This window comes from Oncorhynchus kisutch, linkage group LG12 (assembly GCF_002021735.2).
Source record: "Oncorhynchus kisutch isolate 150728-3 linkage group LG12, Okis_V2, whole genome shotgun sequence".
Classification (NCBI taxonomy): Eukaryota; Metazoa; Chordata; class Actinopteri; order Salmoniformes; family Salmonidae; genus Oncorhynchus; species Oncorhynchus kisutch.
The window spans coordinates 51,803,631-51,935,637 of record NC_034185.2 but is presented as its reverse complement, the minus strand read 5'-3'; the positions used below and the strand labels follow the sequence as shown (position 1 = coordinate 51,935,637).

Sequence of the window (132,007 nt, the reverse complement as noted above, 5' to 3'; positions counted from 1 at the left end):
AACACACTATTCAAATATACATATTCTTATATACAGTACAGTTAAATTGGATTTTTAGAAAGAGGAGAAGCTCTGTGATACAAGATGTCTTTTAATCTGTTTTTTAAAGCATTCCACGATGACATGGCTCTACACATAACTGAGCAACGCATGAAATCTGTTTTTGGTTTAGGTACCGTGAAGAAACCCATAGTGGTGTGTCTGGTGGGATATTTATGTCTAGAAGAGAAGTAGTCAATTTCCTCTCAACCCTCAACCATGAAAGACTCATGTATGTTGTTGATGTTAGTTCTGTGTGCGCAGTTAAGGGCAAGGCGTCGTGCTTTGTTTCAGCTGCAGTTTTGAAGGTCATTCTTTACTGCACCTGACCATATTACCTGACAGTGTCACATCTGCTCCTGCAACATCCTCTACTGCTCATCATGTGGTGCCTTGACCTACCGCCTCTCCAAGTGCTCTTTCCCTCTCTCTCTCTGTGTATGTGTGTGTGATTGTGTGGGTGGAGACAAGTGTGCTGGAGTCAGAGCAGATCCCCACCAGCTGCAACCTGTTCCATAACCAAGACCTCTACTAATACTCAGCTCTGCCACTTCCACGCTGCCAGATCATAATCTCTGCTCAGTCAGTCTACGTTTCTAGCCGTTTGTTACTATTCAGATCCTGTTCTGCCCGTTTTCCTTGCCTAATGCTGTTTTCCTCTCTGCTACAGTTCTGCCCGCTCTGACTCTGGTCCCAGTCTCCAGTCCCACGTCTCGTCATCCTGCTACTCTGTCCTGGATTCCCCACTCTACTACTTCCTTGGATTTCCCTCCGGACCTACTTACCCTTTCCCAACCCCACTTGCTCCAGCCTCAGCCTCCGCACCTGGTTTCCAGCAACACGCCCGAGCTTCCCCTGACCTGCACTCCATCTCTCCCTTGTTTCAATAAATACCTTGGTTACTTTATCCCAGTCTTCTCGTCTGAGTCTGCTCTGGAACAGGTTCCCCTGTTCCACTCCGCGTAACAGACAGTAATCAAGATTGGACAAGATCAAAGCCTGAACAAATGGTACAGTTGATCTTTGTGTCAAACGCAGAACATGTTTTTATAACAGACATACCTCTACCCATCTTAACAACACATTTGACAATACGACTTGACCATCCAATGTTACTCCTAGGAGTTCAGCTTCTTCAACTTGTCCAATGGTCGCACCCTTTATGCACAACTCCAGTTGAAGTTTAGGTCTAAGAGAATGCTTTTGGTTTAAGATGTATTTAAGACCAGTTTATTGTTAATTACCCATTCTGACACTAACTATAACACCTTGCTAAGAGTCTCAGTGAGCTCATGTGTAGAGTGTGCAATGTGTAGAGTGCTGATGTGTAGAGTGTGCAATCATCAGTATACATAGTCATTTTTGCCTCTTGTAAGACAAGTGGCAAATAATTTGTAAAAATAGAGAAGAATAACGGCCCAAGGGAACTGCCTTGAGGGACACCGCACTGTACATATCTGATTTTAGAGAAGCTTCCGTTGAGTTCAATTGGATAAGTAACTCTCCAACCATGTGATGGCAGGTGATGTAAAGCCATAACAAGTTTGTTTTTTCAATAACAAATTATTATCAATAACATCAAATGCTGCACTGAAATCTAATACAACACCAACTACCATCTTATTATCCATTTATTTTTGCCAATTCTCAGTAATCTGAGTCACTGCAGTACAAGTTGAGTGCCCTTCCCTAAACGCATGCTGAAAGTCACTAGTTAACTTGTTCTTTAAAGAATATACTGAACAAAAATATAAACGTAACATGTTAAGTGTTGGTCCCATTTCTCATGAGCTGGAAAAAAAGACCCCAGAAATGTTCCATACGCAGAAAAAGCTTATTTCTCTCAAATTTTGTGCAAAAATTGGTTTACATCTCTGTTAGTGCGCATGTCTTCTTTTCCAAGATAATCAATCCCCCTGACAGGTGTGGCATATCAAGAAGCTGATTAAACATCATGATCATTACACAGGTGCACCTTATGCTGGGGATAATAGGCCACTCACACAACACAATGCCACCAATGTCTCAAGTTTTACAGGAAGCGTGCAATTGACATGCTGACTGCAGGAATGTCCACCAGAGCTGTTTCCAGATAATTTAATGTTTGTTTCTCTAAAAACGACGGAGGTGGTTTATGGTAAAGAATTTTGCAGTACGTCCAACTTACCTCACAACCGCAGACCACGTGTAACCACACGAGCCCAGGACCTCCACATCTGGCTTCTTCACCTGCGGGTTGGCCTGAGACCAGCCACCTGGACAGATGATTAAACTGTGAGTTTGCACAACTGAAGAATTTCTGCACGAATTGTCAGAAACCATCTCAGGGAAGCTCATCTGCATGCTTGTTGACCTGACTGCAGTTCGGCCTCGTAACCGACTTCAGTGGGCAAATGCTCACCTCCGCGATTGACCACTGGCACCCAAGAGAAGAGTGCTCTTCACGGATTAATCCTGGTTTCAACTGTACCGGGCAGATGGCAGACAGTGTGTATGGCGTCATGTGGGCGAGCGGTTAGCTGATGTCAACATTGTGAACAGAGTCTCCAATTAGGGTGTAATCAGCCAACAATGTCTCTGGATTTTCCCTCAGCAGATTTAGTTTGTGATGTTGTTTATAATGTTCAGAGTTTTTTTTCTGCTGGTAGATGGAATATGCCAAGCTCCTGCTACTGTTGCCATTGCTATTTTTAGAATTTGAGTATTGATGCATGTCAGTGGAGGCTGGTGAGAGGAGCTATATGAGGACAGGCTCATTGTAATGGCTGGAATGGAATGAAAGGAACGGAGTAAAACACGGTTTCCATATGTTTGATACCGTTCCATGAATGCTATTCCAGCCATTACAATGAGCCTGTCCTGCTATTTATTTATTTTATTTTTTATTATTTGACCTTTATTTAACCAGGTAGGCCAGTTGAAGACAAGTTCTCATTTACAACTGCGACCTGGCTAAGGTAAAGCAAAGCATTGTGACAAAAACAACAACAGAGAGCTACACATGGGATAAACAAACGTACAGGCAATGACACAAAACAATCTATGTACAGTGTGTGCAAATGTAGTGAGAATTTAGCATTAATTTAGCATTAATACTGGAGCGATAGATGTGCAAGTAGGGATAATGGGGTGCAAAATAGCAAAATTAATTAGTAACAATATGGGGATGAGGTAGTTGGGTGTGCTATTTACAGATGGGCTGTGTAAAGGTACAGTGATCAGTAAGCTGCTCTGACAGCTGATGCTTACAGTTGGGAGTTGGAGATATAAGTTTCCAGCTTCAATGATTTTTGCAATTCGTTCCAGTCATTGACAGCAGAAAACTTGAAAGAAAGGGTGCCAAAGAGGTGTTGGCTTTGGGGATGAGCAGTGAAATTTACCTGCTGGAGCGTGTGCTACGGGTGGGTGTTGCTATGGTGATCAGTGAGCTGATATAAGGCAGGGCTTTACCGAGCAAAGACTTATAGATGACCTGGAGCCAGTAGGTTTGGCAACGAATATGTAGCGAGGTTCAGCCAACAAGAGCATACAGGTCACAGTGGTGGGTAGTATATGGGGCTATGATGACAAAACGGATGGCACTGTGATAGACTACCTCCAATTTGCTGAGTAGAGTGTTGGAGGCTGCAGAGAAGGTATGTTGGGATTCGAAATGGTAGGTGATCTGTTTGTTAACTTGTCTTACGAAGACTTTAGAAGGCATTTCAGTATGAATATAGGTCTATAACAGTTTTGGCCTAGAGTGTCTCAACCCTTTGAAGAGGGTGATGACCGCGGCAGCTTTCCAATCTTTAGGGATCTCAGACGATATGAAAGAGGTTAGACAGGCTAGTAATAGGGGTTGCAACAATTTTGGCGGATAATTTTAGAAAGAGAGGGTCCAGATTGTCTAGCCCAGCTGATTTGCAGGGATCCAGATTTTGCAGGCCTTTCAGAACATCAGCTGTCTGGATTTGGGCGAAGGAGAAGCGGGGGGGACTTGGGCAAGTTTCTGCGGGGGGTGCAGCGTAGTTGGCCGGGGTAGGGGTAGCCAGGTGGAAAGCATGGCCAGCCGTAGAGAAATGCTTATTGAAATGATCGATTATCGTAGATTTATCGGTGGTGACAGTGTTTGCTAGCCTCAGTGCAGTGGGTCGCTGGGAGGAGGTCCATGGACTTTACAATGTCCCAAAACCTTTTGGAATTAGTGCTACAGGATGCACATTTCCGTTTGAAAAAGCTAGCCTTAGCTTACCTTATTCCCTGAAAAGTTGCATATCGCGGGGACTATTCGATGCTAATGCAGTACGCCTTAGGATGTTTTTGTGCTGGTCAAGGGCAGTCAAGTATGGGGTGAACCAAGGGCTATATCTGTTCTTAGTTCTACATTTTTTGAATGGGGCATGCTCATTTAAGATCGTGAGGAAAGCACTTTAAAGAGCAACCAGGCATCCTCTACTGACGGGATGAGGTCAATATCCTTCCAGGATACCCAGGCCAGATCGATTAGAAAGGCCTGCTCACTGAAGTGTTTTAGGGATATCTATGATATCCTACCTCTCATTTGTGTGTGTTTTTGTTTGTTTGTTGACTTTCCAATGTCTTGTACTGTCTTTCCTTTAGAAATCCTCCAGAAATCCTCCAAATCAATTCCTTTTTTCTGTTGGTTTTATCCTCTATTTCTCCTCGTTGTCCTGATGCCCTAGTCCCTCAATCCTGCCCTTATTGCTTCTTGCCAGATGATCAAGATGACTTAGTAGACTAGCTAGCCTTTAGAGCCAGGTTGATCAATCTCTCTCAAAATCTCAAAATCAAACAATGTTCTCAAAGGAAAAACATCTACTAATATCTCCAGATGTGGAGAACACTACATTTAAGAACACTACATTTAAACAAAATACAAAATAATTGAACAAAAATAATACAATTGTATGAAGCTCTCCTTAACTGCTGCTGCTCAGTTAGATGGTGATGTCACTATACTCTATACATGGGCCGTGTGCATTTTCTGCTGGTGTATCATGAGGCAGCTCCTCTCTGAGAACCTCTTCCCGCACTGCATACAGGCAAACGGACTCTCTCCTGTGTGGACCTTCAGGTGCATCTTCAGCCGGTGCTGGTGGGAGAACCTCTTCTCACACTGGGGGCAGCTGTACGGTTTCTCCCCTGTGTGTACCCTTTGGTGCCTCTTCAGGTTGAATGAGTGGGAAAAACTGGCCCGGCACAGGTGGCAGCCAAATGGTTTCTCCCCTGTGTGCATCCTCTGGTGCCTCTTCAGACTGGATGAGTGTGAAAAACTGGCCTGGCAAAGGTGGCAGCTGAAGGGTTTCTCACCCGTGTGCATCCTCTGGTGGATCTCCACCTGTTTGGGGAAACTGAAGGCTTTCCCACAGAATAAACATGGGAAGCGCTTCTCTTCGCCACTGGATCTACTGATAGCGTTACTACTACTACTACTGTCATTTGTCACCGGGCTTGTGTATCCATTTAGTGTTGAGGCACTGGCATTGTCTGAGGTCTGATTTAACATTAGGGGAATGTGAGGATGAAGGCCAGGGAGTGTCTGTGTTCTCCCAGGGTCCATGTTCCAGTTGATAGATCCTATAGAAGGCAGGCTGAAGGCAGCACCTGTTAGGGGGTTAATCTGAGACGCCATCAGTCTCTCTGAATCACAACTATAGGAGCAGGACGGAGCGTCGCTAGCAGAGTCTGTGTCTGTTCTCTCCTGCCGCATACGGACACCTCCCCGTCCCCGCAGACCAAATCTAAACCTCGTCCTGGTCTCAGCAAGTCTGTTGTCATGGAGACTAAGTTTGGATGTTGTTTTGTTTTTGACTGTCTGTTTCTGGTTGTGGTTAACAGTGTTGTTCCCCAGCCCAGAGATGAGGACGCTGTCCCATCCACTGACCTCCGCTTGGCCATTGGCTGCACCCTTCTGGGTCTGGGAATCCAAGATGGCCGCCCAGTCTCCTCTGTTATCCTCCAGCCAACCACCTGCAGGAAGAGGTTAGAAAGTAGACATTAATTTTTTTTAAGTGAATCACCTGGTCAAGTTAATTTATTATGTGTGCCTTTGTATTTAAACATAAGATGTACTGATTTCATTTGATGAATGATGAAAAAACCATTGCCGGTTGTATCACTATTCCCATTGAAGATCTATTACTGTATGTGGGCTACATGCATTGCCTTACGTCAGATAGTGAGATGATTTCAGCTGCGCTGATGAGGGATGAGCGTTGCGTAGAAGTGATGCCACCTCTCGGAAGACAATGGGCTATATGTATTTCTCCTTTACCTTGCTCCCCCATCGTTAGTCCACTCAGCAGATTAATACTCTCTGGTTCATCTTCTATGGTCTCCTCTTTGACCAGCAGCAGATCAGGCTTCCCATCCTCCATGTCTACTGACTGTAAGAGATACAGAGTGAGAGGATGTTGGATCAAGAAATCTGATATGAGCACCCTGCTATGGAGCATCTTCTGATTGGACAATGAGGGATTGATATGAGTATTGTGTAAACATGTTAGTTGATTTGATTACTTGACACTCTTAATGTCAGGGTAGCCTAGTAGTTAGAGTGTTGGACTAGTAACCGGAAGGTTGCGAGTTCAAACTCACGAGCTGACAAGGTACAAATCTGTCGTTCTGCCCCTGAACAGGCAGTTAACCCACTGTTCCTAGGCCGTCATTGAAAATAAAGGTAAAATAAAATAATAAATAAAAATGGTTTGATCATTCAAAGGCATGGTCCCCACACTTGATAACCCCTTACATTTGTTGAAATTGGCCTATATGGTTAGGTCCAAATTGAAACGTTTCTAACAGAAGAACTATACAAAGCATATGTGCATTACCATGGTAGCAATTGAAAGAGAACACTTTGGAGATTATATGGAAATTATAAAACCAAATGTAAGGACATAACAGTTCACCTGACACAAGATTGAATCCAAACATGACGCTGTTGATTTTATGTTCATTTTACATTTACTCTACTTTTCACAGTCAATAAGAAATCTGAAAATACTCTGGATACATTCAGTAACATAATAAGAATATTCATTGAAACGTTGGAGTAGGTGCATGATAAGAAAAAACTATTAAACTAGGGTTTTAGTGAGAGATCTAACTGGTGTCTCCAAGTGGACACACACCTCTCCAAACTGTGCACAGTTCGTAAGTAATTTCAATGCATTTTTATTACTCAAGGAAAAAGCCTTCAACTACACTACATGGTCAAAAGGATGTGGACAACCGTTCAAATTAGTGGACTCTGCTATTTCAGCCACACCCATTGCTGACAGGTGTATAAAATCGAGCACACAGACATGCAATCTCCATAGACAAACATAGGCAGTAGAATGGCCTTACTGAAGAGCTCAGTGACTTTCAACGTGGCACCATCATAGGATGCCACCTTTACAACAAGCAAGTTTGTAAAATGTCTGCCCTGCTAGAGCTTCCCCGGTCAACTCTAAGTGCGGTTTGTTTTATTTATTTATAAAACTAAGTTGAGGGGGTAGATCAGCTTTATTATTGCAGATAGATTCTAGCTTCCATCAATGTAATTGTCTGCATAATTTCCAATTCGCCCCTATATATTTGTTTAAATATATATACACTAAGGGTCAAAAGTTTTAGAACACCTGCTCATTCAAGGGTTTTTCTTTATTTTTACTATTTTCTACTTGTAGAATAGTAGTGAAGACATCAAAAGTATGAAATAACACACATGGACTCATGTACTTACCACAAAAGTGTTTTAAACAAATCTAAATAAATTTAAAATGTGAGATTCTTCAAATAACCACCCTTTGCCTTGTTGACAGCTTTGCACACTCTTGGCATTCTCTCAAACAGCTTCATGAGGTAGCCACCTGGAAGCATTTCAATTAACAGGTGTGCCTTGTTACAACTTAATTTGAGGAAATTATTGATTTCTTAATGTGTATGAGCCAATCAGTTCTGTTGTGACAATGTAGGGGTGTTTTACAGAAATTAGACCTATTTGGTAAATGACCAAGTTCAAATGATGAAACTGTCTCTCACGAGGACCTCTACAGGAAAGGAAGACCCAGAGTTACCTCTGCTGCAGAGGATAAGTTCATTTGAGTTACCAGCCTCAGAAATTGCAGCCAAATAAATGCTTCACAGAGTTCAAGTAACAGACACATCAACTGTTCAGAGGAGACTGCATGAATCAGGCCTTCATAGTCAAATTGCTGCAAAGAAACCACTACTAAAGGACACCAAGAAGAAGAAGAGACTTGCTTGGGCCAAGAAACAAGAGCAATGGACATTAGACTGGTGGAAATCTGTCCTTTGGTCTGATGAGTCCAAATTTGGGATTTTTGGTTCCAAACGCAGTGCCTTTGTGAGATGCAGAGTAGGTGAACGGATGATCTCCGCATGTGTGGTTCCCACTGTGAAGAATGGAGGAGGAGGTGTGATGGTGCTTTGCTGGTGACATCGTCTGATTTATTTAGATTTCAAGGCACACTTAACCAGCATGGCTAACAGCATTCTCCAGAGATATGCCATCACATCTGGTTTGCGCTTAGTGGGACTATCATTTGTTTTTCAACAGGACAATGACCCAACACACCTCCAAGCTGTGTAATGGCTATTTGACCAAGAAGGAGAGTGATGGAGTGCTGCATCAGATGACCTGGCCTCCACAATCGCTAGACCTCAACCGAATTGAGATGGTTAGGGATGAGTTGGACCCCAGAGTGAAGGAAAAGAGAACTAGTGCTCAGCATATGTGGGAACTCCTCCAAGACTGTTGAAAAAGCATTCCAGGTGAAGCTGGTTGAGAGAATGCTAGGGTGGCTACTTTGAAGAATATAAAATATAAAATATTTTTGGGTTCCTACATTATTCCATATGTGTTAATTCATAGTTTGTCTTTACTCTTATTAGAATATAGTACAAATAAAGAAAAACCCTTGAATTAGTAGGTGTATCCAAACTTTTGACTGGTACAGTTGAAGTCCGAAGTTTACATACACCTTAGCCAAATACATTTAAACTCAGTTTTTCACAATACCTGACATTTTATCCTAGTAAAAATTCCCTGGATCACCACTTTAATTTAAGAATGTGAAATGTCAGAATAATAGTAGAGAGAATTGTTCAGCTTTTAATTCTTTCATCACATTCCCAGTGGGTCAGAAGTTTACATATACTCGATTAGTATTTGGTAGCATTGCCTTTAAATTGGGTCAAACGTTTCAGGCAGCCATCCACAAGTTTCCCACGGTAAGTTGGGTGAATTTTGGCCCATTCCTCCTGACAGAGCTGGTGTAACCGAGTCAGGTTTGTAGGCCTCCTTGCTCGCACACGCTTTATCAGTTCTGCACACAAATTTTCTATAGGATTGAGGTCAGGGCTTTGGGATGGCCACTCCAATACCTTGACTTTGTTGTCCTTAAGCCATTTTGCCACAACTTTGGAAGTATTGTTGAGGTCATTGTCCATTTGGAAGACCCATTTACGACCAAGCTTTAACTTCCTGACTGAGGTCCTAAGATGTTGCTTCAATATATCCACATAATTTTCCTGCCTCATGATATCATCTATTTTGTGAAGTGCACCAGTCCCTCCTGCAGCAAAGCACCCCAAAACATGATGCTGCCACCTTTTTCCTGATGGTCATTATGGCCAAACAGTTATATTTTTGTTTTATCAAAACAGAGGACATTTCTCCATAAAGCACGATATTTGTCCCCATGTGCAGTTGCAAACCATAGTCTGGCTTTTTTATGGCGGTTTTGGAACAGTGGCTTCTTCCTTGCTGAGCGCCCTTTCAGGTTATGTCGATATAGGACTCGTTTTACTGTGGATATAGATACTTTGTACCTGTTTCCTCCAGCATCTTCACAAGGTCCTTTGCTGTTGTTCTGGGAATGATTTGCACTTTTCACACCATAGTAAGTTCATCTCTAGGAGACAGAACGCGTCTCCTTTCTGAGTGGTATGACAGCTGCGTGGTTTGTAAACAATTGTTGGAAAAATTACTTGTCATGCACAAAGTAGATGTCCTAACCGACTTGCCAAAACTAGAATTTTTTCCACATTTTGTTACATTACAGCCTTATTCTAAAATGTATGAAATTATTTGTTTTGCCTAATCAATCTACACACAATACTCCAAAGTGACAAAGCGAAAACAGGTTGACATTTTGCTATGAGACTTGAAATTGAGCTCAGGTGCATCCTATTTCCAATGATCATCCTTGAGATGTTTCTACAACTTGATTGGAGTGCACTTGTGGTAAATTCAATTGATTGGACATGATTTGGAAAGGCACACACCTGTCTATTTAAAAGGTCCCACAGTTGACAGTGTATTTCAGAGCAAAAACCAAATCATGAGGTCGAAGGAATTGTCCGTAGAGCTCAGAGACAGGATTGTGTCAAGGCCAGACCTGGGCGAAGGGTACCAAAAAATATCTACAGCATTGAAGGTCCCCAAAAACACAGTGGCCTCCATCATTATTTTTTACCCCTTTTTTCTCCCCAGTTTTTGTGGTATCCAATTGATAGTTACGGTCTTGTCTCATCGCTGAAACTCCCGTAAGGACTTGGGAGAGGCAAAGGCCGAGAGCCGTGCATCCTCCGAAACACAACCCAGCCAAGCCGCACTGCTTCTTGACACAATGCCCACTTAACCCAGAAGCCAGCCTCGCCAACGTGTCGGAGGAAACGCCGTACACCTGGCGACTGTGTCAGTGTGCCCGGCACGCCACAGGAGACGCTAATGTGCGATGGGACAAGGACATCCCGGACGGCCAAACCCTCCCCTAACCCGGACGACGCTGGGCCAATTGTGCGCTGCTCCATGGGTCTCCCGGTCGCGGCCGGCTGCAAGAGAGCCTGGACACAAACCCAGAATCTCTAGTGGCACAGCTAGCACTCCAATGCAGCGCCTTAGACCACTGCGCCACTCAGGAGGCCCGGCCTCCATCATTCTTAAATGGAAGAAGTTTGGAACCACCAAGAATCGTCCTAAAGCTAGCCGCCCAGCCAAACTGAGCAATCAGGGGAGAAGGGCCTTGGTCAGGGAGGTGACCAAGAACCCAACGGTCACTCTGACAGAGCTCCTTAGAACCTCTGTGGAGATGGGAGAACCTTCCAGAAGAACAACCATCTCTGCAGCAATCCACCAATCAGACCTTTATGGTAAAGTGGCCAGACTGAATCCACTCCCCAGTAAAAGGCACATGACAGCCCGCTTAGAGTTTGGAAACCTGGCACCATCCCTACAGTGAAGCATGGTGGTAGCAGCATCATGCTGTGGGGATGTTTTTCAGTGGTGGGGACTGGGAGACTAACCAGGATCGAGGGAAAGATGAACGGAGCAGAGTACAGAGAGATCCTTGTTGAAAACCTGCTCCAGAGCGCACTGGACCTCAGACTGTGGTGAAGGTTCACCTTCCAACAGGACAACAAATCAAATGTTATTTGTCACAAATGTGCCGAATACCACAGGTGTAGACCTTACAGTGAAATGCTTACTGACAAGCCCTTAGCCCTTAACCAACAATGCTGTAAGAAGTTAAGAAAATAAAAAAGTAAAGTAAAAAAAATAGATAAGTAAAACATTTAAAATAAAAGTAACACATAATTAAACAGCAGCAGTAAAATAACAATAGCGAGTTTGCATTTTGATTTATTTTGATTTCACCAGGTAGGCAAGTTGAGAACAAGTTCTTATTTACAATTGCGACCTGGTCAAGAAAAAGCAAAGCAGTTCGACACATAGAACAACACAGAGTTACACATGGAGTAAAACAAACATACAGTCAATAATACAGTATAAAAATAAGTCTATATACAATGTGAGCAAATGAGGTGAGATAAGGGAGGTAAAGGCAAAAAAAAAGGCCATGGTGGCGAGGTAAATACAATATTGCAAGTAACACTGGAATGGTAGATTTGCAGTGGAAGAATGTGCAAAGTAGAAAAAGAAATGATGGGGTGCAAAGGAGCAAAATGAATAAATAAATAAATTCAGTAGGGGAATTGGTAGTTGTTTAGACTAAATTATAGATGGGCTATGTACAGGTGCAGTAATATGTGAGCTGCTCTGACAGATGGTGCTTAAAGCTAGTGAGGGAGATAAGTGTTTCCAGTTTCAGAGATTTTTGTAGTTTGTTCCAGTCATTGGCAGCAGAGAACTGGAAGGAGAGGCGGCCAAAGGAGGAATTCGCTTTGGGGATGACCAGAGAGATATACCTGCTGGAGCGCGTGCTACAGGTGGGTGCTGCTATGGTGACCAGCGAGCTGAGATAAGGGGGGACTTTACCTAGCAGGGTCTTGTAGATGACCTGGAGCCAGTGGTTTGACGACGAGTATGAAGCGAGGGCAGGTCGCCGTGGTGGGTAGTATATGGGGCTTTGGTGACAAAACGGATGGCACTGTGACAAGACTGCATCCAATTTATTGAGTAGGGTATTGGAGGCAATTTTGTAAATGACATCGCCGAAGTCGAGGATCGGTAGGATGGTCAGTTTTACGAGGGTATGTTTGGCAGCATGAGTGAAGGATGCTTTGTTGTGAAATAGGAAGCCAATTCTAGATGTAACTTTGGATTGGAGATGTTTGATAGTTGAGCAACCCTAAGCACACAGCCAAGACAACGCAGGAGTGGCTTCTGGTCAAGTCTCTGAATGACCTTGAGTGGCCCAGCCAGAGCCTGGACTTGAACCCGATCGAACATCTCTGGAGAGACCTGAAAATAGCTGTGCAGCAACGCAGAGAAGAATGGGATTAACTCTCCAAATACAGGTGTGCCAAGCTTGTAGCGTCATACCCAAGAAGACTTGAGGTTGTAATCGTGGTGCTTGAACAAAGTACTGAGTCTGAATACTTATGTAAATGTGATATTTCAGTTTTGTACTTGTAATACATTTACAAAAATATCTAAAAACCTGTTTTTGCTTCAACATTATGGGGTATTATGTGTAGATTGATGAGGGAAAAAATAAATGTAATCAATTTTAGAATAAGGCTGTAACGTAAGAAAATGTGGAAAAAGTCAAGGGGTCTGAATACTTTCCGAATGCCACCACCATGCACACAAATACATACACACACATATACACACACACACATACAGTCGAAGTTGGAAGTTTACATAAAATTAGGTTGGAGTCATTAAAACTTTCTGTGTAACAAACTATAGTTTTGGCAAGTCAGTTAGGACAACTACTTTGTGCATGACACAAGTCATTTTTCCAACAATTGTTTACAGACAGATTATTTCACTGTATCACAATTCCAGTGGGTCAGAAGTTTACATACACTAAGTTGACTGTGCCTTTAAACATCTTGGAAAATTCCAGAAAATTATGTCATGGCTTTAGAAGCTTCTGATAGGATAATTGACATCATTTGAGTAAATTGGAGGTGTACCTGTGGATGTATTTCAAGGCCTACCTTCAATCTCAGTGCCTCTTTACTGACATCATCGGAAAATCAAAAGAAATCAGCCAAGACCTCAGAAAAAAAAATTGTAGACCTACACAAGTCTGGTTCATCCTTGGGAGCAATTTCCAAATGCCTGAAGGTACCACGTTCATATTTACAAACAATAGTATGCAAGTATAAACACCATGGGACCATGCAACCGTCATACCACTCAGAAATTGGCGTAAACTATTGAATAACAACATTTTGGCTTCTACTTCCAGTTTATACATACAAAAACTGCAAGAGATACTGTTGCATGTAGGTCTAGATTATTTATGGATTGTTAATTTAGAATAATCAAAACATTCTTTTAACCACTCCAAAGACTCCAAAGCAATTGCATGTGGTGCAGGAACCACTGAAATGCTGCTGGTAACTTTTAGCTGGTTAGGACACCTCATGATGTCTCCTAAATACTCTGTCAACTAGGTATGTCTCTTATCACTAAAGAGGCTTCACACATAGCTTTTATTTTTACCCATCAGAGTAGGAGTAAAAATGTATCTACTCTCAGCACTTATGACAAATGTTCTACTCTTAGAGGCTTTGTGGATACAGGCCCTGATGTATACAAAATTGTCTCAATGAATGTCTTCGAATGAAAAGTCACATTTTTGTGTTTTATTAAACAAACTATTTTTAAATACACCATAAGAAAACCACACATACACATCTCAACAAAAAAATCATCATGAACTTGATAAAGTGCATTCCTTTCTCATTAACCCTTTACACTTGTGGACATTGGCCTATATGGAAAAGGTCATATTGAAATGTTTCCTATAGAAGAAATATAAAAAGTGTATGCATTACCATGGTAACAGTTCAAAGGGGACACTTTATTTATTTATTTTATTTGGCCTTTATTTAACTCGGCAAGTCAATTAAGAACAAAACCTTATTTACAATGATGGCCTAGGAACAGTTGGTTAACTGCCTTGCTCAGGGGCTGAATGACAGATTTTTAACTTGTCAGCTCGGGGATTCGAATTAGCAACCTTTGGTTAATTGCCCAACACTCTAACCACTAGGATACCTGGCGCCCCACTTGTCTGATCATTTCCCCATAATCGCCAAAGGTGACGACACAACAGTTCATCTGATAAGACTGAATCCAAACAGAACGCTTGATTTTATGTGCATTTGACTTTTACTGGATTTTGCCGCATTTGTTGATAACGGAATCTCAAAGTACTCTGGATGTATTCAGTAACATGAAAATAATTTTATTGGAAAATTACAAGGGTTTGAGTGAGAGGCCTAACTGGTGTCTCCAAGTGGCCACACACCTCTCCAAACTGTGCAGTCCCCACATCATTTCAATGTACTTTTATGATTCAAGGAAAGAGCCTTCAAATATAAGCTGTTTTGAGCTCTCCTAGCTTCGAAGTTGAGGAACTGAAGCAAGCAGACTTTATTTTTTATTTTACACAGCCTTGTATTCCCACCATAACACAATTACCAATGTTGTTTAAGCAATGCAAAATGTTCAATTATAAATCTCAATCTGGGTCAGGTGGGCATAATTTTAAACCTTATTCTATTTCCAACATGACTAAGTTAGAAAATATGATCTTAGTGTATTCTTCTTTTTTTGGGTAGGCACAAAACTATCTCCATTCATTGTTTTAATGAACCTGTGATACTTGTGGGGTCGTAGAGGAAAACGGAGAACATTATGTTTGAGAGAGCCCCATCTTTCCATAGTAATATTAGTTTTGTACGCCAAACCGTTCGGACGCTACAGACGTTTTTGTGAGACGTCCGATTTTCGGGCCGTCTCAAGGCCCGACAAACACCGCTGTAGCTCGGGCCACCTTCCGCCGCAGATGCCGAAGGCCGCCATACAGTGACAAGGATGTCATGTGTCACATCCTGAACAGAATGAGCATGTTTGGCGTATTGTGAAGAAAATTAGAAGCGGAACACGCACCTGAACGCAGTGTTATATGTATAAAAAAAAAATGTGCCCCCCTTTTTCTCCCCAATTTTATGGTATCCAATTGTTAGTAGTTACCATCTTGTCTCATCGCTACAACTCCCGTACGGGCTCGGGAGAGACGAAGGTCGAAAGCCATGCGTCCTCCGAAACACAACCCAACCAAGCCGCACTGCTTCTTAACACAGCGCGCATCCAACCCAGAAGCCAGCCGCACCAATGTGTCGGAGGAAACACTGTGCACCTGGCGACCTGGTTAGCGTGCACTGCGCCTGGCCCGCCACAGGAGTCGCTGGTGCGAGATGAGACAAGGATATCCCTAGCTGCCAAACTCTCCCTAACCCGGACGATGCTAGGCCAATTGTACGTCGCCCCATGGACCTCCCGGTCGCGGCCGACTGCGACAGAGCCTGGGCCCGAACCCAGAGTCTCTGGTGGCACAGCTAGCACTGCGATGCAGTGCCTTAGACCACTGCGCCACCTGGGAGGCTATGACTCCATTCTAATGCGATCGGTTTGTCTAAAGTGCGTGGTCAAAGTCTAACACTGTAAGATCGTATTTTAGAACTTAGCAAGTCATGTTGGAAATATAATACGCTTTCAAATGATGCCCACCGGAACCAGATTGAGATTTATAATGGAACGTTTTTGAATTGCTTAAATGCCTTATATGTCACATTGTCTCGATGCAATATTCTACACTGAAATCTGTTACTCTCGCTATTCCAAATGCAACTGTGGATCTTTTCTGCTGACTACAATTAAAATGAATTGTCTTTAATGTAGGATTTGATCTAAAAGTCAGAAGCTATCGAGTGGAATGATTACTTTTATGTTAAAGAGTGGAATGGTTTTTCAGCTGGTGTATCCTAAGGTAGCTCCTCTCTGAGAACCTCTTCCTGCAGTGCGTAGGCCTCTATCCCGTGTGGAACTTCAGGTGCATCTTCAGCTGATTCTGGCGGGAGAACTTCTTTTCACACTGGGGGCAGCTAAAGGGTTTCTCCCCCGTGTGGACCCTCTGGTGCCTCTTCATGTGACCAGCCTGGGTGAAGCACATGTGACACTGGGTACAGCTGAAGGGTTTCACCCCTGTGTGGACCCTCTGGTGCCTATTCAGGTTGGAGGAGTGTGAGAAACTAGCCTGGCAAAGGTGGCAGCTGAATGGTTTCTCCCCTGTGTGCATCCTCTGGTGGATCTCCACCTGTTTAGGGAAACTGAAGGCTTTCCCACAGAACGAACATGGGAAGCGCTTCTCTTTGTCACCGGATCTGCTTACAGCATTACTACCACTACTGTCATTTGTCAATGGGCTTGTGTAGCCATTTAGTGTTGAGGCACTGGCGTTGTCTGAAGGCTGGTTTAACATTAGGAGAGTGTGAGGAGGATGAAGGCCAGGAAGTGTCTGTGTTGTCACAGGGTCCATCTTCCAGTTGATAGATCCTATAGAAGGCAGGCTGAAGGCAGCACCTGTTGGGGGGTTACACTGAGGCGCCAACAGTCTCTCTGAATCACAACTATAGGAGCAGGATGGAGCATCGCTAGCAGAGTCTGTGTCTGTTCTGTCCTGCCGCATATGGACATCTCCCCGTCCCTGCAGACCAAATCTAAACCTCGTCCTGGTCTCAGCCAGTCTGTTGTCATGGAGACTAAGTTTGGTTGTTGTTTTGAGTTCGACCGTCTGTTTCTGGTTGTGGTTAACAGTGTTGTTCCCCAGCCCAGAGTTGAGGACGATGTCCCATCCACTGACCTCCACTATGTCGCCTCTGGTCCCGGCCTGCTCAGTGATGTCATCCCCTGGGCCCTTGGCTGCACCAGTCTGGGAATCCAAGATGGCTGCCCAATCTCCTCTTTTAGCCCCCAGCCAATCACCTGCAGGAAGAGGTTACAAAATAGACTTTACAAAAATGGCAGAGAACTCTACATATGGAGTTTTGTTTGTCAATTACCTGGTCAAGTTCACACATTGTAATGTCTTTAAAACAATAGCCAGGTGCAACACTATTCCTATTGAAGATCTATTACTGTATGTAGGCTATATGTATTTTTCTCTTACCTTGCTCCCCCATCTTTAGTCCACTCAGCAGATCAATGCTCTCTGGTCCATCCTCTATTGTCTCCTCTTTGATCAGCAGAAGATCAGGCTTCCCATCCTCCATGTCTATTGACTGTTAGAGATACAGAGTGAGAGGATGTTGGACCAATAAATGCAAATGTGTTAGTTGTTTTGATTACTTGACACTCTTTAATGGTTTGATAATTGAAAGACATGGTCCCACACTTAAAGACAGAATTTATCAAGACCAGGGGCCATATCCATAAAGATTCTCAGAGTAGAAGTGCTGATCAAGGATCAGCTCCCCACCAACATACTCTCATTCATTATGATCTGTGATCAGCCCTGAGACACTTTGTGTATACAGGCCCTGACCTAATACCATTCAGACAGTAGTTCACAGTGGGCTCACCTCAGTGAGACTGTGTGTGGTCCTGTGCTGCTCAGATGGTTCCTCTGTGGGTTCAGGAGGAGGTGTAGTCTGGTTGTCCTCCATGACCATGGTCCCCTCAGGGTTCCCCAGACCCTCCTCACACCCCTCCTCCTTCACCAGCAGCATCTCTGGACCCTCCTCCTCCTGGAAGAGACAGGTGATACAGATTACACAGACATACACACCCTCAGGTACGTACACACAGATAAATACACGTTCAACATGGAGTGTTTACCCATCCCCGCTATGTTTGAGTCCTATACTGTAATTACAGAATGACTTCATTGTTGTTAAACCCATCATGGTGGATAAAAACAAGTCAGTTGTGGGTGTGGGTAAAAGCAAGTCAGTTATGATAAGTCAAAAGTCATCATCAGACAAACCTGACTAAACTATGAGGTGTACAGTAGGTGTTAGTTATGTGGGTATGTGTAGGTATATTTAGTAAGTGTATAATGGTTATAAAGCGCTGATGTGTGTATGTAGAATAGGATGAGATCAGATGTGATGTGTACAAAAGAGAGTCTCAATGAAAGCCTTAGAATGAAAAGTCCCATTTTGTGTTTATTAAACATAAACAAGTTTTAAATACACCATATAAAAACCACACATACACACGTCTCAACTAGAAATCTGCATGAACTTGATAATGTGTATTCAGTTGAATGGAGTTGAATGGAAGTAATGAACTAGGTATGTGTGAATATCATATATCCTACAACAGTGTTTCCCAACTCCAGTCCTCATGTCCCCCTACAGATCACATTTTTATTGTATCACTGGACAAGCACACCTTTAAAGTTTTCATTTAACCTTTATTTAACTAGGCAAGTCAGTTAAGAACAAATTCTTATTTTCAATGACGACCTAGGACCAGTGGGTTAACTGCCTTGTTCAGGGGCAAAACGACAGTTTTTTAACCTTGTCAGCTCGGGGATTCGTTCTTGCAACCTTTCGGTTACTTGTCCAACGCTCTAACCTCTAGGCTACCTGATTCAACTTGTCAACTCATCATCAAGCCCTCTGAGTTGAATGAGGTGTGTTTGTCCGGGGCTACAACGAAAATGTGTTCTGTTGGCGGACTTGAGTTGGTAAAAACTTGCTTACACAGTACAAACACTATGTAACAAACTGTTTAGGCTTACACTGTATATGCCTTATGCAGTGCCTTCAGAAAGGATTTATACCCCTTGACTTATTCCACATTTTGTTGTGTTACAGCCTGAATTCAAAAAATATTTTTTTCCTCGCCCGTCTACACACAATGCCCCATAATGACAAAGTGAAAATATGTTTTCAGAAATTTTTGCAAATGCATTGAAAATGAAATACAGAAATATGAAGTTTACATAAGTCTTCACACTCCTGAGTCAATACATGTTAGAATCACACTCGGCAGCGAGTCTTTCTGGGTAAATCTTGAATAGCTTTGCACACCTGGATTGTACAATATTTGCACATCATTCAAGCTCTGTCAAGTTGGTTGTTGATCATTGTTAGAAAGCCATTTTCAAGTCTTGCCATAGAATTTTCAAGCCGATTTAAGTCAAAACTGTAACTAGGCCACTCAGGAACATTCAATGTCGTCTTGGTAAGCAACCAGTGTATATTTGGCCTTGTGTTTGAGGTTATTGTCCTGCTGAAAGGTGAATTTGTCTCCCAGTGTCTGTTGGAAAGCAGACGGACCCAGGTTTTCATCTAGGATTTTGCCTGTGCTTAGCTCTATTATTTTTATGATAAAAAATAAAAATAATAATTCTAGTCCTCGCTGTTAACAAGCATACCCATAACATGATGCAGCCACCACCATGCTTGAAAATATGAAGAGTGGCACATGTTGTGTTGGATTTGCCCCAAACACAACACTTTATTCAGGACATGAAGTTAATTTCTTAGCCACATCTGTTTCAGTTTTACTTGTGCCATATTGCAAATATGGAATATTCTTATTCTGTACAGGCGTCCTTCTTTTCACTATGTTAATTAGATTAGTATTGTGGAGTAACTACAATGTTATTGATCCATCCTGAGTTTTCTCCTATCACAGCCATTGAACTCTTAACTGTTTTAAAGTCACAATTGGCCTCATGGTGAAATCCCTGAGCAGTTTCCTTACTCTCCGGCAAATAAGTTAGGAAGGACACCTGTATCTTGGTAGTGACTGAGTGTATTCATACACCATCCAATGTGTAATTAATAACTTCACCATGCTCAAAGGGATATTTCAATGTACAGCATTTTTATGTTTTTATGTTCTTCTTTGTGCGACATTGCAAAACCTCCCTGGTCTTTGTGGTTGAATTTGTGTTTTCACTGCTCAACTGAGGGACCTTACAATTTTCTGTATGTGTGGGGGTACAGAGATGAGGTAGTCATTCAATAAATAATGTTAAACACTATTATTGCAGACAGAGGTAAGTCCATGCAACTTATTATGTAACTTGTTAAGCAAATGTTTACTCCTGAACTTGTTTAGGCTTGCCATAACAAAAGGGGTTGATTACTTAATGATATTTCAGCTTAGAATTTTTTATTCATTTGTAAAAAATCATAATTCCACTTTCACATTATGGGTTATTGTGTGTAGGCCAGTGACACAAAATGTGGAAAATGTCCAGGGGTTTGAATACTTTCTGAAGTTACTGTATTTCCCACAATGCCTGGGCCTTGAACTTCAACGCTCTTAGTTGTAGAAATTAACCCACTACTGCTGTTTACTTTTTGCATCTACATCATCTCGATGAGTGTTCCTTTAATGCAGGGACTGATCTAAATGTCAGAAGCTATCAAGTGGTATGGTTACTTTCTATGTTAAGGAGTGGAATGGTTTTTTTGCAGGTGTATCCGGAGGTAGCTCCTCTGTGAGAACTTCTCCCCGCAGTGATTACAGGTGAATGGCCTCTCTCCCGTGTGGACCCTTTGGTGCCTCTTCAGGTCACCAGCCTGAGCGAAGCACATGTGACACTGGGTACAGCTGAAGGGTTTCACCCCTGTGTGGACCCTCTGGTGCCGCTTCAGGGTTCCAGCCTGGGCGAAGCGCATGTGACACTGGGTACAGCTGAACGGTTTCTCCCCTGTGTGGACCCTCTGGTGGATCTCCACATTCTGGAGGCACCTGAAGCTTTTGTTACAGAACATGCAGAGGAACCGTTTCTCTTTAATATTGCCTGATGTGACTCCTCCTCCCTGAGCCTGGACTCTAGCCCTGTTGTTTGAGTTCAATACCTGATCGAAAAGGATGCGGTTTTGTGAATCGGAAGGCCCCAATGACGTGGACACTGGGTCACGATCCCCGAAAGTGTGTAAAGAGGAGTGGGTCGCAACATTCAGATTTGTCTCTAAGCTTTCACTGTAGTCTAAGAAGTCACTGGTGTTGCCCTGCAAGTGTCCTTCTCCTAAGTGAGTCTTGTCGGCATTCCATGTCAGAGGAGTGTCGTCCTCCACTTTCACAGTCACCTCATCTACGACAAGACCCTCCCCTTTCTTGTCTAGGCACCCTTCAGTGTATACACTACTACTGTACCGGTTCCAGTCCCCTCTAAACAGATCAGTCTGTGTCTCTAAACCCAAGGGCATGTTGCCAGGGTCCGTTGCTGTAGTGTAAGAGCAAGACAGATCATCACCACCAGTGTCTAATGTGTCACCATCTCCACGAGAATGACCCATCCTCTGGTTCTGATGTAATACCGGTAAATACTCTGAGCCAGGAGGAGGAGGACAGCCCAGTCTCCCCAGCACCATTCTCTCTGGGTCTGATCTTTGGTCAGATCCTGTGTGTAAAAGCCTGTGTGTCACAGTTAAAGTCTCTGTGTCGGTCTTTGACTTGAGGACGTCGTTCGGCGTTCCACTGACCTCCATGATGCTGCGTCGGGTCTTGGGCTGGGGTGTGGCGGCGAGGTCCTCCGTGGATTCAGGGGGCGCTCCAATCTGGATGTCTCTGCTGTGCTGTGGGTCCTCCTCTCCTTCAGACTTCTCCTGCTTGACCCCAGGACCTGCAGCCTCTGCATCCTGACACAAGAAGAGAGGAGGTTGTTACCAGTACCTAGTTGAATTGGATAAAAATGTCATAGGGAAGTCTCACAAGCTCCTCTATGGCAGATACATAAGAATGTACATGTAAGACAGTGAATAGCCTTTCTGAAAAACGGGACACATTTGATTTACAAAGTAACATTTTTTATGCAACTCTATTCCACTAACCTCAATCAAGATAATGTGCTGGGTTGAGGTTCCAATTTCCTCATCAACAGTGATTGGTTTGTCATCTCTCCATGTATTGTGTCCCCCTGGCTTCACAAAGCTCCTGTGGCTTCCAGTGAGATGTCCTTCACCTAAAAAAATGATTGGGGGGAAAGAGGTGGTTAGATTAGCTACTGTCAATGCTCAATGGTATTTTGTCAAATAAAAACATTAAATGTTTTTAAATGTTTTATCCCATATTTTAAAAAATGTGTATATATATATATATATATATATATATATATATATATATATATATATACACACATACACTTATTTTTTTTGAATATACCTTTATTATTCCCCGCAAACCCTACCACCCCTCCCCCAATCGGAGTAAACTAATAAAACAATAAAACTTACGCTTCTACCTTCAGTTTATACATACTATACACATTTTCAGACAATCTATTTTACAATAGTTATATTTTGTTTGTTTTTAGTCCTGGCCTTCCTCCATTTCTGATGTCCATCCAGTTTGATTTCTATTTGTAACTGTGCTATTTGACAACATTTCTGAACCTATATACATTTTACAGACCCCGTATGTTCTACATTTGTTATCTTGTTGTTATTAGTCCCACCCTTCAGCTCCATTCAACCCCTCCCATTTATCTCGTAACACCATCCATTTTGTATTTGCCATATATTTTCTATTTGCCATATATTTTTCAACTGTGCTGTGATGCTTCACAAAAGTACTGAACCTTTCTATTCTCATAGCTTCTACAGATTGTAAATAAAAAAATAAAAAATTGCTAAAATAATTATTGATCCAATAATTTGAAGACTGAGTTTTCAAATCACCCAGTATTGCTCTCTGCAGCGTTAGTCTACATATGGACAGTACCAAAATAAAAGATCTAAGGACTCTGCCTCCTCGCAGCAAAATCTGCAGAGCTGGGAAATATGTGTATATATATATATAATATTCTATTGGTTGCAAGAATTTGGTATAATCATTTACATTTTAAAATGTGAAGTTCCAGCGTCATTTTGCGTGTCAATTCATAGACCATGTGCCACGGAATCGGTTATCGAAAATGTCTTCCCAACTATTTTGCAATTTACATGGCACAGCTGTACATTTTTTTGGTCCTTAAATTAAACTATTTTTATTTAACATCATTTTCTTTAACTTTTGGTCTTTAATGCTTTAACGTTGTTTAAAAAAAAAATCTATTAGTATATTTGAGTTTAACCACAATATTTGTTGTATTATTTGTTCAGTCTTTTCAGGTGGATTACACAAAAATTGCAAACAACTTTCTACGGCTTGTTTAAAAAATAACAATATATTGGAGATTATTTCATTTTCAAATAACCGAATGTGAGCAGTTGTAATCTGAATAAAGGGAAAAAGGCCATTCTTGAACATGGGGTGAGACATTCTTACTAATTTACTAGAGAACCATTTTGGATTTAAGTCTAACTTTTGTATGACTGATGCATTTAGTGAGAGGTCTAATGCTTTAATATTTAATCATTTCTGCCCTCTGAATTCACATTCATTATATGAATAGGCCCTTTTAATTTTGTCTGGCTTGCCATTCCAAATAAAATGGAAAGTTTTCATGTAAATAAAAAAGCAGGTTAGGTGTAGGAAAAACCACAAGCAAATAGGTAAACTGTGATATGACTAAAGAGTTAATCAGGGTGATTTTTCCACAAATAGGTATTTTCCTTTCCATAGTAGCAAGATAATATCTATTTTTGCTAACTTTGTATTAAAATGTATTGGAGTGAGATCATCTCTTTCTTTCAGGATATGTCTACCGAGTATGTCCACATCCGTGTCAGACCCTTTTATTGGTAAACTACACAGTAATGTAAAAGTAGATTTTTTTTAGTGATCCAATACGTAATATAGTAGACCTACCATCATTTGGTTTTAATCCAGAGGTTAGAAAAAATATCTAGATCCTCTGAGGCTGTGGAGGGATTCTAATTGTGGTTTTAAAAGAAAACATGAATCAGTGTACAATGAATGACACCTTTGTTTTTAAGCCATAGATTTCTCATCCCTTAATATTATTGTTGGATCAAATTTTTTCAGCTAACATTTCAATGGTAATAATAAATAGATATGCCGATAGTGGACAACCTTGTTTTACTCCTCTTGGTGGTTTAAAACTTTGATGTAGCCATTATTTACTATTTTACACCTAGGGTTACTATATATAACTAACAATTTTTTTTTAAGAGGTTCTCCAAAATTGAAATATTCTAGGCATTTATATATAAACTCCAGTTATACTTTATCAAAAGCCTTTTCAGAGTCAGCTATGAAAACCAGGCTTGGTTTCTCCGATATTTCATACTATTCTATTGTTTCCAGTACTGGTCTTATATTATCTCCAATGTATCATCCATGTAAAAAACCTGTCTGATTAGGATGAATAATATCTGACAATACCTTTTTAATTGCTTCTACACGTGCTTCTACACCTGCATTGCTTGCATTGCTTGCTGTTTGGGGTTTTAGGCTGGGTTTCTGTACAGCACTTTGAGATATCAGCTGATGTACGAAGGGCTATATAAATAAATTTGATTTGATTAATTATATGCGCCAAGCAATTAGCTAGAATTTTTTCATCACAACACTGAAGTGTAAGAGGCCTCAATTTTTTTTTTAAGGACTGGATTTTTATATGTACACCACTTGGATCCTGTTTCAGTAATAATGAAATCAGACCCTGTTGCGTGTCCGATAATCTACCGTTTATATAGGAGTTGTTAAAACATGCTAATAATGGTCCTCTGAGTATATAAAAAAAAGTCTGGTATACCTCCACTGGTATGCCATCCAGCCCTGGAGTTTTCCCGGACTGAAATCCTTTAATTGCATCAAGAAGTTCCTCCTCTGTAATTTGGCCTTCACATGAGTCTTTTTGTACAGATATTAATTTTACATTATTAATAGGAAAGAAATCCATACAATTAGCTTCGGTTAGTGGAGATGGAAGAGACTGAAACGAAAACATATGCTTAAAGTATTTACTTCCTCTTTCAAAATATTGTTTCGGTGAATCATGAGTGACTCCATTTGTAATAAGTTTCAATAAAAAAAAAATTGGTCGAATTTCTGTTGAAGACTGAAAAATGATTTTGGTGCATTTTCCCCCATATTCCATCCAGTTCGCTTTATTTTTATAAAATATTACACTGGATCTCTTGAATAAGTTCCTTAATTTCTTTTACAGTTTTTGCCATCTGTCTGTACTGTTAGTCCTTCAATTTCCGTTGTTAATATGGACTCTTGACCTTTTGTTTTATAGATGAGTACTAAAATTGCCAATATATTTTGTACAATATTGCCTCTGTCTAGAATTGGTAAGGATCTAAGGTAACACTTCTCATAACTTCTTGATATAATATTTATTGATTGATGTATTATGTTACATGCATCACATTGTTTTCATTGAGTAAATACTAAGAAATACAGTAAATCAAGAATATGGTTAGAACATGATATTATGTCTTTGCGCAAGAAAGCTAAGTAATCAGGGGAATTATTGCATACTATCCAAAAATTGGCCCAAACCCAATTCTGGTTAACCATATATGTGGTTAACACATCTAAAATCATGAGCAGAGGAGAACAGAGCAACAGGGTTACTATACATAACTTTAACTCTTAATTTTTTTTTTTTATATATATATATATTTTTTAATCGGTTCTCCAAAATTGAAATATTCTAGGCATTTGTATATAAACTCCAGTCGTACTTTATCAAAAGCCTTTTCAAAGTCAGCTATGAAAACCAGGCCCCGCAGCCTCTGCCTTCTCGTCCAGGCAATGTGCCAAGTTTTTGGCGACAAAAGCATGAAACTTGGTACACTTGTACAATTTGGTTCCTTGTGGTTCCTTCACATTTTCGGATACGGAGGCGTCGCAAAAACGCCTCTTGGCGGCCGCTGGTGAGGACCATAGCCCATTTTCCATTCCGCCATAACCAAATAATGTATTTTGCATCATATCTTCAGAATCAAACATGATAACACAGAATAGGTGATGTATACCCCTGTTTTTTGATGGTCAATGATTACAATGATACCATGCACATCATCACAAATGCCCCCTGGCTGCCGTGGAGGCCATTATGCTATTATGCCATTACTGGACAATGTATTTTCCATCATATCTTCTGAACCAAACATGATAACACAGGAAAGGTCTACCCTGTCATGACGTGACCTTTTTGGGTGAGGACCATAGCCCTCTCTCTCCCACCACAGGTTTGATGGTCATAAATACCTAAAACTCTTTACCCCCCTCAGCCAAAATGAAGGTTGAGAATCCCTTTGTTACCACAGAGAAAGACTGCAGTATGGTAACGTCAAAAGGTTGAATAATTTAACAGTATTTCTTTATTCCAAGCAGTTGGAGTGGTCCATGGACACTTAAGGAACAGTCATGCCAAGTTTGTTTCATTTGGTGACCTCATGAAGGACAGGAGACACACATTACTGTTTCTTTGTCTGTATTCACTTCTCAATTATGGGGTTTACATCTGAATGTTGTATAAAATAAATGATTGAGTATAGGAATACTTTTGAAAAGATGAAAAGTGATGTTAGCCTTCTAAATGAGTATGGGTTTTCATATAAAGTTTTAACTAGTCAGTGACCACACCCCGTGAGCACAGACATTTACATCGGCATCATGGAACGCCCCCTTTTCTACTCTAATATAAAAGCCACTTCCATTTTTTTTTTTACATTAGTCAAGATAAGGCCGGGATGGGGTCGCCACGTTTAAATGGCTACTACTCTCTAGAGACCAAAACATGCTGGTGTGAAGTGGTTTAAGCTACAACTCTTCAAAAGGACAAGACCAGAGAACGTGGAGATCATCCCCACGCTGAAATTGTGAAAGTCTACAAACTAAAGACCAATTATTCGGGCTGCAGCTGTTTCAATACTTTAGTCTGGTAAACGCATCCAATCTAAGAACATCTCTGAATGGAACTCTGACGTATCCATTATAACAACCTACAACCACGAAAGACCTTGGGACTTCTGGGGAACGCAACCAGAGACTCTCTGATGAACTATTATCCAGCAGACGGACCGGCAATCACAGAGAGGGACAACAAAGGCAAACACTTGTAAATATGTAAATTGCTATTTATTTTCTAATGAGCGGCTGTTCATGTTCAAAGTAGTGCATGTTCATTTAAATGAGTGTAGTTATGAACTGTATTACAGTGGTTCCACTGAGTTTCCCGCTCTTGAGCTTTCCCCACCGCTTTCCTTTGTCTACCAAGCCGTCATATCGGTTTCGTCTGCTAGGGACTTTTCCTTGTGTTATGTTAGTAACCAATGTATGACCTATTTTGTGTGCGTTTGTAATTCTGTGATTGATAGGAAATAAATAATTTTGCCAATTTGTATATTGCTGATTCATGATTTGATTCTAGAGTTCATGCAGATATCCAAGGGTTTGCGACATTCAGGAATGAGACTGATGAGGTAACAATACATTAATAGAAGACTAATCGATAAGATAATAAAATATCTGAAGAGTTAGTCGGGAAATTGAAACTCTATAAACATTTTCCCGTGGTGCCCCGAATTCCTAGTTAATTACTATCTCGTGATTTGTTTAATTATGGAATAATTACACATAGAGAAATTATTTGATAATATTACAGTCTTCACATTTAATGACAGCAAAAGCTACGACTACGCCTATGTTTTGATGGTCAAGGATTACAATGGTGCCATGTACAACATCATAAATAGTTCCGATTATTATATAATGGTGGACTTTGTAAACCCTGTAAGTAACCTTGTGTAAATTCATGGAACACAAGGGCCTTTGATTTGTCTGGACCCAGGAACCTGGAGATTTCATGGGCACGTATGTGCTTGTCTTTCCCAAATATCAACCACCACTCCTAAAATTATATTTCAGAAGAGAAAGTGCTCCATTTTGGAGCACTTTATGATCACATTCCCAGTCAAGATAACATCAATCAAGCTCATTTTGAGATGTTCATTTAGAAAGGAACAAATTCTAAATTTTAAAAAGTATTACTATACTATACAATAATCATATATTAAATAAGTATATAAAAGCACACTAAACAGACTAATCATGAGACTAACCAGTGACGTGAACTAGACAGAAGATAAAAGCTAAGACAACAGAGAATCCAGGTAAGCCTGTGTGAAGAAGTGTGTTAGTGTGGACCTGAATATGTGCATGGATTGTGAGGTTGACATGGAGAGGGAGTTCCAGCGTTGGGGAGCTGCACTGCTAAAAGTCTGGTCTCACATGGAGCAGAGCCTGGTGCGAGGGAGGGTGAGGAGGCAAGTGTCAGGAGTGAAGTGAACAGGTGGGAGAGAAGGGGTGCAGGTGGTCAGTAAGGTATGTGGGCGCCAGTCCATTGAGTACTTTGTAGGTGAGCATGAGCAATTTGAAGATGATCCTGTATTGAACTTGAAGATAGTGGAGTTTGATGAGGGTGGGTTGATGTAGTCCCCAAGGTATCGCGTGTCGAGGACTCTCAACTGCATTTTTTACATGTTGAAGTCTGTCCAGTGTTTTGGTGGGGAGTCCGTAGTGAATGGCGCTGCAGTAGTCAAAGAGTGATAAAAACAAGTTTGAATGAGGGTTTCAGTGCCTCTACAATCTTTAAGGCCACCGACTGAAGCAAACTAAACCTGCATTTAAATGCTCACCTTGGCAGAGCAATTCAAAATAAAAGTGTGTCAATAATATTTTCAGCAGAGATATTTGTCACTAGTGCTCATTATTCTTTATCTGGAGTTAATGTATTCTGCGTTTTGTGTTTGTTCCCAAAGGCTGTTCCATCTACAAGTGCAACCTTGGTTTCAGGGTGCAGGCTCACTTCCATTGTTTTTGTGAGTCTTTGTTTTGAATAAGAATCAGTTCCTCCAACACTTGAATAAAAGCCATGGGACACAACCCACACTCAAGCCTTTTTGCTTGACATCATGGAAAAATCCAAATAAATCAGCTAAGACCTCAGGAAAAAATGTGTAGACCTCCACAAGTCTGATTCATCCTTGGGAGCAATTTCCAAATAACTGAAGGTACCACGTTCATCTGTACAAACAATAGTACGCAAGTATGAACACCATGGGACCACGTAGCCGTCATACCGCTCAGGAAGGAGAAGCGTTCTGTCTCCTAGAGATGAACGTACAATGGTGCGAATAGTGCAAATCCATCCCAGAACAACAGCAAAGGACCTTGTGAAGATGCTGGAGGAAACAAATGCAAAAGTTTCTATATCCACAGTAAAACGAGTCCTATATCAATATAACCTGAAAGGCCGCTCAGCAAGGAAGAAGCCACTGCTTCAAAGCCGCCATAAGAAAGCCAGACTACGGGTTGCAACTGCACATGGGGACAAAGATCGTACTTTTTGAAGAATTGTCCTCTGGTCTGATGAAACAAATATGGAACTGTTTGGCCATAATGACCATTTATGTTTGGAGGAAAAAGGGGAACGCTTGCAAGCCGAAGAACGTCATCCCAACCACGAAGCACGGGGGTGGCAGCATCATGTTGTGGGGGTGCTTTGCTGCAGGAGGGACTGGTGCACTTCACAAAATAGATGGCATAATAAGAAAGTAAAATGATGTGAATATATTGGAGCACCATCTCAAGACATCAATCAGGAAGTTAAAGCTTGGTTGCAAATGTGTCTTCCAAATGGACAATGACACCAAGCATACTTCCAAAGTTGTGGAAAAATGGCTTAAGGACAACAAAGTCAAGGTATTGGAGTGGCCATCACAAAGCTCTGACCTCAATCCCATAGAAAATGTGTGGGCAGAACTGAAAGTGTGTGCGAGCAAGGAGGCCTTACAAACCTAACTAAGTTACACCAGCTCTGTCAGGAGGAATGGGCCAAAATTCCCCCAACTTATTGTGGGAAGCTTGTGGAAGGCTACCCGAAACATTTGACCCAATTTAAAGGCAAAGCTACCAAATACTAATTGAGTGTATGTCAACTTCTGACCCACCGGGAATTTAATGAAAGAAATAAAAGCTGAAATAAATCACTCTACTATTATTCTGACATTTCACATTCTTAAAATAAAGTGGCCTAAGACAATACATTTTTACTAGGATTAAATGTCAGGAATTGTGAAAAACTGAGTTGAAATGTATTTGGCTAAGGTGTATGTAAACTTCCGACTTCAACTGTAAAAACTAGCAAACGGTGGTACGCCCCAAAGGCAACATGAAAAAAACTGGAAAAATCTGTCCAAGCATGTATTAAGTAAGTACTCAGGTGTTCACAGTGGGGATGTCACTTCAACTTCAAACCTGCCCAGCCAGTTCCTGGATCCAACGAAGGAAAATTGATTATTTGCTGTTGTCAAAACAATGCACGGTTCAAGTGTGCCTTTTCACATACAGAGAAAGGAGGAGGCACATGAAGTGTTCTGCGAGTCACCTCAATGCCCGTCTAACCATGAACTAGCACAACAATCAAGTGTTATTTTCTTTCAAATAGTTAGTGGACTATTGTACATTACAGTGGAAAGTGAAAACATGAGGGAAGATGTTTTGTTGGAGATGGTAGAAAATAAATGGTTTGGAGAAAAAAATGTCTGAGTGTCTGAAGCTCAATAAGAATAACAATAACAAGGCTATATACAGGGGGCACCGGTACCAAGTCAGGGTGCAGGGGTACAGGCTAGTTGAGGTAATCTGTACTTGTAGGTGGGGGCGAAGTGACTATGCATAGGTAACAAACAAACAGCGAGTAGTAGCAGTGTGCAAGGGGGGGGGGGGGGGGGTCAATGTAAATTGTCCGGTGGCGATTTTTATGAATTGTTCAGCAGTCCTCCGGTACCGCTTGCTGTGTGGTAGCAGAGAAAACAGTCTATAACTTGGGTCTCTGACAATTTTTAGGGCTTTCCTCTGACACCGCCTATTATATAGGTCCTGGATGGCAGGAAGCTTGGCCCCAGTGATGTACTGGGCCGTTTGCACTACCCTCTGTAGCACCTTACGGTCAGATGCCGAGCAGTTGCCATAACAGGTGGTGATGCAACCGGTCAGGATGCTCTCGATGGTGCAGCTGTAGAACAATTTGAGGATCTGGGGGGGGGGGGGGGGGGGGGGGGGGGGGGAGGGGGGAAAGGGTTTTGTCGTGCCCTCTTCACAACTGTCTTGGTATGTTTGGACCATGATAGTTAGTTGGTGATGTGGACACCAAGGAACTTGAAACTCTCGACTCGCTCTACTACAGCCCCGTCGATGTTAATAGGGGTCTGTTCGGCCCGCCTTTTCCTGTAGTCCACGATCAGCTCCTTTGTCCTGCTCACATTGAGAGAGAGGTTGTTGTCCTGGCACCACACTGCCAGTTCTCTGACCTCCTCCCTATAGGCCATCTCATTGTTGTCGGTGATCAGGCCACTGTTGTGTCGTCAGCAAACTTAATGATGGTGTTGGAGTTGTGTTTGGCCACGCAGTCGTGGGTGAACAGGGAGCACAGGAGGGAACTAAGTACACACCACTGAGGGGCCCCACTTTTGAGGATCAGCGTGGCGGACGTGTTGTTGCCTACTCTAACCACCTGGGGGCGGCCCGTCAGGAAGTCCAGGATCCAGTTGCAAAGGAAGGTGTTTAGTCCCAGTGTCTTTAGCTTAGAGATGAGCTTCGTGGGCACTATGGTGTTGAACGCTGAGCTGTAGTTGAACAGCATTCTCACATAGGTGTTCCTTTTGTCCAGGTGAGAAAGGGCGGTGTGGAGTGCGATTGAGATTGCATCATCTGTGGATCTGTTGGGGCGGTATGCAAATTGGAGTGGGCCTAGGGTGTCCGGGAGGATGCTGCTGATGTGAGCCATGGCCGGCCTTTCAAAGCACTTCATGGCTACCGACGTGAGTGCCACGGGGCGGTAATCATTTAGGCAGGTTACCTTCGCTTCCTTGGGCACAGGGACTACGGTGGTCTGCTTGTAGGTATTAAAGACTCTGTCAGGGAGAGGTTGAAAATGTCAGTGAAGACACTTGCCAGTTGGTCCGTGCATGCTTTGAGTACACGTCCTGGTAATCCGTCTGGCCCAGCGGCTTTGTGAATATTGACCTGTTTAAAGGTTTTGTTCACATCGGCTACCGAGAGCGTTTTCACACAGCCATCCAGACCAGCTGGTGCTCTCGTGCATGCTTCAGTGTTGCTTTCCTCAAAGTGAGCATAAAAGGTATTTAGCTCGTCTGGTAGGCTCGCGTCACTGGGCAGCTCGCATCTGGGTTTCCCTTTGTGGTCCGCAATAGTTTTCAAGCCCTGCCAGATCCGACGAGCGTGAGAGCCGGTGTAGTAGGATTCAATATTAATCTTGTATTGTTGCTTTGCTTGTTTGATGGTTCGTCTGAGGGCATAGCGGGATTTTTTACAAGTGTCCTGATTAGTCTCCCGCTCCTTGAAAGTGGCAGCTTTAGCCTTTAGCTCAATGCGCTTGTTGCCTGTAATCCATGGCTTCTTGTTGGGATATGTACGTACAGTCACTTTGGGGACAATGTCATCGATGCACTTATTGATGAAGCCGATGACTGAGGTGGTGTATTCCTCAATGCCATTGGATGGAACATATTCCAGTCTGTGCAAGCAAAACAGTCCTGTAATGTAGTGTCCATGTCATCTGACCACTTGCGTATTGAGCGAGTCACTGGTATGTCCTTAGAATTGTGGTCCGATTTGCCAAATGGAGGGCGGGGGAGAGCTTTGTATGCATCTCTGTGTGTGGAGTAAAGATGGTCTATGATTTTTTTCCCCCCTGGTTGCACATGTGACATGCTGGTAAAAATTTGGTAAAACTGATTTAATCCCGCCTGCATTAATTAAAGTCCCTGGCCACTAGGAGAGCCGCTTCTGGGTGAGCATTTTCTTCTTTGCTTATGGCCTTATAGCGTTGGTTGAGAGCGATCTTAGTGGCAGCTTCGCTTTGTGGTGGTAAATAGACGGCTACGAATAATACAGATGAGAACTCTCTTGGAAGATAGAGTGGTCGACAGCTTATCATAAGGTACTCTACCTCAGGCGAGCAATACCTCGAGACTTCTTTAATATTAGACATTGTGTACCAGCTGTTCTTGACAAAAAGACACACACCCCCACCCCTCATCTTACCAGACGTAGTGTCTCTATTCTGCCGGTGCATGGAAAATCTAGCCAGCTCTATATTGTCCGTTTCTAGGAGAAACGTTTCAAGGAGAATGGAAGGCATTGGGAGTTTACTCGCTCGCCTCCGGCTTCTCAGAAGGATCCCTGATCTGCGTCCCCTTTTCTGGCGTCTTTTCTTCACGCAAAAAGCGTGGATATGGGCCTGTTCCAGTGAAAGCAGGATATCCTTCTCGTCGGACTCGTTAAAGGAAAAAGTTTATTCAAGTCTGCGGTGAGTAATTACTTTTCTGATGTCCAGAAGTTATTTTGGGTCATAAGAGATGGTAGCAGCAAAATTATGTACAAAAAGAAGTTACACAAAACGCAAATTATTATAATTTTTTTTAAATTGCACAATTGGTTGGGAGAACGTAAAACGTCAGCCATGTTCTTCAGTGCCATCTTCCTCTTTTTTTAAATTGCTCCAAAAACACAACAGGGAAGACTAATATTTAAACTCTTGTATAAATACTGTAGTGAAAAAAAACAGTAGTATATAGTATAGTAATTAGTATTTTTGCGGACTGTAATATACTGTAGTATTTACTGTCATTAGCGAAGTATTTACTCATGTTTTTGTTTTTATTATCTTGGACATAAAAGTGGCTTTCTCCTTGAGGAAACCTACTGGAGAAATACTAAAAGAGCACATTTTACAGACCTGTAGGTAGGACTGGGGTCTGAACAGATTTTGTATAACCTGTATGGAACAATATGGTCTATATTTGGCATGTAGGTTTCTCCCTTATGGGTGGAACAGAGTGGGATATGGGGAGGGGAATGGGGAGGGTATATGCAAATTAAATACTGTAGTATATACTATAGTAAAAGAAAGTGTTGTGTTTTTGCGAACATTATTGTTCTATTTACTGCAGTGTTTTTTGGGCAAATAATACTATAGTATTCTACAGTATACTACAATATTTTATAGTACGTAATACACATGATTGAGGGATACTACTGTGTGTATACTAAAGTTTACTATAGAAGTCTATTCTAAGTGTGGGCGGCAGGTAACCTAGTGTTTAGAGCGTTGGGCCAGTAACCAAAAGGTTGCTGGATCGAATCCCCGAACCGACAAGGTAAAAATATGTTGCTCTGCCCCTGAACAAGGCAGTCAACCCACTGTTCCCCTGTAGGCTGTCATTGTAAATAAGAATTTGTTCTTAATTGGACTTGCCTAGTTAAATAAAAGGTTAAATAAAAAAATTAAAATATTTTTTAAACGGTACTGTACAGTAAACTGTAGTATTTTTTCATGTGGGCAGACACCTGTCTCCATGCTTCACTTCAAGGCCCTTTGTGACAACACATGCAACTTCTCTTGTGCTTCATGTGGACACTATCCTCCTATTGTGATTATGGATATTGGCTGATAAGTCATTAAGATATTAAATAACTTAAAATTGTCTGTTAAATTCAGTGCACCAGAATGTCCCATTTAAGTTTGAAATCTCTATTTCCTGTTTTAAGTATGTGTGTGTCTCTCTCTCTTTCTGTCAGGTGGTAGGCTTTGGAGAGGAGAACAACCAGGCAGAGCAGCTGTGGCCCCGACCCCAGCCCTACAGAGGGGGAAGAGGACCAAGGCCCCTAAGACCTCCACTTTATCCTACAGAGAAGTGTCCATGCTGACCTTCCCACCTCGCCCATGCTGGCCAACGTTCATTGATGACATCCACGCATTCTCCTCCTCCCTTACCCTCTACCCCTACCACAAAATCCTCAAGTAGATTGGTTCCGTACATTGGTTCCGCATAGCAGGAGGCAATTAGTCAGCCAGGCCGGAACGCAGTGCAGTGGTGTCTTCAGGAGCTAAACTCATCTCTACCCCTTCTCCTTTCTCCATGGCCAAAACTATATTGTTTGAGAGCTCTTTGGGTTGTCCTTTTGTTCTCACCCGTCCCTGATTGATTGAATAGCATGATAATCTTTGCTGTGAATGGTAAGGGAAGAAAAGAGAAGAGAAGAGGGATTCTATCATCTCTGTCATGTATCTTCATTCTTTTTTTGTTGAAGAAGCATCGAGTGTATTTTAAAAATGGACATTAGGGTTAACATATACATGTTCATACTAAGATTTTATGGATCGAAAAAGTGAGGTATGTTTGTCATAGCGGTAAGATACATTATTGATACATTGTCAGTATGTGACAGATTTCTGATTTGTTTTTTAGGTATTGTTGTAACTTTGATTCTGTTTTAGAGAGGCAAAAGGGAAAACCTCACCGTTACTGTAGGTTTAACATTTCAGCCCTACCGCTGCCTTTAAAACCACTAGACTGGCATGTTTATAGCTATAACCTGTTATCATCATCATCTTTAAGTGTAAATATTTACTTATGCAGAAACTGGTATCAGGCTTATTTTTCTCATATGAACCCAATTGTCTACACTGCAAGAGAAATACAATTGCTAAAATTGTCATGGCATATCATACCACTGTTCTACATGATTAATAACTGAATGTCCTCATCAATTTATCAATAATTCTGATACGTTTCCACTGAGTTCATTTTAATGTGTTTGTTTTTGTCATTTTCAGTACCTCAAACGGATTATTTCGGACATACACATCATTGTAAGTTTTCTATACATACATTTTGGAAAATGTATTGCATAAATATACGTGATTGTGATCAAACGCGATGGTGTCCTGAGATAATCGGTGTTTTTTCTATGAATTTGTTTTCTACTTCTGTAGTCATAAAATAACGAATTCAGGGAAAGAAAATAGATGTAGAATCATCCTTAATCCCTACCACATACAGGTAGATGGCGATAGTATTGGTTTTGTTGACAGGCTAGTTTTAGTCACAGGTCATACTTTAGGGCTGCAGCTGGATAGTAATTGAAATGTTCAGGGCACCAAATTGTACAAGTGTTGCAAATTATATGCTTTATGAAAAAGTGAAAATAATTTTCATACAGCGCCGGGACTATTCTGCTAAATGTACCTCTTGCCATTCCTCTGTATGCGTCGACGAGCTTGACACTTCTGGGACTGGTGTAGAAACGCTCTCGCATTGTCCTCTCTGCGCGCTCCCGTGACACCTTCAGTTCCAGAAGCTGTAGTTTCCTCCTTAATGACCTATTTTCTTTCTGGCTTTGAGTTATTTCCAAACGAAACACTGCATAGTCGTCATCTACGAGTTTGCAGACCTCTGCCACGGCTGCATTCGCTAGCACCTCCATAATGGAGGCTATTTGAGTGTGAAAAACCATATCGTTAGCCATTGTTAGTTAACGCTTATTAGCAGCTAGTAAGCGTTACCTAGATAACATTTAACAACCAAGTCCTGTTTCCAACGCGAATTAAAGACTACACTGGGTAAGTATTTGATGCTGTGCAGTTAAACGAGTCATATTTAGAGTTCCATGGTGTCAAAAACCGTATAAATAACAAAAATAAAAACTGTAACGTGGAAATCTCCTTGGTCACAGTGTACTTCCGTTTACACGGAGGTGAAAGGATGTTGTAGCTCAGGGGTGTGGTTAAATGAAAAGCGTTTGCGCAATGTTCTTTTAAATACGGTACTGCTTGTGACGTTACACATTCATCAGTATATATTTCAAGATCAGAGCAGACTTGAGGCGTAGGAGATCTGATTCATCAGCTAACATCACTTTTGGGGAATTCTGAAGCATTTATGTAATCAAAACGATCACAAAGGATTCATAAAGGTCATGTTACCTGACATGATATCTCATAGAACAAAACGTAAAATATCTCCTAAACTTGTCTTAACCTCAGACCTTATTTTCACCGTTTATCCCAAAACCCCATGAGAGGCTAGGTACCTCTCATTGTGAACGCTCATCCTGAACCTGTCTGTATTCATGAGGTAGCCTAGGCCCAGGCCTTCTATGAACCCAGTCACCAGGCATTATATGAGGCATTATATGAGATCCTGAAGGAGAAGACAGACTTGCTGATAGACTACCACCACTCTCTGCGAAGGCTGAAGCCCAGAGTGACCTGCTCTGTTCATCATGGATACTGTGGTGTTTGTATCATAGGAACAGGAGGGTCTATCTCTATCAGCCCCAGGCCCTGCTTCATCCCTGCAATGAGACTGTGAAGAGAAGGGTCTGGGCTGCAGACTGGATCCCTGACTGGAGCCTCTATCTCTCTGATGACCACCAGGACTGAGGTTGTTCAGTCCACTTGTCCACTGGTTGTGTTCTGTGTGGTGGTTGTGGTGGAGTCTCTGTCCCTCACGGTTGGGCCCTGGTTCCGATTCAGGAAGGAAGACCGACGGCTCCTGATCCAAGGTGGCTGGGTTTGTGACCAGCCACCTCAGAGGTCCAATATCTCCCACCAGTAACACTGGATATCAGCAGGTCCTGATGGACTGCAAACTGTAAACACAACTTGTACAGAAAAGCATTAAGGTTTATATTAGAAACTCTGCTGTACACACAGACATGACATGATAGTATAAAATGTTAACCACAGTCAAGCCCATCTCTAACACTGTGATTCAAGTACCTAACAATATGGAGCCATTGGAGTTTAATAAAAACATGTCCATATGTGTTGATTTAAGAATTAAATATAATGTTTTGGTTCGACTAAGAGAAGGGAAACTCAGTCCCTAAAATTATGAACAACAAAAAAGAATGTTGATTTTGTATTTAATTTCAACAAAATTGTTAAAAAATAACTTTTGTCACTATTGTAACACTTTACCTTTTCTGTAAATCTGGTACCCTCGCTTTGATAAAATGAGTTTTAGAATACTTTGGATAAGATTCAACATTACACACAGCTTCACTAATTCATGTCAAGTAATTTTTATTTAACCTTTATTTTACTAGGCAAGTCAGTTAAAAACAAATTTTTATTTTCAATGACGGCCTAGGAACAGTGGGTTAACACTGGATTAACAGGGGCAGAATGACAGATTTGTACCTTGTCAGCTCGGGGACAAGGCTACCCTGCCGCCATTAATTAATTAAGGCACTATCATCTCATTATAAAACACCAGCATCAACCAGCATCAAACAGGACCAGGTTGACTCTTCATCAGTGAAGCATTTTTACAGACACCATCACACCAACCATCACATCACATCATTTTCTGCTGGTGTATCCGGAGGTAGCTCCTCTCTGAGAACCTCTTCCCTCAGTGAGTACAAGTAAACGACCTCTCTCCTGTGTGGACCTCGTCACCTGATGCTGAACCTCTTCCCACACTGGGGCCAGCTGTAGGATTTCCCCTCTGTGTGGACCCTCTGGTGCCTCTTCAGGTTGGACAAGTGGGAGAAACTGACCTGGCACAGGTGGCAGCCAATTGATTTCTTCCCCATGTGCATCCTCCAAATCAAATCAAATTTATTTATATAGCCCTTTGTACATCAGCTGATATCTCAAAGTGCTGTACAGAAACCCAGCCTAAAACCCCAAACAGCAAGCAATGCAGGTGTAGAAGCACGGTGGCTAGGAAAAACTCCCTAGAAAGGCCAAAACCTAGGAAGAAACCTAGAGAGGAACCAGGCTATGTGGGGTGGCCAGTCCTCTTCTGGCTGTGCCGGGTGGAGATTATAACAGAACATGGCCAAGATGTTCAAATGTTCAAATGCTCCAACAGTTTGAGAAAATTGAACACGGGAAGCGCTTCTCTTTGGTGCTGCCACCTTCACTGATTCCGCCTCTACTACTGTTATTTGTCAAAGGGCTTGTGTAGCTACTTAGTGTTGAGGCACTGGCATTATCTGAGGTCTGGTTTAACATTAGGAGTATGTGAGGATGATGTAGGACAGGGAGTGTCTGTGTTGTCACAGGGTCCATGTTCCAGTTAATAGATCCTATAGAAGGCAGGCTGAAGGCAGCACCTGTTATGGGTTAAAACCTCTTCCTGCAGATGGTTGGCGGGAGGCTAAGATGCGTCGGCCATCTTTTGTCTACTCAGCAGGTCAATGTTCTCTGGTCCATCTTCTATTGTCTCATCTTTGACCAGCAGCAGATCAGGCTTCCCATCCTGCATGTCTTCTGACTGTAAGAGATACAGCGTGAGAGGATGTTGAATCAAGACATCTGATATGAGCACCCTGCTTTGGAGCATCTTCTGATTGGGCAATGAGGGATTGCTATGAGTACAATGTTGTTAGTTGATTTGAGTACAAACATGTTAGTTGATTTGATACTATTCAAACATGTTAGTTGATTTGATTACTTGACACTTTAATGGTTTGATAATTCAAAGACATGGTCCCACACTTAATGCAAAATGATTCAAGACCTGGGACTGTATCCACAAAGAGTCTCTGAGTAGAAGTCCTGATCGAGGACCAGGTCTCCACCTGTCTAGATGATCAAAAAACAAATAAAGCAACACCTTATGGCATGACGCCTACCTCATGTGACCTACTTGTTGTGTGTATGTACTGAACATGTATGTGTAACTGATAGACGCACACACATACATTACATGTTAATGTTTTTAAATGTATGTAAATTGTAGTCTTTTTTGTTATGGGCTCCCGAGTGGCGCAGTGGTCTAAGGCACTGCATCTCCGTACTTGAGACGTCACTACAGACATCCTGGTTCGATTCCAGGCTGTATCACAACCGGCCGTGATTGGGAGTCCCATAGTTTTGGGGCACGCCTGAGAGTTCCTCAAGTACACCAGTTGAAAACCACTGCTATGGACTACAAGGCAGGGGAACCCTAACCATATTTTCATCCCTGTCCTATGGAAGAACATGGTTCCAGGGCTCACTGTGAAACCCTCTCAGCCCTTTTTAGGTTCTGAGATGTGTTTTTCCTCTACATGGCAAAGATACCTTGGATCTGTTATGGAGAACCCTCTCCATTTAACTAGAGATCAGTCAGTATAATAATGATTTACTTTACTTTCTAGGTCTTGGAGAAGAAGGGGGATGGGACGGCACCCTCACCAAGGCGCCAGAGCCCCAAACAGCTATCTGGTACACTCTAATCCACAAAGCTTCAGATTTTCCTCGTTCCGAATTTACTGTGATTGGTTCACGCAACCGGGCCACTGCCTGCTCTGCCTACCCATTTTACAGGAGTTAGCATACAAAAAGTATGTGGACACCTGCTTGTAGAACATCTAATTCCAAAATCATGGGCATTAATATGGAGTTGGTCCCCCTATGCTGCTATAACAGCCTCCACTCTTCTTGGAAGGCTTTCCACTACATGTTAGAACATTGCAGTGGGAACTTGCTTCCATTCAGTCACTAGAGCATTAGGGAGGTTGGGCACTGATGTTGGCCGATTAGGCCTGGCTTGCAGTCGGCGTCCCAATTCATCCCAAAGTTGTTCGATGGGGTTCAGGTTAGAGCTCTGTGCAGGCCAGTCAAGTTCTTCCACACCGTGCAGGTAACATTTTCCTGGCATCCAACAAACCGAGATGAATTTGTCTGACTTTCCACTGCTCCAGAGTCTAATGGCGCCCATCTTTACACCACTCCAGCTGATGCTTGGCATTGCGCATGGTGATCTTAAGCTTGTGTCCGGCTGCTCAGCCATGGAAACCTATTTAATGAAGCTCCTGACAAACAATTATTGTGCTGACGTTGCTTCCAGAGGCCGTTTGGAACTCGCTATTGATTGTTGCAACCGAGGACAGACATGCTACGGCCATTAGCAGTCGGCAGTCCCGTTCTGTGAGCTTGTATGGCCTACCACTTTGCGGCTGAGCCGTTGTTTCTCCTAGACATTTACACTTCACAATAAAAGCACTTCAAATTGGCCGGGCAGCTCTAGCAGGGCAGAAATTTGACGAACTGACTTGGAAAGGTGGCATCCTATGACGGTGCCACGTTGAAAGTCACTGAGCTCTTCAGTAAGGCCATTCTACTGTCAATGTTTGTCTATGGAGATTGCACGGCGGTGTGCTCGATTTTATACACCTGTCAGCAACAAGTATTGCTGAAATAGACAAATCCACTAATTTGAAGAGGTGTCTACATACACTATATATGCAAAAGTATCTTCGCTCTTCACAACCCTCCTCCATGGAGCAGGGCCAAGAAATAGCAGTTACTTAGCTGTCCTACCACCCAGGATTAGGAATACTGTGCTGCAGTCGTTTCCTTTTTCCTCTTGACAACCCTCCTCCATGGAGCAGGGCCAAGACATACCAGTTACTTAGCAGTCCTTTCCCTTTTCCTCCGGCTATACTGCCTGACGTCTTAGGTCTGCCGCTGGCTGCTCTGTCCCGAGAAAGCCTGCTTCCCGCATCTATCCGGACTGACTTGCTGCAGCCTGGTAGAAGCAATGACCCTGTGAGAGCCCTGGGAGACCCCATCCCCATACCAGTGACCACGCCATCTGGGATTAAGAGCTGACACACCCATGAAAATAGGATGATGTCGTATGCTTTTCCTCTTATGTTGCCTACCCTCATTTTCCTGTATAAACGGAGCAAGGTAATAGTGCCTCCCCCTCATCTTCGAGCCCCACGATGACCAGTGACTTTCCGGTCGGGAGCTACACCCTGCTCACGACCAGTCCTGGCAGCTATCGTCATTCAGGGTTTTTACCAAAGAGATCAAAGCAATTTTCTTACCTCACCCAGATGCTTTAGCCCTCAGGGCATAGCCAGTAATAAAATGTTTAAAAAGGAAGTAAGGGCCCGTGACTTGGAAGAGAGTGCATGCTCTCTGTTTTACAGTTGTTGAGTTTAGTGGTATGACTATCTGTTTAGTGGTATGACTAAACAGATTGTTCCTTCCTACACTCTGTTTCCCATGGTCTTATGTTCCCTGCAGGAGTTTTCTGGATGGAGAGATGGTTTGTTAAGGTCCTCTAGTCGCTTTTATCGGCTTGACAAGGTACGAACAGTAATAGAGTTTATCCGTAACTGTTATGTCGTTTCTAGGGGGGCACGTTGCTAACTCAGTCATCATGGGACATGTCTATTTAAGATACTTTAAAGATACTTTCTGGTAAGCCTTAAGTGAGTGTATGGACTGTGCTCTACCAGACACTGTTTGCACCTGTATAATGCCCAGGGTCTTTCAGGTTAATGTACTTAACCCCATCCTTTGGCCCAGGTCGACATTTTCTCGTTGTCGACAGCTTGGAGCCTATGGCTTTTCGCCTGTCACCTTCCCCAGAAGGGCGTCCCCATCATTGTCCAGTATGCGCATTGCACATCTACTTGGATTGAACGAGAGCTCATGCCAGGGTGTTGTGCTTTTCGCTCATTGGGCTGCCACCCTCGAAAGGTCTTTCTCTCTTCAACGGTATCCTGCCGGGACTATTATATTGATTTATAATGGTGAGGGTGACAGTCATTTTCTTGGTGCTTACTCCCTTAGTTTCAGAGCCTCTGAGGGTTGCTGATGTTAAGACTACCCTGGCTAGGCCTCCCGAATGGTGCAGTGGTCTAAGGCACTGAATCACAGTGCTAGCTGTGCCACTAGGGATTCTTGGTTCAAGTCCAGGCTATGTCGCAGCCGGCCACGACCGGGAAACCCATAGGGCGGCGCACAATTGGGAGGGTTTGGCCGGCAGGGATGTTCTTGTCCCATCGCACACTAGCAACTCCTGTGGCGGGCAGGGCGCAGTGCACACTGACACGGTCGCCAGGTGTACAGTGTTTCCTCCAACACATTGGTGCGGCTGGCTTCCGGGTTAAGTGGGCATTGTGTCAAGAAGCAGTGCGGCTTGGTTGGGTTGTTTCAGAGGATGCACAGCTCTCGTCTTTCCCGAGTCCATACGGGAGTTGCAGCGATGAGACAAGACTGTAACTACCAATTGGATACCACGAAATTGGGGAGAAAAAGGGGTTAAAAAAAACAAGCATTTGAAAGACCTTAAGGTTACTTTCATAACCCTGCTTCCCTGATAATGAGTGAGATGTAATATCGCATTTCCCTGCTCGCAAAGGCGGAAGAGAAGCATGCTTGTGAATGACCCAAGGGTGGGAGAATGGCTCCTTATAAAGGAGGTTAGGACCTCACCTCATTCGCCACTATACCTGTCTGTCTCCAACAGACACTTTTGATAGGTCCTTCCAAGAGTATTGGTGATCCTGACGAATCCCCATATGTGATATCGAAACAAGTATTTGAAAGAGAACCGGGGTTATGAAAGTAACCTTAAGTTATAACACTTTGTGTATGCATAATAGGGCGAGGTCAGATGTGATGTGTAATGGGAATTTTAATGTTTGTGCTTTTCTTATAACACATTTCTGTATTCTATTCATGTGCTGTTCTATAAGCCAATTTCTGTGCTCATGCAAGTGGTTGACTGAACAATTCCTCCTCTTATCAGGAGCTGCAATTTGGCAGTACGCCCAGACCTTGTTTTGAGAACAAACTAAAGATGTCTCAGCATAGATAGGAGAAGCTTCGTGAGGTGTTGGTCTGTCACGTTATGAAACGGTAATGATTAATTAATTATGCTAAAATAACTTGTCTGTGTATGTAAGGCAACTGTTGGGTCTGCTCAGGGAGAGCTCCTGGGAGAGCTCCTGATTGACATGTGTACGTACTGTGGTTCACTGAGTTGGTTGAAACCTCTCCAGCACTGACAGTAAACAATGATTAATTTGATTGTCCCTGTGTAAGAATTTTTCCACAAAAGATGTATAATAAACCGTCTCAATGAGTCTTAGAATGAAAAGTTTCATTTTGTGTTTATTTAACATAAACAAGTTAAATACAACATGTGAAAACTACACAAAACTCCATGAACTGCATAAATTCTCATTAAAAGTGTCTTGGGAAAAAATTAAGTAGTTGAGTAATGAAATAGGCATTTGAGAACATCATAAAGCCTTCACAGTACAACCACAATATGTAACAGACTGGGGACCAGCTCCCCGTCATCTAGGACCTCTGTATCAGGCGGTGTCAAAAGAAGGCCCAAAATATGAAAGATGGTGCCGTACTGAATTGTATGGTTGCCATCTTGCAAGCTCCAACTTCATTTAGCTATTTTGTGATTATTTTGGCGTTAATCATTACATTTTTGCACTAAATGTATTCACTATCATTTCTTATGATTGACAAGAACTTCTGAACATCAGATTGGCAGTTATTAACCTCACATCCGGACTTTGACTCATCTGCCCAGTGCTCTTTGTGTACCTAAGACACAATCTTCGGGCTAGAGGGATGAGAGCGGGCGCCCTGGTGAGACTAAGGCGAAGGGAAAACCGGCCACCACTTCCCTCGATTCTATTGGCCAGTCACTTGATAATAAGATGGATGACCTCCAATCATGAATTTGCTACCAACGAAACTCTCGTAACTGCAATATTCTCTTTTTCTGAAACATGGCTTTCAGACAAGATATTCCCCATACCCAACTTCTATCAACACTTGTCCTTTGCCACTCGTGGTGATAAAGTCCTAGACCACTGTTACTCAACCCACAAGCAAGTGTACAAGGCCCTCCCTCGTCTCCCCTTCTGCAAATCAGATGATAACTCTACACTCCTGCTTCCTGTTTACAAACAGAAGCTCAAACAGGAAGTACCTGTGATGCGCTCTGTAGATTTTCCCGGTCAGAGTAATAAGGCAACCCCACAGAGTTACACACACTAAATAACTTTTATTTCCAGAGGACATATGAGATGGATGTGCTTTTCTGTCCCTGCAATAGATCAGTCTTGTCCACTTGAAGAGAGACGAAGAAGGCTCTGACCTGAGCAGGCAGAAGGACTGTCAGGTGTCCTGCCCCCTAGCAACCTATCGGTGGCCTGGTAGCAGAGGTCACTGGGAGTTTGGGGGAGACAGTTTATGATCCCCAAGTCTCTCTGGCACAGTCTGGGGGATGGGTTGGAGTTAGAAAACTCACAGGAAGGGAAATCTGTAACAGCCATCAATAAATATGGGTAACATATTTACAGAAAGAAGGATTGACAAGTAGTGTCAACAAAGTCAGCTGGGAGCCCTCCTCGACCAGCTATGTTCCGCCACCCCCATGTCGCCCTCTGTCAGTGGCAAGTAAGGAGTTACTTAGCCACAGAAGGAGACTATATGACTGTAGTGTCGCTTTAATGACTTGTGATTGGCCAACAAGCTACATCTGCCACTCTGCATAGGCTATTCCAGTTGAGCAGTACTATTAACTTTTTATCCACAATCTCTGTCCATCGCAGTTATAATCAACTGTGAAGCCATTAGGCCTATATATTCGTTCGGGTTCACAGTGCGGACCGAACCGAGGTGTACGAATACAATACCATTACAGCCCTACTGGATTGTATCGCTGCCGTTTTACAGGCTCCTGACCAATTCAGCTATTTTGTGTTTTTCTTTTAGCTGATCTTACCTTTTTTAGTACATTATGTTTCCACCATTATTTCCTATGATCTAAAATCTTTTCTGGGCATCAGAACAGCGATCACTAACCTTGATTTTGATGAAGATTTCTACTTCAATGAGTCGGCGGCACGGGACATATTGCTTACACCTGACCTGGCCATAATCCCAGAGACTTAGAGGAGAAAGAGGCGGCGTCGTAAGCCAGGCTGACTTGCGGGCACCCTGATGTGCGTCGCCGAGTGAATAAACCGCATCCGCTCTCTGTTCTATTGGCGGACATACAATCACTGGAGTACAAACTGGATGAGCTCTGTTCGAGTCTATCATATCAACGGGACCTGAATAACTGTAATATCCTATGTTTCTCTGAGTCCTGGCTGAACAAGGACATGGATAGTATACATCTGGCTGGTTTTTCTATGCATCGGCAGGACAGAGCAGCAGCTTCGGGTAAACTCAGGGGGGAGGTGTGTCTTTGTTAACAACAGCTGGTGCGCAATCTCTAATATTAAGGAAATCTCAAGATGCTGCTAGCCTGAGCTAGAATACCTCATGATAAGCTATAGAACATACTATTTACCAAGAGAATTTCCATCTATATTTTTCGTAGCTGTCTATTTAACAGCACAAACCGATGCAAACTGTATAGGGCCATAAGCAAACAAGAAAATGCTCATCCAGAAGCGGCGCTCCTAGTGGCCAGTGATTTTAATGAAGTGAAACTGATATCCGTTTTACCTAATGCAACTAGAGGCGAAAAAAAACTCTAGATCAGCTTTACGCCACACACAGAAACACAAACCTCACCCTCCATTTGGAAAATCTGACCATTACTCTCTATCCTCCTGATTCCTGCACACAAGCAAAAACTCAAAACGGGAAGTACAAGTGCAAGTGGTACTGGAAGTGGTACGATGAAGGTAATGCTAACCTACAGGACTGTTTGAAGAGTTTACCACATTGATCACCAGCTTCATAAATAAGTGCATTGACAATGTCGTCCCCACAGTGACCGTACGTGCAGATCCCAACCAGGAGGGTAGGCAACAACACATCCGCCACACTGATCTCAACACGGGGGCCCCTCAGGGGTGCGTGCTCAGTCCCCTCCTTTACTCTCTGTTCACCCACAACTTCCGTGCACTACTCCAACACCCTCATTAAGTTTGCTGACGAAACGATGGTGGTACACCTGATCACCGATGACAAGGAGGCAGCCTATAGGGAGGAGGTCATAGACCTTGCAGTGTCGTGCCAGGACAACAACTTCTCCCTCAATGTCGGGAAGACAAAGGAGCTGATCGTGGACTACAGGAAATGGATTGCCGAGCAAGCCCCGATTCACATTGACTGGGCTGTAGTGGAGCAGGTCGAGAGCTTCAAGTTTCTCTGTGTCCAAATCACTAAGGATCTATCATGGTCCAAACACACCAACACAGTTGTGAAGAGGGCACGACAATGCCTCTTCACCCTCAGGAGGATGAAAAGATTTGGCATGGACCCCTCAGATCCTCAAAGTTCTACAGCTGCACCATTGAGAGCATCTTGACTGGCTGCCTCACCGCTTGGTATGGCAATGGGTATTATGTTTTTAGAAATGTTTACAAATGATAGAAAAATTAAAAGTTTAAATGTCAATAAGTATTCAACCATTTTGTTATGGCAAGCCTAGATAAGTTCAGGACAAAAAAATGTGCTTAACAAGTCACATAATACGGACACTGTGTGCAATAATAGTGTTTAACATGATTTTTAAATGACTACCCCATCTCTGTGCCCCACACATAATTATCTGTAAGACCTAGTACCTAACTATATGTACATAGCTACTTCCATTACCTCGTACCCCTGCACATCGACTCGGTGCTGCTACTCCCTGTAGCCATGTTATTTTTACTCGTTATTGTTATTCTGTCTATTATTTACTCTAATTACTATATAAAAATGCATTTTTAACTCTGCATTGTTGGATAAGGATCCGTAAGTATTTCATTGTTAGTCTACACCTGTTGTTTATGAAGCATGTAACAAATACAATTTTATTTGACTTTTTAGGCTTAAATATGCCTTATTTCACACAATGTCTGGATGCAATATTCTACCCAGGAATATTCAACACGGATTCTTTTACTGACGTTATTCCAAACGCATCTGTCGATCTTTTCTGCAGACAACAATGCTAGTCTTAGTCTTAATGCAGGGTTTGATCTAAACGTCAGAAGCTATCGAGTGGAATGGTTACTTTCTATGCTCAAAAGTGGAATGTTTTTTCTGCTGGTGTATCCTGAGGTAGCTCAGTGCGTACAAGCAAACAGCTTTTCTCCCGTGTGGACCTTCAGGTGCATCTTGAGCTGGTCCTGTCGGGAGAATCTCTTCTCACAGTGGGGACAGCTATAGGGTTTCTCCCCTGTGTGGACCCTCTGGTGCCTCTTCAGGTGGCCAGCCTGGGCGAAGCGCATATTACACTGGGTACAGCTGAAGGGTTTCACCCCTGTGTGGACCCTCTGGTGCCTCTTCAGGTCACCAGCCTGGACGAAGCGCATATGACACTGGGTACACCTGAAGCGTTTCTCCCCTGTGTGGATCCTCTGGTGGATCTTCACTTTCTGGGGGCAGCTGAAGCCTTTGTTACAGAACATGCAGAGGAACCGTTTCTCTTTAACATTGCCTGATGTGGCTGCCCCTCCCTGAGCCTGGGCTGTAGCCCTGTCATTTGAGTTCAATACCTGATCAAAAAGGCAGTTGTGTGAATCGGAAGGCCCCATCGATGTGGACACGAGGTCACGATCTCTAAGCGCGAGTAAAGGGGAGTGGGTTGTGACATTTGGATTCGTTTCTAAGCATTCCCTGTAATCTAAGAAATCTCTTCCCTGTGAGTGTCCGTCTCCTAGGTGACTATCTGCATTCCATGTGGGAGGAACTTCGCCCTCCACTTTCACAATCACTTCATCTACAACCAGACCCTCTCCTTTCTTATCTAGGCACCCTTCAGAGTGTACACGACTACTGTACCGGTTCCAGTCCCCTCTAGACAGATCAGTCTGTGTCTCTAAACCCAAGGGCATGTTGCCAGGTTCCATCTCTGTAGCGTAAGAACAAGACGGATCACTGCCAGTCTCTAATGCGTCACCTGAGTCCCGATGGGAATGAACCATCCTCGGATTTGGGTTACCGTAAAGTGAATACTCTGAACTGGGAGCCGGAGGACAGCCCAGTGGCCTCAGCCCCAGTCTCTCTGGGTCTGATCTGTGGTCAGATCCTGTGTGTAAGAGCCTTTGTGTTACAGTTAAAGTCTCTGTGTCGGTCTCTGACTTGACGACGGCGTTCAGCGTTCCATTGACCTCCGTGATGATGCGTCGGGTCCTGGGCTGCACCGCGGTCACTTGGTCCTCCGTGGTAACAAGGGGTGCAACTACAGCCGCTTCTCCAGTCTGGATGTCTCTGCTGTGTTGTGGGTCCTCCCCTTCAGTCCTCTCCTGCTTGACCAGAGACGATCCTCCAGAACCTGCCGCCACAACATCTGCTGACTGACACAAGAAGAGAGGAGGTTATTACAGGTACATGAGTTGAATTGGATAACAACATCACAGGGAAGTAGCACAAGCTCCGTTATGGCCAATAAATGAGGATGTACCACAGAGATAGATAGGACTCTAGTGCCCAAAATCCTGTTTTAGCATGGGCAAAGCTATTGAGGACGTACATCGATGCCGATTATGGCCGATTACATTGCAATCCACGAGGAAACTGCGTGGCAGGCTGACCACCTGTTACGAGAGTGCAGCATCAAAAGGACCTGGTGGCTGCAAGGAGCCAAGGTAAGTTGCTAGCTAGCATCAAATGTATCTTATAAAACAAACAATCAAACTTAACATAATCACTAGTTAACTACACATGGCTGATGATATTACTAGTTTCACTAGCTTTGCATATTATATAGCGTTGCATATAATCAATGCGGTGCCTGTTAATTTATCATCGAATCACAGCCTACTTCAACTTCACCAAACGGGTGATGATTTCATAAAAGCGCATTCGTGGAAAAAGCACAATCGTTGCACCAATGTACCTAACCATAAACATCAATGCCTTTCTTAAAATCAATACACAAGTATATATTTTTAAACCTGCATATTTAGTTTTAAAAAATTCATGTTAGCAGGCAATATTAACTAGGGAAATTGTGTCACTTCTCTTGCGTTCAGTGCAAGCAGAGTCAGGGTATGACTATGAACTGTGTGAAGACCATTTCTTCCTAATGAAGACCGTAATTAATTTGCCAGAATTTTACGTAATTATGACATAACATTGAAGGTTGTGCAATGTAACAGCAATATTTAGACTTAGGGTTGCCACCCGTACGATAAAATACGGAACGGCTCCATATTTCACTGAAATAATAAACATTTTGTTTTTGAAATGATAGTTTCCGGATTTGACCATATAAATGACCTAAGGCTCGTATTTCTGTGTGTTTATTATATTATAATTAATTCTGATTTTATATTTGATAGAGCAGTCTGACTGAGCGGTGGTAGGCAGCAGCAGGCTCATAAGCATTCATTCAAACAGCACTTTCCTGCATTTGCCAGCAGCTTTCAGCAATGCTTGATGCACAGCGCTGCTTATGATTTCAAGCCTATCAACTTCTGAGATTAGCCTGGCAATACTATAGTGCCTATAAGAACATCCAATAGTCAAAAGGTATATGAAATATAAATGGTATAGAGAGAAATAGTCCTATAATTCCTATAATAACTACAACCTAAACTTCTTAACTGGGAATATTGAAGATTCACGTTAAAAGGAACCACCAGCATTCAAATGTTCTCATCTTCTGAGCAAGGAACTTATACGTTAGCTTTTTTACATGGCACATATTGCACTTACTTTCTTCTCCAACACTGTGTTTTTGCATTATTTAAACCAAACTGGCTCTAACCAAAATAGAAAGAGGAGTGGGAGGCCCCGATACGCAACTGAGCAAGAGGACAAGTACATTAGTGTCTAGTTTGAGAAACAGACGCCTCACAAGTCCTCAACTGGCAGCTTCATTAAATAGCACCCGCAGAACACCTGTTTCAACGTCAACAGTGGAGAGGCGACTAAAGGATGCTGGTCGTATATAATTTTCAATAATTTTACTAACATTTCTAAAAACATGTTTTCACTTTGTCATTATAAGGTATTGTGTGTAGATGGGTGAGAGAAAAAAGCAATTGAATCCATTTTGAATTAAGGGTATAACACAACAAAAGGTGTAATAAGTCAAGGGGTATGAATCCTTTCTGACACACTAATATGCTTACCTCTATCGTGATGATGTGCTGGGTTGAGGTTCCTCTCCCCTCATCAAAGGTGATTGGTTGGTCATCTCTCCATGTATTGTGTCCCGCTGGCTTCCCGAAGCTCCTGTAGCGTCCAGTGAGATGTCCTTCACCTGAGAGAGTGATTGAGGGGTGCTTAGGTTAGCTATCGTCAATGCTCAACGGTATATTATACACTACTGACAATGTCTAGAATTGTCAAGGATGATAGGTAACACTTTTAGTAACTTCTTGCAAGATCGCTATGTAATCAGAGGAATTATTACATACTATCCAAACACATACAGGGAGGGACCGGGCAAAATGTACCTCTTGCCATTCCTCTATATCGGTCGAGGATCTTGACACTTCTGGGACGACTGGCGATGATGCGCTCTCGCATTGTCCTCTCTGCGCGCTCCCGTGACACCTTCAGTTCCAGTAGCTGAAGTTTCCTCCTCAATGCGCCGTTTTCTTTCTGGCTTTGACTTATTTCCAAACGAAACACTGCATAGTCGTCGTCTACTAGTTTACAGATCTCTGCCACGGCTGCATTCGCTAGCACCTCCACAATGGAGGCTATTTGAGTGTGAAAAATCATAACGTTACGGTTACAATTAGCCAACGTTAGCAGCGTTACCTAGATAACATCTATCAACCCCAAGTCCTGTCTCCAACGCAAATTAAATACTACCTGAGGTAAGTATGCTATGCTGTACGGTTCGATTGGTCATATTTTGAGGTCCAGGGTGTTAATAAACGTCTAAATGACGATGCTAACTTGGAAATTGTTTGTTGTCGCTGTTCACTTCCGCTTACACTGAATAGAGAGGATCGTATTGGCATAAGTCATAGGTCAAAGGGTGTGGTGAAATACAAGAAAAAATTATGCGTGCTGTTCTTTGAACTACGGTACTGCTTATTACGTTACACATAAATTCAACTACGGTCAATATCTTTTAAGCTCATGTTTAGAAATAATACTGTGTTAGTAAGAGTAGAAAATAATATTACTTTATTCAGCTCAGTAAGGTAAATATTAAACTGTCCTTGATATAGCTTAGGTTTACTGTCTATATAAAAACAGGTAGTTACACAATCCTGTTTCAAATTACAATTTAACAAAGGGTTAACGAGGGGTATGTGGTTAATTACCCTCACCCCAAGACACATGATAACTATACTATGTCAGATAAAGAATGGTTCCCTTTGTACATCTCAGCCACTTGTGGACACTCCTAGGTCTGATTAGGTAACTCATTAAGGAGAAGCTCTTGTAACATAAATTGCACTTGATTTGCCTTTCCTTGGTGTGAACGATCTGGTGCCTCTTCACATAAGTCGCCTCCGTGAAGCGCTTATCCGCGTCTGTCCTAATGCACGGCTTCCCACGTTGTGGCCCAATGACACCAGAGGAGGTAGAAGCAGGAGTCACCACCCTCAGGTGGTTAGTCTTTGAGCTCCCTCCTTGACCTCTAGCCATTGTTTGGGTATCGTTAGGATTGTGTGCTGTGGTATAGGCTAGGTACCTCTTGTGGTGAATGCCCATCCGAACACGATCTCTATTAATGGGGTAAAAATAAGGTAACCGAGGAAGGCTAGATCTAGGTCCAACTCTAGGCTTCTTATGAACTCAGTTACTAGGCATTAAATGAGATCCTGAAGGAGAAGATACTTCTTGAAAGACTACCACTAGGGGGGTCTCCCACCACTCTCTGTGAAGGCTAAAGCCCAGGGTGACCTGCTCTGTTCATCATGGATACTGTGGTGTTTGTATCATAGGAACAGGAGGGTCTATCTCTATCAGCCCCAGGCCCTGCTTCATCTCTGCACTGAGACTGTGAAGAGAAGGGTCTGGGCTGCAGACTGGATCCCTGACTGGAGTCTCTGTCTCTCTGATGACCAACCAGACTGAGGTTGTTCAGTCCACCTGTCCACTGGTTGTGTTCTGTGTGGTGGTGGGGTCTCTGTCCCTCGTGGTTCGGTCCTGGTTCCGACTCGGGAAGGAAGAGTAATGGCTCCTGATCCGGGGCCAGGGTATGCGACCTTCAGAGGTCCAGTCAATCCCACCAGCAACACTGGATATCAGCAGGTCTTCATGGACTGCAGACTGCAAACAAAGATTGTACAGAAAAGCATAACGGTTTATAAGAATCATGTTTCCTTATAAACCTTTTCACAGAGACAAGTAAATGTATTGACTAGATTATTAGTCACATGCAGAGGTGTAATTGATGGATGTAATAGCAGGGTACGGTGAAATTCTCCAACAGTGCAGGTCAATGGGGGGGGCTGTAGTGTGTCCATGGGTGGGCAGTGGGTAGGAAATCCAGGGTGTGTGTGGGGGGGTAGCTGCCTAGTGGTGACTATTCAGCAGCCTGATGGTCTGGGTGAAGAAGCTATCAGCCAGTCTGACAGTTTTTGCCATACTGCCCACGTCTGAGTGATGGAAGCGTGGCGAACAGGGCATGGCTTGGGTGGCTGAGGTCCTTGATGATCTTCTTGGCCTTCCTGCAACACTTGGTGTTGTAGGTATTCTGGAGGACAGGCAATGTGAACCCAATGTTGTGCTCAGCTGAGCGTACCACCTTCTGTAGAGCCTTGCAGTCAGCGGTGGTGGAGTTGCCGTACCAGGCTGTGATGCAGCCCGACAATATGCTCTCAATGGTGCTCCTGTAGAACACTTCAAGGGCCCTCTGGGACAGATAGAATTTTTTCAGCCGCCTGAGGTTAAAGAGTCGCTGTCTTGCTTTCTTTACCAGTGTCTGTGTGGTTTGACCATTTCAGCTTCTCGGAGATGTGCACGCCGAGGAACTTAAAATTTTTGACCGTCTCCACGGCAGTCCCATTGATGATGGGGGTGTGTCCAGCCTGGCTCCTCCTGAAGTCCACAATGAGCTCCTTTGTTTTGCTGATGTTGAGGGAGAGGTTGATACCTGGCATCACACCATCAGAGTGCCTACCTCTATTGTAGGCCATCTCATCATTGTTGGTAATCAGGCCTACTACTGTCGTGTCGTCAACGAACTTGATGATGCAGTTGGAACTGTGCCACGCAGTAGTGGGTATAGAGGTAGTTCAGGAGGGGGCTAAGACACACCCTTGTGCGGCCCCCGTGTTAATTATCAGTGTGATGGATGTGTTGTCTACCCTCACCACCTGGGGGCGGCCTGTCAGGAAGTCCAGGATCCAGTTGCAGGGGAAGGTGTTCAGTCACCCCATACCCGGAGTACAGTGGCTTGTAAAAGTATTCACCCCCTTAGCATTTTTCCTATTTTGTTGCCTTACAACCTGGAATTAAAATTGAGGGGGGGTTTGTATCATTTGATTTACACAACATGCCTACCACTTTGAAGATACAAAATATATTTTTTATTGTGAAACAAACAAGAAATAAGAAAACTTGAGTGTGCACAACTATTCACCCCAGCAATTATAGCTGCAAGTCTCTTGGGGTATGGCACATCTAGCCACCGGGATCTTTGCCCCTTCTTCAAGGAAAAGCTGCTCCAGCTCCTTCAAGTTGGATGGGTTCTGCTGGTGTACAGCAATCTTTAAGTCATAGCACAGATTCTCAATTGGATTGAGGTCTGGGCTTTAACTAGGCCATTCCAAGACATTAAATGTTTCCCCTTAAACCACTCGAGTGTTGCTTTAGCAGTATGCTTAGGGTCATTGTACTGCTGGAAGATGAACCTCTGTCCCAGTCTCAAATCTCTGGAAGACTGAAACAGATTTCCCTCCAGAATTTCCCTGTATTCCTTAAATTCTGAATAGTTTCCCAGTCCCTGCCGATGGGATGTTGTTCTCGTGGTGATGAGAGCTGTTGGGTTTGCACCAGACATCGCATTTTCCTTGATGGCCAAAAAGCGACATTTTAGTCTCATCTGACCAGAGTACCTTCGTCCATATGTTTGGGGAGTCTCCCACATTCCTTTTGGCAAACACCAAATGTGTTTGCTTATTTATTTCTTTAAGCAGTGGCTTTTTTTATGGCCACTCTTCCGTTAAGTCCAGCTCTGTTGAGTGTACGGCTTAAAGTGGTCCTATGGACAGATACTCCATACGCTATGCAGCGCCTTCGGGGTTAGCTTTGGTCTCTTTGTTGCCTCTCTGATTAATGCCTCCTTGCCTGGTCTGTGAGTTTTGGTGGGTGGCCCTCTCTTGGCAGGTTTGTTGTGGTGACATATTCTTTCCACTTTTTAATAATGGATTTGTGGGATGTTCAAAGTTTCTGATATTTTTTTTTATAACCCAACCCTGATCTGTACTTCTCCACAACTTTGTCCCTGACCTGTTTGGCGAGCTCCTTGGTCTTCATGGTGCCCCTTGCTTAGTGGTGTTGCAGACTCTGGGGCCTTTCAGAACAGGTGTGTATATATATACTGAGATCATGTGACACTTAGATTGCACACAGGTATTCTTTATTTAACTAATTATGTGACTTCTGAATGTAATTGGTTGCACCAGATCTTGTTTAGGGGCTTCATAGCAAAGGGGATGAATACATATACACTCACCACTTTTCCGTATTTAAAAAATATCTATATTTTTTTAAACAAGGTTTTTTTTTTTCATTTCACTTCACCAATTTGGACTATTGTGTATGTCCATTACATGAAATCCAAATAAAAATCCATTTCAATTACAGGTTGTAATGCAACAAAATAGGAAAAACGCCAAGGGGGATGAATACTTTTGCAAGGCACTGTAAGTTGTGCCAAGAGACCACTTCTTTTTCGACAAGATATGTTTTCAAAAATGTCATGTTTAAATTCATTCCGATTATTTCCAGGGACACACAACATCCTGAAATATACTGAACAAAAATATAAATGCAACATGCAACAATTTCATAAAGTTACAGTTCATATAAGGAAATCAGTCAATTGAAAAATGAATTAGGCCCTAATCTATGGATTTCACATGACAGGAAATACAGATGTTTGGTCACGGATACCTTCACGGTATCTCTTTATATTCAAATTGCCATCAATAAAATGCAATTGTGTTGTTGTCCGTAGCTTATGCCTGCTCATACCATAACCCCACCGCCACCATGGGGCACTCTGTTCACAACATTGACATTAGAAACCGCTTGCCCACAGGACGCTGTACACGTGGTCTGCGGTTGCGAGGCCGGTTGGACATTCTGCCAAATTAACATTCAATGGCAACAGCTCTGGTAGACATTCCTGCAGTCAGCATGCCAATTACACGCTCCCTAAAAAAAAATTGACATCTGTGGCATTGCGTTTTGTGACAAAACTGCACATTTTAGAGTGGCATTTTATTGCCCCCAGCACAAGTTGCACATGTATATTTTTATTTATTTTGACCCCCTTTATCTCTCAATTTCAATTACGATCTTGTCTCATCGCTGCAGCTCCCCAACTGGCTCGGGAGAGGAGATAGTCGAGTCATGCGTCCCCTGAAACATGTTTTATTTCAACTCATGAAACATGGGAACAACACTTTTACATGTTGCATTTATATTTTTCTTCAGTGTATATGTAGATATTTGTTAGAAAGAATACTATATTTGCCTTGACAGAGTGATGCTGAATGTAAAACATGGTTAAACTTACTCTACCCTCTCCCTACTTGAAAAAACCATCTATGACAAGTAGAATAACTCCTCACTGTTATCACGATATCTGGTACCCTCGCTTTGATAAAATACATTTTAGAATACTCTGTAAAAGGTTCATCTTCACTACTCTGCCTCATCACTCATTATTTCCTCAGTTCACTTCATCCAGTTCCCTAATACATCCAAAATCATCAGAATTAAATACAAACAAACTAGTACTACATTACATGTCACTATACTCTATACATGGGTGGTGTGCATTTTCTGTTGGTGTATCCTGAGGTAGCTCCTCTCTGAGAACCTCTTACAGCAGTGCCTACGGCCTCTCTCCCATGTGGACCTTCAGGTGATTCTTCAGATGGTGTCGGTGGGAGAATCTCTTCTCACACTGTGGGCAGCTGTACGGTTTCTCCCCTGTGTGGACTCTCTGGTGTCTCTTCAGGTTGGACGAGTCAGAGAAACTGGCCCTGCACAGGTGGCAGCCAAACGGTTTTGTGTGCATCCTCTGGTGGATCTCCACCTGTTTGGGGAAACTGAAGGCTATCCCACAGAATGGACACGGAAAGCGCTTCTCTTTGCCACTGGATCTACTGACACCGTTACCACTACTGTCATTTGTCAATGGTCTTGTGTAGCCATTTAGTGTTGAGCCACTGGCATTGTCTGAGGTCTGGTTTAACATTAGGGGAGTGTGAGGAGGACGAAGGCCAGGGAGTGTCTGTGTTGTCGCAGAGTCCATGTTCCAGTTGATAGATCCTATAGCAGGCAGGCTGAAGGCAGCAACTGTTAGGGGGTTAAGCTGAGGCATCATCAGTCTCTCTGAATCACAACTATAGGAGCAGGATGGAGCATCGCTAGCCGAGTCTGTGTCTGTTCTGTCCTGCCGCATACCAATACCTCCCCGTCCCCACTGACAAAATCTACGCCTTGTCCTGGTCTCAGCCAGTCTGTTGTCATGGAGACTAAGTTTGGTTGTTGTTTTGTGTTCGACTGTCTGTTTCTGGTTGTGGTTAACAGTGTTGTTCCCCAGCCCAGAGTTGAGGACGCTGTACCATCCACTGGATTCCACTATGTCACCTCTGGTCCTGCCCTGCTCATTGACGTTGTCCCCTGAGCTCTTGGCTGCACCGGTCTGGGAATCTAAGATGGCCGCCCAGTCTCCACTTTTAGCGTCCACCCAACCACCTGTATGTTTTTGTATGTAAACATAAGTTGTATTGATTGAACTTTATAAATGAAGCAAAATATAAAATAGCCAGGTGCATCACTATTCACATTGAAGATCTATTACTGCATGTAGGCTATATGTATTTCTCTCTTACCTTGCTCCCCCATCTTTAGTCCACTCAGCAGGTCAATGCTCTCTGGTTCATCTTCTATGGTCTCCTCTTTGACCAGCAGCAGATCAGGCTTCCCATCCTCCATGTCTACTGACTGTAAGAGATACAGGGTGAGAGGATGTTGGATCAAGAAATCTGATATGAGCACCCTGCTATGGAGCATCTTCTGATTGGGCAATGATGGATTGATATGAGTACTATGCAAACGTGTTAGTTTATTTGATTACTTGACACTCTAATGGTTTGATAATTCAAAGGCATGGTCCCACACTTAAGAATAATTAATGAAGACCTGGGCCCGTATCCACAAAGCGTCTCAGAGTAGGAGTGCTGATACAGGAATCCCTGACCTAATACCATCAGACAGTAGTTCACAGTGGGCTCACCTCAGTGAGACTCTGTGTGGTCCTGTGCTGCTCAGCTGGTTCCTCTGTGGGTTCAGGAGGAGGTGTAGTCTGGTTGTCCTCCATGACCATGGTCCCCTCAGGGTTCCCCAGACCCTCCTCACACCCCTCCTCCTTCACCAGCAGCATCTCTGGACCCTCCTCCTCCTGGAAGAGACAGGTGATACAGATTATACAGACATACACTCCCTCAGGTACGTACACACAGATAATAAACACACTTTCAACATGGAGTGTTTACCCATCCCCACTACATTTGAGTCCTATACTGTAGTTACAGAATGACTTCATTGTTTTTAAACCCATCATGGTGGACATAAATGTGGGTTAAAATAAGTCAGCTATGTTAAGTCAAAAGTCCTCAGACAAACCTGACTAAACTATTCTGACGTGTACAGTAGGTGTTTGTTAGTATATAGGTATATTTAGTAAGTGTATATTGGTTATGAAGCGCTGTCAGCTGTATGCAGAATAGGGTGAGATCACATGTGATGGACACTAAAGAGTTTATGAAAGTCTTTAACTTGCCTCCTCCACTTCATCAATACTGATTGAAGTGTATTTAACGTCAATAAGGGATCATAGCATTCACCTGGCCAGTCTGATCTCTTATTGACGTCACTTGTTTCAATCCCTTTCAATCAGTGTAGATGATGGGGAGGAGACAGGTTAAAGAAGGAATTTTATGCTCTGAGACAACTGAGACATGGATAGTGTGTGTGTGCCATTCAGAGTGTGAATAGGCAAGACAAAATACTTAAGTGCCTTTGAACGGTGTATGACAGTAGGTGCCAGGCGCACCTGTTTAAGTGTGTCAAGAACTGCAATGCTGCTGGGTTTTTCATGCTCAACAGTTTTCCATGTGTACCAAAAGGACATCCGGCCAACTTGACAACTGTGAGAAGCATTGGAGTCAACATGGGCCAGCATCCCTGTGGAACGCTTTCGACACCTTGTAGAGTCCATGCCCAGACAAATTGAGGCTGCTCTGAGGGCAAAAGGGGGTGCAAAGGTGTTCCTAATGTTTTATATACTCAGTGTATATCACACACTACCTGGATGCATCATTTTAACCATGAATATTCAACAATGAAATCTTCGTTTTCTGCTGACAACAATGAAAAATGTAGTTCAATACCTAAATTAAGACGACAGGGCTGTGTGAATCGGAAGGTACTGTCGTGTCTTAACTATATCTTCAGTTTAATGATAGTATTCATCAAAGATTCTCTGTCATTAGTATTAAGCGATCAACTGATTAATCATGTAAATGTAATTAACTAGGAAGTCGGGGCACCAAGGAAAAATATTCAGATTAAAGTTATAATTTCCTAAAATAACTTTTCAGATATTTTATCTGATCAATTAGTCTTCGAATTAATGAATTATTTAATTTCTCACGTTAGCCTCATTCCAAACGTCGTAAATTGTTGGTTACCTGCACGAACCCAGTCTTCACTATGAGTCATCCATACATCAATTGTCTTAAATCATTTATTTATTACTCACTAAGTAATTCACAGAAATGCATAAACAAACAGTAAATATGGTTTCAAGAAATGATAGGAGAATGTGCCCTAGTGGGCTAAACCGGCATGGCGGCTTGTTAGACAAAAGGGGAAGTGGGGGTCGACTAAGAAGTCACTACAGAGTGATAATTATAACAATTGAAATGCTAATCCTTTGCACATGAACGCTCACTCATTCGGGAACAATTGCAATCAATCAATATATTTACGCTCAGTGTGTCGTCTTGATCGCTGGTGAAAAGTTTGTTTCTTTTGTAGAATTGTCCATCTCTCTCTCTCTGTCGTGGTTATAGTGGATAGTTCAGAGTGACATTAATTTGTTTCGTTATACAATGAATGTTTCAGCGGTTGCCGTTCTTCGAGTTCAATGATACCGAATTCCTAGCTGCAGACTAGTAATTAATATCAAAGACTTGTTCTTATTCTGTCTGTATCGATAGTCTAAGAGTTTAACCACGTGGTATGGTTAAAAGTTTCAGCAATGGTTCAAAACCTTTGTCCTCCCCTAATGGAGAAAAACATGGTCTGGTGATAATTTCTCAAAGTTGGGTTTTATTCGGAATGGCAGAAAAGGGCTGTCCCAGGATGTCTGACCCTAACTGGGCTCAGGGGCGGTCCTCTGATTTAGTCAACTCAAAAAGGGGATTGGAGTTTTCCATTAAACAGTCCAAAATCACATTGTAAAATTGTGTAAACAGTATCATACTCACTCATTCATCTTATACAACAATTAGATAAACAGCGTTATGGTAATGTGGCCACACCGTCTCCCATGAGCTTCCCCAAGTTGTGACAAACGGACCAGTTCGTAGCTGGATTCTTCACCAATCTTTTATACTTTCTCCGGAACATGAAATTTGTTCGTACCTCAAGTTCTGTGAGGTGTAAGAAATTCCTTTGTGCTTCATGAAAATCTACTCTCTCTATACTGTGTGTCCATGAGGAGATCCTCAGAAATTTACGATGTCTCTCTGACCACAGCAGCCTAGTTGAAGGAGGCAAGGGGAGGCAGGGAGAGGGGGATGGGGCTTGCTATACCCAAAGAGGCCAACGTCATGACAGTACCATCGACGTGGACACTGGGTCTCGATCCCTGACGCTACACATTTTGCGATGGGGTGGAGAGAAGATTTTGCAATTGTATAACTAATTTCATGCAATTCTACTCATTTTGCCGTAGGATGGAGAGAAATGTTCGCAGTTTTTAATATGATATCCGATTGAGTGTGACTAACAAAATCAATGGGGGCCCCCTGGATGGTAATTTGACCATGATTGCTACACGTTTACATAGCTGGCTGGAGTAATTTACCAATCTTAGTCCACTCTTAAAAATGTTGGCTGATTGAGCGGCTGTCAGTGACTGACATAAGAGAAACTGCTGATGCACAACCAAACTTCAAAATTGCATCTTGTGTATTCTAAATCGCAACATTAAGTTGAGACCCAGACTGAGTTAGCATTTTTCATTTTATTTATCCGTTTTTGGAAATTGATATGCGGGCCGGTAGTTGCCCATCTTTGCTCTAAACCTAAGGATATGTTGCCAGGATCCATCTTTGTAGTGGCAGAACAAGACAGATCATCACCATCTCCACGGGAAAGAACCGTCCTCTAGCTCTGGTGAAATACCAGTAAATACTCTGAGCCAGGAGCAGGAGGACAGCCCAGTCTCCCCGGCCCCAATCTCTCTGAGTCTGATGTGTGGTCAGATCCTGTGTGTTAAAGTTAGTCTCTGGGTCTGTCTCGAGGATGGCGTTGGACTGACCTCTGTGATGCTGCGTCTGGTACTGGCCTGGGGTGCGGCGGCGAGGTCTAACGAGGTCCTAACTACAGGGGGCGCTGCTCCAGCCGCTGCTCCAGTCTGGATGTCTCTGCTGTGCTGTGGGTCCTCCTCTCCTTCAGACCTCTCCTGCTTGACCCCAGGACCTGCAGCCTCTGCATATGCAGACTGACACAAGAAGAGAGGAGGTTATTATCGGTACATGAGTTGAATTGTATAACAATGTCATAGGGAAGTCTCACAAGCTCCCCTATGGCAGATAAATAAGGATGTACATGTAAGCAAGTGAATAGCTGAGGGGAGCTTTTTTTTAAACAAACACGCCACATTTGCTGTACTTAAATGTTTTATGTCACACTATGACACTAACCTCTATCACGATAACATGCTGGGTTGAGGTTCCACTCCCATCATCTATAGCTATGGGTTGGTCATTTCTCCACACGTTGTGTCCCGCTGGCTTTACAGAGCTCCTGTGGCCTCCAGTGAGTTGTCCTTCATGTGAGAAAGTAATTTGGGGGGGGGGGGGTTAAGTTATGTACTATAAATGCTCAACAGTATATTGTACACTATTGGCCATCTACAATTGGCAAGGATGTAAGGTAACACTTGTCATAACTTCTTGATATTATATTTATCGATCAATGCATTGTTCCATGCATCACATTCTTTAATTGTATAAAGTAATATGAAATTCAGTAAATCAAGAATCTGGTTAGAATAGTGTTTGTCTTTATGCAAGAGTAATTTGTTCTTAATTGATCTGCCTACTGGTAAAATACAAAACAATTGCGCAAAATCGACCGAGACCCAAAACTGACCGAGACCCAGTTCTGGGTAACACATCGGAACGTAAGTGCTGAAGGGAACCGGGCTACAGGCCCCGCAGTCTTCTGCAAAATGTACCTCTTGCCATTCCTCTATATCGGTCGAGGATCTTGACACTACTGGGACGACTGGCGAGGACGCGCTCTCTCGTTGTCCTCTCTGCGCGCTCCCGTGCCATCTTCAGTTCCAGTAGCTGTAGTTTCCTCCGCAATGCCCTGTTTTCTTTCTGGCTTTGAGTTATTTCCAAACGAAACACTGCATAGTCGTCGTCTACGAGTTTACAGATATCTGCCACGGCTGCATTCGCTAGAACCTCCATAATGGAGGCTATTTGAGTGTGAAAAACCATACAGTTAGCCATTGTTAGCAGGTAAAGTAGCTAGCCTTACCTAGATAACGCCTATCAACCAAGTCCTGTCTCCAACGCAAATGAACGACTACATGGGGTAAGTTATGTGTTGCGGGGCAGTTAAATTAGTCAAATGTTGAGTTCCATGTCGTTAATAAACGTATATCAATTAAAAACAATGTATTGTGTTCTTGGTCACTGTTTACTTTCGTTGCACTGAAGAGAAATGATCTTATTGGTTGGCGTCATAGCTCAAAGGGTGTGGCAAAATGAAAAATGAATGCGCACTGTTCATTGACATACGGTAATGCTTATCACGTTACACATCATACCTATTCACGATTAGTATATTTCAAGGGGTCTTCACTAGCGTACACAGCTTCAGTCATAATTATGGTTAAAAGCTGCCTATTTCTCTTAACATTTCATTTTAAACCTAACCACAACGCTAACATTATGCCTAACCTTAAATTAAGACTAAAAAGCAAGTTTTCAGGCATTTTTATAATAGCCAATTTTGACCTTGTGGCTGTGGAATCTAGTGAAAGCCCTTTCAAGCTCAGAGCAGTAAATTACCTTTAAAAGAATGGCTGGCATGATCCTATCGGTGGCAAGAACAAGAACCTATTGGTTCGAAGGAAATTTTTAATTCTAAATGATAAACAAGCAAATAAGAAGTCAGCGTATAAAAAGGACATGATTTGTCATTAACATTTTATCACCTATAATGGGGGGAGGTTTTTGGGTGTTTTAAATGGGTGTTTTATACTGTTTAATGAAACTTCAACCAAAAGATGGAATATAGTGGTCACTCTGAATGCAGTGGTTGACATAACGAATGAAAAAGCCAGGGAGGGGTTATTGTGACAGGGTAGGAACCAGTGTTTCCCATTGAACCCTAATTAATGTTACATTAAATGTTTTCTCTTACTGTAGCTTGGATGTAGATAAAATATTTATGCTTTGCCTATTACTCTGATTTAGGATATACCGTTGCACAAGCATGCTGACCTAGGCATATCCCAGGTATCAGGCTGGTGTATAGCGAGATAGCTACGTTAGCCCTGACTAGGTACATTTCGCTAGCGATTAGCATTAGCTAAAACGATTTATTTTAGCCACAGCTTGCTAATAAAAGACAAAATAACTGTTTGCAGTTGTAATATTTGTGTTGTGGAGAAATTACCAGGCACGAGACGGGAGTATAGTTAGTTTTCGTTTAGTCAAAACCCCTCGTACTCCCTAGTGCGCATGTGCATTTCCTATTATGTGTAGTAAAGTAACACTGCCGTAATACATTACTGCTTAGTAACAGCATAGTAACTAATATAAACAGATGTAGATCCCAGATACGACAGCAGTCAGTAAGATACAAACTAATAGTGCAATTATAGAATGCATCGCAGCTGCAGCATTGACCACGCAGACTGTCATCTCAAGTGGTTGTGACTCGTGGTAGCAGCAAAAAATGCTCTCCTTGAGTGTCACCGAGTGCAGAGCTTGGTGTGTGGGAGACAACTCAAGAAGCAAACGGAATAAACTATAAACGGACATTGCACTCAATAGTGGCTTAACACGTTTATCAAACCAAACATTGAAACACCATTATACAAAGTAAAAACCCAAACCAGTCCATGCATCAATACCGGTATATAGTCAAATATGATATACAGCCTGGCCCTACTTTAATATTTCAGCTAAAGAATATTTCCCAGATATTCTCTGTGTATGTCTCAAGCCACACTGCTACGATTTCTCCTCGTTGTGAACACTCCTATGTCTGATAAGGTTACTCAGGCGGGAGAAGCTCTTATAACACAGTTTGCACTTGAAGGGCCTCTCATTGGTGTGAACGGTCTGGTGCTGCTTGACATATTTCACCTTAGCAAAGCGCCTCCCACACGTGGGGCAGGCGTACGGCTTGTCAGCGTCTGTCCTAACGCTCGGCCTCCCACGTTGTGACCCAATGACACCAGAGGAGGTAGAAGCAGGAGTCACCCTCAGGTGGTTGGTCTTTGAGCTCCCTCCTTGACCTCTAGTCATTGTTTGGGTGTTGTTGGGATTGTGTGCTGTGTTATAGTCTAGGTACCTCTCATGGTGAACGCCCATCCTGACCCTGTCTGTATTGGTGGGGTAACCCTGAGGTAACTGAGGAAGGCTAGACCCAGGCTTTCTATGAACCCAGTCACCAGGCATTAAACAAGATCCTGAAGGAGAAGACAGACTTCCTGTTAGACTCATACCAGGGGGGTCTCCCACCACTCTGTGTGAAGGCTGAAGCCCAGGGTGACCTGCTCTGTTCATCATGGTGTTTGTATCATAGGAACAGGAGGGTCTATCTCTATCAGCCTCAGGCCCTGCTTCATCTCTGCACTGAGACTGTGAAGAGAAGGGTCTGGGCTGCAGACTGGATCCCTGACTGGAGCCTCTGTCTCTCTGATGACCACCAGGACTGAGGTTGTTCAGTCCCCCTGTCCACTGGTTGTGCCCTGTGTAGTGGGGGTGGAGTGTCTGCCCCTCACGGTTTGGTCCTGGTTCTGACTCGGAAAGGAAGAGCGACGGCTCCTGATCCAGAGTTCTGATCTGGGGCCAGGGTTTGTGACCAGCCGCTTCAGAGGTCCAATCTCTCTCGCCACCAACACCGGATATCAGCAGGTCCTCATGGACTGCAGACTGTAAACACAAATTGAACAGAAGAGCAAATAAAGGTTTATTTCAGAAACTCTTTGCTGTACACACAAACATGACATGATATTATAAAATGTTAACCACAATTAAGCCCATCTTTAACACTGTGATTCAAGCACCTAACAATATGGAGCCATTGGAGTTTTTAAAAAAAAGTTACATGTCCAAATGTGTTGATTCGACTGACATAAGGGAAACTCAGTCCCTGCAATGATAAAAAAAAATAACGAAGTCAATCATACAGTCAATTTTGTATTTAATTTCAACAAAATGGTCATACACTCATAACGTGAAGTACATTACTTTTATTGCACAAAACTATACATGTGATGAGTAGAATAACTTCACTATATTTACTTTTCCGTAAATCTGGTACACATCGCTTTGACGCAATTCATTTTAGAATACTTTGGAAAAGGTTCAGCATTAATAATAATGTATTACATTTCTATAGCACTTTTCATAGAATCTCAAAGCGCTTCGAGCAAAAAAACAACCACGTAATATATCATGACGGGTCAACCAATAGCGGCCAAGTCTTTAAAAGCGGCATCCTCCGAAGATGGAGAGGGTCAGTTCATGGCTTGATCAGAGAGAGCTGGTCAGAGAATGGTGTCTGCTGATGATCTCGTAAAAGGTAAGCCTTTCTCCTCATCCACTCTGTAACACCCACTTGGCTGTTGCTTCAGCAGCTCTGAGCGCCAGAATGCGCACCACACACAGTTCAGAATAGTAGCCAGTCGCCCTCTTTACGAAACCCTCTGCTTCAACACTGCTGGATTCCTTTGTCTCCCATTCCTCTCACGCTTCAGGCGACGACTCAAATTATGTTCTCAAAGGTTCTGGAATTGGCAACCAGGTGAAACCAAAAGGATTGTAATGTTTCCAGATGCATTTTTTCAAACAAAAGCTGGCTAAGCCTAAAAGTGTTAACCTGTCAGTCGATCTGCAAATCCTTGGCTCAAAAGTGCTTGACATTTGCAATAAAAAACATGATGTTATCAAAAACAAGAGTTGATAAACTAAATATTAAAAACACAAAAATAACTAAATATGTACAGATTTACACATTGCTTCATGTCAAATAAACCTGAATTAAGGCACTATCATCTCATTATAAAACACCAGCATCAAACAGGACAGGGTTGTCACTTTTCATTAGTGAATAATTTTTACAGACACCATCACACCAACCATCCCCATATCATCTACTCTGCCACCTCATCATTCTTTCCTCAGTTCACCTCATCCAGTTTCCTACTACATCCTAAACCAACAGAACTAACTACAAACTAACTAGTACTACATTACATGTCACTATACTCTATACATGGGCTGTGTGCATTTTCTTCTGGTGTATCCTGAGGTAGCTCCTCTCTGAGAACCTCTTCCCGCAGTGTGTACAGGCGAATGGCCTCTCTCCCGTGTGGACCTTCAGGTGCATCTTCAGCTGGTGCTGGTGGGAGAACCTCTTCTCACACTGGGGGCAATTGAAGGGTTTCTCCCCTGTGTGGACCCTTTGGTGCCTCTTCAGGTTGAACAAGTGTGAAAAACTGGCCCGGCACAGTTGGCAGCCAAACGGTTTCTCCCCTGTGTGAATCTCCACCTGTTTGGGGAAACTGAAGGGTTTCCCACAGATTCCATCTCTACTACTGTAATTTGTCAATGGGCTTGTGTAGCAATTTAGTGTTGAGGCACTGGCATTGTCTGAGGTCTGGTTTAACATTAGGAGAGTGTGAGGAGGACGGCCAGGGAGTGTCTGTGTTGTCCCAGGGTCCATGTTCCAGTTGATAGATCCTATAGAAGGCAGGCTGAAGGCAGCACCTGTTATGGGGTTAACCTGAGGTGCCATCAGTGTCTCTGAATCACAACTATAGGAGCAAGACGGAGCATCGCTAGCCGAGTCTGTGTCTGTTCTCTCCTGCCGCTTACGGACACCTCCAAATCTACGCCTCGCCCTGGTCTCAGCCAGTCTGTTGTCATGGAGATTAAGTTTGGATGTTGTTTTGTGTTCAACTGTCTGTTTCTGGTTGTGGTTAACAGGGTTGTTCACCAGCCCAGAGTTGAGGACGCTGTCCCATCCACTGACCTCCACTATGTCGCCTCTGGTCCTGGCCTGCTCAGTGATGTCGTCCCCTGGGCCCTTGGCTGCACCAGTCTGGGTCTGGGAATCCAAGATGGTCGGCCAGTCTCCTCTGTTAGCCTCCAGCCAACCACCTGAAGGAAGAGGTTAGAAAATAGACTTTACAAACATGGCAGAGAGAACTCTACATATGGAGTTTGAGTCAATTACCTGGTCAAGTTCACACATTATGTAGAATAAAAAACATGAGCTGCAGCACACCCAGAAAACATATTTTGAGTGGAGGTGCTGACTAACGGCGAATAAACAATATATAAAAAAAATATTTTAAAAAGGCGCATTACTATTCCCATTGAAGATATATTCCTATATGTAGGATATACACTGGCCAGTTTATTAGGTACACCCATTTAGTACCGGGTTGGACCCACCTTTTCCTCCAGAACAGATACGCTGTGGCGTACAAACATTGCTTAATTGGCATCAAGGGACCTAACGTGCCAGGAAAACGTTCCCTACCCCACTACACCACCACGTACAATTGACACCAGGCGGTATGGGGCCCTGGTTTCATGCTGCCTACGCCAAATCCTGACGCAACAGGAACCGGGATTCGGCGGACCAGCCAATGTTTTTTCACTCCTCAATTGTCCAGTGTAGGTGATCGCATGCCCACTGGAGCCGTTTCTTGTTTTTAGCTGATATGAGTGGAACCTGGTGTGGTAATCTGCTGTAATAGCCTATCCATGACAAGAACCGACAGTTGTGCGTTCCGAGATGCCATTCTGCACAGCACTATTGTGCTGCAGCATTTTTTGCCTTCTAGCTTGCACGATTCTTGACGTTCTCTCTCGACAATCCGTTTTTTTCACCCACAGGACTACCACATTCTCAGTAAACCCTAGACAATGTTGTGCATGACAAGCCCAGGAGGCCGGCCGTTTCTGAGATACTGGAACCGGCGCACCTGGCCTGACAATCATACCACACTTAAGTCACTCATTTTTCCCATTCTAACGTTCAATCAAACCGTAACTGAATGCCTCGGTGCCTGTCTACCTGCTTTATATAGCAGGCCACGGTCACGTGAATCACTTTCTGTAGGAGCAAACCATTTTGTGAATGGAGTGGTTTACCTAATAAACTGCATGTCTCCCTTACCTTGCTCCCCCATCTTTAGTCCACTCAGCAGGTTAATGCCCTCTGGTCCGTCCTCTATCGTCTCCTCTTTGACCAACAGCAGATCAGGCTTCCCATTCTCCATGTCTACTGACTGTAAGAGATACAGAGTGAGAGGATGTTGGATCAAGAAATCTGATATGAGCACCCTGCTATGGGGCATCTTCTGATTGGGCAATGAGGGATTGTTACGAGTATTGTGTAAACATGTTAGTTGATTTGATTACTTGACACTTGAATTGTTTGATCATTCAAAGGCATGGTCCCACACTTAAGACAAAATTGATCAAGAGCAGGGCCGTATCCACAAACCATCTCAGAAAAGGTCTTAGGAGTTCTGTTAAAACCTGTTTTAAGACAACAACAACAGAAAACATCTCAGAGTAGGTTTTAGGATGATGTTAAGACACTGCCCAGACAAACTCTGAGCCAGGAGTAAAATAAACTCAGAAAGGTTTCTCAGCTTGTAATCACGACAGTTTGAGTTACTGCAAAGGAAAGATAGTGATGATGCTTATTGACATTGGTTATTCCCCATCATTTGAAACAATCGTGATGAGGCATCGCCAGTTTCGAACTCTATAGCAAGCTTCAGAAAACCACGGTGAATGTGACTGTACATCAAATGTTGCAAATGTAAAATGTTTGGTATAATTTCCGGCTGACGCGATCACTTTGCCTTCTCTTAATTGTCGTGACATAACTATCGTTAATGTGATGACTGTTATTCATTGAATCAAGTAACTGTTTAATTGTTACTCAATTAAATTAATGTAACCATTAACTCATTAGGAATTTGGGGCACCACGGGAAAAGTTGTTTAACGAGTTACTATCTCCCGACTTAAACTCTAAAGATATCAATATATCAATAACAGCCGTTTATCAATCATTACCTCATCAGTCTCATTTTGAATGTCACTGTAACGAGTGCGCTGAGAGTCGGGAAGAAAGTTCAGGGAGTGAGTGATTTAATAAATAAACGCAACTAAATACAAAACAAGAAACACAAAGAATGCACAGACATGACACTGGAACAGAAACAAAAACACCTTGGTAAGGAACCAAAGGGAATGACATCAGGGAGTCAGGGAGGTGATGGAGTACAGTTGAGTCTGAAGGTCCACGTAACGATGGTGACAGGTGTGCGCCATAACGATCAGCCTGGTGACCTAGAGGCCGGAGAGGGAGCACACGTGACAGTACCCCCTCCCCGATGCGTGGTTTCTGCCGCAGGACGCCAACCAATATGACGATCCCGGGGATCAGGAGCGGACCGGTCACCTCTGCTGAGGCACGGGAAACCTGTCAATCCAGCTGAGACGCAGGAGCATGGCGACCTAGAGCGCAGGAGAGAAAGCATACCTGACGGTACCCCCTCCCCAGAGCGTTTGGCTCCAGCCGCAGAACACCAAGCCAAGGGACAACCAGTGATCAGGAGCGAACCAGTCACCCCTGCTGATGCGCGGGTACCTGCCGCTGGCTGGGTCGCGGGAACCCGACAGACCGGCTGAAGCAGGGGAGCCCGGCGAGGAGGCTGGGGAGCCCGGCGAGCCGGCTGAGGAGCCCGGCGAACCGGCTGAGGAGCCCGTAGCGGCACCCGGACCCAACATCATTCCACCTGACACAAAAAACACTCCCTGATGCTTCCCTTAGGTGAGGCATTTTTATGTAACGAGTGCGCTGAGAATCGGGAAGCAAGTTCAGGGAGTGAGTGTTTTAATAAATAAACGCAACTAAATACAAAACAAGAAACACAAAAACACCTGGGTAAGGAACCAAAGGGAGTGACACATATAGGGAAGGTAATCAGGGAGGTGATGGAGTCTAGGTGAGTCAGAAGATGCGCAGGTGCGCATAATGATGGTGGCAGGTGTGCGCCATAACGAGCAGCCTGGTGACCTAGAGGCCGGAGAAGGAGCACGTGACAGTCGCATACTCCTTGATATCTGCAAGAACCCTAACCTTATTGATGAATCAGCAATATACAAATTGGCTTAATTATTTATTTACTAACTAAATAATAACACATACATAAACAAACACACACATATAGGTTATTGATTACTAGCGTAATACAATGAAAACAGGTCCCTAGTGGACTAACAAAAGCATGACCGTTTGGGAGAGTCGACGGGAGGGTCAACTATCATTGTTACATTTGGAAGATATGCCCACGGAAATACGAATACTTAGCACCCTGACTACCGCTCATTCAGATTAGAAATGCAATATATTTACGCATAGCTGTCCTTGATCATCGTCTATCTCTGTTGAACTCGATGGGTCCTATGGTGAAGTTGTCGAGGGATGTAAGACTCTGGTTTGTCCACCATAGGTCACAATGTCCTTTGTAGAGCTTATCTGGTAGTGGAGTGGTTGTTAGGCAGATACTTCAGATGTACCAATGATCGTCTGAGATGGGGTTTCTTACTTCCAACCTTGTCTTTAGTCAAAGTTCTAGGACCACCTTTACATGCACAGCTGCAGATTGTGAATGTTTCTGGTCGCGTAGTGGAGGTTATCTTCTCATCTTGTGTTGAGGTTGAGAGTTTCTAACTATTTCAACATGTGGACCACGGTCTCACGTCTTTTGGTCTCAATGGTTGATTATTGAGGGTTCAGCTCCTGACCACTTTACACGCCAGTAGTAACCCGTCAATGTTCTGGTCTCAACATTTTCAGCCATGTAGCCACCGCTCCACGCTGTCTGGTCTGGTAGTTTCAACCATTCGTAACGTCCGACTCACCATCCGTCTACTTGGTCTCAAGGTTGATTATTCAAGGTCAGGCTCCCGACCACTTTACACGCCAGCAACAACCCGGCATAATGTACATTTTGTTACCAAGGCTTTTATCCTCGGGTAAAAAGTGGGCGTTCCATCACGCAGACACAATGTCTGTGCTCACTTGGATGTGCTGACTGACAGGGCACAAGTTTTTTTGAAAACAATTCTCATTTAGAAGGCTAAAATCACATTGCTATCTTCACAAGTATTCTCATATTTAATCATATATTTTATAAACATTTAGATGTAAAGTTGATACAGAATGCTTACACTTTCAGATTTACTGTTACTTTGTTATACCATCCTTAATGACATCCTAAAATAATAAACAATATGATTATTCTTTAGACCCCCCAACCCGACCATTCTTATCTTATGATTATTGTTCCAAAGTTCACTCTTTGGCCATTAGAGCTTTTGGCAGCAAAGGTCTTCTGTGGACAAAGGCCTTTCTTTGGTGGATACTGAAAGCCAGAGAGGGAAAGTTCCCTCCTGCTTAAATATATGACACAGTGTTAAGGTGTCAAGACTGGCACAGCCCCCCTTCCACTCTTCTGTGGGAGAGAGGGGGTCTGGCTATATTCAAACATTTGCCTAGCTGATGGGTCCTTTAATCCACTGTCAGGAGAGTCATGACATAATTCTTACTTAATATGTTGGCATGAATAAACTTTGCAACACATCTCCTTTGCATACAGTTGATCAGGCTGTTGATTGATTGATTTGTGGAATGTTGTCTCACTCCTCTTCAAGGTTCTGGAACAAAACAGTCCAAAACGGAGAGGTGCCGGATCCTGTTCCTCAAATTAAGCACCGGTTTTAGAATATTGACAAGTTCCAGTTGGGATACAAGTGCGCTCTGATCATCTCAATTCTTATTTTGTCCAAAAAAGTGTCAGTCTCGAGTGATTGACAGTATCAAACACAAGAGCTCCCTCCATTAAAGGCTCAGGCATATTTTTGAGCAGCTTGATGTTAAACTCCAAAGGGATAACTTGAAATAACAATGTAGGTAATTAAATCATCTTTAGGCATATCATGTGAAATAGGCCCTGTGAAATCATTGTCAAATGCACAAGAGACACTGTTGCATGTAAGTCTAGATCATGTATGGATTGATCATATAGAAAAATCAACAACTCTAAATCAATTGCCTGTCTATGGAGCAGGAACCCTTGACTCACTGCCTTTTCCTATTATCAAGACACCTGCTGATAACGCTTAACTGGTTAGGACATCTCATGAGGTGTCCTAAATCTTTGTCGGCTAGGTGGGATTCATATGACTGGAGAGGTTTCATGCATAGCTTTTATTTTTACCCATAAGAGTAAAATGTCTCTTAGCACGTACAACCAATTTTCTACACAGAGACACTTTATGGATACAGGCTCAACAAATAGTCTCAGAGTGGTGCTGATCCAGGATTAGTCTACATAATCTTATTCATTACGATCTAAAAGTTCAAACTGATCCTAGATCGGCACTCCTGCTCTGAGAGGCTTTGTGGATACAGGCCCTGAACTAATACCATTCAGACAGTAGTTCAGTGGGCTCACCTCAGTTAGACTGTGTGTGGTCCTGTGCTGCTCAGCTAGTTCCGCTGTGGGTTCAGGAGGAGGTGTAGTCTGGTTGTCCTCCATGACCATGGTCCTCTCAGGGTTCCCCAGACCCTCCTCATACCCCTCGACCTTCACCAGCAGCACCTCTGGATCCTCCTCATCCTGGAAGAGACAAGTGATGCAGATTAACCAGACATATACTCCCTCCGAGGTGTATCATACGAAGCCAGCTAGATCTACTCAGGGTTTTCGAAAGCTAACCAGCTTCACATTCCAGCTCAGGCTTCATCAGTACCACGACTGTGGATATTGCGCATCCATCCATCTGCGCGCCGCTAACTCTAAGCAGGCTTGTAAGTGCACGTGAATGTCGCTCATGGCTAGTCGAACACCAAACTCTTCATTGAGACAATGCGAAAACATCAATCCATGGGAAAGTCGGTGTGGCACATTTTGATTTTATGCCAAAATCAAAATGAAGGAAAATGTTATCTTGCAAATCCAGCACGATATGGTGTGAAATGTGGATTTTAGAAGTGCCGTTGTCATTTAATTACTTGCCGTTAATGCAGTCTTTTTTCCCACTCCTATCAAGAAATATTTTTAATGTCATAATAATAATTGTATTTTTCAAACAGAAGGTTTTACTGTGCTGTAAAGTTTCAAATGCATTCTGTCATTACTAAATAATGTGGCAGGTATTTTAACAGGTTACACTTTTTTTAACACGCAAAAAAACATTTGATTTAATAAAAATATTTAAATCCTCTTACTCAAATGAAGGGGTGATGATGCAGTCTTTGCGAGAGGGAGATAATCTGATTGAATTTGTTCTCAACTCGCAGCTCAGACACTTCATTCAGGATAAATGGAGCTAGCCCCGAGTTAGCCTGCCCGGAAGCAGGTTAGTTCTGAAGGATTTGTTGCCATAGAAATGTACCTGACTAAAAGGTGACTGGTTATCCCGAGTTGAACTCAGAGTTGATCAAAGTTACCTCACTAACTCCTCAAACCTGATTCGTAGGATACCCCTCAGGTACGTACACATGGATAATAAACACACGTTCAACATGGAGTGTTTACCCATCCCCACTACATGAGTCCTATACTGTAGTTACAGAATGACTTCATTGTTGTTAAACCCATCATGGTGGACGTAAATAAGATGTGGCTTAAAGGCAATTGTCTTGGTTGTCTGTAGCGTATGCCTGCCCATATCATAACCCCACTGTCACCATGGGGCACTCTGTTCACAACGTTGACATCAACAAACCACTCGCCCACACAACGCCATACAAGTGGTCTGCGGTTGTGAGGCCGGTTGTACGTACTGCCAAATTCTCTAAACCGACGTTGGTAGAGAAATGAACATTCAGTTCTCTGGCAACAGGGCTGGTGGACATTCCTGCAGTCAGCATGCCAATTGCATGCTCCCTCAACTTGAGACATCTGTGGCATTGTGTTGTGTAACCAAACTCCACATTTTAGAGTGGCCTTTTATTGTCCCCAGCACAAGGTTCACCAGTGTAAGGATCCTGCTGTTTAATCAGCTTCTTGATATGCCACAACTGTCAGGTGTATGGATTATCTTGAAAAAAAGGAGGAATGGTCACTAAGAGAGATGTGCACAACATTTTAGAGAAAAAGCTTTTTGTGGATATTGGAACATTTATGGAATCTTTTATTTCAGCTCATGAAACATGGGACCAACACTTTACATGTTGTGTTTATATTTCTGTTCAGTGTGTGTATATATATATATATATATCTCAATTATTGTGGAACGAACAGCGGACTGAAGATGGGACGGTCGGGCATTCGTGTGGTTGAGTCCCTTTCTGCTGTAACATGCTCTTAACAAGGCAATGACACTTTGTAGCTCATTGCTGAAACAAGCAACATGTTCGATTACGCCATCATTGACTTGAATGGGGTTGTATTATGCCATCATTGACTTGAATGGGGACGCCTGTTCTATTAATTCTATTTCTATGCAGAACATGCAGTCAGGAGCAAAGGAGAGGAGAAAAAGTGTGCCGTAGTGTAGGTATATTTAGTAAGTGTATATTGGTTATAAAGCGCTGTCAGGTGTATGCAGAATAGGGTGAGATCAGATGTGATGTATACTAAAGAGAGTCTCAATGAAAGTCTTAGAATGAAAAGTCCCATTTTGTGTTTATTAAATATAAACCAGTTTTAAATACACCATATGAAAACCACACATACACACGTCTCAACTAGAAATCTGCATGAACTGCATTCATTTTCTCATTAAAAGTGTCTTGGGGAAAAAATTAAGGAGTTGAATGGAAGTAATGAAACAGGCATTTGTGAACATCATATGGCCTATGCAGTACAAACACTATGTAAGAGACTCATTAGGCTTATATATGCCTTATATATCACACGTGTTGATGCAATGTTATACCCATGAATATTCAACACTGAAATCTGTTACTCTCATAATTCCAAATGCATCTGTGGATCTTTTCTGCAGACAACAATGAAAATTAACCTTGATCTTTAAAGAAAGACTCAGCGTTATGAAGTTGCCACAAGCAGCACTGCAGAAATTGCAATGAGCGTGATGCAAGACATTGCTCTCACAGTCACGGAGTATCTGTGCATGTACACGGATTCGCTTCACACTGCTACGTGGTACGTACAGTACCAAAACCGCAGAGAAGTTAAGCCTCACATTTAGCTGTTGCACAAATTGACCCACTACACGTTGTTTCCTTTGTGCATGTACGTCTATCGAGTGGAATGGTTTCTTTCTATGTTATTGAGTGGCATGGTTTTTCTTTTGGTGTATCCTCAGGTAGCTCCTCTCTGAGAACCTCTTCCCACAGTGATTACAGGCAAACGGCCTCTCTCCCGTGTGGACCTTCAGGTGCATCTTCAGTTGGTGTTGGTGGGAGAACCTCTTTTCACACTGGGGGCAGCTGTAGGGTTTCTCCCCTGTGTGGACCCTTTGGTGCCTCTTCAGGTTGCCAGCCTGGGCGAAGCACATGTGACACTGGGTACAGCTAAATGGTTTCTCCCCTGTGTGGACCCTCTGGTGGATCTCCAACTTCTGGGTGCAGCTGAAGCCTTTCTTACAGAACATGCAGAGGAACCGTTTCTCTTTACTATTGCCTGATGTGGCCCCCCCTCCCTGAGCCTGGGCTGTAGCCCTGTCGTTTGAGTTCAATACCTGATCGAAAAGGACATGGCCATGTGAATCAGAAGGAGCAATCGACATAGACACTGGGTCGCGATCCCTGAGTTTGTGTAAAGGGGAGTGGGTTGCGACATTTAGATTTGTCTCTAAGCTTTCCCTGTAGTCTAAGAAGTCATTGGTGCTGCCCTGTGAGTGTCCTTCTCCTAAGTGAGTCTCGTCTGCATTCCATGTCAGAGGAGCATCACCCTCCACTTTCACAGTCACCTCATCTATGACTATAACCTCCCCTTTCTTATCTAGGCACCCGTCAGAGTATACACTATTACTGCGCCGGTTCCAGTCCCCTCTAAACAGATCAGTCTGTGTCTCTAAACCCAAGGATATGTTGCCAGGGTCCATCTCCGTAGTGTAAGAACAAGATGGATCATCAACACCAGTGTCTAACGCATCAACATCACCATCCCCACGGGAATGAACAGGCCTCTGGCTCTGGTGTAATACCGATAAGTACTCTGAGCCGGGAGCAGGGGGACAGCCCAGTCTCCCAAGCCCCAGTCTCTCTGGGTCTGACCTACGGTCAGATCCTGTGTGTAAGAGCATTTGTGTTACAGTTAAAGTCTCGGTGTCTGTCTCTGACTTGAGGACGGCGTTCGGCGTTCCACTGACCTCCGTGACGCTGTATCGGGTTCTGGGCTGCGCAGCGGTGGTGATGGTGGGATCCTCTGTGGCTACAGGGGGCACTCCAGCCGCTCCAGTCTGGATGTCTCTGCTGTGCCGTGGGTCCTCCTCTCCTTCAGACCTCTCCAGCTTGACCCCAGGACCTACAGCCTCTGCATCTGCAGACTGACACAAGAAGAGGTTATTACTGGTACATGAGTTGAATAGGATAAATGGCATAGTGAAGTCTCACAGGCAGATAAATGAGGATGTACATGTTAGCAAGTGAATAGCTGAGGGGAGCCTTTCTGAAATAAACTGGCCACATTTGATGTACTGTAATTTTGATGTAATAGTATTACACTAACCTCGATCACGATAACGTGCTGGGTTGAGGTTCCACTCCCCTCATCAACAGTGATTGGCTGGTCATCTCTCCATGTATTGTGTCCCGCTGGCTTCACAAAGCTCCTGTGGCCTCCAGTGAGATGTCCTTCACCTGAGAGAGTGATTGGGGGAAAGAGGTGGTTAGGTTAACTACTGTCAACGCTCAACGCTATAACGCACTATTGACAGTTTTGACACTAGAATTGTTAAGAATGTAAGGTAACACTAAGCATAACTTCTTGATATACTATTTATAGGTGGATTGACTGTTTACATGCTTCATATGGTTTTCAATTAATAGGAAATGCAGTAGATCAAGAATCTGGTTAGAAAATGAGTGTCTTTCTGCAAGTTAGGTAAGTAATCAGTGGAATTATTGCATACTATACAGAAACTGACCAAGACCCAATTCTGGTTAACCTGTTGTTAACGCATCTAAAGTCACACATGTGCAGATGTGAACGGGGCGACAGGCCCCGCAGCCTGGACCTTCAGAAAAATGTACCTCTTGCCATTCCTCTGTATCGGTCGAGGATCTTGACACTACTGGGACGACTGGCGAGGACGCGCTCTCGCGTTGTCCTCTCTGCGCGCTCCCGTGCCACCTTCATTTCCAGTAGCTGTAGTTTCCTCCTCAATGTCCTGTTTTCTTTCTGGCTTTGAGTTATTTCTAAACGAAACACTGCATAGTCGTCGTCTACGAGTTTACAGACCTCTGCCACTGCTGCATTCGCTAACACCTCCATAATGGAGGCGATTTGAGTGTGAAAAACCATACAGTTAGCCATTGTTAGCTAACGTTAGCAGCTAGCTAACGTTAGTCACCTAAATAACAGATCTATCAACCAAGTCCTGTCCCCAACGCGAATTAAAAACTACCTGGGGTAAGTATGTGATGCTATGCAGTTAAATTAGTCAAATGTAGATTTCCACGCTGTTAATAAACGTCTAAATAACAACAAAAACTCTAAAGTGGAAATTGTTCTTGGTCACTTCTGTTTACACTTCTTCTTCAGTGGTTTGTAAATCGCGTTTGACAACCAACTTTAGTGATGCATTACCGCCACCTACTGGACTGTGGACCAGAGATGGAGAAAATCTAAAATTGAACTCTACAAAATTAAACCATTCCCCCTATCGGAATACATCATTAAATACAATATCACCTAAAGGTTTTCTTAACAATTCAATTAAACTTGGCTGTTCAATACCATTATTCCTTGATACTAATAACAAACTGTCCCTTTCCCTCCCATATTCCTGGCACTATAATATAATGTGTTACACTGTCTCCATCTCCTGTCATTGATCACACTTCCCAGTCAGATGTTTCCCTAATTTCAAAGTGCTGTTAAGCCTTGTGTGTCCGAGTTCCATCTTCCTCCCTTCTCTCTCGGACCTCCCCCACATTTTCCTGGATCTTTTACAGGTGTCTTCCTTTTCCCTCCCTGTTCCTCAACTCGTGCCAATAGTTTATTATTTATTTATTTACCACTGTTCTTGGCCTCTGCTTTACTTAATAGAAAGGACCTTATTGGTTGGCGACATGACGGAATAGCGCAAAGGGTGTCGTTAAATTAAAAAGGTATGCGTGCTGTCCTTTGAAATGCGGTACTGCTTATTACATTACATCAAATCTCCTATGATCAGTATATTTTAAGCTGAGAGCAGATTTGTAGATTTGTTTAGAAAGAACAGAGTGTTAGTAAGAATAGAGTACAAAATAATATAATCACTTTATTCCATATACACTGAATAAAAATATGGGTTACACTTCATATTAGGATATTTATTTATTGAAATAAATAAATTAGGCCCTAATCTATGGCTTGCACATGACTTGGAATACAGATGCATCTATTGGTCACAGATACCTTTTAAAACAAAGTAGGGAATTGTTCCAAAAAACAGTCAGTATCTGGTGTGACCACGTCATGCAGCGCAACACAGCGCAATCTCCTTCCCATAGAGTTGATCAGGCTGTTCATTGCGGTGTGTGGAATGTTATCCCGCTCCTCTTCAACGGCTGTGCAAAGTTGCTGGATATTGGTGGGAAACTGGAACATGCTGACATACGCGTTGATCCAGAGCATCCCAAACATGCTCAATGGGCGACATGTCTGGTGAGTATGCAGGCCATGGAAGAACTGGGACATTTTCAGCTTCCAGGAAATGTGTACAGATCCTTGCGACATGGGGTCATTGAATTATACTGAAACATGCAGTGATGGTGGCGGGTGATTAGCATGACAATGGGCCTTAGGATCTTGTCGCGTTCAAATTGCCATAGATGAAATGCAATTGTGTTTGTTGTCTGTAGCTTATGCCTGCCCATAACATAACCCCACCGCCACCATGGGGGCACCCACACAACGCTGTCGGCCATCTGCTCGGTACAGTTGAAACAGGGATTCATCTGTGAAGAGTACAGTTCTCCAGCGTGCCAGTGTTCATCGAAGGTGAGTATTTGCCCACTGAAGTTGGTTACGACGCCAAACTGCAGTCAGGTCAAGACCCTGGTGAGGACGACAAGCACACAGATGAGCTTCCCTGAGACTGTTTCTGACAGTTTGTGCAGCAATTCTTCGGTTGTGCAAACCCACAGTTTCATCAGCTGTCCGGATAACTGGTCTCAGACAATTCCGCAGGTGAAAAAGCCGGATGAGGAGGTCCTGGGCTGGCGTGGTTACATGTGGTCTGTGGTTGTGAGGCCGGTTGGATGTACTGCCAAATTCTCTAAAACGACATTGGTGATGGCTTATGGTAGACAAATGAACATACAGTTATCTGGCAACAGCTCTGGTGGACATTCCGGCAGCCAGCATGCTAATTGTATGCTCCCTCAAAACTTGAGACTTCTGTGGCATTGTGTTGTGTGACAAAACTGCACATTTTAGAGTGGCTTTTTATTGTCCCCAGCTGATTATGCTGTTTCATCAGCTTCTTGATATGCCACACCTGTCAGGTGGATGGATTATCTTGACAAAGGAGAAATGCTCACGAATATGGATGTAAAAATTTGTGCACAACATTTTAGAGAAATACGTTTTTTGTGCATATGGACAATTTCCAGGATATTTTATTTCAGCATAAAACATGGAACCAACATTTTACATGTTGCGTTTATATTTTTGATCAGTGTACATCACCTCAGTAGGTTAAATATTCAACAGACCTCGTTCTAGCCTTGGTACTGCCTCTCTAAAAACAGGTATTTACACAAGTCTGTTTGAAATGACAAGCTAACAAAGGGTTAAGGAGGGGTATGTGGTTAATTACCCTCTTACCCAAAGACATTTCCCATTATAACTATGTCAGCTAAACAGTGTTTTCCAGATATTCCTTGCGTACATCTGAAGACACACTGCTATGATTTCTCCCTGTTGTGGACACTCATATCGGATAAGGTGATTCAGGAAGTAGAAACTCTTCTAACACAGTTTACGCTCACGAGGAGGAAGAATTAACAACAGGTCAGAGGTAACGTGTCAAGGTAGACCTACCAATTAGTTTTTCTTTTTACTGATATTAAGTTTGTTTATGAATTATTAGGGGACTGAAACTCGCAATTCTGTTACCAAATTGGAAACGGAATTACTGCGATTGACTTGGCTACAATGGGAAATGATAGTAGTCACAAACCGCAGTTGGGTCACCTGCTATTGTTCTTCCTTCCACTGGCACACTGTTATGTTCAGCTCATCTTTCTGTCATCTGGTGGTTAAAGCAAAACAATGTGGACAACCCCCTCACACTCCCTCTCTCTCTGCCTCTCTCTCCAGTTAATGTCTCCTACCACCTACCCTCTTTCCATTTACTGTGACAAGCATCCTCACTCACTGAGCACTGACGGTCACTGTACTTCCATGGTAGTTTTTTTTCCACAGGCACATGGAGTAGCCAGCTAAATAGAAAAAGTAGCCAACCAGGATCCCCCCGGGTTAAGAACTTTTTGCCAAACAAGCTCTCTTTTGGCGGCCTCTGGTACATTCTATTGGCATCCGAAATACACAGCAAAATGATTGAATACGTTACTGAGTTGTGTTGTGGTATTGTGTTATAAATGACTGAAAATGTATGAATTCAGTGTATTGTTAGTTGTTTTGGATATTGTCTAGGCCTGTATGATCCGGACTGTTTTCTAAGCATTTCGCTACACTCGCATTTCGCTACACTCGCATTAACATCTGCTAACCATGTGTATGTGACAAATAAAATAACATTTGATTTGAATTTGATTTGAAATTAAGTAAGAGAACATTACACACTTTAAAAAAAAAACATTTAACCTGTCTTCTCGAAGATAAAGTATTTTACTGCAAGATATGAATTGCTTTGGTACTGTAGTTTAACTGACACCTGGCCCAGAAATACACTTTTCATACACGGCCACAGAGAAGTCCAATTAGAAAATCACTAATTCTGTCTTCGGTCATCTGTTCATTCCACACCAAAAAAATTAACTGTTATTTTATGGCATTTATTTAAAAATAACACTGTAACGTAACGTGGGAAAAAATGTAGAAAAAGTTCAGGCCAAAGAGTTCAATCTTGGTTTCATCAGACCAGAGAATCTTGTTTCTCATGGTCTGAGAGTCCTTTAGGGGCCGTTTGGCAAACTCCAAGCGGGCTATCATTTGCCGTTTACTGAGGAGTGGCTTCCGTCTGGCCACTCTACCATAAAGGCCTGATTGGTGGAATGCTGCAGAGATGGTTGTCCTTCTGGAAGTTTCTCCCATCTCCACAGAGGAACTCTGGAGCTCTGTCAGAGTGACCATCGGGTTCTTGGTCACATCCCTGACCAAGGCACTTCTCCCCCGATTGCTCAGTTCGGCCGGGTACCAGCTCAAGGAAGAGTCTTGGTGGTTCCAAACTTATTCCATTTAAGAATGATGGAGGTCACTGTGTTCATGAGGACCTTCAATGAGGCAGAAATTTTTTGGTATCCTTCCCAAGATCTGTGCCTCTGCAAAATCCTGTCTTGGAGCTCTTAGGACAATTCCTTCAACCTCATGGCTTGGTTTTTGCTCTGACATGCACTGTCAACTGTTTGACCTTATATAGACAGGTGTGCCTTTCCAAATCATGTCCAATAAATTGAATTAACCACAGGTGGACTCCAATCAAGTTGTAGAAACATCTCAAGGATGATCAATGGAAACAGGATTCACCTGAGCTCAATTTTGAGTCTCATAGCAAAAGGGCTGAATACTTATGTAAATAAGGTATACATATGCAAAAATATTTAAAAAAAACTGTTTTTGCTTTGTCATTATGAGGTATTGTGTGTAGATTGATGAGGGGGAAAAAATTATTGAATCCATTTTAGAATAAGGCTGTAATGTAACAAAATGTGCAAAGGATCTGAATGCACTGTAAAAGGCCACTTTAAAATGTGCAGTTTTGTCACACAACACAATGTCTGTAATAAAGCACTTTTGTGGATAGAAACTCATTCTGATTGGCTGGGCCTGGTAGTGGGTGGGCCTATGCCCTCCTAAGCCCACCCATGGCTGCACCCCTGCCCATTCATGTGAAATCCATAGATTAGGGCCTAATGAATTTACTTACAGTGGGGAGAACAAGTATTTGAAACACTGCCGATTTTGCAGGTTTTCCTACTTACAAAGCATGTAGAGGTCTGTCATTTTTATCATAGGTACACTTCAACTGTGAGAGACGGAATCTAAAACAAAAATCCAGAAAATCACATTGTATTGATTTTTAAGTAATTAATTTGCATTTTATTGCATGACATAAGTATTTGATACATCAGAAAAGCAGAACTTAATATTTGGTACAGAAACCTTTGCTTGCAATTACAGAGAGCATACGTTTCCTGTAGTTCTTGACCAGTTTTGCACACACTGCAGCAGGGATTTTTTTAGCCCACTCCTCCATACAGACCTTCTCCAGATCCTTCAGGTTTCGGGGCTGTCGCTGTGGAATACGGACTTTCAGCTCCCTCCAAAGATTGTCTTTTGGGTTCAGGGCTGGAGACTGGCTAGGCCACTCCAGGACCTTGAGATGCTTCTTACGGAGCCACTCCTTAGTTGCCCTGGCTGTGTGTTTCGGGTCGTTGTCATGCTGGAAAAACCAGCCACGACCCATATTCAATGCTCTTACTGAGGGAAGGAGGTTGTTGGCCAAGATTTCACGATACATGGACCCATCCATCCTCCCCTCAATACGGTGCAGTCATCCTGTCCCCTTTGCAGAAAAGCATCCCCAAAGAATGATGTTTCCACCTCCATGCTTCACGGTTGGGATGGTGTTCTTGGGTGTATACTCATCCTTCTTCTTCCTCCAAACATGGCGAGTGGAGTTCAGACCAAAAAGCTCTATTTTTGTCTCATCAGACCACATGACCTTCTCCCATTCCTCCTCTGGATCATCCAGATGGTCATTGGCAAACTTCAGATGGGCCTGGACATGCGCTGGCTTGAGCAGGGGGACCTTGCGTGCGCTGCAGGATTTTAATCCATGACGGCGTAGTGTGTTACTAATGGTTTTCTTTGAGACTGTGGTCCCAGCTCTCTTCAGGTCATTGACCAGGTCCTGCCGTGTAGTTCTGGGCTGATCCCTCACCTTCCTCATGATCATTGATGCCCCACAAGGTGAGATCTTACATGGAGCCCCAGACCGAGGGTGATTGACCATCATCTTGAACTTCTTCCATTTTCTAATAATTGCGCCAACAGTTGTTGCCTTCTCACCAAGTTGCTTGCCTATTGTCCTGTAGCCCATCCCAGCCTTGTGCAGGTCTACAATTGTATCCCTAATATCCTTACACAGCTCTCTGGTCTTGGCCATCGTGGAGAGGTTGGAGTCTGTTTGATTGAGTGTGTGGACAGGTGTCTTTTATACAGGTAACGAGTTCAAACGGGTGCAGTTAATACAGGTACAGTGCCTTGCGAAAGTATTCGGCCCCCTTGAACTTTGCGACCTTTTGCCACATTTCAGGCTTCAAACATAAAGATATAAAACTGTATTTTTTTGTGAAGAATCAACAACAAGTGGGACACAATCATGAGGTGGAACGACATTTATTGGATATTTCAAAAAATTTTAACAAATCAAAAACTGAAAAATTGGGCGTGCAAAATTATTCAGCCCCCTTAAGTTAATACTTTGTAGCGCCACCTTTTGCTGCGATTACAGCTGTAAGTCGCTTGGGGTATGTCTCTATCAGTTTTGCACATCAAGAGACTGAATTTTTTTCCCATTCCTCCTTGCAAAACAGCTCGAGCTCAGTGAGGTTGGATGGAGAGCATTTGTGAACAGCAGTTTTCAGTTATTTCCACAGATTCTCGATTGGATTCAGGTCTGGACTTTGACTTGGCCATTCTAACACCTGGATATGTTTATTTTTGAACCATTCCATTATAGATTTTGCTTTATGTTTTGGATCATTGTCTTGTTGGAAGACAAATCTCCGTCCCAGTCTCAGGTCTTTTGCAGACTCCATCAGGTTTTCTTCCAGAATGGTCCTGTATATTTGGCTCCATCCATCTTCCCATCAATTTTAACCATCTTCCCTGTCCCTGCTGAAGAAAAGCAGGCCCAAACCATGATGCTGCCACCACCATGTTTGACAGTGGGGATGTTGTGTTCAGGGTGATGAGCTGTGTTGCTTTTACGCCAAACATAACGTTTTGCATTGTTGCCAAAAAGTTCGATTTTGGTTTCATCTGACCAGAGCACCTTCTTCCACATGTTTGGTGTGTCTCCCAGGTAGCTTGTGGCAAACTTTAAACGACACTTTTTATGGATATCTTTAAGAAATGGCTTTCTTCTTTCCACTCTTCCATAAAGGCCAGATTTGTACAATATACGACTGATTGTTGTCCTATGGACAGAGTCTCCCACCTCAGCTGTAGATCTCTGCAGTTCATCCAGAGTGATCATGGGCCTCTTGGCTGCATCTCTGATCAGTCTTCTCCTTGTATGAGCTGAAAGTTTAGAGGGACGGCCAGGTCTTGGTAGATTTGCAGTGGTCTGATACTCCTTCCATTTCAATATTATCGCTTGCACAGTGCTCCTTGGGATGTTTAAAGCTTGGGAAATCTTTTTGTTTCCAAATCCGGCTTTAAACTTCTTCACAACAGTATCTCGGACCTGCCTGGTGTGTTCCTTGTTCTTCATGATGCTCTCTGCGCTTTTAACGGACCTCTGAGACTATCACAGTGCAGGTGCATTTATACGGAGACTTGATTACACACAGGTGGATTGTATTTATCATCATTAGTCATTTAGGTCAACATTGGATCATTCAGAGATACTCACTGAACTTCTGGAGAGAGTTTGCTGCACTGAAAGTAAAGGGGCTGAATAATTTAGCACGCCCAATTTTTCAGTTTTTGATTTGTTAAAAAAGTTTGAAATATCCAATAAATGTCGTTCCACTTCATGATTGTGTCCCACTTGTTGTTGATTCTTCACAAAAAAATACAGTTTTATATCTTTATGTTTGAAGCCTGAAATGTGGCAAAAGGTCGCAAAGTTCAAGGGGGCCGAATACTTTCGCAAGGCACTGTAATGAGTGAAGAACAGGAGGGCTTCTTAAAGAAAAACTAACAGGTCTGTGAGAGCCGGAATTCTTATTGGTGGGTAGGTGATCAAATACTTATGTCATGCAATAAAATGCAAATTAATTACTTAAAAATCATACAATGTGATTTTCTGGATTTTTGTTTTAGATTCGGTCTCTCACAGTTGAAGTGTACCTATGATAAAAATTACAGACCTCTACAGGTTTTGTAAGTAGGAAAACCTGCAAAATCGGCAGTGTATCAAATACCTGTTCTCCCCACTGTATTTCATTATATGAACTGTAACTAAGTAAAACTTTGAAATTGTTGCGTTTATATCTTTGTTCAGTATAGTTAGCATTGGCTTGTAAATTTACCTCCAACTTCCTGCATACTGGATGTAGAGATGTAAAAATGGTATCCACGAGTACATCTGACTCTGGGGAAGTAGATAAAGGGATCAATTTCCAGAATCCCGAACTATGCCTTTGATGCTTTAATATTTCTAAGGCATGGTCCCACACTTAACACAAAATTAGTCAAGACCCGGGCCCTTATCCACAAAGCGTCTAAGAGTAGAATGCTGTTCATTGATTACAGCTCAGCATTTAACACCATAGTACCCTCCAAACTCGTCATTAAGCTCTCGACACCGCCCTGTGCAACTGGGTCCTGGACTTTCTGTCGGGCCGCCCCCAGGTGGTGAGGGTAGGACACAACATCTCCACCCCGCTAATCCTCAACACTGGGACCCCACAAGGGTGCGTTCTCAGCTCTCTCCTGTACTCCCTGTTCACCCATGACTGCGTGGCCATGCACGCCTCCAACTCAATCATCAAGTTTGCAGACAACACTACAGTGGTAGGCTTGATTACCAACAACGACAAGACGGCCTACAGGGAGGAGATGAGGGCCCTCCGAACATCGTGTCAGGAAAATAAACTCACACTCAACGTCAACAAAACAAAGAAGATGATGGTGGACTTCAGGAAACAGCAGAGGGAGAACCCCCCTATCCACATCGACGGGACAGTAGTGGAGAAGCTGGAAAGTTGTAAGTTCCTCGGCGTACACATCACCGACAAACTGAAATGGTCCATCCACACAGAGAGCGTGGTGAAGAAGGCACAACAGCGCCTCTTCAACCTCAGGAGGCTGAAGAAATTTGGCTTGTCACCAAAAACACTCACTTTACACTTTACAGATGCACAATCGAGAGCATTCTGTCGGGCTGTATCACCGCCTAGTACGGCTCCGCCCACAGCTGCAAGGCTATCCAGAGGGTAGTGCGGTCTGCACAACGCATCACCGGGGGCAAACTACCTGCCCTCCAGGACACCTACAGCACCTGATGTCACAGGAAGGCCAAAAAGATCAACAACCACCCGAGCCATTGCCTGTTCACCCCGCTATCATCCAGAAGGCGAGGTCAGTACAGGTGCATCAAAGCTGGGACCGAGAGACTGAAAAACAGCTTCTATCTCAAGGCCATCAGACTGTTAAACAGCCACCACTAACATTGAGTGGCTGCTGCCAATATACTGACTCATCTCTAGCCACTTTAATAATAAAAAATTGGATGTAATAAATGTATCACTAGCCACTTTAAACAATGACACTTTATATAATGTTTACATACCCTATATTACTCATCTCATATGTATATACTGTACTCTATACCATCTACTGTATCTTGCCAATGCCTTTCAGCCATCGCTCATCCATATATTTATATGTACATATTCTTGTTAATTCCTTTATACTTGTGTGTATAAGATAATTGTTAGATTACTTGTTAGATATTACTGCACGGTCGGAACTAGAAGCACAAGCATTTCACTAACCTCGCATTAACATATGCTAACCATGTGTATGTGACCAATAAAATTTGATCTAAGATCTTTATATAAATCTTATTAATTTTGATCTAAAAGGCTAAACTGATCGTAGATCACCTAATACCATTCAGACAGTAGTTTACAGAGGGCTCCAGACCCTCCTCCTTCACCAGAAGCACTGGAAGACACAGGTGATAGACAAAACATTAAGAACACCTGCTCTTTCCATGACAGACTGACCAGGTGAATCCAGGTGAAAGCTACGATCCCTTATTGATGTCACTTGTTAAATCCACTTCAATCAGTGTAGATGAAGGGGAGGAGACATGTTAAAGAAGGATTTTCAAGCCTTGAGACATGGATTGTGTATGTGTGCCATTCAGAGTGTGAATGGGCAAGACAAAATACCTGCCTTTGAACGGGGTATGGTAGTAGGTGCCCGGCACACCGGTTTGTCTCAAGAACTGCAACGCTGCTGGGTTTTTCACACTCAACAGTTTCCTGTCTGTATCAAGAAGTGTATACAACCCAATCATCCAGCCAACTTGACACAACTGAGGGAAGCATTGGAGTCGACATGGGCCAGCATTCCTGTGGAACGCTTTCAACACCGTGTAGAGTCCATGCCCCGACAAATTGAGGCTGTTCTGAGGACAAAAGGAGGGCTGCAACTCAATATTAGGAGGTTGTTTTAATGTTTGGTATACTCAGAATTACTCATTGCCCAGTGACATGAGCCTACAAGACAAGCTAAAGTACATCTATGCTCGCTTCGAGGCAAGTAACACTGTAACATGCATGAGAGCATCAGCATCAATCTCTATTGCACTCCACACTGCCCTTTCCCACCTGAACAAAAGGAACATTATGTGAGAATGCTATTGTAACAGTACTCGTCTGGCGTTGTGTACAATCAGTCATCGACACGGAACTCCAACATGTAGCACCAGTCATGTAGCTTTATTCTGATAAGAACGACACAAAATTGCACGTCATGCAATGCACATCTCACCATCCAACTCTGCACTCACGCACTGTACAAAATATATGAAACCCCCCCACCAGACACGGTAAGTTGCTAGCTAGTACTGGCGGGAATTCTCTACAACAAAATGCACAACAAATATTCTCCAAAAACCACTGCATCTTATGTGTGATGTTCGAATAACATTTACAAACAATTTGATATCAATTGTACATTTAAATCATCACTTGAGAGTATCAAAATCACTTTTGATGTACAGTGCTTTGCAACCAACAACTTACCGCTGGTTTGGTGCTTGTTCACTGGGACGATTCTAACTGGAACATCCCCCCTCGTAAGCAAGCTACGCAAACCAGCCAATAAGATGCCATGTTGAGTAGGTGAAGGCAAGACAAACTCAAACCAAAAACCCATTGGCTTAACAATAAAGTGGCAAGGGGAATCACCAATATAACCCTGTTACACTATTCATTGACTACAGCTCAGCATTCAACACCATAGTGCCCTCAAATCTCACCACTAAGCTAAGGACCCTGGGACTAAACACCTCTTTCTGCAACTGGATCATGTACTTCCTGACGGGCCGCCCCCAGGTGGTAAGGGTAGAATATATCAGCCACGCTGATCCTCAACACGGGGGCCACTCAGGGGTGCGTGCTCAGTCCCCTCCTGTACTCCCTGTTCACTCATGACTGCACGGCCAGGTACGACTCCAACACCATCATATTAAGTTTGCTGATGACACAACAGTGAGACAGCCTATGGGGAGGAGGTTAGAGACCTGGCCGTGTGGTGCCAGGACAACAACCTCTCCCTCAACGTGATCAAGACAAAGGAGATGATACACCAAACACACCAAGACAGTCGTGAAGAGGGCACGACAAGGCCTATTTCCCCTCAGGACACTGAAAAGATTTGGCATGGGTCCTCAGATCCTCAAGACGTTCTACAGCTGCACCATCAGGTGAAGGCATCACTGCCTGGCATGGCAACTGCTCGGCCTCCGACTGCAAAGCACTAGTGCGTACAGCTGCTGATACTCTGTATATTATCTATGCATGATCCCTTTAACTCTACCTACATGTACATATTACCGACTAACCGGTGCCCACACACACTGCCTCTGTACCGGTACCCCCTGTATATAGCCTCGCTATTGCTATTTTACTGCTGCTCTTTAATTATTTGCTACTTTTATTTCTTATTTATCCATTTTTTACAAAAAACGTGTTTTTCTTAATTGCATTGTTGGTTAAGGGCTTGTAAGTAAGCATTTCACTGTAAGGTCTACTACACCTGTTGTATTCGGCGCATGTGACAAATAAAAATAGATTTGTACACTCCTTTGGGTACGTACACACAGATAATAAACACAATTTCAACATGTAGTGTTTACCCATCCCCACCATGTTTGAGTCCTATACTGTAGTTACAGAATGACTTCATTGTTGTTAAACCCATCATGGTGGATAAAAACAAGTCAGTTGTGGGTAAAAACAAGTCAGCTCTGATAAGTCAAAAGTCATCATCAGACAAACCTGACTAACCTATGAGGTGTACAGTATGTGTTAGTTATGTGGGTATGTGTAGGTATATTTAGTAAGTGTATAATGGTTATAAAGCACTGTCAGGTGTATGCAGAATAGGTTGAGATCAGATGATGTATACAAAAGAGAGTCAATGAAAGTCTTAGAATGAAATGTCCCAGTTTGTTTATTTATGTTAAATACACCATATGAAAACCACACGTCTCAACTAAATCTGCATAAACTTCATGAACTTTATTCATTTTCTCATTAAAAAGTGTCTTGGGAAAAACATTTAATAGTTGAATGGAAGTAATGAAATAGGCATTTGTGAACATCATATAGCCTACACAGTACAAACACAATCTGAAACAGACTCGTTAGGCCTTATATATCACACAATGTCTGGATGCAATATTCTACCCAGGAATATTCAACACTAAAATCTGTTACTCTTGTTATTCCAAATGCATCTGTGGCTATTTTCCGCTGACAATGAAAATGTATATTTGTCTTTAATGCAGGATTCGATCTAAAGGTCTAATGAGTGAAAAGGCTACATTCTATGTTATGGTGTTTCTGCTGGTGTATCCTGAGGTAGCTCTTCTCTGAAAACCTCTTCCCGCAGTGCGTACAGGCAAACAGCATTTCTACCGTGTGGACCTTCAGGTGCATCTTCAGCTTGTGCTGGTGGGAGAACCTCTTCTCACACTGGGTACAGCTGTAGGGTTTCTCCCCTGTGTGGACCCTCTGGTGCCTTTTCAGGTCACCAGCCTGGGCGAAGCGCATGTAACACTGGGTACAGCTGAAGGGTTTCACCCCTGTGTGGACCCTCTGGTGCCTCTTCAGGCTGGACGAGTGGGAGAAACTGACCTGGCATAGGTGGCAGGTGAATGGTTTCTCCCCTGTGTGAATCCTCTGGTGAATCTCCACCTGTTTGGGGAAACTGAAGGCTTTCCCACAGAACGAACATGGGAAGCGCTTCTCTTTGGCACTACCGCCTTTACTGATAGCGTCTCTGCTACTGTCATTTGTCAATGGGCTTGTGTAGCTATTTAGTGTTGAGGCACTGGCATTGTCTGAGGTCTGGTTTAACAGGAGAGTGTGAGGAGGATGAAGGCCAGGGAGTGTCTGTGTTGTTGCAGGGTCCATGTTCCAGTTGATAGATCCTATAGAAGGCAGGCTGAAGGCAGCACCTGTTAGGGGGTTACACTGAGGCGCCATCAGTCTCTCTGAATCACAACTATAGGAGCAGGACGGAGCATCGCTAGTAGAGTCTGTGTCTGTTCTCTCCTGCTGCATACTGACATCGCTCCGTCCCCGCAGACCAAATCTACGCCTGGTTTCAGCCAGTCTGTTGTCATGGAGACTAAGTTCAGATGTTGCTTTGTGTTTGACTGTCTGTTTCTGGTTGTGGTTAACAGTGTTGTTCTCCAGCCCAGAGTTGAGGACGCTGTCCCATCCACTGACCTCCACTATGTCACCTCTGGTCTTGGCCTGCTCAGTGATGTTGTCACCTGAGCCCTTGGTTGCACCTGTCTGGGTATCCAAGATGGCCACCCAGTCTCCTCTGTTAGCCTCCAGCCAACCACCTGCAGGAAGAGGTTACAAAAAATACTTCACATGTCAGAAAAAACTACACATTACATTTTTGTTTGAGTTAATTACCTTGTGAAGTAAATATATTATAATTGTTTTTTTGCATTTAAAGAAAATAAAAGCCAGGTGCATCACTATTCCTATTGAAGATCTATTACTGTATGTAGGCTATATGTATTTCTCTCTTACCTTGCTCCCCCATCTTTAGTCCACTCAGCAGATCAATACTCACTGGTCCGTCTTCTATCATCTCCTCTTTGACCAGCAGCAGATCAGGCTTCCCATCCTCCATGTCTACTGACTGTAAGAGATACAGAGTGAGAGGATGTTGGACTTAGAAATCTGATATGAGCACCCTGCAATGGAGCATCTTCTGATTGGACAATGAGGGATTGCTATGAGTACTATGCAAACAAGTTAGTTGATTTGATTACTTGACCATCTTTAATGGTTTGATAATTCAAAGGCTCACCTCAGTGAGACTGTGTGTGGTCCTGTGCTGCTCAGTGGGTTCAGGAGGAGGTGTAGTCTGGTTGTCCTCCATGACCATGTTCCCCTCAGGGTTCCCCAGACCCTCCTCACACCCCTCCTCCTTCACCAGCAGTACCTCTGGACCCTCCTCCTGGAAGAGACATGCAATACAGATTACACAGACATACACTCCCTCAGGTATGTACACACAGATAAACACTTTCAACATGGAGTGTTTACCCATCCCCACTACATGTTTTGTCCTATACTGTAGTTACAGAATGACTTCATTCTTGTCCAACCTATCATATAGCCTAGTGTCCCTGATTGACTCTGTCATCCCCCTCCCCTTTTGTGCCTTCCTAGTTCCCGTGTCCGCCCAACCTAAACCTAAACCCATACCCTAAACCATACCCTCTACCCCTTACTTCTCTTTTTATCCGTCCTGTTTCGTCTGGTCCTTTAATTTGAAATTGCATTATTATCACGGTAGACAAATATTTTGTTGGTAAAAAATAAGTTGGCTATGATAAGTTATCATCAGACAAACCTGACTAAACTATGAGGTGTACAGTAGGTGTTAGTGTGCGGGTATGTGTAGGGATATTTAGTAAGTGTATAATGGTTATAAAGCACTGTCAGTGTATGCAGAATAGGGTGAGATCAGATGTGATGTGTACTAAAAGAGTCCCAATGAAGGTCTTAGAATGAAAAGTCCATTTTGTGTTTATTAAACATAAACAAGTTTTAAATACACCATTTGACAACCACACACACACAACAACAACAAAAATCAGCATTAACTTGATAAACTACATTAAATATCATTAAAAATGTCTTGGGGAAAAATGAAGTAGGTCAATGGAAGTAATGAACATCATATATCCTACACAGTACAACCACAATATGTAACAGACTGAGTGTACAAAACATTAAGAACTCTTTCAATGACAGACTGACCAAATTAATCCAGGTGAAAGCTATGATCCTTTAATTTTGTCACTTGATAAATCCACTTTATCCAGTGTAGATGAAGGAGAGGAGGCAAGTTAAAGAAGTCTTGAGACATGGATTGTGTATGTCTGCCATTCAGAGGGTGAATGGGCAAGACAATAGTTTTAAGTGCCTTTGAACCGGGTATGGTAGTAGGTGCTCAACAGTTTCCCGTGTACATCAGGAATGGTCCACGACACAACTGTGGGAAGGTGTTCGTACGGTTTGGTATACTCAGTGTATATCACAATGTCCGGAGGCAATATTCTACAATGAAATATGTTACTCTCCTTATTCCAAATGCATCCGTGGATCTTTTCTGTTGACAATGAAAAGTATTGTTTTTATTTAACCCTTTACACTCCTGCCCGGGTTGAAAATGGCAGATTTTGACACTGATAAGCACTTAAATTGGAACAAAGTGGCTGTACAGTAACATGCTATACATGACGTCAGAGCTCAGGGTCTCAGAGCTGGATGGGTTTTGACTGACAGACGTTCTGAACTTGAGCACCACATGACAAGCAGATGCCTCTGACCCTCCTGCTAATTGAGCAACTTTTGCTCATGTTTTTATTGTCTGAGTGAGGGGAATGTAAATTGAGGGAAATGCTGAAAATTAAGAGGGCTGTGGTCATGAAATGTTGGCAGCCGGTTATTGTCATGCAAAAGACTGTAGGTCTCACCGTAACTGACCGTTAATGAACATAAACGCGTTGAGCATCTCCAGGCCTCAGACCTCGGAACATCTACATAAAACATTTTTTTTAAGTATAATAAATCAATTGAATATACAACCTCACAATAAATCTATTTATTTTAACCAGGTCTAAATAAACATTATGATATGAATAACATTTATTTCAGAAGAACACAGTATGAGTTGGCCTATGCTATCTGGCTATGCTCCATGACATAGGCTGTATTCTTATTCATTTAGCTGACAATATATGCTTAAGTCCCCGTGACATTATTTTATTTCATAGTAAGAATAATATAATTGAACTCAGCTGAATAAAAAGAGAGGATATTTTTCCCATTACTGAGCGACCGCGCAGATGAAGTGGCTATGTTGAGCGTAAAAGTTAGCATTTGAAACAGGTCCTATATGCTAGTTTGAGTTATTTGGCAACAAATACCTTAGAAAGCAAAACATATATGGGCTGCATGGTGTGACTATAGGATATCGATCATTTGAGAAAGTGTGTGTGTGTGTGGGGGGGGGGGGGGTTTGATCATCACCGTAGGAAGTGCTGTCCATTCCGTTATGTTAGGATTTAAAACAACATCCACAACAACCATGTTTCACACTGCTTCAACCTGCAATTTGATTATCACAGTGTGGTGAGCTTTAAACGTACTACAGGCGCTCTGTTTTGATGATCAGTGTTTGACGTGATTTTCCATTGCATTTGCATTGCTGTCAGAGTGATTGAGGGACAATAGAGCCCCGCGTACCAGGTCATTAGGACCTGATGGTCATTAGCAAGTTGGGTACTACCAAAGCATGTCCAGTGCATAAAAGGAGATTACCATGGAAAGTGGCATTTTACTGCGGTCATGACTCATGACTGCTTGTGTGGCGGTAATATGGTCACTGCAACAGCCCTAGATACAAGATGACATGGGGTTATACCCCGAGTTGTCTTGAACAGAATGAGCCCGTTTGTTGTATTGTGATTTTTGGGGGGGCCGCGGACCACGCATTTGAATTTACTTATGACTCCATTCTAATGCGTAGCAAAAGTATGATCTGCTTCTCTGAATTGCCTTGTGAAACCTAACACTAAGATCGTATTTTATAATTTAGCTTTTATAATTGATGTTGGCAATAGAGCAAGGTTTCAAATTATGAACACCTGGCCCAGATTGTGATTTATAATGGACCGTTTTTGGATTGTGTAAACAACAGTAATTGTGTAAAGGAGGGGATGCAGGGCTGTGTTCCAAACAAAACCACTACAGGTCCTGGTCAGTCCCTGGATGGGAGACCAGATGCTGCTGGAAGTGGTGTTGGAGGGCCAGTAGGAGACACTCTTTACTCTGGTCTAAAAAATATCCCAATGCCCCAGGGCAGTGATTGGGGACACTGCCCTGTGAAGGGTGCTGTCTTTCGGATGGGATGTTAAACGGGTGTCCTGACTCTGTGAGGTCATTAAAGATCACATGGCACTTATTGTAAGAGCAGGGGTATTAACCCCGGTGTCCTGGCTAAATTCCCAATCTGGCCTTCAAACCATCACGGTCACCTAATAATCCCCAGTTTACAATTGTCTCATTCTCCCCTGTAACTAATCCCCGGGTGTTCTCAGTCAATTTACCTGGTGAAATAACAGAAATAAAAAAGAAATAAAAAAACAAGTGTGATTGATCTAGTTCCTCAACGGCACAGCTAGGAGAGCAAAACAAATCACCTTAAAGTTGAAGACAATTCCTTAACACTTCCTTAAGTCATAAAAGTGCATTGAAATTACTTCATAACTGTGTACATTTTGGAGAGGTGTGTTGCTGCTTGGAAACACCAGTTAGTCCTCTCACTCAAACCCTGGTCATTTTTTTGTCTTATGTTGCACCAACCCCACATTTTCCTGGAATATTCTTATTTTGTAACTGAAAGTATCCAAAGTATGTTCTGATTTTATTTTTAACAAATGCGGCAAAGTACAGTAAATGTAAAATGTGCATTAAATCAACCATGTAATGTTTGGATTCAGTTTTGTATCAGGAGAACTGTTGTGTCCCCACCCTTAGTCTAATAATTTTCCCATAATCTCCAAACTGTTCCCTTTTGATTGCTACCATGGTTATGCAATCCCTAATTCTTCTATAAGAAACATTTCGATTTAGCCCTATCCATATAGGCCAATTCTCACAAGTGTAAGGGGTTAAAGTAGGGTTTGATCTAAACGGCAGACGCTATCAAGTGGAATGGTTACGGTCTATGTTGTAGAGTGGAATGGTTTTTCTGCTGGTGTATCCTGAGGTAGCTCTTCTCCGAGTACCTCTTCTCGCAGTGCACACAGGCAAACGGCCTCTCTCCCGTGTGGACCTTCAGGTGCATCTTCAGATGGTGCTGGCGGGAGAACCTCTTCTCACACTGGGGGCAGCTGAAGGGTTTCTCCCCTGTGTGGACTCTATGATGCCTCTTCAGGTCACCACCCTGGGCGAAGCATATGTGACACTGGGTACAGCTGAAGGGTTTCTCCCCTGTGTGGACCCTCTGGTGGATCTCCACTTTCTGGGGGCAGCTGAAGCCTTTGTTACAGAACATGCAGAGGAACCGTTTCTCTTTACTATTGCCTGATGTGGCTGCCCCTCCCTGAGCCTGGGCTCCAGCCCTGTCGTTTGAGTTCAAAACCTGATCGAAAAGGATGCGGCCGTGTGAATTGGAAGGCCCCATCGAAGTGGACACTGGCTGGTAATCTCCAAGTGTGTGTAAAGGGGAGTGGTTTGTGACATTTGGATTAGTCGCTAAGCTTTCCCTGTAATCTAAGAAATCACTGCCCTGTGAGAGTCCGTATCCTAGGTGACTATCTGCATTCCATGTGGGAGGAGTGTCACCCTCCACTTTCACAGTCACTTCATCTACGACGAGACCCTCCCCTTTCTTATCTAGGCTCCCTTCAGAGTATACACTACTACTGTACCGGTTCCAGTCCCCTCTAGACAGATCAGTCTGTGTCTCTAAACACAAGGATATGTTTCCAGGGTTCATCTCTGTAGTAGAAGAACAAGACAAATCATTGCCAGTCTCTAATGCATCTTGATGGGAAGGAATCGGGCTCGGGTTACTGTAAAGTAAATACTCTGAGCCGGGAGCAGGAAGAGAGCCCAGTCTCTCTGGGTCTGATCTGTGGTCAGAACCTGTGTGTAAAAGCCTTTGCGTTACAGTCAAAGTCTCTGTGTCTGTCTCTGACTTGTGTCTGTCTCTGACCTCCGTGATGCTGCGTTGGGTCCTGGGCTGCACTGTGGCGCGGTCCTCCCTGGCTACAGGGGGCACTCCAGCCGTTCCAGTCTGGATGTCTCTGCTGTGCCATGGGTCCTCCTCTCCTTCAGGCCTCTCCTGCTTAACCCCAGGACCTGCAGCATCTGCTGACTGATACAAGAAGAGAAGAGGTTATTACAGGTGCATATTAGTTGAATTAGATCATGTCTCACAAGCTCCCCTATGGCAGATAAATTAGGATATACATGTAAGCAAATGAATAGCTGAGGGGAGCCTTTCTGAAATAAACTGGCCACATTTGATGTACTGTAATTTTGATGTAATACTATTACACTAACCTCAGTCACGATAACATGCTGGGTTGAGGTTCCACTCTCCTCATCAACAGTGATTGGTTGGTCATCTCTCCATGTATTGTGTTCCGCTGGCTTCACAAAGCTCCTGTGGCCTCCAGTGAGATGTCCTTCAGCTGAGAGAGTGATTGGGGGGAAAAGAGGTGGTTAGGTTAGCTACTGTCAGTGCTGAACAGTATATTGTACCCTATTGACACTGTAGAATTGGCAAGGATGTAAGGTAATACTTCAGATTATATACTTCAGATCTTGATATACACTACTATTTATAAATTCAGCAAAAAAAGAAAACGTTCATTTTTCAGGACCCTGTCTTTCAAAGATAATTAGTAAAAATCCAAATAACTTCACAGATCTTCATTGTAAAGGGTTTAAACACTGTTTCCCATGCTTGTTCAATGAACCATAAACAATTAATGAACATGCACCTGTGGAACAGTCGTTAAGACACTAACAGCTTACAGACGGTAGGCAATTAAGGTCACAGTTGTGAAAACTTAGGACACTAAAGAGGCCTTTCTACTGACTCTGAAAAACACCAAAAGTAAGATGCCCAGGGTCCCTGCTCATCTGCGTGAACGTACCTTAGGCATGCTGCAAGGAGGCATGAGGACTGCAGATATGGCCAGGGGAATAAATTGCAATGTACGTACTGTGAGATTCTTAAGACAGCGCTACAGGGAGACAGGACAGACAGCTGATCGTCCTCGCAGTGGCAGACCATGTGTAACAACACCTGCACAGGATCGGTACATCCGAACATCACACCTGCGGGACAGGTACAGGATGGCAACAACAACTGCCCGAGTTACACCAAGAACGTAGGCCTGTTGTAAGGCAGGTCCTCACCAGACATCACCGGCAACAACGTCGCCTATGGGCACAAACCCACCGTCGCTGGACCAGACGGGACTGGCAAAAGGTGCTCTTCACTGACGAGTCGCGGATTTGGTTGGATTTGCGTTTATCGTCAAAGGAATGACAGTTACACACTTGCAGGTGCCTTGGTGGAAGAGTGGGGTAATATCTCACAGCAAGAACGGGCAAATCTGGTGCAGTCCATGAGGAGATGCACTGCAGTACTTAATGCAGCTGGTGGCCACACCGGATACTGACTGTTACTTTTGTTCAAGGACACATTATTCCATTTCTGTTCGTCACATGTCTGTGGAACTTGTTCAGTTTATGTCTCAGTTGTTGAATCTTGTTATGTTCATACAAATATTTACACATGTTCAGTTTGCTGAAAATAAACGCAGTTGACAGTGAGAGGACATTTCTTTTTCTGCTGAGTTTAGATCGATATGTTCCATGCATCACATTGTTTTAATTGAATAAATAATAAGAAATGCAGTAAGTCATGAATCTGGTTAGAATATGATATTCTGTCTTTGTGCAGTACAGATAAGTAATCAGGGGAATTACTACATACTATCCAAAAACTGACCAAGACCCAATTCTGGCTAAAGGGCATTTTCACTGCTGCTCCATTTCACTCTGTATGTTCATTAATGTTATTTACATAGCATGTCATAAAAATCGAGAATTGAGCGTTTCTGCATTTCACCGGTTAAAACGGGCCGTCGACATTTCTTGGTTGTAAGCGAACCACAATATCCATAATTCATTGTGATTTCAAGACGTAGTAGAGGTGGATACTCTCCTTGAGAAATATCTCAACTTCAGTGTTTGGAGCCAGCACTTTCAGCCCGAGGATTTCGAACAGACCTGAAGTCTCAACTGATGGGGTTGCCAGGTGTCACCCCCCTCTCCTCCTCACCAATCCAAGCACCATCATTATGCACACCTGGACTTCATCACCTTGATTACTCTACATTTATTTAGCCCTCTGTAGCCCAACATGCTGACCAGACACGTCGCAAAAATTAATTTAGAAATACATGTTATTCAATTATTGCACCCACAAGCATCTGCTTTGCCAAGGGCTAAAATAGAACTCCTTTATATTTCTGACCACAGATCACGCTTCAAGTCCTGCCTCTCCCATCGGTTATACCCACGTGGGTGATTGAAAGACAAACTGTTTTGCCGGTTGTCGTGGTAATACTATGAAAGTGTAGATGCCAATCAACATATAAGTACAAAGATTAAAGCCTGGAAGGAGGAGAGGTGACTCGAAACATTCGTTTGGCAGTTTTATGTGTGGATTAATTATCGGCGTAAAGGACCTTGTGCATTTCAGGTAAAATAACAACTCAATGTTTATCCCAGGACAAATTAGCTAGTAGCAGCAAGCTAGCTAAATAGGACACATTAGCTAGCAAGTGCAAGCTAACTAGCTAAATTGCCATACATATTTAATGCTTTTCGACCTGTCCCCAAATTAATGTATTTGGTTGAGTTTGTTTTTATATTTTAACCTGCGTGTCGTGATCGCGTTTGGTGTAGGGGGACAAAATATATTTATGCACGATAGCGCACGCGCGCAGGCGGTTTTGGTTCTGTCGAGGTTTTGTTCACGTTCAGTACGCTTCTCCTGTTCTGTTCATGTTTATTAAACTCTCCTTCCTGTCTCCAAGCTCATTTGTAACAACGGGTCATAGAACGTTAAAGTGACGCAATTCCATCGATTTCTCACTTCAGAGGAAGGCATCCGATCAGTGCAGCAGAAAAGAAGTCGAGCTGAGATGGCTAAGTTAACCCTACTTTCATGTACATATCACCTGAATAATTGAATGTTTACCAACTGCTTTCATATGTATACACTAGTCTATTCTACTGTATTTTAGTCAATGCCACTCCAACATTGCTCGTCTTAACATTTCTTATTTCCATTCTTTTAGATGTGTATTGTTATATACTACTGCACTGTTGGAGCTAGGAACACAAGCCTTTCACTACAACCGCAATAACACCTGCTAAATATGTGTAGATGACCAATAAAACATTTGAATTGAACTCTTTCGCGGAGAAGTCTACATCTGCTCCGCGCGTGTGACATAAAATATTTGACTTCGGTCACTAGCAAGCGAACTACATGTTATGTAAACCAATATATCTAGACATTCCAAAGAGGAGGAGGAGGAGGGGGGGGGGGTGTGTTTAAGTTCACTTAAACAACAGTAAGTTCAACTTCTAACAATGGTTTTGGGATACAGCTCTGAGAGATGATGCGCCAACAAAGGTTCAAACAATTAACTTTCGCTTTTGGGAAACTGAGCCCAGGGGTATTCAACTCTTACCCTACGAGGTCTGGGGCCTACTAGTTAATGTTCTACCTGATAATTAATTGCACCCACCTGGGCGGGGTTCCCAAAACCATCATTGCACTGAGGTCATCTTAATTCCATTAACTAAATGGAGAAAAGAGTTTGTGCTACAATACTTGTGAAACCCAGCACAGGTGCTCCTGGTCTAAATCAGTCCCTAAGTAGAGGGGAACAATGACAACGCAGTGGAACTGGCTTTTACAACTCCAGTAAACCCAGGCGCTGCGCAACACTCCTGAATGTAATCTCGGGCAAAGACAATTATTGTGAAGAGCGGGATCCCAGCTTTCCAGTGCTGCTTGAATGTTCAATGAGTCTGACATGACAATATAAAAAGTAACCACGACGAATTTTCCAAACAGTGTAAATATCAAATTGTATGGTTGACTATAATAGGCTAAGGTACTTGCGCAGACTGCAAATGAAACATGAAATCAGCCATGATTGAAATTCTGCGTGTACAACTTGCTTTCCTGTAATATTGGCTAGGAACAGTAACTTTCTCATGGTACTGGCAAATTTACCTGAATGTCAAGCCCTGTAACGCCTCTATTGAACAAGGACAATCATATCTACTCCCGATCGTGCAATTAGCTAAACACAATTGGGCCACAATAATTGTTACAAAACATGACTCCATTCATTTTTAGATTCGACAGCAGGCTCAATCAACCGATAGCGTCATCAGTGTAACTCTCCGGCACTAAAATGTCAAAACACCGCTATAGTGCATAATTATGTCAAACTAATCACTCAGAATTATGTAGGTAGTGGTTAAACACCCCAAATAGTGTGTCGTGGTGAAGTGTCCCTTTTCACCATAAGTGGTTAATACATTTAAAGTCATATGCCCAGAGGGGAACCGGGCAACAGGCCTCCTGCAAAATGTACCTCTTGCCATTCCTCTGTATCGGTCGAGGATCTTGACACTACTGGGACGACTGGTGAGGACGCGCTCTTGTATTGTCTCTGCGCGCTCCCGTGCCACCTTCAGTTCCAGTAGCTGTAGTTTCCTCCGCAATACCCTGTTTTCTTTCTGGCTTTGAGTTATTTCCAAACGAAACACTGCATAGTCGTCGTCTACGAGTTTACAGACCTCTGTCACTGCTGCATTCGCTAACACCTCCATAATGGAGGCTATTTGCGTGTGAAAAACCATACAGTCAGCCATTGTTAGCTAACGTTAGCAGCTAGCGAGCGTTACCTAGATAACATCAACCAAGTCCGGTCACCAACGCGAATTAAAGACTACCTGGGACAAGTATGTGATGCTGTGCAGTTAAATGAGTCATATTGTTTTCCATGGCGTAAATGTCTGAATAACAACAATAAAAACGCTAACTTGGAAATGATTATTGGGCAGTTCACTTCCGTTTACTACTACTTCTTCATGTATATTGGCAGATCACCAACCGAAAGGTACATACACCGCCACCTACTGTACTGGAGTGTGAGGTCGGTCCACAAAGAGCAGGTTTTGCCAAACCCCTTCCTGGGGTCCCCCCTGGGTGCACGTTTTTTTGTTTTTGCCATAGAACATCACAGCTGATTCAAATAGTCAAAGCATGCGGAGTTGGTTATTTGAATCAGCTCTGTTAGGGGGCAGGATTTAGTTTGGGGAAACCCTGCCATAGAGCAGTAGCGGTACATGTTTTTTGACATATGCATCACTAGGGAAGCCTAGCCCTGCCCCTCTCCAAAGAAAGCCATATTACAACCGGTGTTGTGGTGATCGTGTTGTTTGCTCTATAACCTGTTAATACACATGCCTTGCAGACGTGACATATATTATAGGCCTAAAGGTAGAGACAATAAGACAGTGGCAGAATAAATTTAACCATACCTTTTTGTTCTATCACAAAACCCGATAGCAACCTCTGTTTAGTGCAGTCCACAATGCATATTGCATGTACAGTAACAGAGTTACATGACCTACAGCATGGTTAAGCCCGTTAATGTTAACATTTTCAGACCACTAAACTACTATTGATTTAGAACCACAGAGTTCTCACGAAGAAAACAGAAGCTGCCTTCACTATTCCAGCAACATACATTTTACAATAACCCAAAAAAGCTTGAAACCCGGATAAAATGCCTGGGTTATGCTAATCTTAGGGAGGATCCCGTTTGCTGTTATTTAACACGGTTTGCCTAGGCTCAGTTCCGCATATAATCAGTGTTGTGTGATGACGTTTTCAACAGATTGTTAAACAAATTACTTGGAAAAAGTAGGCTACATGCGCAGTTCGATCCACCATTTATTTTGTTGATATTCCGCACTGGACCGAGTGTTTTAGGCTACTTTCACTCCTAATTTAGATACATTTCTGTTGATCAGACATTTGGTAGGCCTACATGCAGCTTCTCTTCAGTGAAATATTTGAACATGAACAAAAGTCCACCTGTACTTTTTATTCCAGACTGACTGATCTCTTCAAACTGGGTCAGATTGTATGACTTGTTTATGAGGGAGGGTAATTAACCTTGTATACATTTTTTTATATTTTTTGTTAGAGAGACCGTAAACCTAGGCTAGAACAAGGACAGTTGAATATTTACCTTACTGAGGGGATGTACACTGAACAAAAATATAAACTCAACATGTAGTGTTGGTTCCATGAGCTGAAGAAAGAAATCCCAGAAATGTTCCATACACACATTTGTTTACATCCCGGTTAGTGAGCATTTCTCCTTTGCCAAGCTAATCCATCCACCTGACAGGTGTGGCATATCAAGAAGCACAGGTGCACCTTGTGCTGGGGACAATAAAAGGACACTAAAATGTGCAGTTTCCTGACACAACACAATGCCACAGTTGTCTCAAGTTGAGGGAGCGTGCCCAGATGCTCAACTGAGGGACTTAGTAATCCAAAACAACTCTTACCCCAAGACACTTCACATGATGACTATAATACCTCTCTAGCCACACTGCTATGATTTCTCCCCATTATGAACACTCCTATGTCTGGTAAGGTTACTCAGGAAGGAGAAGCTCTTGTAACATAGTTTGCACATGAAGGGCCTCTCCTTGGTGTGAACAGTCTGGTGCTTCTTCACATAGTTCGCCTCAGCAAAGCGCTTCCCACACGTGGGGCAGGCATACGGCTTGTCGGCATCTGGCCTAATGCTCAGCCTCCCAAGTTGTGACCCGATGACGCCAGAGGAGGTAGAAGCTGGAGCGATCACCCTCAGGTGGTTAGTCTTTGAGCTTTAGTCATTGCTTGGGTGTTGTTGGGATTGTTTGCCATGTTATAGGCAAGGTACCTCGTGTGGTGAACACCCATCCTGACCCTGTCTGTATTGATGGGGTAACCCTGAGGTAAGGAGAAGACAGACTTCCTGATAGACCCCCCTGGTGGTAGTCTCCCACCACTCGCTGTGAAGGCTGAAGCCCAGGGTGACCTGCTCTGTTCATCATGGATACTGTGGTGTTTGTATCATAGGAACAGGACGGTCTATCTCTATCAGCCCCAGGCCCTGCTTCATCCCTGCACTGAGACTGTGAAGAGAAGGGTCTGGGCTGCAGACTGGATCCCTGACTGGAGCCTCTGTCACTCTGATGACCACCAGGTTGTTCAGTCCACCTGTCCACTGGTTGTGTGGGGGTGGATTCTCTGTCCCTCGTGGTTCGGTCTTGATTCAGGAAAGAAGATTGAAGGCTTCTGTTTCATAGTTTGTGACCAGCTGCTTCAGAGGTCCAGTCTTTCCCATCAGCAACACTGGATCTGCCTCATCATACTCATTATTTCCTCAGTTCACCTCATCCAGTTCCATATACATCCAAAACCAACTAAATTAACTACAAACTAACTAGTACTACATTACAGATCACTATACTCTATACATGGGCCATGAGCATTTTCTGATGGTGTATCCTGAGAGAGCTCCTCTTTGAGAACCACTTCCTGCAGTGTGTACAGGCAAATGGTCTTTCTCCCGTGTGGACCTTCAGGTGCATCTTCAGCTGGTGCTGGTGGGAGAAACTTTTTTCACACTGGGGAAGATGTAGATTTCTCCCCTGTGTGGACCCTCTGGTGCCTCTTCAGGTTGGACGAGTGTGAGAAACTGGCCCGGCGCATTTGTCTGCCTAATGATTTCTCCCCAGTGCGCATCCTCTGGTGGATCTCCACCTGTTTGGGGAACAGGTGTTTGTTTGGGGCTTTCCCACAGAATGAACACGGGAAGCGCTTCTCTTTGGCGCTGCCACCTTTACCAATTCCGTCTCTACTACTGTCATTTGTCAATGGGCTTATGTTGCCATTTAGTGTTGAGGCACTGGCATTGTCGGAGGTCTGGTTTAACATTAGGTGAGTGTGAGGAGGACGAAGGCCAGGGAGTGTCTGTTGTTGCAGGGTCCATGTTCCAGTTGATAGATCCTAAAGAAGGCAGGCTGAAGGCAGCACCTGTTAGGGGGTTAACCTGAGGCACCATCAGTCTCTCTGAATCACAACTATAGGAGCAGGACGGAGCTTTGCTAGCTTAATCTGTGTCTGTTCTCTTCCGCCGCATACTGACACCTCCCTGGTCTCAGCCAGTCTGTTGTCATGGCGACTAAGTTTGGTTGTTGTTTTTTGTTCAACTGTCTGTTTCTGGTTGTGGTTAACAGTGTTGTTCCCCAGCTCAGAGTTGAGGACGCTGTACCATCCACTAACCTCCACTATGTCGCCTCTGGTCCTGTCCTACTCAGTGATGTCATCCCCTGGGCCATTGGCTGCACCAGTCTGGGAATCCAAGATGGCTGCCCAGTCTCCTCTGTTAGCCTCCAGCCAACCACCTGCAGGTTGGCTGATAATTTCTTGTTTTTTGCTACTCATTTTTTTTACCCTTTAACGTCAAATATCTAAACTCAAATGATTCAAAAACGTGTAAGGACACACGTTTTAATTAGCTAAAAAGCTTGCTTTCAAAGTTCCGAGATTGGGTGTATGTAGCTAGTGAAATTAATGTAGCTAGTGAAATTAATGTATTTTTCTGTTTCGCACATCTGTGTTAGGCATGGTAACATTATATCGTATCCAACAGGCATCACATGCGATAACTAACATTGTAGTTGCCCACCTCTGCTCTGCATGGCTATAGAAGTGACACCATGACCAGACAGACTCAAGTGTCAGTCATTGTCAAGCTCATAGAATTGAGGCTATACATTGATCCATGACAGGCAGACAATGTGACTTATTCACTAACTCCACCTTTGTGTCTGTTTTTCTGGAGTCAGACAATTCAGCCTCGCTGAAGTTTGTCCGGAAAAATGCAGTGTACACATTCATTTGAGTAGCTTATTGTGAAGGTAGGCTGATGTCATAGTAAATATCATAACTCACACACATCCAGAAAACAGAGTGCATTCTTACTCTTTCCCACAAAATGCAAATCAGGTCACATTTCATGATTGTCTAACCCAGCTAAAATCGCTCCACCATCTAGGTGAAGTGGAGTAGAGTCAGGATAGGTGAAGTGGAGTAGAGTCAGGATAGGTGAAGTAGAGTAGAGTCAGGATAGGTGAAGTAGAGTAGAGTCAGGATAGGTGAAGTAGAGTAGAGTCAGGATAGGTGAAGTGGAGTAGAGTCAGGATAGGTGAAGTGGAGTAGAGTCAGGATAGGTGGAGTCAGGAAAGGTGGAGTGGAGTCAGGACTACAACAAGGCTGGACAATCATGGGTGGCTTGACCCGGGTGTTAATGTACACAGTTTGTAGGAACGCGACAACACTGCCTTGACTGTAGACAGAGAGATGCCTGATTCTTAGTTCTCTGGGCTAAACTGAGAACAGCAAACTGGTCATGTATGGACCGGATCCATGATGACCATTCAACAATCTACCCATGTGTTTCATGAGTCGTACAGGACTGAGGACTCCCAGGCTGTGTGATGCAGACCAAGGACAGAGGCTGAGCACGCAGCAATATTGTACTATTGACAGAAAGTGAGGATGCGGATGAAATTGTAAAAAAACTAAAATACATCACAATGGGTTCACGTTTTGTTTGGTTTATCAATCAATGACTGTTCTGATCATGTTCATATAACCAATTACAAGACGAGCAAACAATGGAATGGAAAATAAATTACAATGTACAGAAAGCCCACATTCATTAGTTTACTCCTGCACTCAGCATCCTATCACACATTGACTACTGAGGGTTCCCAATGCTAGACAGAGGCTCCATTGACATTTCTATTGTTATAGGGTTCCTCATAAAAACCACTGACATTAGAACCATGTCTGCTCTAACAAGCTGCCACTTCCTCCTCTCGTCTATAACCTATAATACAGTATACACATTCTGGTACAGGAACACAGGTGTTATTGTTCGGAGAATACAAGCTAACTAGTCATGTTGTACTCCATAAACATCAACAGTGTAATATATAGTTGAAGGTTGATAATACACAGTAAATAACATGGAACATAGTAGAAGTACATGATATGTGTACATTGTAAGATGTTTATTGATAGAGCTGGGCGATAAGGCCTAAAACTCATCTCTCAATTATTTTTTATGTTATCTAAATAAGCTTTGTTGTACAATTTAAATTTTTTTTTAAAAAGGGTCAAATACATTTAAAACAGTCAGCGATAATATGAATTCAGTGGTGTGAAATTATACCTTGGCTGAATATAAGCCTTCAACAACATTAAGACCCACTAAAAATTAAATTATTTTATCAAAATAGTTCAACCTGCTTTTTTTTGCAGTAATCACTGGCTATCGGGTCTGTCTATAAAAATATGATTCTGTTACAAATTTAACCAGAACAATGCACATTCACTAATAATGTAGCAGGTATTATAGAAAATGAACACAGGTCTCAAACAATCTCTCAAAGCACAAGCCCACGTGCTAGCGAGTAGCAGGCTAATATTTCAAGTTTAGCCAACTTGGATCTAGGTATCACTTCACAAGCTCTGAATTCAGCTAACGAGGTAGAACAGTTGAATTGTTATGAACACACCCCTCTGTCCGTCTCCAACGGTTTGAACGGCATGCTAGTCTGTCCACCTTGCTCAGATGTTGAGGTCAACTGGCCTACCTTATTTCTCAGAATGACAAGTTGCCAATTCCTTATATAATTGTGTTATGCTTATTGCTCATGTATAAAACACAGACCAAACCGCTAGTATAACAATCTTTATTTGACAAAAATGCTGCTAGCGGTACGTGGTACCGTAATATGTGCAAGACAAACTGAGCATACATTTTCCAGAATGAATGTTCATTGGTGCATCCGTTTTAGCAGCTGAAACATAAACAGGGTTCAAAAGGTTACCTTCTCTATTACAGTAAAACAAAGTCTCCATGTGTTGCGATGTCCATATGACCGATTCTGTTGGACCAAATGCAAATAGCGAATTGAATCTATTCGTCAGAGAGGAAGAAGTTACCTCTTCTTTATTGTTGCGTGGTAGGGGAGGGGCTTGGGAGAAAGAGGTTTCACTATCACCATAATCTATCCAAAATAAGCCCATGGGTTTCTATGAGCTTATTTTGAACCTAAATTTATCCCCCTGCATTCCCCCCATTGGGACAAAGACTCCCATTGTTAGGGCGTTAATTCATTCGAATTAATCAAATTAATTTGATATAATCGCCCAGCCCTAATTGATAGGCAATCCATTTGGTACAGATTATGATTTGACCATATTCTAACCAGTTTATCAAAACAATGTGCAATAAATTAGGCTGTTGTATTAGTAGTTAGCTATAAAAGTATTGGTCTACATTATAACTAGTGTCCATCACTGATACAGGCAAGAATTGCTTTCCTTGGGTCCCTACAAAAAGCTTTAGGCCCAAATGTTATATTGGTCATCTAGTAGCCAGCTAGTGGGGATACATGTAAACTTTACAGCTAGCTAGATAATTTCAGCTGTTTACTTAGCTAGCCAGGTAGCTATCGAGTGGAATGGTTACTTTTATGTTATAGAGTGGAATGGTGTTTCTGCTGGTGTATCCTTAGGTATCTCCTCTCAGAGAACCTCTTCCCACAGTGATTACAGGCGAATGGCCTCTCTCCTGTGTGGACCCTTTGGTGCCTCTTCAGGTCACCAGCCTGGGCGAAGCGCATATGACACTCGGTACAGCTGAAGGGTTTCACCCCTGTGTGGACCCTCTGGTGCCGCTTCAGGTTTCCAGCCTCAGCAAAGCGCATGTGACACTGGGTACAGCCGAAGGGTTTCTCCCCTGTGTGGACCCTCTGGTGCCTCTTCAGGTCACAAGCCTGGGCGAAGCACATATGACATTGGGTACAGCTGAAGGGTTTCTCCCCTGTGTGGACCCTCTGGTGGATCTCCACCTTCTGGAGGCAGCTGAAGCCTTTGTTACAGAACATGCAGAGGAACCGTTTCTCTTTACTAATACCTGATGTGGCTCGCCCACCCTGAGCCTGGACTCTAGCCCTGTCGTTTGAGTTCAATACCTGATCGAAAAGGATGCGGCCGTGTGAATCTGAAGGTCCCATAGATGTGGACACTGGGTTATGATCCTGGAGCTCGTTTAAAGGGGAGTGGGTTGCAACATTTGGATTAGTCTTTAAGCTTCCCCTGTAATCTAAGAAATCTCTGCCCTGTGAGTGTCCGTCTCCTAAGTGAATATCTGCATTCCATGTGGGAGGAATGTCGCTCTCCACTTTCACAGTCACCTCATCTAAAACCTCACCTTTCTTATCTAGGCACCCTTCAGAGTATACACTACTACTGTACTGGTTCCAGTCCCCTCTAGACAGATCCGTCTGTGTCTCTAAACCCAAGGGCATGTTGTCAGGGTCCATCTCTGTAGTGTAAGAACAAGATGGATCATTACCAGTCTCTAACACGTCACCTGAGTCCTGATGGGATTGAATTGTCCTCGGGCTTAGGTTACCGTAAAGTAAATACTCTGAGCCAGGAGCAGGACAGCCCAGTGGCCCCAGTCTCTCATAGTCTAACCTGTGGTCAGATCCTGTGTGTAAAAGCCTTTGTGTTACAGTTAAAGTCTCTGTGTCAGTCTCTGACTTGAGGACGCCGTTCAGCGTTCCATTGACCTCCGTGACGCTGCGTCTGGTCCTGGGCTGCACGGTGGTGGGTTTTGCCATGGCTACAGGGGGCGCTCCTGTCGCTCCAGTCTGGATGTCTCTGCTGTGCCGTGGGTCCTCCTCTCCTTCAGACCTCTCCTGCTTGACCCCAGGAACTGCAGCCTCTGCATCTGCAAACTGACAAGGAGAGAGGAGTTTATTCCGGTACATTAGTTGTGTTGGATATCAATGTCATAGGGAATTATCACAAGCTCCCTTAAGGCAGATACATGAGGATGTACATAGCTGAGTGGAGCCTTTCTGAAATAAACAGACATTTCATTTACAAAATAACACATTTTTATGTAACACTGACCTCTATCATGATAACGTGCTCGTTGGAGGTTCCACTCCCCTCATCAACAGGGATTGGTTGGTCATCTCTCCATCTATTGTGTTCCACTGGCTTCACAAAGCCCCTGTGGCCTCCAGTGAGATGTCCTTCACCTGAGAGAGTGATTGGGGGAAAAGATGTGGTTAGGTTAGTTACTGTCAATGGTATATGGTACACTATTGACACCGTCTAGAATTGGCAAGGATGTAAGATAACACTTCTTGATATATTATTTATTGATTGATGTAGGCTGATTATGTTCCATGTGTCACATTGTTTTCAATGAGTAAATGATAAGAAATACAGTACAACAAGCATCTGGTTACAATATGCTGTTGTGTCTTTGGACAAGGTAGCTAAGTAATCTGGGGAATCATTGCATTCTATCCAAACACTGACCAAGACCCAATTATGGGTAACACATCTTAACACGTGCAGGGCTGAACCGGGCGGCAGGCCACGCAGCCTCTGCCTTTTTCCTGAAAAATGTACCTCTTGCCATTCCTCTGTATCGGGGACGACTGGCGAGGACGCGCTCCCGTGCCACCTTCAGTTCCAGTAGTTTCCTCCGTAATGCCCTGTTTTCTTTCTGGCTTTGAGTTATTTCCAAACGAAACACTGCATAGTCGTCGTCTACGAGTTTACAGATCTCTGCCACGGCTGCATTCGCTAGCACCTCCATGATGGAGGCTATTTGAGTGTGAAAACCCACACAATTAGCCATTGTTAGCAGCTAGTTAGTCTGCGTTACATACATAGGACTTGGTTGGTAGATGTTATGTCTCCAACGTGAATTAAACACTATATGGGTTAAGTATGTGACGCTGTGCATGTAAATTAGTCATATTTTAACATTAAATAAAAAATGCTAACGTGGAAATTGTTCTTATTCACTTCCGTTTACTTCTTCGTGTGAGTCTCCAGCAGAATTGCTTTGTTACGTATTGCTGCCTTTCACAGGTTGGAGTGTGAATTGCACATTGACAGGAAAAAGTGGAAATATTATTATTTATTTATTTTTAAATCTCACCTCCATCTAACCCTACACATATTCACCACTATACCCCAAAAACACACCACCCCAACCAGATCCTACTCCAGCCTGGGAAGGATGGAGCCCCTTCTCTTAAAACCCCCTGTAGATCTTCTATAAAAAATAAACTCTTACACCCCAAAATGTCTCTGCTGCTGTCACTACCACATTTTTACAGGGGTTTACGAACCATCAGTGCAGTACAATTCAATAACCATAGCCATAAACGCAAGAAATCCTACCTTACTGAAATTCATCCTCTCTGGATCTCTCTCTTCAGGCCTATTCACTGGGAGGCTCCTAGCTCTCAAACTCTAGGCGGAATTCTCCCTACAGTTCTCAGCTGTTATCTTCGCCCACGACTGGCTCATGTGAACTACAATCCCGACGCTTTGTTTTAACGTTTAGAAACGTCAATAATCATCGCTTGCAATACGGCTTTCGAAACAAAAACACACTTACTGTAGCAGTTTTGCAAAGATCCATACAGCTATGGATGCTTCCATCCGACGAAACTACATTTCCCGAGTTACGCTTACACACACGTGTTGGGAGCAAGCTAGATAGCTAATTAACACAGGTGGTCGCCGCTGTTTTCCCCAAACAAGCGCTGTAACATGGCGATATGGCCTTGTGGGTACCCTAACTCTATCAGGCTGTGTATCAATTTAACCTTTTGTTCTTTGAAAATGATTTCTTGCTGATATGAAAGATAAGGTCATTATGCTTCCAAGACCGTACGGCAAGCGAGGCGTGTTTATGTTCTGATCGAGCGTCGGGGCTTTTAACAAATCCCCCCTTACAGAAGACGCCTTCCTCCAATGACTCTTATGTGTAATGGAAGTGAGAGTCATGATCAAGGGTTAGGGGGCTCCCTGTCGAATCACTCACCCTTGGCCTATACTCTACTCTCTTCACTGCCTCAGCATCAGAAACTTTCCTCCCCACTCAAACTCTGGCAATCTCAAACTGTCTCTCACAGGCTCTTTGAATCCACAAGCCGCATGGGGTCCCCCACAGTTGGCACAAAGTGCTTTCTCTATCCCAACTTTACACTCCCTCTGACTACGTCCTCCTGTACATTTCTCACATTGTGGGATCTCTATTCTCCACACTGCTGCAACATGTCCGAATCCTTGGCACCTAAAGCACCATAGCGGGTTCGGAACATAGGCCCTCACAGAATAGCAAATATAACCTAACCTGATTTTATCAAGTAAGAAACCGTGTCAAAGCTCAACAAGACAGACAGGGTATTTTCAGTCTCACCATTGCCACCGGGTCTACAGTACGTCTCACCAAACGGCAGGCATTACAAACACCAGGATTATTTTTCATTTGATCCACCTCTACACTCTACACTGAGCAGCGCCCTGCTCCGGAGAGCAAAGCATGACACAACTTGATCCTTGATAAATTCCGACCCTATGCTTGCTAACAGCTGCAATGGGATCAGACAGGCTTTGGAAAAAAACGTACCTCAATCCAGGAATGTCCCATTATCCTAACTGTTATACCGTTTTTCCGGAAAGCAGCACTTTTCGTCCTCATGCATTTAAGGGCCTCTTCTTGGTGTGAACATTCTTGTGCTTCTTCACATAGTTTGCCTCAGCAAAGCGCTTCCCACACGTGGGGCAGGCATACGGCTTGTCTGCATCCATCCAAATGGTTGGCCTCCCACTTTGTGAAGCAATGACACCAGAGGAGGCAGGAGCCACAACCCTCAGGTGGTTAGTCTTTGACCTCAAGACATTGTTTGGGAGTTGCTGGGATTGTGAACATCCATCTTGAACCTGTCTGTATTGGTGGAGTAACCTTGAGGTAACTGAGGAAGGCTTAATGTCATTCCCGGACACTACACTTATGCCCAATGGGCGAAGAGTCTGGTGGACCAAAACGTCAAACTTAACCTGAGAATCTCCCGGTTCCAATAATATTGGCTTAATCTGCATAATTTACCAACCAATCATCTCCCTCAACACCTTCCACTCCCCCGTATGCTAGCACACCACAATCACAGAGTCACGCAGTCGTGAGATTCACTAAAATTCAATGATGACAAATACTTTACCAAGTAGGTCACTCCCACTAAAACCAACTTTGAGTGGTTGATATCCCAGGCTTATATGCACTGTGCGCAATAGCCTGGGGAGAAGGTTAAGGAAGGCTAGGCCCAGACCTTCTTTGAATGCTTTTACCAGACATTAGACAAGATCCTGAAAGAGAAGACAGACTTGCTGATAGACTACCACCAGGTGGGTCTCCCAGCACTCTCCATGAAGGCTGAATGCCAGGGTAACCTGGTCTATCTCTATCAGCCCCAGGCCCTGCTTCATCCCTGCACTGAGTGTGAAGAGAAGGGTCTGGGCTGCAGACTGGATCCCTGACTGGAGCCTCTGGGAAGATCTTAATATCTTACTCCTCGGGTCCTCTCTCTCCCTGTCTCCTTCTCAAAACCCATTGTAGGACAAAGCCACCAGGTCTGAGGTTGTTCAGTCCTCCCGTTTGTCTCCACTGGTTGTGTTCTGTGTGGTGGTGGTGGAGTCTCGGTCCGTTGTGGATCGGTCCCATTCCCAGCCTCTTAACACCGAGATTCAAGTACCTAACAATATGGAGCCATCAGAGTTTAATATTAAAAAAGAAAAAATCCATACAGTTGAAGTCAGAAGTTTACATAAATTTAGGTTGGAGTCATTAAAACAAATTTTTCAACCACTCCACAACTTCCTTGTTAACAAACTATAGTTTTGGCAAGTCGGTTAGGACATCTACTTTGTGCATGACAAGTCATTTTTCCAACAATTGTTTACAGACAGATTATTTCACTGTATCACAATTCCAGTGGGTCAGAAGATTACATACACTAAGTTGACTGTGGCTTTAAACAGCTTGGAGAATTCCAGAAAATTATGCCATGGCTTTAAAAGCTTCTGATAGGCTAATTGACATAATTTGAGTCAATTGGAGGAGTACCTGTGGATGTATTTCAAGGCCTATCTTCAAACTCAGTACCTCTATGTTTGACATCATGGGAAAATCCAAATAAATCAGCCAAGACCTCAGAAAGAAAATTGTAGATCTCCACAAATCTGGTTCATCATTGGGAGCAATTTCCAAAAGCATGAAGGTACCACGTTCATCTGTACAAACAATAGTACACAAGTATAAACATCATGGGAACACGCTGCCGTCATACCGCTCAGGAAGGAGACGCGTTCTGTCTCCTAGAGATGAACGTACTTTGGTGCGAAATGTGCAAATCCATCCCAGAACAACAGCAAAGGACCTTGTGAAGATGCTGGAGGAAACAGGTACAAAATGTCTATAGCCACAGTAAAAAGAGTCCGATATCGACATAACCTGAAAGGCCGCTCAGCAAGGAAGAAGCCACTGCTCCAAAACCGCCATAAAAAAGCCAGACTACGGTTTGCAACTGCACATGGGGACAAAGATCGTACTTTTTGGAGAAATGTCCTCTGGTCTGATGAAACAGAAACAGAACTGTTTGACCATAATGACCATCGTTATGTTTGGAGGAAAAAGGGGGAGGCTTGCAAGCCGAAGAACACCATCCCAACCGTGAAGCATCATGTTGTGGGGATGCTTTGCTGCAGTGGGGACTGGTGCTATTCACAAAATAGATGGCATCATGAGGGGGGGGGGGGTTTATGTGGATATATTGAAGCAACATCTGAAGACATCAGTCAGGAAGTTAAAGCTTGGTTGCAAAATGGGTCTTCCAAATGGACAATGATCCCAAGCATACTTCCAAAGTTAAAACTTCTTGGGGGCAGTATTTTCACGTCCGATTGAAATGAATGCCCAAATTCAACTGCCTGCTACTCATCCCCAGAAGATAAGATATGCATAGAAAACACTCTGAATTTTCTAAAACGGTTTGAATCATGTCTGTGTGTATAACAGAACTTAAGTAGCAGGCGAAACCCAAGGACAAACCATTTCCGATTCTTTTTGTTAAGATCACTCTCTTTTCAATGGGTTTTCATTGGGAATCCAGATTTCTAAGGGACCTTCTTCCAGTTCCTACCGCTTCCACTGGATGTCACCAGTCTTTAGAAATCGGTTGAGGTTTTTCCTTTGTGCAATGAAGAAGTAGCCCTGTTCAAAACGAGGGTCACTTCGAAGTGTACTGTTAGTTAGAGGCGCGTGACCAGAAAGTTAGCGTCAGTTTGTTTTCTTCCTGTATTGAACACAGATCATCCCGTCTTCAATTTTATTGATTATTTACTTTAAAAATACCTAAAGTTGTATTACAAAAGTAGTTTGAAATGTTTTGGCAAAGTTTACAGGTAACTTTTGAGATATTTTGTAGTCATGTAGCGCAAGTTGGAACCGGTGTTTTTCTTTATAGACGGAATTAATCGAACAAAAGGACCATTTGTGATGTTTATGGGACATATTGGAGTGCCAACAGAAGAAGCTCGTCAAAGGTAAGGCAGGATTTTTATTTCTGCGTTTTGTGTCGCGCCTGCAGGGTTGAAATATGTTTTCTCTCTTTGTTTACTATGGTGCTTTCCTCAGATAGTAGCATTGTTTGCTTTTGCCGAAAAGCCTTTTTGAAATCTGACATGTTGGCTGGATTCACAACACGTGTAGCTTTAATTTGGTATCTTACATGTGTGATTTCATGAAAGTTCGATTTTTATAGTAATTTATTTGAATTTGGCGCTCTGCATTTTCGCTGTCTTTTGGCCAGGTGGGACGCTAGCGTCCCACATATCCCAGAGAGGTATTAAGGACAACAAAGTTAAGGTATTGGAGTGACCATCACAAAGCCCTGACCTCAACCCCATAGAAAATTTGTGGGCAGAACTGAAAAAGTGTGTACGAGCAAGGAGGCCTACAAACCTGACTCAGTTACACCAGCTCTGTCAGGAGGAATGGGCCAAAATTCACCCAACTTATTCTAGGAAGCTTGTGGAAGGCTACCTTAAATTTTTGACCCAAGTTAAATAATTTTGAGGCAATGCTACCAAATACTAATTGAGTGTATGTAAACTTCTGACCCACTGGGAATGTGATGAAATAAATAAAAGCTGAAATTAAATAAATCATCTGACATTTCACATTCTTAAAATACAGTGGTGATCCTAACTGACCTAAAACAGGGTATTTGTTACTAGGATTAAATGTCAGGAATAGTGAAATACTGAGTTTAAATGAATTTGGCTAAGGCCTATGTAAACTTCTGACTTAAACTGTATGTGTTGATTCAACAATTAAGTATAATAGGACCTCCCGGGTGGCGCAGTGGTCTAAGGCTGTGCCAACAGAGACTCTGGATTCGAGCCCAGGCTCTGTCTCAGCCGGCTGCGACCGGGAGGCCCATTGGGTGGCGCACAATTGGCCTAGCGTCGTCCGGGTTAGGGAGGGTTTGGCCGGCAGGGATATCCTTGTCTTATCGCGCACTAGTGACTCCTGTGGCGTGCCGGGTGCAATGCACGCTGACCAGGTCGCTAGGTGTTTCCTCCAACACATTGGTGCGGCTGGCTTCCGGGTTGGATGGGCGCTGTGTTAAAAAGCAGTGCGGCTTGGTTGGGTTGTGTTTCGGAGGACGTATGGCTCTCGACCTTCGCCTCTCCTGAGTCCTATGGAGTTGTAGCGAAATTGGGGAGAAAAATAATATATATTTTTAAATGAAGTATAATGTTTTGGTTCAACAGAGAAGGGAAACTCAGTCCCTGTAATGATACAAAAATATACAAGTCAGTCAGTACAGAGTCAATTTTGTATTTCATTTGAACAAAATGGTCATACTCACATAACGTTTAGTACAGTACTTTTATTGCACACAATTATACATGTGACAAGTAAACGAACTTATCTGGTACCCTCGCTTTGATCAAATTATTTTTAGAATGCCTTGGAAAAGGTTCAACATCACAGCTTCTCTACTTCATGTCAAGTAAACATGAATTAAGGCATATATTTTCTTTATTATCAAACAACAGGACAAGGTTGTCACTCTTCATAAGTAAAGCATTTTTTACAGACACCATCCATCACCATATCATTTAATCTGCCTCATCATACTCATTCTTTCCTCAGTTCCCTCCTACATCCAAAACCAACAGAATTAACTACAAACATACTAGCTAGTACTACATAACATGTTACTATACTCTATACATGGGCCATGTGCATTTTCTGCTGGTGTATCCTAAGGTAGCTCCTCTCTGAGAACCTCTTCCCGCAGTGTGTACAGGTGAATGGCCTCTCTCCCGTGTGGACCTTCAGGTGCGTCTTCAGATGGTGCTGGTGGGAGAACCTCTTCTCACACTGGGGGCAGCTGTAGGGTTTCTCCCCTGTATGGACCCTCTGGTGCCTCTTCAGGTGGTGCTGGTGGGAGAACCTCTTCTCACACAGGTGGCAGCCAAACGGTTTCTCCCCCGTGTGCATCCTCTGATGGCTCTCCATCTGTTTGCGGAAACTGAAGACTTTCCAACAGAATGAACACGGGAAGCACTTCTCTTTGCCACCAGATCTGCTGATAGCGTTGCTACTACTGTCATTTGTCAATGGGCTTGTGTAGCCATTTAGTGCACTGGCATTGTCTGAGGTCTGGTTCAACATTAGGAGAGTGTGAGGAGGATGGCCAGAGAGTGTCTGTGTTGTTGCAGGGTCCATGTTCCAGTTGATAGATCCTATAGAAGGCAGGCTGAAGGCAGCACCTGTTCGGTGGTTAACCTGAGGAGTCATCAGTCTCTCTGAATCACAACTATAGGAGCAGGACGGAGCATCGCTAGCAGAGTCTGTGTCTGTTCTCTCCTGCCGCATACTGACACCTCCCCGTCCCCGCGGACCAAATCTAAACCTTGTCCTGGTCTCAGCCAGTCTGTTGTCATGGAGACTAAGTTCAGTTGTTGTTTTGTATTTGACAGTCTGTTTCTGGTTGTGGTTAACAGTGTTGTTCCCCAGCCCAGAGTTGAGGACGCTGTCCCATCCACTGACCTCCACTATGTCGCTTCTGGTCCCCGCCTGCTCGGTGACGTCATCCTCTGGGCCCTTGGCTGCACCAGTCTGGGAATCCAAGATGGCCGCCCAGTCTCCTCTGTTAGCCTCCAGCCAGCCACCTTCAGGCAAATGTTACAATCCAGACTTAGCAACAGAACAATCATAGACATGGAATTTGTGCATGTTATTTGCCTGGTGATATCTATGACTTATGTTGATATACATCATATTGTTTATTTTTATATTTCATACAAATTGTATTGATATTGTTTTGGAAATAAGGTACTCATACTCTGTAGGCTATATGTATTTCTCCTTTACCTTGCTCCCCCATCTTTAGTCCACTCAGCTGATCAATGCTCTCTGGTTCATCTTCTATTGTCTCCTCTTTGACCAGCAGCAGATCAGGCTTCCCATCCTCCATGTCTACTGACTGTAAGAGATACAGAGTGAGAGGATGTTGGATCAAGAAATCTGATATGAGCACCCTGCTATGGAGCATCTTCTGATTGGACAATGAGGGTTTGCTATGAGTACTATGCAAACATGTTAGTTGATGTGATTACCTGACACTTAAATGGTTGGATAATTCAAACGCAGGGTCCCACACCAAAAAGGCTAAACTGATCCAAGAACAGCACTCCTACTCCGAGAGGCTTTGTGGATACGAGCTCTGACCTAATACCATTCAGACAGTAGTTCACAGTGGGCTCACCTCAGTGAGACTGTGTGTGGTCCTGTGCTGCTCAGCTGGTTCCTCTGTGGGTTCAGGAGGAGGTGTAGTCTGGTTGTCCTCCATGACCATGGTCCCCTCAGGGTTCCCCAGACCCTCCTCCTTCACCAGCAGCACCTCTGGGCTCTCCTCCTCCTGGAAGAGACAGATGATACAGATTACACAGACATACACTCCCTCAGCTACGTACACACAGATAAACACACTTTCAACATGGAGTGTTTACCCCATCCCCACTACGTTTGTATGTATTAAGGATCCCCATTAGCTGCTGCCAAGGGAGGACCTACACTTCCTGGGGTTCAGCACAATGTGTTGTGAAAGGTCATGTTTTCATTAAGTGTGTGTCCTCAGGCCACTACTCTACTATCACATATCTACAACACAAAATCCTTGTTATCGTGTGTGTGTACGTTCTACGTTTGAGTCCTATACTGTAATTACAGAATGACTTCATTGTTGTTAAACCCATCATGGTGGACATAAATATGATGTTGTGGGTAAATATGAGTCAGCTATGAGGTCATCATCAGACAAACCTGACTGAACTATTTTGACCTGTACAGTAGGTGTTTGTTAGTGTGTGGGGATGTGTAGGTATCATTAGTAAGTAGTCTGGTTTTAATCTTATCTGGAGTACTTCTCCTGTCCTATTCGGTGTCCTGTGTGAATCTAAGTGTGCGTTCTCTAATTCTCTCCTTCTCTCTTTCTTTCTCTCTCTCGGAGGACCTGAGCCCTAGGACCATGCCCCAGGACTACCTGACATGATGACTCCTTGCTGTCCCCAGTCCACCTGACCGTGCTGCTGCTCCAGTTTCAACTGTTCTGCCTTATTATTATTCGACCATGCTGGTAATTTATGAACATTTGAACATCTTGGCCATGTTCTGTTATAATCTCCACCCGGCACAGCCAGAAGAGGACTGGCCACCCCACATAGCCTGGTTCCTCTCTAGGTTTCTTCCTAGGTATTGGCCTTTCTAGGGAGTTTTTTCTAGCCACCGTGCTTCTACACCTGCATTGCTTGCTGTTTGGGGTTTTAGGCTGGGTTTCTGTACAGCACTTTGAGATATCAGCTGATGTACGAAGGGCTATATAAATAAATTTGATTTGATTAATGCTCTGTCGGGGGTATGTAGAATAGGGTGAAATCAGGGGTCTGTATCCACAAAGCCTCTCAGAGGAGTGCTGATCTAGGATCAGTTTTGCCTTTTTAGATCATAAAGAATAAGACTATGTAGACAGGTGGGGACCTGATCCTCGATCAGCACTTTTACTCTGAGACTCTTTGTTGGGCCCGTGTTAACAAAAGCCTCTCAGAGTAGAAAATTGGTCGTAAGTGCTGATAAGAGACATTTGATTCCTACTCTGATGGGTAAAAATAAAAGCTATGTGTGAAGCCTCTTTAGCCATAACAGTCCCACCTTGTCAACAGATATTTAGGAGACCTCATGAGCTGTCCTAACCAGTTAAGGGTTACCAGCAGGTGTCTTGGTAATGAAGCGAGTCAGTGGTTCCTGTGCCACATGCAATTGCTTTGAAGTTATTAAAATAATGTTTTGATACATGTCTATATGATCAATGCATAAATAATCTAGACCCTCTGGTCGATTTTGACAATGATTTTACGTGGCCTATTTCACATGATATGCCTAAATGCTTATAACCACTAGGCTAATAAATAAACAGGTTTTTCTTTTGATTATTTAATGACCTACATCATGCTAATTCATGTTATCCCTTTGGAGCGCAACATCACGTTGTTAAAAAATGTAAAAAGCCTCAAATCGGGCATGCCGGTAAGTTGGGCAACTGAAAGCATTTAGGGCTTATGTTAACTTTGATTGTGTCCGATGAAAAACCTTTCAAACATACGCAACATTATCGGCAAGTGATTTGATAAACGGGAGTTCAAAGTTGAAAAGTTGTTAAAGGGAAGTGACGGGTGTTGGTACAGTATAATGGTAATATGGTCCAAAATTCAGCTTTTGACAATCATAAGAATGGGTTAAAAAAAATTAAAAGGTTATTCATGCCAACATATTAGGCGATAATTAAGAGTGGGCAAAGTGATCGTGTCGGGTGAATATTATATCAAATGTTTTACCATTGCAACATTTGATGGTAGTCACACTCACCGAAGTTGTCTGAAGCATGCTATGGAGTTCACAGTTGGTGATGCCTCATTGTGATTGGTTATTCCCTATCATTTGCAAACGTCAAAGAGCGTCATCGCTATCTTTCCTTTGCAGGATGTCATGATTATCAGCTGAGAAACTTTTATGAGTTGATTTTACTCCTGGCTCAGAGTTAGTCTGGGCAGTGTCTTGACATCATCCTAAAACCTACTGTGAGCTGGAAGTTTATTTTAGTCTTAAAACAGATTTGAACTGCTGGGATCTATTCTGAGATGCTTTGTGGGTCCAGATGGGATTTATACTAAAGAGAATCTCAATGAAAGTCTTAGGATAAAAAGTCCCATTTTGTGTTTATTAAACATAAACAAGTTTTAAATACACCATATGACAACCACACATACACACGTCTCAACTAAAAATCTGCATGAAGTTGATCAACTGCATTAATTTCTTATTAAACATGTCTGGTGGAGGGGGGGGGGGGTGAAGTAGTTGATTGGAAGTAATGAAACAGGCATTTGTGAACATCATATAACATCATACTCGGTACAAACACAATATGTAACAGACTTTTTAGACTTATGTGGCTTATACACTGAGTGTACAAAATAGTAGGAACACGTTCCTGCTTTTTCCATGACAGACTGACCAGGTGAATCCAGATGAAAGCTATGATCCCTTATTGATATCACTTGTTAAATCAGTGTAAATAAAGGGGAGGAGACAGGTGAAAGAAGGATTTTTAAGCTTTGAGGCAATTGAGACATGGATTGTGTATGTGTGCCATTCAGAGGGTGAATGGAAAAAGACGACAATGCCTTTTAATGGGGTATGGTAGTTGGTTTGAGTGTGTCAAGAACTGCAACGCTGCTGGGTTTTTCACACTCAACTGTTTCCCCGTGTGTATCAAGAATGGTCCACCACCCGAAGGACATCCAGCCAACTTGACACAACTGTGGGAAGCATTGGAGTCGACATGGGCCAGCATCCCTGTGGAACGCTATCGACACCTTGTAGAGTCCATGCACAGACTAATTGAGACTGTTCTAAGGACAAAAGGGATGCAACTCCATTTTAAGAAGGTGTTCCTAATGTTTTGTACAGTGCATATCATATCACACAATGTCTGGATACAATATTCTACCAAGGAATATTCCAAATGCATCTGTGGGTCTTTTCTGCTGAAAACAATCAAAATGTGTCTTTAATGCAGGATTTGATCTAAATGTCAGATGCTATCGAGTGGAATGATTACTTTCTATGTTATAGAGTGGAATGGTTTTTCTGCTGGTGTATCCTGAGGTAGCTCCTCTCTGAGAACCTCTTCTCACACTGGGGGCAGCTATAGGGCTTCTCCCCTGTGTGGACCCTCTGGTGCCTCTTCAGGTCACCGGCCTGTGCGAAGCGCATGTCACACTGGGTACAGTTGTAGGGTTTCTCCCCTGTGTGGACCCTCTGGTGCCTCTTCAGGTGGCCAGCCTGGGCGAAGCGCATGTCACACTGGGTACAGCTGAATGGTTTCTCCCCTGTGTGGACTCTCTGGTGCCTCTCCACCTTCTGGGAGCAACTGAAGCCTTTGTTACAGAACATGCAGAGGAACCGTTTCTCTTTACTATATCCTGATGTGGTTCCCCCTCCCTGAGTCTGAGCTCTAGCCCTATTGTTTGAGTTCAACACCTGATCGAAAAGGACGTGACAATGTGAATCTGAAGGCCCCATCGACGTGGACACTGGGTCGTGATGCCTGAGCGCGTGTAAAGGGGAGTGGGTAACAACATTTGTATTTGTTTCTAAGCTTTCACTGTAATCTAAGAAATCTCTGCCCTGTGAGAGTCCATCTCCTAGGTGACTATCTGCATTCCATGTGGGAGGAGCGTCGCTCTCCACTTTCACAGTCACCTCATCTAAAACCTCTCCTTTCTTATCTAAGCACCCTTCAGAGTATACACTACTACTGTACCGGTTCCAGTCCCCTCTAGACAGATCAGTCTGTCTCTCTAAACCCAAGGCCATGTTGTCAGGGTCCATCTCTGTAGTGTAAGAACAAGATGGATTATTGCCAGTCTCTAACACGTCACCTGAGTCCCGATGGGATTGAATCGTCCTCGGGCTTAGGTTACCGTAAAGTAAATACTCTGAGCCGAGAGCAGGAGGACAGCCCAGTGGCTCCAATCTTTCTGGGTCTGATCTGTGGTCAGATCCTGTGGGTAAAAGCCTTTGTGTTACAGTTAAAGTCTTGGTATCTGTCTCTGACTTGAGGACGGCGTTCAGCATTCCACTGACCTCCGTGATGCTGCGTCTGGTCCTGGGCTGTGCTGGTGAGGCGGTGGGATCCTCTGGAGCGGCAGGAGCTCCCCCTGTAGCTACAGTCTGGATGTCTCTGCTGTGCCGTGGGTCCTCCTCTCCTTCAGACCTCTCCTGCTTGAACCCAGGACCTGCAGCCTCTATATCTGCAGACTGACACAAGAAGAGAGGAGGTTATTATCAGTACATGAGTAGAATTGGATAACAATGTCATGGGGAAGTCTCACAATCTCCCCTATGGCAGATAAATGAGGATGTTACATGTAAGGAAGTGAATAGCTGAGGGGAGCCTTTCTGAAATAAACTGGCCACATTTGATTTACTGTAATTTTGATGTAATACTATTCCACTAACCTCTATAACAATAACGTGCTGGGTTGAGGTTCCACTTCCCTCATCAACAGTAATTGGTTGGTCATCTCTCCATGTATTGTGTCCCGCTGGCCTCACAAAGCTCCTGTGGCCTCCAGTGAGAGGTCCTTCACCTGAGAGTGATTGGGGGAAAGATGGGGTTAAGTTCGGTGTTGTCAATGCTCAACACTATATTGTACACTATTGACACTGTCTATAATTGGCTAGGATATAAGGTAACACTTCTCATAACTTCTTGATATACTATTTATTAATTGATGTATTATGTTCCGTGCATCACAATGTTTTCATTGAGTAAATCATTTGAAATGCAGTAAAAAAAATTGAGTCATTTAGCAGACTCTTATCCAGAACGACTTGAAGGAGCGACTTGGGTTAAGTGCCTTGCGCAAGGGCACATCAACAGATTTTTCCCCTAGTCAGCTCAGAGATTCGAGCAAGCGACTTTTTGGTTACTGGTCCAACACTCTTATCAGGTAGGATACCTGTAGCCCCAATCAAGAATCTGGTTAGAATATAATGTGTCTTGCCGGAAGATAGGGGAATCATTGCACACTATCCAAAAACTGACCAAGACCCAATTCTGGGTAACACATCTGGGCCTGGTTTCCCGATAGCGATGGAATTTAGGCTCACGAGTGTTTTAAAGGTTCATCTTTCCTACAACGGCCTAACATGTAACATATTTCCCAAAACACCAAGCAGAGACAACTTTTGCTTAATGCCAATTTATGCTTGATCCAAAGGCTCCGTACGCAGGATGTGACGCAATTGCGGAGCATTTGGAGGCTTGTGGAGGCCAAATCGAGCTCCGTACAGCGATGCCATGCGCCTCTTATATTTTGTAACAACGTGGAGGGCTCCGTATAGCTCCACATTGACATGATTGGTTGACGGTAGTTGGGGGTGGTGTAAATCCACTATAAACACAAACTCACTTCATTGACAACTTCCTTGACAACCAATGAAAGGCTATCAACTTTGATGAAAGGCTATCAGAAGAAGTTCACAAATAAAAAATTTAAAACGATTTATGATACCTCGTGTAGGGATTTCAAAATACACAAAAATGTGATTAAACTCCTGGAAAGAGATCTGGAAGGTAAAGGGGATAGACGCGGTAAAGAGGTCAGGGGATAGAAGGAAGTTGGATTGGCGCACATTCAACAAATATGATCTAACAAAGTGGATATTTGTCAAATCCATCATGATTGATATGTTGTAACAGGCGCACAATGTGGTTACTCAAATCCAATTTGAATACATTTGGCTCTTTTCGCTGCATAACATTTAGAGATGGTCGCTTTTCAGGTTTAGAAAAAAAGACTGCTAAATGCTAGCTCCCATTCGTATAAACTGGTAGCATAGCTAGCATACAGAAAGTGGTGGTGGTGGTCGTCAAAGTAGTTTTAACTGACAATGACATGTATTGGGCTTGACATCCACATAAGTATTATACTCCGATTTTTACCTCAACATTGTGTGAAATACACATATAAACAATAGCCTAAATACAGTGCTGTGTATTCATGGACGTTAAGGGAAGCCAGGCTTCCCCAAATATATGACCTATAAAAAAATGTAAATGTTAAAATAAGGTCTCTTTCATCTCTCTGTTTTTTAATAATTTTCCATCTATTTGCAAGGGGCTGAATTTCACGGGAGAAATCATCCGCGCGAGGGAAACAGCGCCCCTCTGTCTCAGTATGTGTAGCCCATGTATCTGATGCTGTCTGGAACAAAAGAGTATGACATGTTGCGCCGGAGCATTTGATTGATTGATGCCAGCAAGCATTTGGCCTCCCTTGGTAAATTTTTTTATATAATAATTAGCCAATCAGCGTAGGTTGTCAGTAGGTTGTCCTGGCGCAGGAAAACGCACCCCCAAGTGAGATCAGTTTGGATTCGGCTTCACACCAATCAAATCACATCCTAAGCAAAACTTTCTTATTGTTTCTGGTCTGCATTAGCTAGCTCGCTAAATTGGCCATGGATGGAGATGGGGATTTTGACTTGTGGTTTTGACTTAATTCTCTGCACAGGCCAATGATTATGATGGCGATTCAGATCTAACCATAAATTAATGTTGTACCACTGGCCTGAGACGATTGAAGTTCAATATGAGTCGAGATGTAGCCTAGTAGTCTAACTAGCTAGCTAACTTAGCTGGTTCATTATTGCCCATGAGAGGAAGTCAGGCTAGCAAGCATTTTAGCTATGTAGCCCATGACAACAAAAACTAAAAGCGTGCTATATGACAGAGCCATAGACCGGTTGCCAACATCAAAGAGAGGAGGATGGCATAGGCGTTCAACTAGTCTACAAGTTCGGCGAGTCCACTTTTCTTATTTTAAAGTTATTATGTTTTTACTTACATGTGCAAGCACACACAGAAATCAGTTCCAGGGATAGCCACATGATTGATATTTAGCAACATTGATAGAACTAAATAATTTTTAAAAAACTAACTTTGTTTTCAGTGTATTAAACTAAGCATATATAGCCTTGTTGATTTGATGATGTTTAAGTTGAAATGGTGATGGGATTAGCTGAGGCAGTGCTCCTGTTGTCTTTGTGCTGACTTGTGGTAACTCTGTGGTTCTAAATCAGTAGTTGTTTAATAAACTTGTTGAAAACATTAAATTGCTTCACAATACTGCAGGTGATATAACTGTTTGTTACATGCAAAATATGTTTTGTGGACTTCAGCGGATGGATGTTGCTCTCCGGTTTTGTGATGAAACAAACATATGTGTAGTTGAATTTATTCCACCACTGTGTGACTTGTCTTTTGTTGTCACGGCCTTATTGCACAGTACGTACCAGTCAAAAGTTTGGACACACCTACTCATTCAAGGGTTTTTCTTTATTTTTACTATTTTCTACATTGTAGAATAATAGTGAAGACATCAAAACTATGAAATAACACATATGGAATCATGTAGTAACACCAAAAAGTGTTAAACAAATCTAAATATATTTTATATTTGAGATTCTTCAAAGTAGCCACCCTTTGCCTTGATGACAGCTTTGCACACTCTTGGCATTCTCTTAACCAGCTTCATTAAGTAGTCACCTGGAATGCATTTCAATTAACAGGTATGCCTTGTTAAAAGCTAATTAGTGGAATTTCTTTCCTTATTAATGCGTATGAGCCAATCAGTTGCGTTGTGACAAGGTAGGGGTGGTATACAGAAGATAGTCCTATTTGGTAAAAGACCAAGTCCATTTCATGGCAAGAACAGCTCAAATAAGCAAAGAGAAACAACAGTCCATCGTTACTTTAAGACATGAAGGACAGTCAATACGGAAAATTTAAAGAACTTTGAAAATTTCTTCAAGTGCAGTTGTAAAACCATCAAGCGCTTTGATGAAACTGGCTCTCATGAGGACCGGCACAGGAAAGGAAGAACCAGAGTTACCTCTGCTGCAGAGGATAAGTTCATTAGAGATACCAGCATCAGAAATTGCAGCCCAAATAAAATACTACACAGGGTTCAAGTAACAAACACATTTCAACATCAACTGTACAGAGGAGACTGGGTGAATCAGGCCTTCATGGTCAAATTGCTGCAAATAAACCACTACTAAAGGACACCAATAAGAAGAAGACTGGCTTGGGTCAAGAAACACGAGTAATGGACATTAGACCGGTGGAAATCTGTCCTTTAGTCTGATGGGTCCAAAAGTACGATTTTTGGTTCCAACAGCCATGTCTTCGGGAGATGGAGAGTACTGTAGGTGAACAGATGATCTCTGCATGTGTGGTTCCCACGGTGAAGCATGGAGGAGGAGGTGTGATGGTGCTTTGCTGGTGACACTGTCAGTGATTCATTTAGAATTCAAGGCACACTTAACCAACATGGCTACCACAGCATTCTGCAGCAATAAGGCATCCCATCTGGTTTGCGCTTAGTCCCACTATCATTTGTTTTTCAACAGGACAATGACCCAACACACCTCCAGGTTGTGTAAGGGCTATTTGACCAAGAAAGAGAGTGATGGCATGCTGCATCAGATGACCTGACCTCCACAATCACCCGACCTCAACCCAATTGAGATGGTTTGGGATGCGTTGGAACGAAGAGTGATGGAAAAGCATCCAACAAGTGATCAGCATATGTGGGAACTCCTTCAAGACTGTTGGGTAAGCATTCCAGGTGAAGCTGGTTGAGAGAATGCCAAGAGTGTGCAAAGCTGTCATCGAGGCAAAGGGTGGCTACTTTGAAGAATCTCAAATATAATTTGATTTGTTTAAACTTTTTTGGTTACTACATTATTCCATAGTTTTGATGTCACTATTATTCTACATAGTCGAAAATAGTAAAAACAATGAAAAACATGAGTAAGTGCATAAGTGTCTCCAAACATTTGACTGGTACTGTACATCAAGGTGATATAGAGTTGAAGTCGGAGGTTAACATACAACTTAGCAAAATACATTTAAACTCAAGTTTCACAATTCCTGACATTTAATCAGAGCAAAAATTCCATGTCTTAGGTCAGTTAGGATCACCACTTTATTTTAAGAATGTGAAATGTCAGAATAATAGAAGAGAATAATTTATTTCAGCTTTTATTTCTTTCATCACATTCCCAGTGGGTCAGAAGTTTACATACACTCAATTAGTACTTGGTAGCATTGCCTTTAAATTGTTTATCTTGGGTCAAATGTTTCGGGTAGCCTTCTACAAGCTTCCCACAATAAGTTGGGGGGAATTTTGGCCCATTCCTCCTGACAGAGCTTGCGTAACTTAGTTAGGTTTGTAAGGCCTCCTTGCTTGCACACGCTTTTTCAGTTCTGCCCACACATTTTATATGGGATTGAGGTCAGGGCTTTGTGATGGCCACTCCAATACCTTGACTTTGTTGTCCTTAAGCCATTTTGCCACACCTTTGGAAGTATGCTTGGGGTCATTGTCCATTTGGAAGACCCATTTGCGACCAAGCTTCCTGACTGATGTCTTGAGATGTTGCTTCAATATATCCACATAATTTTCCTCCCTCATGAAGCTATCTATTTTGTGAAGTGCACCAGTTCCTCCTGCAACAAAGCACCCCCACAACATAATGCTGCCACCCCCATGCTTCTTGGTTGGGATGGTGTTCTTCAGCTTGCAAGCATCCCCGTTTTTCCTCCAAACATAACGATGGTCATTACGGTCAAACAGTTATATTTTTGTTTCATCAGACCAGAGGACATTTCTCCAAAAAGTACGATATTTGTCCCCATGTGCAGTTGCAAACCGTAGTCTGGCTTTTTTATGCCGGTTTTGGGGCAGTGGCTTCTTCCTTGCTGAGCGGCCTTTCAGTTTATGCCGATATAGGACACATTTTACTGTGGATATACTTTTGTACCTGTTTTCTCCAGCATCTTCACAAGGTCCTTTGCTGTTGTTCTGGGATTGATTTGCACATTTCACACCAAAGTACTTTCATCTATAGGACACAGAACCCATCTCCTTCCTGAGCAGTATGACTGCTGCGTGGTCCATTGGTGTTTATACTTGCGTACTATTGTTTGTACAGATGAACGTGGTACCTTCAGGCATTTGGGAATTGCTCCCAAGGATGAACCAGACTTGTCTTTTTTTCTGGGGTCTTGGCTGATTTCCCATGATGTCAAGCAAAGAGGCGCTGAGTTTGAAGGTAGACCTTGAAATACATCCACAGGTACACCTCCAATTGACTCAAATTATGTCAATTAGCCCATCAGAAGCTTCTAAAGGCATGACATAATTTTCTGGAACTTTCCAAGCTGATTAAAGGCACAGTCAACTTAGTGTTTGTAAACTTCTGACCCACTGGAATTGTGATACAGTGAATGATAAGGGAAATCATCTGTAATAGTAATAGTCTGTAAACAATTGTTGGAAAAATTACTTGTTTCATGCACAAAGTAGATGTCCTAACCGACTTGCCAAAACTATAGTTTGTTAACAAGAAATTTGTGGAGTAGTTGAAAAATGAGTTTTAATGACTCCAACCTATGTGTATGTAAACTTCCGACTTCAACTGTAGATACTGGTAGGATCGAAAGAAAGGCAGCGTTGCTCTCAGGTCAGTTTTCTCCATTCAAATCAACCTTAACATAAACATGATTTCACAATACAATCACGATCATTGAGCACATTAAGCTACATTTCATTAAATATATTGAGGTAAAAAATAGACAGTAGACAAATAAAACTCAATTGAGTGAACATGTATTTTAATATCATTGAAACATATAGGCCTATATTGTAGGTAGGCTATATATTTTTAATGCAGTCATCTCAATTTTCATTTTTAAGCATTTTACCCCTACAATTGCAAAGACATTGGCAACTTTGTATTTGTAGTCAACTTCGTTGTGAAGTTATAGGCGGTCACGGAGAGACGGATAACATAGACGATTTATGTATAAAGTGACGCTGGAGGGCAAAAAAGCATCTAACAACCCACTTGGCTGTTCTACGAGTTGGCTGAGGCAGGCGATAAATTACGAGCGTTTAAGTGCAACGTTAACTATGGTTTTGGGAAACAGCTTGGAGATTTAACAATGCTCCTACGAAGGTTTTAACAATATACTTAGCCTTAAGATGCTTCTGGGAAACCGGGCCCTGAACAAATACGCAGAGGGGAGCGGGGCGACTTAAGCCAATTTATGCATGATCCGAAAATGTGGTCGGGGGCTCCGTATGGACGGGGTGACGCAATCGCGGTGTGTCCAGAGGCATTGCAACGGCCAAATGGAGCTCAGTACCGCTCTGTATAGCTCCGCACGGACATGATTGGTTGACAATAGGTGGGGGAGAGAGGTTCTGTTTAAACACAAACTCGCTTGCTTGACAATTTCTTTCAAAGTCTGTCGGTCCTGTTGTTTTTTGATAAAGAGTAACCTACGCGTGTGAAGCTTGGTTATGTAAGATACGATGTAAGAGCTTTCGTCTCCAAACCATTGCAGTGTAAGAACTGTAAAGGATTTGGCCATGATTCAAGTGTGTGCAGACGGACAGAGTATATTGAAGAACGGTGTAGTTAAAGCGGTCAATCAAATCTCCTATGCAGAGGTGATTTAAAAGAATTGAGAAAACAAGGGATGCTCGTGAAGATATGGTAGTGGACGGACCACAGCCTGTAGTAAATATTTGCTGCCAGTCAAAAGATACCGTGTGTTAAAATGGTGGATTTTGTGGTAGTCATTGCCACAGGTATTAACTGTACGGCACAAGTCTCGTAGAAGACTAATAAACTGGACATTACTGTGGCACATCTGAAGACTTGCAAGGTACTGGCGCCGGAAGACCTGCCCTCCCAGTTTCCCCTTGAGCCGGAGTTCGGAACAGATCGGTTAAATTTTTTAAACAGCAAAGTTGTTTGATTTAGTTTAGTTTTTGATGGGTATTTTTATTCATTTATGGGAATCCTGTTTCCATCCCTCACAGTTGGTGGTGGGATGCACATTAAATTGTGCGATTGCCAATATACCATAGAATACAACTTCCTTCACAACAGCTCTGTGCTGCTCCGCGAAACGCATGAGGTATGAATGCCCTGACTTCTGTATCGGCCGTATCACCGTAAATGCATGAAAAATGTATGGCCTATACTGTAGAAGTATATTTTGTTCATTGAATTTCGTTTTATTTAGCTAATGCAGCGCATTTATGCAAAATGTACCTCTTGCCATTCCTCTGTATCGGTCGAGGATCTTTACACTTCTGGGACGACTGGCGAGGACGCGCTCTCGCAATGTCCCCTCTGCGCGCTCCCGTGACACCTTAAGTTCCTGTAGCTGTAGTTTCCTCCGCAATGCCCTGTTTTCTTTCTGGCTTTGAGTTATTTCCAAACGAAACACTGCATAGTCGTCGTCTACGAGTTTACAGATCTCTGCCACGGCTGCATTCGCTAGCACCTCCATGATGGAGGCTATTTGAGTGTGAAAAACAATACAGTTGGCCATTGTTAGCTAGCGTTATATAGATAACATCTATCAACTAAGTCCTGTCTCCTACGCGAATGAAAGATAACCTGTGGTAAGTATATGATGCTGTGCAGTCAAATGTAGATGTCCATGGTGTTAATAAACGTCTAAATCAAAACGCTAACGTGGAAATTGTTCTTCGTCACAGTTTACTTCCGTTTTACACCGAAGTGAAGAGAAATATCAGCGTCTCGTCAGCAACACGTGAAGTACTTCCGGGTTTACGTTGTTTTAGAAATTCTTCAAAATAAAGGTTCCACAAGTAGTAGTAGAGAACTGTCAATAGCCTGAGTGTATTTACATTTGTTCATATTTAAGTGACATTTGCACCATGTTCCAAAGTCATATGAATGCCCCCAATGCGAATCACTGTTAATGGAATACATATTGGCTTATAGAGCAAAACTATTTTGGGTGCCG

General features: G+C 43.1%; 8 protein-coding genes and 1 non-coding gene across 10 annotated transcripts; all 9 read right to left on the bottom strand.

Annotated features, from left to right (window-relative positions):
- Positions 1 to 4,462: 4,462 nt before the first annotated feature.
- LOC109901190 (zinc finger protein 184-like) lies at positions 4,463 to 36,789 on the bottom strand. Of its 2 annotated transcripts, XM_031837822.1 has the most exons (6): positions 36,271 to 36,789; positions 22,123 to 22,253; positions 21,775 to 21,930; positions 17,902 to 18,066; positions 17,490 to 17,601; positions 14,104 to 17,305 (listed from the first exon to the last, which is right to left on the bottom strand). In XM_031837822.1, the coding sequence occupies exons 1-6, from the start codon at positions 36,548 to 36,550 to the stop codon at positions 16,353 to 16,355; spliced, it is 1,797 nt and encodes a 598-aa protein (XP_031693682.1). In that variant the 5' UTR covers positions 36,551 to 36,789; the 3' UTR covers positions 14,104 to 16,352. The 2 variants fall into 2 exon arrangements, with proteins under 2 accessions (XP_020352832.2, XP_031693682.1); XM_020497243.2 differs by lacking the exons at positions 21,775 to 21,930; positions 22,123 to 22,253; positions 36,271 to 36,789 and adding exons at positions 4,463 to 6,012; positions 6,317 to 6,428 and having other exon boundaries at positions 17,184 to 17,305; positions 17,902 to 17,947.
- On the bottom strand, positions 33,918 to 33,970 carry LOC116376589 (U7 small nuclear RNA). The gene has a single exon (XR_004212034.1). It is a non-coding gene; the product is annotated as a U7 small nuclear RNA (small nuclear RNA).
- A 7,128-nt stretch (positions 36,790 to 43,917) lies between the features above and the next one.
- LOC109901175 (zinc finger protein 329-like) lies at positions 43,918 to 51,737 on the bottom strand. Its single transcript, XM_020497221.2, has 3 exons — positions 51,209 to 51,737; positions 50,882 to 51,012; positions 43,918 to 49,099 (listed from the first exon to the last, which is right to left on the bottom strand). The coding sequence occupies exons 1-3, from the start codon at positions 51,477 to 51,479 to the stop codon at positions 47,867 to 47,869; spliced, it is 1,635 nt and encodes a 544-aa protein (XP_020352810.1). The 5' UTR covers positions 51,480 to 51,737; the 3' UTR covers positions 43,918 to 47,866.
- A 3,545-nt stretch (positions 51,738 to 55,282) lies between these two features.
- LOC109901240 (uncharacterized) lies at positions 55,283 to 62,947 on the bottom strand. Its single transcript, XM_031837826.1, has 6 exons — positions 62,434 to 62,947; positions 61,898 to 62,022; positions 61,513 to 61,695; positions 58,198 to 58,362; positions 57,794 to 57,905; positions 55,283 to 57,656 (listed from the first exon to the last, which is right to left on the bottom strand). Exons 1-6 carry the CDS (start codon positions 62,714 to 62,716, stop codon positions 56,788 to 56,790), a joined length of 1,737 nt encoding a protein of 578 aa, XP_031693686.1. The 5' UTR covers positions 62,717 to 62,947; the 3' UTR covers positions 55,283 to 56,787.
- A 1,322-nt stretch (positions 62,948 to 64,269) lies between these two features.
- On the bottom strand, positions 64,270 to 78,250 carry LOC109901196 (uncharacterized). Its single transcript, XM_020497249.2, has 7 exons — positions 77,714 to 78,250; positions 77,190 to 77,320; positions 76,831 to 77,007; positions 72,999 to 73,163; positions 68,637 to 68,748; positions 67,482 to 67,609; positions 64,270 to 65,377 (listed from the first exon to the last, which is right to left on the bottom strand). Exons 1-7 carry the CDS (start codon positions 77,994 to 77,996, stop codon positions 64,451 to 64,453), a joined length of 1,923 nt encoding a protein of 640 aa, XP_020352838.2. The 5' UTR covers positions 77,997 to 78,250; the 3' UTR covers positions 64,270 to 64,450.
- Positions 78,251 to 90,251: 12,001 nt separating this feature from the next.
- On the bottom strand, positions 90,252 to 102,074 carry LOC109900445 (neurotrophin receptor-interacting factor homolog). Its single transcript, XM_020496127.2, has 6 exons — positions 101,572 to 102,074; positions 97,436 to 97,566; positions 97,086 to 97,247; positions 92,160 to 92,309; positions 91,877 to 91,988; positions 90,252 to 91,680 (listed from the first exon to the last, which is right to left on the bottom strand). Exons 1-6 carry the CDS (start codon positions 101,849 to 101,851, stop codon positions 90,629 to 90,631), a joined length of 1,887 nt encoding a protein of 628 aa, XP_020351716.2. The 5' UTR covers positions 101,852 to 102,074; the 3' UTR covers positions 90,252 to 90,628.
- LOC109901224 (gastrula zinc finger protein xLCGF3.1-like) lies at positions 92,867 to 97,078 on the bottom strand. The gene has a single exon (XM_031837828.1). It carries the CDS (start codon positions 96,864 to 96,866, stop codon positions 96,084 to 96,086), a length of 783 nt encoding a protein of 260 aa, XP_031693688.1. The 5' UTR covers positions 96,867 to 97,078; the 3' UTR covers positions 92,867 to 96,083.
- Positions 102,075 to 107,796: 5,722 nt separating the features above from the next.
- LOC109901187 (zinc finger protein 583-like) lies at positions 107,797 to 112,552 on the bottom strand. The gene is made up of 3 exons (XM_020497239.2): positions 110,559 to 112,552; positions 110,049 to 110,179; positions 107,797 to 109,870 (listed from the first exon to the last, which is right to left on the bottom strand). The coding sequence occupies exons 1-3, from the start codon at positions 110,788 to 110,790 to the stop codon at positions 108,602 to 108,604; spliced, it is 1,632 nt and encodes a 543-aa protein (XP_020352828.2). The 5' UTR covers positions 110,791 to 112,552; the 3' UTR covers positions 107,797 to 108,601.
- A 4,335-nt stretch (positions 112,553 to 116,887) lies between these two features.
- On the bottom strand, positions 116,888 to 131,783 carry LOC109901225 (zinc finger protein 777-like). Its single transcript, XM_020497278.2, has 6 exons — positions 131,284 to 131,783; positions 123,604 to 123,734; positions 123,229 to 123,402; positions 118,790 to 118,942; positions 118,396 to 118,507; positions 116,888 to 118,193 (listed from the first exon to the last, which is right to left on the bottom strand). The coding sequence occupies exons 1-6, from the start codon at positions 131,564 to 131,566 to the stop codon at positions 117,244 to 117,246; spliced, it is 1,803 nt and encodes a 600-aa protein (XP_020352867.2). The 5' UTR covers positions 131,567 to 131,783; the 3' UTR covers positions 116,888 to 117,243.
- Between the last annotated feature and the right edge of the window lie 224 nt (positions 131,784 to 132,007).

Excerpts from the sequence above, each read along its gene's own strand:
- LOC109901190 (XM_031837822.1), bottom strand. The coding sequence starts at position 36,550 with ATGGCTAACGATATGGTTTTTCACACTCAAATAGCCTCCATTATGGAG. Across the intron at positions 22,254-36,270 it reads ATACAGAGGAATGGCAAGAG|GTGAAGGACATCTCACTGGA; the intron begins GTACATTTAGCA and ends TCATTTTTTTAG. Across the intron at positions 17,306-17,489 it reads ACTAAAGATGGGGGAGCAAG|GTGATTGGCTGGGGGCTAAA; the intron begins GTAAGAGAAAAA and ends CTCTTCCTGCAG.
- LOC109901175 (XM_020497221.2), bottom strand. The coding sequence starts at position 51,479 with ATGATTTTTCACACTCAAATAGCCTCCATTGTGGAGGTGCTAGCGAAT. Across the intron at positions 51,013-51,208 it reads ATATAGAGGAATGGCAAGAG|GTGAAGGACATCTCACTGGA; the intron begins GTACATTTTGCC and ends TCACTCTCTCAG. Across the intron at positions 49,100-50,881 it reads AGCACATCATCACGATAGAG|TCAGCAGATGTTGTGGCGGC; the intron begins GTAAGCATATTA and ends TTCTTGTGTCAG.
- LOC109901240 (XM_031837826.1), bottom strand. The coding sequence starts at position 62,716 with ATGGCTAACTGTATGGTTTTTCACACTCAAATAGCCTCCATTATGGAG. Across the intron at positions 61,696-61,897 it reads AGCATGTTATCGTGATAGAG|TCTGCATATGCAGAGGCTGC; the intron begins GTTAGTGTCATA and ends TTCTTGTGTCAG. Across the intron at positions 57,657-57,793 it reads ACTAAAGATGGGGGAGCAAG|GTGGTTGGGTGGACGCTAAA; the intron begins GTAAGAGAGAAA and ends AAAAACATACAG.
- LOC109901196 (XM_020497249.2), bottom strand. The coding sequence starts at position 77,996 with ATGGCTAACTGTATGGTTTTTCACACTCAAATCGCCTCCATTATGGAG. Across the intron at positions 77,008-77,189 it reads AGCACGTTATCGTGATCGAG|TCTGCAGATGCAGAGGCTGT; the intron begins GTTAGTGTAATA and ends TTCTTGTGTCAG. Across the intron at positions 67,610-68,636 it reads ACTAAAGATGGGGGAGCAAG|GTGGTTGGCTGGAGGCTAAC; the intron begins GTAAGGGAGACA and ends CTCTTCCTTCAG.
- LOC109901224 (XM_031837828.1), bottom strand. The coding sequence starts at position 96,866 with ATGAACCCTGGAAACATATCCTTGTGTTTAGAGACACAGACTGATCTG.
- LOC109900445 (XM_020496127.2), bottom strand. The coding sequence starts at position 101,851 with ATGGCTGACTGTATGGTTTTTCACACGCAAATAGCCTCCATTATGGAG. Across the intron at positions 97,248-97,435 it reads AGCATGTTATCGTGACTGAG|TCAGCAGATGCTGCAGGTCC; the intron begins GTTAGTGTAATA and ends TTCTTGTATCAG. Across the intron at positions 91,989-92,159 it reads CCACACACAGTCTCACTGAG|TCAGTAGACATGGAGGATGG; the intron begins GTGAGCCTTTGA and ends TATCTCTTACAG.
- LOC109901187 (XM_020497239.2), bottom strand. The coding sequence starts at position 110,790 with ATGGCTAATTGTGTGGGTTTTCACACTCAAATAGCCTCCATCATGGAG. Across the intron at positions 110,180-110,558 it reads ATACAGAGGAATGGCAAGAG|GTGAAGGACATCTCACTGGA; the intron begins GTACATTTTTCA and ends TCACTCTCTCAG. Across the intron at positions 109,871-110,048 it reads AGCACGTTATCATGATAGAG|TTTGCAGATGCAGAGGCTGC; the intron begins GTCAGTGTTACA and ends TCTCCTTGTCAG.
- LOC109901225 (XM_020497278.2), bottom strand. The coding sequence starts at position 131,566 with ATGGCCAACTGTATTGTTTTTCACACTCAAATAGCCTCCATCATGGAG. Across the intron at positions 118,943-123,228 it reads CCAGACGCAGCATCACGGAG|GAGGAGGAGAGCCCAGAGGT; the intron begins GTCAGTGGAATG and ends TGTCTCTTCCAG. Across the intron at positions 118,508-118,789 it reads CCACACACAGTCTCACTGAG|TCAGTAGACATGGAGGATGG; the intron begins GTGAGCCCACTG and ends TATCTCTTACAG.